This window comes from Miniopterus natalensis, chromosome X, assembly GCF_054644295.1.
Source record: "Miniopterus natalensis isolate mMinNat1 chromosome X, mMinNat1.hap1, whole genome shotgun sequence".
Lineage (NCBI taxonomy): Eukaryota > Metazoa > Chordata > Mammalia > Chiroptera > Miniopteridae > Miniopterus > Miniopterus natalensis.
Genome location: NC_142103.1, coordinates 75,185,906 through 75,319,960, shown reverse-complemented (window position 1 = coordinate 75,319,960; position 134,055 = coordinate 75,185,906). Strand labels below are relative to the sequence as shown.

Below are 134,055 nucleotides of genomic sequence, written 5' to 3'. Positions count from 1 at the left end.
GTTTACAATAACTAAGATCTGGAAACAGCCCAAGTGCCCATCAGTAGATGAGTGGATAAAAAAGCTGTGGGACATTTACACCATGGAATACTACGCAGCTGTAAAGAAGAAGAATCTCGTACCCTTTGGGACAGTATGGATGGACCTGGAGAATATTATGCTAAGTGAAATAAGCCAGGCAGCGAAAGAAAAATATCACATGATCTCGCTTATACGTGGAATCTAAAGAACGTAATAAACTGATGAGCAGAATAGATTCAATGACATGGAAGTATAGATGAGATTGATGAATGTCAGAGGGATGGAGGAGGGCGGGTGGGTGGAGAGGGAGAGAGTAACCAAAGAATTTATGTGCATATATACACAACCCAAGGACATGGACAATGGTGGGGAGAGAGACTGGAGGGGGGGGAAGGAATGGGGTGGAATGGTGATTGGGGAGAAAAAGGGACATCTGTAATATTTTAAACAATAATAAAATTAAAAAAAAAAATAACTGACAAGTGGAGGTGACCCACAGAGAACCTCATATCGGCCAACTACCAAAAGACACCAGAGCCAACCCTAGACAACTCCTGACATTTACTGATACTCAAGTACCTCCCAGGAGAACCAAAATCAGCATACAAAACAGAGAGCCTCAGACCACATAAATTGCCCAGAAAAAACTCACCTGACTTTTTTTTTTTTAGTAAAAAGCGAGAAAAGAAAAAAAAAATTCTTCTTAAACTTTTAAATTTTTAAATTTAAAAGAAAATTTTAAATTAATTTAAAAAAATTTGTTTAATTTTGCTTATTTTGGGGCTTTTTTTGGTTTATGCTTTGTTTTGTTTTGTCTTTTGTTCTATTATCAAGATTTTCTTGATATTCCCTGCTTAATTGCTGGGACATTATCATTATAACCTATAAATTTACTGATTTTCTCTATTGCTTTCCCCATATCTCTTATTGGACTCCCTCCCTGCCCTTGCTTTATCTCTCTCTCTCTCTTCTTGTTCCATTGGCATAACTTTTTTTGTTCTTTCTTTCTTCTTTCTTTCTTTCTTTCTTTCTTTCTTTCTTTCTTTCTTTCTTTCTTTCTTTTCTTTTCTTTTCTTTTTTCCTCTCTGTCTTCCTGTCTTTTTGTTTGTTTGTTTGTTTCTGATTGTATCTTTATTGTATTTTTTATTTTTCAACTATTTTCCTATGCCTGTGCTCTGCCCTTAATTTTTTGCTCGCCCTTCTTTCAGAATCTTTTCTCTACCCCTTTTATCTCCCAGTAGCTTCTCTATTTTTTACTTTTTATTTTATTATTATTTTTTTATTTTTTTGATACTATTAGCAATAATATTCTTTTCTCTCTTTTTCACTCTATTTTTTCTTTCTCTCTCTCTTTTTTTTTTTTTTTGCTTTAGCATTTGTGTTCTCCCTTCATTATCCTAATTCTACTTTCACTTGGGATGTTTTCATTGTGATTGTCAGGGTATTTTGTAAGATACTGCTTGTTTCCTGGCAGTTTGGTTGTGTATTGTCTTGCCTTGCCAGCACCCATATAACAGCTCGCATAATGTGGTTGGGGATGAACCACACAGTTAGCGAACCTGAGAGGAGAGTCCTCCCAAGAACAGGTTAACAACAATCTAGACCCAATCACAACAGGAGAGCCCAAAGAACCCACAAAAGGGACATGCCTAGAGCAAATAGCTCAGAATTATAAGGAAAACACACTTCTGGACTCCACTGGACATACACTACAAAATCCCACCCCACAAGACTGGGAGACAGCAAATATATCTAGTATACAGATACAAACACTAAGAGCCACCAAAATGGAGAGACAAAGAAACAACCCCCAAACTAAAGAAAAGGAAAAATCACCAGAAAAAGACCTTGATGAGATGGAGTTAAGCAAATTATCAGAAATAGAGTTCAGAGTAATGGTTATAAAGATGCTCAAGGAAATTAATGTGAACAACAAGACGCTTAATGGAAAGGTAGGGGAACTTAGGGAAAATATATTAAAAAAAGCTGAATATCAGAAATAAGAACCAAGCAGAAATGAAGAATGCTATATCTGATACCAAGAATATGCTGGAAGGAATTAAAAGCAGGCTGAATGAAGCAGAGGATAGAATAAGTGAGGTAGAAGATAAGGTAGAAATAAACACTCAATCAGAGCAGCAAAAAGAAAAAACACTTAAAAAGCATGAGAACAGTCTAAGGGAGCTTTGGGACAACATGAAGTGAAACAACATTCGCATTATAGGAGTGTCAGAGGGGGAGGAAAGAGAGCAAGGGATAGGGAACTTGGTGGAGGAAATAATGACAGAAAACATTCCTATACTAGCAAGGGAGAAAGCCACACAAGTTCAGGAAGCAGAGAGGGTTCCAAACAAGAAGGACCCAAAGAGGCCCACTCCAAGACACATCATAATTAAAATGCCAGATGTTAAGGACAAAGATAGAATATTAAGGACTGCAAGAGAGAGACAATCAGTGACCTACAAGGGAACCCACATAAGGCTGACAGCAGATTTCACAATAGAAACCCTTCAGGCCAGAAGGGAGTGGCATGAAGTTCTCAAAGTAATGAAAAGCAAGAACATGCAACCAAGATTGCTTTATCCAGCAAGGCTATCATTTAAAATTGAAGGTGAAACAAAGAGTTTCCTGACAAAAGAAGACTAAAGGAGTTTAGTACCACCAAACCAGCATTGCAAGAAATGCTAAAGGGATTGCTTTAAGAAGAAGAAGGAATATTGAAAGGTACATCAGCACAAAGGGGAAAAATGACATTAAATAAGTTTATATCAATAGTAACCTTAAATGTAAATGGAATAAATGGTCCAATCAAAAGACATAGGGTAGCTGAATGGATAAGAAAACAGGATCCAAATCTATCCTGACCCACCTGAGAGCAAAAGACTCACACAAGCTAAAAGTGAAGGGATGAAAAAAAAAATTCCATGCAAATGGAAACAAAAAAATAGCTGGAGTAGCAATACTTATTTCTGACACAATAAACTTCAAAATAAAGACCATAGCAAGAGACATAGTCACTCCTTAATACAAAAGAGATCAATCCAACAGGAGGAAATAACCCTTATCAATATATATGCACCCAATATAGGAACACCTAAATATATAAAACATTTCTTGGTGGACTTTAAGGGGGAGATTGACAGCAAGACAATCATAGTGGGGGACTTTAACACCCCACTGTCATCATTGGAGAGATCATCTAGGCATAAAATCAACAGGGAAACAGAAACCTTAAATGACACACTAGATCTAATGGATTTAATTGACATTTACAGACATTTCATCCCAAAGTAGCAGAATATACATTCTTCTCAAGTGCCCATGGAACATTTTCAAAAATAGACCACATGTTAAGGCACAAGGCAAGTCTCTACAAACTCAAGAGGATTAAAATTATATCAAGCATCTTCTCAGATCACAATGCCATGAAACTAGAAATCAACGACTATAAAATATTCAAACACATGGAGGCTAAATAGTATGTTATTAAACAATGAATGGGTTTTCAATGAGATGAAGAAAAAAGTCAAACACTTCCTGTAAAGAAATGAAATGAACAGACAGCAAACCAAAATCTATGGGACACAGTGAAAGCAGCCCTGAGAGGAAAGTTCATAGAATTACAGGCATACCTCAAGAAACAAGAAGCTCTAATAAACCATCTAACACAACAACTAAAAGAACTAGAACTAGAACAGCAATGAAAGCCCTGAGGAAGTACAAGGAAGGAAATAATAAAGATCAGAGCAGAAATTAATGACATAAAAACTAAAAAATAATAAAAATACAAAAATCAGTGAAACCAAGAGCTGGTTCTTTGAAAAGATAAATAAGATTGATGAAACTTTTAGCCAGACTCACTAAAAAACAAAGAGCAAGGACCCAAATAAATAAAACCAGAAGTGAAAGAGGCAATACAACAACTGACCCAACAGAAATACAAGAGATTGTAAGAAAATACTATGAGCAACCATATGCCAACAAACTGGACAACCTGGGTGAAATGGACAAATTTGTAGAAGCATACAATCTTCTAAAGCTCAATCAGGAAGAGGCAGAAAACCTGAATAGGCAGATAACAAATAATGAAAATGAACTATTAATCAAAAAACTCCCAGCAAACAAAAGTCCTGGAACAGATGGATCTACAGGAGAGTTTTACGAAACTTTCAAAGAATTAACACCTATTCTCCTCAAACTATTCCAGAAAATTCAAGAGGAGGGAAAACTCCCAAGCTCTTTTTATGAGGCCAGCACCATCCTAAACCCCAAACCAGATATAAATACTACAAACTGGGAAAATTACAGGCCAATATCCCTGATGAATATAGATGCTAAACTCCTCACTAAAATACTAGCAAACAGGATCCAGCAGTACATTAAAAAAATCATACACCACAGTCAGTGGGATTTATTCCGGGAATGCAAGGCTGGTATAATATCCACAAATCAATAAATGTGATACATCACATAAACAAAATGAAGGACAAAAATCATATGGTCATATCAATAGATGCAAAAAAAGAATTCAACAAAATTCAGCACCTATTATTGATAAAAACTCTCAGCAAAGTGGGAATAGAGGGATCATACCTCAATATAATAAAGGCCATATGTGACAAACCTACAGCCAACATCATACTCAGTGGTCAAAAACTAAAAACAATTCCCTTAAAAACAGGAACAAAACAGGGATGTCCACTTTCACAACCCTTATTCAACATAGTATTGGAAGTCCTTGCCGGAACCATCAGACAGGAAAAAAAAACATAAAAAGTATCCAAATAGGAAAGGAGGTAGTAAAACTGTCATTATTTACAGATGACATGATATTGTACATAGAAAACCCTAAAGACTCCACCGAAGTACTACTAGAGTTGATAAATGAACTTGGCAAGGTAGCTGGATACAAAATTCACACCCAGAAATGGATGGCATTTTTATACACCAACAATGAACTCTCAGAAAGAGAATCTAAAAAACAATACCATTTACCATTGCAACTAAAAAAATAAGATACCTAAGAATAAACTTAGCCAAGGATGTAAAAGACCTGTACTCAGAAAACAACAGGACCCTGCAAAAAGAAATAGAGGAAGATATAAACAAGTGGAAGAATATACCATGTTCATGGTTTGGAAGAATTAGTATCATTAAAATGTCCATACTATCCAAAGCAATCTATAGATTCAATGCAATTCCTATTAAAATACCAACAGCATATTTCACAGAGCTAGAACGAATATTCCAAAAATTTATATGGAACCAAAAAGGACCCCGAATAATAGCAGCCATCTTCAGGAATAAGAACAGAGTTGGAGGGATCACTTTACCGTACACCAAACTGTACTACAAAGCCATTGAAATCAAAACAGCCTGGTATTGGTACAACAACAGACATATAGATCAATGAAACAGAACAGAGACCCCAGAAATAGACCCCACGTCATTATGGTCAGTTAATATGTGACAAAGGAAGCAAGAGCATACAATGGAGTAAAGGCAGTCTCTTCAATAAATGGTGCTGGGAAAATTGGACAGCTACAATAAAAAAAATGAAACTAGACCACCAACTTTCACCATACACAAAAATAAATTCAAAATGGATAAAAGACTTAAATGTAAGTCACGAAACCATAAAAATCTTGGGAGAAGACATAGGCAGTAAAGTCACAGACATTTTATGTAGTGAAATTTTCACTGATACATCTCCTAGGGCAAGAGAAACTAAAGAAAAAATAAACAAATGGGACTACATCAAACTAAAAAGCTTCTGCATAGCAAAAGAAATCAGCCTCAAAATACAAAGGAACCTCATGGTCTGGGAAAACATATTTGCCAAGGATGTATCTGATAAGGGGCTAATTTCCAAAGTGTACAAAGGACTCATAGTACTCAACAGGAGGAAGACAATCCAATTAAAAAATAGGCACAGGACCTGAGTAGACACTTCTCCAAAGAGGACATACAGATGGCCAAGCAACATATGAAAAAATGCTCAAGGTTGCTAGTCATCAGAGAGATGCAAGTTAAAACCTCAGTGAGATGTCACTTCACACCTGTCAGAATGGCTACCATCAACAAATCAACAAATGAAGTTGTCGAGGGTGTGGAGAACGGGGAACCCTGATACACTGCTGGTGGGAATGCAGACTGGTGCAGCCACTATGGAAAATATGGAGGTTCCTCAAAAACTTAAAAATGGAACTGCCATTTGTCCCAGTGATCCCACTTCTAGGACTATACCCTAAGAATCCTGAAACACGAATCAGAAAGAATACATGCACCTCTATGTTCATAGCAGCGCAATTTACAAAGCTAAGATCTGGAAACAGCCCAAGTGCCCATCAGTAGATGAGTAGTTGTGGGACATATACACCATGGAATACTATGCAGCTGTAAAGAATAAAGACCTTGTATCGTTTGGGACAGTATGGATGGACCTGGAGAATATTATAGTAAGCGAAAGAAGCCAGGCAGAGAAAGACAAACATCACATGATCTCACTTATATGTGGAATCTAAAGAACTTAATAAACTGATGAATAGAATAGATTCAATGACATGGAAGCATGGATCAGACTGATGAATCTCAGAGGGGAGGAGGGGGGTGGTTATGTGGGGGGGGTGAGAGATTAACCAAAGAATTTATATGCATATATGCATAACCTAAGGACACAAACAATGGTGTGGTGAGGGACTGGGGAGGGGGTTTGGGCCGATTGGAAGGAGTCAATGGGGAGAAAAAGGGACATCTGTAATATTTTGAACAATAAAAAAAACAAATAACAAACAAAGAAAAAAAACCAACTGGAGCCCTGGCTCGTCTGGCTCAGTGGACCGAAGGGTCCCAGGTTTGATTCCAGCCAAGGGCACATACCTTTGTTGCAGGTTCGATCCCTTGCCCCAGTCTGGTCGCTTGGGAGAGGCAACCAATTGATATGTCTCTTTTACATCGATGTTTCTCTCTCTCCCTCTCTCTCTCTCTCTCTTTCCCTCTCTCTCTCTCCCCTCCCTTCCACCCTCTCCTAAAATCAATGGAAAAAATATCCTTGAGTGAAGATTTAAAAAAACCGACTGGAGGAAATAAATACTCCTGTTCTCGTGTTTCCAAAATCATCCTTATACAAAATGTATAAAAAGCAGTTTCTGTTGTTACTTGTGCTCTGCACCTCTGCCCCTTGATATTCCAAAGCATCCCACCAATGGCTATGGGTACTCACTTTACAGATGGGAAACTGAGGCACCAAGAAGATGTTCTACCAGTGGTTACACAGTAGTGGTAGTTAGGAGTTGCTCTCTCTGACTGGCCCAGGTGGCAGGTGATGGAAGAGAGAGACTGAGGGGGCTGGGGGGTGTCTTCCTCAGTCCCTGAAGGAGGAGGGAAGGTGCTCAGGGCAGGGCCACCAGGTAATGCGAAACCTCTTGGGAGCTGTTGAAATTCTGGAAGGGAAAAAGTCTTTGGGAGAGGCAAAGACTGCATTGCCAGGTTGGGAGGTGGGTAGAAGAAAGGCTAGTGCTGCTGGTGAGGAAGTCTGATCTGCAGGCCTAGTCAGAGACTTCGCTATAGTAATACTTGTGGGCACCTGAGGTCACCTTCCAGCAGGCTGCCCAAAACTCAGTGATCTCCAGCAGCAGAAGTTGGGCCAAAGAGCTGAGGCCAGTTGGGAGCAGGAAGCCATCCTGGGTCAGGACAAAGAGCTCATCCATTCACTGCCTGTTCACCTTCTCCAGCTGCTCCCCAACATGCTCTTCCTTGCTCAGACTGTTGAGTTGGGCCAGTCTGAAGAGGCATTCATAGACAGGGTTCATCAGGGCCATCATGGGCATATTGTTCATCCTCAAGTAGTCAAAGATGTTGCAGATAAAGGTGACATAGCAGATCCAGCCCTGCAGGGAGCGGACTCACAGATCCTTCCAAGCTGTAGCTGGTTGAGGGATCCACACAGGAAGACACTCTGGCCTGCTTGCCTGCTCTATGCCTGAATAATGGCATAGCACATGCATCCTGCTTCCTTGCTGAACATACGGTCTTGCAGAGAATGGTCCACAGTCACATTGGTCACTTTCTCCTGGTCCACTGCACCTGGATCTTTGAGTGCTGTCTTCAGCAGCTGCTGGGTCTCTGTATCAAAAGACTGGATTTTATACTCCTCTCTACCAGGCTCCCCCATGACCATCTGGCCCCATCAGCTCTGTACTGGGGCAGGATTAGAAACAGAACCTACAGGGCCGGTGCCATGCCAGCATGCCCAGAGGCCATTCGGTGGGCATGGTGCATGTGACCCATGCCCATGGCACTACTGGTAAGACCAAGATTCTTCATTTCTAACATATTCCCAAGCCATGCTGCTGGTCCATACACCACACATGAATTAACAAGATTGTATGACCATCTCCTAGGTATTTGAAAGGATAACAACATCCCCAATAATCTCAAAACTTTAAGCTTCTTTTTGTAGAAATGTAGTGATTAGGAGAGTGTAGGCTTGGGAGACAGACAGAGCTGCAATAAAATCCTGACTCACCACTTTCCCACTGGACATGTTAATGACCCTTTCTATCTTAGGTTAATAATAATCTTTGTGCATAAGTCTCCTTAGCTATTACCTGGGAAGAATACTATGTACTTGGCAGAATCATTAGATGTGTTAAATGGGCAAATGCAAGTAAAGTTATCAAGACAATCTCCAGCAAATGGCACTTAAAAATTAATATGAATATAGTATAGCACTTTCCATTTTAAAAGGATTTTTCATGTGCAGCTTAGTCCACTGCCATGAGATAGCTAATGATTTAGGTTGCATTGTTGTGAGTTGATGATTGTAATGAAATGACTCCAAGTTTCACTGGATCAAGGGGGAATGAGACTGACTTAGCCAGCTATATTCCCAAGCTGGAACTACTAATCTTTTCCTCATGATGCTGGGTGAGACATAACTACCCTGAATTCTTATGACAGCAGTGTGTGAATGTGTAGGGAGAGAGGAGTGGCTCAAAATTAGTGTATGTGGCAGCATCCAGGCTGGTGACTTTGAAATGTGGGAAACCTGGATTCTCTTGGCTCCGTTGTCTCAGCAGCCTGCTTGTCTCCTGAAAGAGACACAGAAGAAGAAATAATGGTTTCTGGGTTGATGACAAATTTTTACAGGTGAGTAGGAATTTGATACTTCCCCAAAAGGAAGACATTTATCCTTTTCTTGGCTAGGAGTTTTCTAAAACAGATTGTAGCAATTGCTGCCTGGATTCCTGAACATGTTTTATCAAGTCTCTGGGCTGCTTGTGGATAGGGACGGGCTACACAGAAATCCTCCCATTCAACCTCCTTCCTTCCTAGGCAGACTGACTGCCCTCCCCTGGGCATCACATTCTGCAGAGTGCTGTGGTGGACACTCCATAAGGAAATAAAATGTCTTTGTCTCAAGAAATCCTTGTTTTCACTGGGGAAATGTTTCTTTCAGCTATTGTGTTTTACTCATGCCTACACTGTTTTGGGGACTATGCTCAATGTTGGAGAAAGAAAGGAATAAGTCTGGAAGAACTCAGAGTCTAGCATTGAAAATATAAACTAAGGCATGCATTAAAGGTGCTATTAGAGTTATGAAACTGGATATGGTAGATTGCCTTGGGGGTGAGTGTGGATACTGAGCCTTAGGGTAGCAGACCCATCTAAATTTCCTCTGAATTAAGTCTCCACACCACAGAGCTATCAACTCTTTCACACTCCTATGAACTTTAGAGGAGATGGTATCTCACTGAGGGAGAATCTGGAATCAGCAGCCTTCAGGTATGTAGCTATAGATTTCCACAGGGGAGGAGTGGGATCCTTTGGACTTTACTCAGAGGACCTCATACAGAGATATGATACTGAAGAACTACAGCAATCTGATGACAGTGTACACAAATGGCATGATTCCTTTGATTAGTCATTTATGGAGAAAGTATTTCTTAAGTACCTACTGTATTCTAGGATGTGGGTTGGGGACTGAGAAAACACAAGTATATGAGACAGAAATGATCCTTGCCACCATGGGGCTTGTCTAATGACTTCCCCATGAAAATGAAGACCTACATTTGTCACTGACTTTTTGTTTCCTCCATAGTTAAAAAGCTTGGGGTTCCTTAAATGTGTATCTAAGCTTGGGCATGAGTTTCAGATATCAGAGATCTTAGGTATATTGGGAGCACAGAGTCAGTATTTGAGTTTGGGGCCCTTCTGAAAAACTTTTATTGGAGTGATGAGAACTTTGGTAAGTTCATTTGCTGCTCTTACAGTCATACTTGCCCGTCTTCAGAACCCCTGAAAGTGAAAATATTGGCAGCTGTTTCAACAATGGGAGGTCTTATAATCCTCTGCATAGTCCTCCCATATCACATACTTTCCTCCATGAACAGGACATCAACCCAGCAAACCCAGCCTAATCTCAGAGGAAGATGTATTTAAAATTTAAATTTAACGTTTTCATATGGGCTCTTAATTTTTCCCCACTGGGGATTTCTGATAACTTTTTTTTGTCAACATCAGTCTCAATTGTGATAGAATCATTGTTAGAAAGTTACCTAAAAATCTACACTTTATCCCTGTAATTGCCAAAATGCTCATACAGCCAAGGTTCTCAAAGTCTGACTTTGCTCATAATTGCATTATTTTCCCAATTTAGGGATCTATGTGAGACAGAAACATCGATCAGTTGCCTTCCATACACTCCTCGACTGGAGAGCAAACCCGCAATCCAGATATGTGTCCTGACCAGGAATCAAACTGGCAACCTTTCAGTGCATGGGATGACACTCATGGGATGAGCCACTCTGGTCGGGCACTTTCCATATTTTAAATATTTACCCACTTTGTTCCAGATAGGGAGTTTACTTAAACACCCATTGCCAACCTCTCATCAGGACATATTTGGGGAACAGCTATGCAATGATCTGAGTACGGTAAAAGCCACAAGGGATGATACTTTGTCCTTTACATTAAGAGAATATTGGTGAAGGCCTGGGGCAGGGGAGTGGGTGTGGGGTAGAAGGGGTCAATGAGGAAAGAAAGGGGACATCTGTAATTCTTTCAATAATAAAGCTAAATTTAAAAAGAGAGGAAGAGAATATTGGAAAGGCTCTGAATTTGAAAAGCCATGTGTGGCAGGCTGAATAATGGTCCCTAACAATGTCCAGGTTGTAAGCTCTGGAGCCGGTGAATGTTCACTTATATGGCAAAAATGGATTTTGCAGATGAGATTAAGTTAAGGATCTTGAGATGAGGAGAGTATGCTGAATTCTCCAGGTGTGCTCTAAATGTAATCACAAGTGTCCTTATAAGGAAAAAGCTGAGGGAGATTTGACTACAGAAGTGGAGACAGTGATGTGATGACAGAAGCAGCTTTGAAGATGAAGGAAGGGACCACAGCCAAGGAATACAGTCATCTATTACAAGCTGAAAAAGGTAAGGGAACAGATTCTCCCCTCAGAGCCTCCAGAAAGAACCAGCCCTGCCCAACACCTTGACTTTAGCCCAGTGAAAAAAATTCTGTTGTTTTAAGCCACTAAGTTTGTGGTAATTTGTTAAAGAGGCAACAGGAAACTAATGCACCATCTAAGAACTGGGAAAGTCATTTAGGTAAGTGAAATTCACTTAGGAGAAGGTAGTGTCTCAGGAAAGATACTATGAATATTGAAATAGCTCAAAACATGTTTTTTCACTGGAAATTTATATGTGTTTTCATGAATTTGAATCAGATATTAAGCATTTATAAAGTAATTCAGCCTTGAAAATTACCAGAAAATCTCTGCATGAAAATAATGAGTATGATAGAGACATTGCAGAAGAGTTACCATTTCTACCTGAAAAAAACCTTAAGGCAGGAACCATATGTATGCACAGGAAATCATTAAAGAATATAGTGACTATCAGATATATAACAGAAGGGGATAATTCCTATGAAGGTAATGAACAGACAACTTTGTCCAGTCATCACTCATCTCTTCATCAACAGAGGAGACTTTATTCTGGAGAGAAACCCAATGAATACAATATTTCTTTTGAAGTTTTCAACATGAGGGCTAATCTTACTCAGCACAGGAGAATACACATCAGGGTGAAGGCCTATGAATGTCATTACTTTGGGAAAGCCCTCAGGGATTATCCCTTCTCTTAGGTATTATGTGAAAACTCACACTGGGGAGAAATCCTTTGGGTATATTCAATGTGGAAAAGACCTTTAGTGTAAGCATATCCATAAAGCATACATGAGAATTCACAACAGAGCAAAATCTTATGAATGAAATTAATGTGGAAAAGCCTACAGCAAAAACTCTTAACTTAAAAAGCAGAAGAGAATATGTAATGGGGAGAAACTCTATGAATGTTAGGCTGAAAATGTCTCTAGTTTTCCTACATCCCTGAGGAGTCACATGAAGATTTATGCTGGAGAAAAACCTTGTGAGTATAATCAATGTGGAAAAAGACTCCAATCTGAGGGTTCAGGATAACACATACTGGGGAGAAACCCTATGAATGTAAGATTTGTGGGAAAGCCTTTGGTGATTCCTTTTCCCTTAGGAAACATGGGAGTACTCATGCTGGAGGGAAACTATGGATGCTTCCACTTAGTGGGCACAAGGTAAGTTAAAATGGGAGTGAGACCTTATGTTATACAGAATTGCCTTTGTTAGTGTCTCATCTTCAGAATGGACCCCTGACAGTATTTTCTGATGGGTTAGATATAGCATGTGAGAGAGAAAAAGCAGTCAAGAATGGCACAAAAGAAGAGGCCAAGTGTTTCTGACATAAGCAAATCAGATATCTTTTTTCAATTCTTTTTATTGTGGAGATATATATATATATATATATATAGATATAGATATAGATATAGATATAGATATAGATATAGATATAGATATATAGATATAGATATATATATAATAAAACTTACCATTTTCACCATATTTAATTTTTCCATTCTTTTGTTTTCAATCTTTCTGGGAACTCTGGTTTTCATTGTACCTTGTGTAAACAGGTGGGTATTTATTTTATTCTATGGGTTATAATCCAGTACTATCGTTGTTTATTTTAGTGTCCAAATTTTCAAGAGGAGCTCCTCCAGGTCAACTATTATAATCCCTTCTATCTTCCCCTCCTCATATCCAGGCAATCAGTCACTTTCTTTCTGTCCTATGGATTCACTTGCAGTTTCTAGAAATTACTATAAATGGAATCATACATCATATAGTCTTTTAAATCTGACTTCTTTCACTTAGCATAATCATCTTAAGGTTCATCAATGTTGTGTATATTAATAATCCATTTCATTTTTATTGCTGAGTAGTATTTGATTGTGTGGATATACTAAAGCTTGTTCACCTGTTCACTTGTTGATGGACATTTGAGTTTTTTCCATTTTTTGGCTGTTCCAAATAAAGCTGCTCTGAACATTTCTGTACATTTTTTTTGTATGGATATATTTCCTTCCATCTTGAGTAAATACGTAGGAGTAGAATGGCTACATGATGTGGCAGGTATTTGTTAAACGTTTTAAGAAATTTCCAAACAATGTGGTTGTACCATTTCTCATTCCCATTAGTAGTTCTATATCTTCTATATTCTTGTCAACACTTGATGTAGCTAGTCTTTTTAATTTTAGGCACTTGAATAGGTGGGTAGTGTTATCTCATTGTGGTTTTAATTTGCATTTCCCTAATGACTAACGATGTTGAGCATCTTTTCATGTGCTTATTTGCTATCTGTATATTTTCTTTGGTGAAATATTTCAAATATTCAAATATTTCCCCCATATTTTAAATTGGCCTCACTTCCTGTGAATTGCTGCTTCTATTCCCAGCTCATATCAACATACATAGGCATCATGCTTCTTAATCTAGCTATCTTCCTCCCTTCACCAGAGGAGGGAGAAGATCATGATCATTTAACTTTAACCAAAGAACATTCCATGCTTCACTCTGATCTCCTTGAAACTACTCTATAGCACCCAGACTTAAAATTTTTTCGTAGATGGGTCATATCTAAGATTGAACAAGAATATTTTCAAGCTGACTATGCTGTCACTACTTCCTATGATATTATCTAATCCAATTCCTTTCCTAAAGTCAAGTCAGCAAAACTAATTGAACTTATAGACATGACTTAAGCCTGGCAGCTAGCAAGGGATAAAAGAGTTAACATATACACAGACTGCATATGTTGCTTTGATCTGGTTCATGATTTCCATGTGATATCAAAACAACAGAATTGCTTGCGCTGCTGGGCGTGGCTCAGAGGTTGAGCATCAACCTAGGATCCAGGAAATTGGGGTTCGATTCCCTGTCAGGGCACATGAATCCCCAGTTGGGGGTGTGCGGGAGGCAGCTGATCAATGACTCTCCCTCACCATTGATGTTTCCATCTCTCTCTCTCCCTCTTCCTTTAAAAAAAAGAAAAAAAGAAAAACCACAACAACACCCAGAATTTCTTAACTACTGCTGGTACATTAAGTACAGTGAGCAAATTTGAGCTTTACTATGTGTCTTGCTCCTTCCCATGGAATTGCTCTCACCCAAGTACAGTTAGTTCAACAAATTAAAGATGGTCTGGTCACTCCAGATCACTTCTATGAAATCTTGTGCAATCTGATGTCACAAGTACAAGATTCATAACATATTGGGAGAAAGCTGGATGTGCTCTCCAGTCAGATGGGTTATAGAGACACCTAGATAGTTGCTTGATTTCTCCAGACTATCTGAAATGGAATTTGGTGAAAAAATTTTTACACTATGACACATCACAGCAAAGAAAACTTTAATTATTCTGAGACAACATCGGTGAAGAATTTTAATCAGGTAGTAGAGGAACTTTTCAGTGAAGGTTCCACTTGCTAGACTCACAGACTTGGAAAAACAATAAAGATGGGACATGGCCAGGAACTATAGTCTCAGGGACCCTAAGGACATTTACAAATGGATTTCAAATAACATTATAGGGATTTGAATATATACTTATTGTTTTCTGCCTTTTGTTTGAATGACTAAAAGCTTCCTCTTATTGAAAAGTGGAGGCTCTTACTGTCACTAAAAACAGTAGATTTTAATATTTGCCACTTGGGAATTCCCTACTTACTTCTCTACTGACAGAGGTACTCAATTTACTGAGACCAAAATTAAGGAACTTTTTGAGGTATCGCCTGTCAGCCAAAAATTTCACTGTCCTCATCATCCTTAATCCTTAGGAAAAAAATAGAAAAAGGTACTTTATAATTAATTAAAACTTGCTAAACTCTCTATAGACTTACAATTACCTTGGCCTAAGGTTCTCCAATTGGCCTTAATGGCCATCTGGTCTTCTCCTCTGGCAAACATGGATTTCCATCTAGTCAACTTATTACAGCCAGGTCAGTGAAATTGGGCATTGCATATCTTATTTTCGATTTCACTTTGTTGCAAGCATATGTGGCTCAATACTGTAAAGCAGCGATTTTCAACCTTTTTCATCTCATGGCACACATAAATTAATTACTTAAATTATGTGGCACATCAAAAAATATATTATTTTTTTTGCTCATCGGACCAAAAAATAGCTATAATTTTGATCCATTCACATCAGACAACTATTGTGTTGGCTGTTGTAATTTTTTTTTTTTTTTTGACAATCTAAGGAAAAAGAGGTAGTGCCCCTGACTGAATAGTCAGGTATTGCATGTTTTAAAAATTACTGTGGCACACCAGTTGAAAATTGCTGCCTTTTCAAAGGAATCACCTTTTGAGCCTCTATATGACTTACAAGCAAGAAACTTAGTTTACTGAAGAGACACCAATGAAAAAATACCCTGGAGTCCTACTGGGAGTGCCTCTATCAGGTCTTCCTTTCTTTTTCTCATGTTAGAAGTACCCCTAATCAAATGCATTTTGTCATGTCTAATTAAGACCAGAAGTACTGTCTTGTCCAAACAGATGATCCAAGCATGATTAAGGAACAAAATTTCAAACAACATAATGTTCCTCCAACTTATTATGGGGCTTTCTTAACTTGATTCTTGAAACTTACTCATCCTGTACTTTTGTTTTTTCTCCCAACAGATTTTATCAGGGAAGAAAGGAGTCCATCTTGGCCAAGAGGAAGGGCTCTAAAAGAATTAAAACAGACTCTAGTTTTTCTTGTTTCAATCTCTGCACCCTTTCTCTTTTTATCTTCTTCCACAATCTCCTCCTCTCCCAAACCTTGAAAAACCTTAAGGATTACAAAAATTTCTCTCAAAGAACTGTTCTGAAAGCTGTAGGCATGAGTTTGCACCAATGATCCAGAGGAAAAGGCATGAAAAACTGAAACAATCTCTCAATAGTTCCAGCCACAAGTTTTAAGCAGTTATAGCCAAGGAAAATTGCAACGTGGGACAGACCAGTTACATATCCCTTTTCTTGCCCTATATAAACTAATTCTGCTTCCGTTTAGAGAGTTTACTGTTTTTAAGTTTCTAACTGATGCACATCAGTAGAATAAAATCTTTAAACATTACTTGAGTCACATATTTTTTCTTTTGACAGGTCATTCTGTAATAATAAAGAGGTTCATTCATTGGAAGGACTTAATAACCTTGAATGTTTAGGGACCTAATAGCAGAGCTTCAGAATATGTCAAGAAAAACCTGATAGAGCTGCAAGGAGAAATAGACAAATCCATAATTACAGTAGAATATTTCAGCACCCCTCTCTCAATAATCACTAGAATAAGTAGACAGAAGACAAGTAAGAATATAGAAGACTTGAATAACACTATCAACCAACTTGCCCAAATTGACATTTATAGAACACTCCAACCATCAGCAGAATACACTCCCTTACAAAAAAGAGCACATGTAACCCATTTACCCAGGTAGACCATATTCAGGGCCATGAAACCAATAAAATAAATTTAAAGGTACTAAAAAATTATGTTCTGTGACCACAATTGAATTGAGTTAGACATCAATAACAAAAAGATCTCTGGAAAATCCCCAAATGTTTTAAAACTAAATTACATACTTCTAAATAATCTATAGGTTAAGGAAGAAATAAAAATTGGAATTAGAGTGTATTTTGACCTAAGTGAAAATGAAAGCATAATATAGAAAAATTTGGGGTGCAGTTAAAGAAGTACTTAGAGGTAAATTTACAGTATTAAAAACACTTATTTTAGAAAATAAAAGTGCACTTAAAACAACAATTTCAACTTATTTTTTTAAACAAACTAAAGCCATAAAAGTAAATTAAACTGAAAATAATCACAAGAAAGAAACTAATAAAGATCAGATAGGATATCAATGAAATAGAAACCAACAGAGGAAATCAGTAAAACCAGAAGCTGGTTCTTTGAGATCAATAAAAGTGTGAAACCTCTAATCATACTGATCAGGAAAAAAGAGAGAAGGCACTAGTCACTAATATTAAAAGTGAAGAGGTGAAACCACTGCAGATACTAAATATGATAAAAAAGATAAAAAGAGTGATATCAACAAAGTTGGAGGAGTCAAGACCTCTGAAAGTTTGCCCTTTCATAAAAGCAATGAAAAAATTGGCAAATATTGTCAAAATTAACTTTTTCACAACTATGGAAATTATCCAAAGGTTTGCCATTACCTAGAAAACAGTTAGTCAAGAAAATATGCTGAAGTTCATCAATAACAGTGGGCTCTGTGGCATTTTAACTTACTCTACTCTCAGCCACTGGTCCCCCGTTCAATGGTAGACTTGAAAAGGGCACATTTCTGGTACTGGAAGGAGCAGAACAAAATTATAGCTCTTTCAAAGAGCTGCTATGAACATGGGAATACTAATATCTCTTCAAGACCGTGCTTTCAATTATTTTGAGTATATATTCAAAAGTGGAATTGCTAGATCATATGGTAATTTTACTTTTAATTTTTTGAGAAACTGCTATGCTGTTTTCCATAGTGGCTATACACTTTACATTCACATCAGTGGTGCATAAGGATTCCAATTTTTCCACATCCTTGCCAACACTAGTTATTTATTGTTTTTTGTTTTTTTTTAAATAGTAGCCATCCTAATGTGTGTGAAGTGATATTTTATAGTAGTTTTGATTTGCATATCTCTAATGATTAGTGATGTTGTGCGCTTATTAACTATTTGTATATCTTCTCCAGAAAAATGCCTATTCAAAATCTTTGTCCAGTTTTGAATCAGGTTGTTTGGTTTTTTTGTTGTTGAGTTTTAGGAGTCCTCTATATATTCAGGATTGTAATCCCTTATCAGATGTATGGTTTGCAAATATTTTCTCCCATTCTGTGAGTTGTCTCTTTTTACTCTGTTGATAATGTCTTTTGATAGAAAATATTTTTAATTTTCATAAAGTTTAATTTGTCAGTTTTTTTGTTGCCTGTGTTTTTGATGTCATACCCAAGAAATAATTGCGAATCCAACATTGTGAAGCCTTTGCCTTATGTTTTCTTTAACTTAGAGTTTTAAACCTTACATTTAGGACATGGATTCATTCTTAATTAATTTTTGTATATGGTGTTAGATAAAGATCTAACTTCATTCTTTTTTAAATGGTTTCCTTTAAAAAATTTTAAATTACAGTTGATGTACAATATTATATATTAGTTTCAGGTGTACAACCCCATGATTAGATGTTCATATAACTTACAAAGTCATCACCCTGATAAATCTAGTACCCATCTGACATCATATATAGTTATTACAATATTTTTGATTATATTCCATATGCTGTACTTTACATCCCCACGACTATTGTGTAACTACCAATTTGTACTCCTAAATCTTTCATCTTTTTCACCCATCACCTAACCCCTGTCCCATCTGGCAATCGTCAAAATGTTCTCTGTATCTACAAACCTGTTTCTGTTCTGCTTGTTTATTTCGTTTTTCAGATTCCACATATAAGTGAAATCATTTGGCATTTGTCTTTGTCTGACTTATTTCACTTAGCATAATACCCTCTAGGTCCATTCATGTTGTTGCAGATGGCAAGATTTCATTCTTTTTTTATGGCTGAATCATATTTCATTATACACTTCTTTATCCATTCCTCTACTGCTGGTCACTTAGATTGCTTCCATATCTTGAATATTATAAGTAATGCTGCAATAGACATGGATATATATGCCTTTTTGATTTAGTGTTCTGGGGTTTTGGGATAAATACCCAGAAATGGAGTTGCTGGGTCCTTATTTGTCTCTTGTTATAACATTTGTTTTAAAGTCTATTTTGTCTGGTATAAGTATTGCTGCCCCAGCTTGTTTTGTTTTGTTTCCATTTTCATGAAATATCTTTTTCCATCCCTTTACTTTCAGTCTGTGTGTGTCTTTCAGTCTGAAGTGAGTCTCCTGTATACAGCATATGTAAGGGTCTTGTTTTGCTATCCACTCAGCTACCCTGTTTCTTTTTATTGGAGCATTTAATCTGTTTGCATTTAAAGTAATTGTTGATAGATATGCATTTATTGATATTTTATTATTCATTTTTTAATCATTTTTTTTCTTCTTCTTAAAGAAGACCCTTTAACATTTTATGTAATACTGGTTTGGTGGTGATGAACTCCTTTAACTTTTTCTTGTCTGGGAAGCTTTTTTTTTTTTTTTTTAAATATACCTTTATTGATTTCAGAGAGAGGAAGGGAGAGGGAGAGAGAGAGATAGAAACATCAATGATGAGAGAGTCATTGATCAGCTGCCTCCTGCACACCCACCACTGGGGATCGAGCCAGCAACCCAGGTATGTGCCCTGACCAGGAATTGAACCTCGATCTCCTGGATCATAGGTTGCTGCTCAACCACTGAGCCATGCCAGCCAGGCTGGGAAGCCCTTTAAATGTCCTTAGATTCTAAATGATGTCTTTGCTGGACAGAGTAATCTTGGTTGTAGGTCCTTGCTTTTCATCACTGAATATTTCTTGCCAACCCCTTCTGGCCTGCAGAGTTTCTCTTGAGAAATCAGCTGACAGTCTTATGGGAGCTCCCTTATAGATAACTAACTGCTTTTCTCTTTCTGCTTTTAAGATTCTCTCTTTGTCTTTAACCTTTGGCATTTTAATTATGATATGTCTTGGTGTGGGCCTCTGGGTTCATCTTATTTGGGACTCTCTGTGCTTCCTAAACTTGTGTGTCTATTTCCTTCACCAGGTTAGGGACCAACTTCATTCTTTTGCATGTAGATATTTAGTTTTCCCAACACAATTTGTTGAAAAGACTGTTTTTGTCCCATTGGATAGTCTTGACAGCCTTCTCAAAAATCATTTGACCATATATACAAACATTTATTTCTGGACTCTCTATTCTATTCTGTGGTAATATTCCCACTTTCATTTATGATTTTAATAAATTTTCTTCCATTTTTCTTAGTCCATCTAGCTAACAGTTTTGTTAAAGGATTAGCTTGGACACCACAAGTAGTACTTATAAACTTTCATGGCCATAGAGAGGCATGCTTTCTTTTCTTTCTTTTTCTTTTTTTTTTACATATATCTTTATTTCAGAGAGAGGAAGGGAGAGGGGGGGAGAGAGAGAGAGAAATTTCAATGATGAGAGAGTTGTCATTGATCAGCTGCCTCCTGCACACCCCCCTTCCTGGGGATCGAGCCCACAACCCAGGCATGTGCCCTGACCTGGAATCGAACCTCAATCTCCTGGATCCTAGGTCGATGCTCAACCACTGAGCCAAACTGGGCAGGGCACAATGCTTTCTTTAGAGCTCACAAACTGCTTCTGAGTTGAGCTTGAATTTCTCACCTCCTGCCTCAGTCCTGAAACTAAGTTTGATATAAGCTGTGAAGATTTATCTGGGGACATTGTCATTAGATGCCAGATTTGAATCAGGAAAAATAGGCTCCTAGTAGAAAGATCTTAGCATTTTTTGAACTTTGCTTTTCTTGTCAATGATTAGTTAAATGTAACTCTTGTGTAAATTACAGCATATATTTGCCTTTATCTTTTTTTAAAAAAAAACCATATCTTTATTGATTTCAGAGAGAGGAAAGGAGGGGGAGAGAGAGAGATAGAAACATCAATGATGAGAGAGTCATTGATTGGCTGCTTAGCCTGCAACCCAGGCATGTGCCCTGATTGGGAATCGAACCCCGATCTCCTGGATCCTAGGTCGATGCTCAACCCCTGAGCCATGCCAGGCCGGGCTGCCTTTATCTTTAAGGAATAACATGGAACCAGATAGATTACTGTAAAATTTGCCATTTTGCAACAACACCCAAGGGCGGGGTCCATGATATATTCCTTTGATCACCAATATCTACTGGACACCCCTGCGTGCTGGGTGGTAAACTGAGCACTGGCAACCAGCAGTGAGCAAGACCAACATTGTCCCTGCCCTTATTTCTAGTGAGTAAGGCAGACACAAAACAGGTGTGATTGATTCAGGCAATATCCCCATTTCCTTCCTAATTTCAAAATTAAAATAAAAGAAATATCCTCGGTATTATAATTATGTCAGTAAGTTCATTCAGAAGAGAGTCTATCCAGATAGAAAGGAAGCAGAGAGCTTACCAGATGATTACAAAGCTGTCTTGAAGGGTGAATGGAAATTCAAACAGCAGTGTGATTGTAATCTTCTATAACAAAAATACTTTTTTCTATTTTAGCTTTTGTTCTAATATATTTTCCTTTATATTTATTTTACAACATTTAATTGTGTGTAAGATTGAAATTTTTACATATTCATGGTGAATCAAATCATTATGGAATGACCCTTTCAATCTCAATTAATACTTTTTGTCTTAGTATTTTTAGTCTAATATTAATGTAACTTATCTTGCTTATTTTGATTAGCAGGTGCCTGGCAAATTTTTTTCCATTCCTTTATTTTAAATATTTCTTTAGTTTTATGATTTGCTGGGTTTGTCATTAACAGCATATGACTAGATTTGTTCATTTTCATCCAAAATGACCATCTTTGACGTTAACTGCAGAGTTTACTCCACTAACAATTTTTATTGCTGATTAAGTAATAAAAAGTAAGAAAAAGTGAACTTCAAATGTGAACTTAGTCCTACCTTCTTACCTTTTGCTTTCTATTTTTCCTGCCCTTTCTATAATTTTTTCTAATTTCTTGACTTGTAAAAACTGGATTTATGTGGGGTTTTTTGTTTGTTTTTCTCATTGCCTACCTCATGATAAAAATAATAGCAGATAGTAAAATAGTAATAATATAAAGTTATTAAAAATAATTGGAAATGATAAGGGGATCAATATTCCTGCCATATACGATAATGCAATAATCGGTCACTCCGACTGTAAAACAGTGAGATGCTGGCATCAAAATAAACAAGTGTATTCATGTAGGCCTGTGGAGCGGTGTTCTACAGAATGGCGCACCCTTGACCTGCCGGGTTTCTCTGATATCCGCTATTAGAACTTTGGACGACATCTCAGCTCCGCAAGGGGTCTTGAGCATGCGCACATACAACACATTCAAGAAGAGGCGGGGCAAAGGTCGCTACCGAAGCGCGAAGTAGCGTTTTCACGGCATTTTCCTCGAAGCTCTGTACAGTTTATCGCCGGCTGAGGTAATTTTTAAGGGCTTTGACCAGGGACTTTGAGTTTTGTGTTCGGAGGGGTGGGTGAGGGGGATTTTGAGGTTGATAATGGGGGTCTTTGGAGTTAAGATGGGGACTTGTTCTAATTCGAGCTGAATGCTCAGATCAGTAATTTCCGTCTTTCTTCTTTCCTCATATTCTCATCTTAAAGTTCCGTCTAAGACCACAGTTAGGCAAGCATTGCTTTCCTTTTTGTTATGTTCTAAGTGTTTTTTAATTTCAGTTGCTTTTCTGTTTATCAAAAGTTATTTAGAAGTGCCGTTTCAATTTTCAAAAGTTAAACCTTTTATTAATTTCGAATGTAACCTATCTGTGCCCCTTATTCATTGGAATGTATTTAGACTTCCTTTAAGGCTGCCAGGGTCGGTTTTTATTAATATTGCATCTCTAGCTCGAAAATAGTATAAATTCACCAATTGGTAATTGTTTTATTGAAATTGTGTATTTTCTTTCTCTGTGTGTGCTTGCTCCTTCAATCACTAAGGGTAATGATTTGTTTGCCTGTGTGCACATGTACACACAAACATTTTTAAAAATGTGTATATTTATATATTTTACTTGGTGTTACTGGGTACAGGTAGGAGTACATTTCAGAATTAAGACTGTCAAATTATTCTAGGTAAGTCAGTCAGGGCAGACACAGCACGGCCTGGCACATGCAGGTGGGGAGGGGAGACAGGGCTTGGCATGGCTCAATACTCGGAAGGTAAGGCAGAACTCGGTATGTGCAGAAATGGGGGGGCATATGAGGAAAAGAATCTGGTAAGGGAGCAGGGCCTGACATGGGACAGGGCTGGGTATGTCTTGTTGCAGTGTATGGGTCCCACAAGGCTAGGAGCAATAAGGCAAGACAGAATGTGTAGGGTAGGGTTAGGCAGGCAGGGCCTGGAGGGACTAGGTGGACCGGGTGAGAAATGCTGGTGGGCGGAGCATGTCTAAAGGGTGGGGCTGTGTGTGTTTGGGTGGTCTTGGCAGAGGTGGCTTGTGTGGGCCCTGGGTGCCCCGCAAGCAAGATAGCAGGTGTGTTCTGGAGGGTGGGGCAGGGCAGGCTGAGCTGAGCAAATGTAAGGTGGTGGAGTCTAGCTTTTCTGAGCAGGTAGGCAGGGCCTTATGCATTCAGGTGGGCAAGTTGGGGCCAGATATACCAGCCAGATGTGTCTGGATAAGGTGGGCAAGCCGGGCCAAGTAGTGCCAGTCATTCCTAGGCAGGCAAGACCTAGTGTATCCAGACAGGTGCAGTGGTCTCCTCCCTAACTTTGGCCAGAAGGTGAGGCCAGGAGTGTTAGGGCAGGGTTAACCTGTGCCCATCCACTTAGTGCTGATCCAGAGCCTTCATCCCACCAACACAGGAATCCTACTTGTAATCCCTGGTCTCTGGTGAGTCCAGGACAGTATGGATGGGGGAGTGGAGCTAGTGTGAGGGTCTGCCCCTCAGCTCTTGCCTATAATACCCTCAGAGGCCTTGCCATGGTTCTACTGGCAACTGCCCACTCAAACACAGCTGCCTCAACTGCAAAAGGCCAGGATATCCCAGAAGTACCAGATGGTGGCAGTGGCATTGGCAGTAAAGGAGTCACCTCAGACAACAGCCATATCTCAGTTGTTAACTGAAAAGGATCTGCCTCAGGACTGAAAACTATACCAGGACTTTTTCATAGGGGACTTTTGACAATAAACATCTGATGAGTGTATGACAGAGAGTGTTCAAAAATCATTCAAGAAACAAGTTGGTGCCTGGCCAGCATGGCTCAGCGGTTGAGCATCGACCTATGATCCAGGAGATCAAGGTTCGATTCCCGGTCAGGGCACTTGCAGGGGTTTCAGGCTTGATCCCCAGGAAGGGCATGCAGGAGGCAGCCAGTCAGTGACTTTCTCTCATCACTGATGTTTCTCTCTCTTTCCCTCTCCCTTCCGCTCTCTAAAATCAATAAAATATATTTAAAAAAAAAATAAAAGAAAAGAAGGAAGTTGGGATAATCTGAGAATGCGTCAATATATTCCTTGCACCACCTTGTATCAGAACTCACAACTTCAAGTAAGAGGTGATGAGACCCGTGGACAGGAGAACTGTCTTTAATATTTTGTAATACTCTGTTTTGTTAATGTACCCAAAATTGTGTATATATCTTATAACTGTTTTAGAAATTGGTACATAGGCTTCTATTACTAATTAGGTGGAGATTTTATATGTAAATGTTAGCAATGATAGTCCTTTTTCCGATGTTTTATTGGGGAATTAAATAGTATGATGTTTGGATTTAAAAAAAAGAAAGAAGTTGGGAAGATCTGTCAGCATTTTTCTGGCCTATAGCTCTGGATGAGTGACATATCCTTTGGGGTGCTAGCAAACATGATGCATGCAGAGGCATAAAATATAGTAAAACCCCAAGATAATGGACTAATTCGGGCTAGGGGGTGTCCATTAAAGCTGAAAGTACATATAAAATAAAGTAGTTTTTCTGAATGCATGTGTTAAAAAATTGACAAATTAGTTAACCTGTTTTTACTCAGTAGTTTGTGTAATTATAAACTTACACATTTGTGTAATTAAAATTAAGTATGTATGAAAAGTTTAGTTTCACAGTAAAGTTTTCTATATATATTACAGTAATTTTAAATTTATACTGAACAGATCTAGTAAATGTGTGCATTTACCAACCACTGCGAGTAAACAAATGCACACGGCTGGGGCATGGCTTAGTGCATGTTGCAACATTGGCCCGCACTGCTGCAGAAAGTCACACCATGTGACAAAAGAACCAATTGCTGCATGTGTCAGTGTGATCACATGCTAATCATTCACTGAACATTGTTTACAAACGGTGACACTTGGATTTAAATATGCAGACTATAGTTGTAAATATGTAATATTTATGTTGGTGAAATTACTACAGTATTTTTTACAATGTACGGCCTATTTGCTAAAATTTGTTAAAAACAACAGTGAATTAATAACAAAAAAATAATCTGTTAATTTAATTATAAGCAAACCTTGGTTAAAAGCATTTTAAAATTAACAGGGTGTTGATTTTTTCACATATAACATACAGACCAGATATTTTGTCTGTTAAATTGGAAGTCTGTTAAATCAAGGTCTGAAAAATCAAGCGTTTACTGTATACTTAAAAATTGGGGCTTCTGCTTTTTTGGTGCTTTTGGAATCCAGTCTCCATGTGAAAAAACACAGGCTAGCATGGCTCCATTACTTCCATTGACCCATCAACCTCCAAACATCTGAGTGAGGCCATCTAGGACCAAACAGCCACTAACTGACTACAACCATATGGAGAAACCCAGGCAAAACCAGCAGAACTGCCCAGCTGAGCCTATCCCAATTGTCAATCTACGGAATCTTGAATTAATAAATGACCGTTGTTTTATCCATGAATTTGAAGGATGGCTTGTTACACAGCAAAGCAGATTTTTTTTTTTTTTTTTTTTTTTTTTTTTTTTTTGAGGAGTTCCTGTTCCTGGATCCTGCACTGCAGAAGCAGGCAGTGAATGCGAAGAAAATGGAGAAATTGAAGAAAAAGGTGGAATGGAAGGTGACAGAAATGGGGGGGGGGCATGGAGGCAGAGGTTGGGAGTAGAATGGAGGGCAGGGGTACAGGGTTAGGGGATTCCCCTACCTCTTCCCTGACCATGGCTGTCCCACAGAAGGAGAAGAAACAGAAGCTCATGGAAAAGCGGAAATATCCAGAGCAGATGGATGCCAAGGACCTAGCCCCGCTGCGACAGTGCCTGGGACCTGGCTGTGTGAATCCCACCCGGCCAGGCTCCAAGTACTGCTCAGACAACTGTGGCATGAAGCTGGCAGCTGAGTGAGTGCACCTGGAGGTTAAGCAACAGGGCTTGGGGTAGGGTATGATCTGTGCTATCCGTAAGTCCATCCACACCCTATACATTCATCCACCATTCATCCACCCACCCACCCACCCTTACAGCCACTCACCCACTAAACCACCCATCTGCATTCCGTCCACTAACCCTTATGGTCATTTGTCCACCCAGCCACCTACTATCCACCCATCCATTCACCATTTAATCACTTATTCACCAGCTTTCACTCATCTACTGTTTATTATCTTATATATTCACCATTTGGTTACTCATCCATTTCTTTTATTGCCCCTATCTACCCATTCGATTTCTTGCTTTCAGACGCATCTATGAGATCCTGCCCCAGCGCATCCAGCAGTGGAATAACAGCCCCTGCATTGCTGAGGAGCATGGCAAGAAAATGCTCGAGAGAATCCTCCATGAGCAGCAGGATGCCCACACCCGCCTGAAGTACATGGAGTGTCAGTTCCATGAACTTGAGGCCATCATTCTGCGTGGCAAGCAGCAGGCTGTGTGCTATGATGAGGAGGTGAGTGGGAATAGGTAGGGTGTAGTGGAAAGGTACCTGATATCTTGCCCTGCCTGTCTCCACTCTGCACTGCTTCACTGGCTCCTCCACTCTCCTGTGCAGAGCACCAAAGTTATCAACGACACCGTCCAACAGATCTTCTGTGTCTCCTGTGGGAAATCCATCAGTATGCATGTTGCCCTCCGCCACATGGAGCACTGCTTCGCCAAGGTTGTGGTATTGGCTGGGGGCCGACTGGGCAAGAGTGTTTTGGCTTGGTGGGGTTCATGGGGAGGGGAACAGGTTTGGTACCTGGGCGTTTGTTGTAGAAGGGGCTACAACACACACCCATGGTTCTACTCATGTGTGCTTTTCTTCCATCCCCAGTATGAGGACGAAGATTGGGTATCAGCCAGTGGAGAGGGGGGCCATTGACTGGGCAGACAGGAACATAGGGTCCAAAGGGGACAAATGTATTGTTTGGGGCTTTGTCATGGGAGGGCATGCAGTGTACATCTACTGTTCCTCCCATTTGTAATCTTCCAGTATGAGTGCAAATCGTCCTTCGGGTCCTTGTACCCCACTTGCATTGAAGGGTAAGTGTGGTGCTGGTCAAGATCAAAAACATTATGTGGATGGGGTCAGGAGCAGGGTGGGCAAGATCAAGGGCAGGATGTGGGTGGGCTCAGAGGCAAAGGTGGGTGAGTTTGGGGCAGGGTATGGGCAAGGTTGGAGATAAAGTGTGGACAGGGTTCAGGATGGGAGCTCCCTCCTCCTGACCTTTAGCACCTCACTTTTAACCTCCCTCCAGGGCCACAAGACTCTTCTGTGATGCTTATGACCCAAAGAGTAAGAGGTATTGTAAACGGCTCCAGGTGCTATGCCCTGAGCACTCAAAGGACCCCAAGGTGAGGCTCTTTCTTTCTTACCCTCCATTCCTTCCCTCCTCCCTGCCTGACCACCTTATTCCTCTTTTCCTCTCTACTTGATTGCCTCCTATTTCCTTCTGCCTTCTGCCTCACTGCCTTCATACCTCCTGACCAACTATTATGTCTCCCCCTCCCTTCCTGACTACCCCATATTCCTGCCTCTTCACTGCCCAATCGCCTTCTAGTCTTACTTTTCTCTCTGCTTGCCTGCTGTTTATCTGTACGCTCCTTCCTGAACCCCCTTCCCACATTTCTCTCTCTCTCTCTGCCTGACCATCCTCTAGTCCTCTGCCCCTCACTTCATACCATTCCCCACTCTCTTTTACTTGCTTGACCATCCTCCATTCCTTTCCCATCCCTGCCAGACAGCCCCCATTCCCCCCTTCCTCTCTGCATGGCCTCCCTCAATTCCTCTCTCCCTCAGTTTCTGACCTCCCTCATTCTTTATTTTCCCTGCCTCACTGGCCCCAATCGTCTTTTCCCTGCCTGTCATCTCCTAAATCCTTTCTTTCTCCTTGTGTTACCAGCCTCCATTCTTCCCACCTTCCCTGGCTCATTACTCACCTCCTCCATGCCTTGCCAACCCTCATTTATCTATTTCTTCTTGTCAGATCTTCCCTCCGCCATTCTGCTCCTTCCTGTTTGTTCTCTTTTTTCTTCTGTCTTTCCTGTCTGATCACCTCCATTCCTCCATCCCTGCTTGTTAACTTCTTCCTCCACTCTCCTTGCTTGATCATCCCCATTTGCCTCCTCTTCTCTACCTAATCACTGAATTCATCTCTTCTCCCCTGGTGGCTCACTTCTCATTTCTCTCCTTCCTGCTCAATTGCCCTCCATTCCCCTATTCCTCTCATCATGCCTGCCTGATCATTCTCCATTGCTATCTTCCTTCATACTTCATCATTCTTCATTCTTCCCCACAGGTAACGGATGATGAGGTGTGTGGTTGCCCACTAGTGCACAATGTCTTTGAACTCACCGGTAATTTCTGCCGCCTCCCCAAACGCCTGTGCATCCACCACTACTGCTGGGAAAAGCTGAGGCGTGCTGAGGTGGACCTAGAGCGCGTGCGAGCGGTAGGGCTACAATGCTGAGTGGGGCTGAGGGATGGGATATAATCCTGGAATCCCCCTCTCATGCTGGCCTCCCACAGTTGTACAAGTTGGAACAGCTGAGTGAGCAGGAGCACAAGGTGCGCACAGCTATGAGGAACCGGGCAGGTCTGCTCGCCCTGATGCTTCACCAGACAGTCCAGCATGATCCCCTCACCAATGACCTGCGCTCTAAAGTACACAACTGAGCCATGTTCAACTGAAGTCCTGTACCCAGTATCTTGTGTAAGGGAGACACCCAATGAATTCCTCACACACATGTTTCTTTAACTACTTCTTTCTCAGGGCATCTCAGAGTGTCTCTGTGTTTCTCTGTTCATCATTTGTTTTCCTGTTTCTGTCTATCCCCTTTTGGGAGGGGGTCCTCAAAATTCTCTCCTGTTTCTGCTCATTCTTCTATTCCTGAACCTGGGATGGGCCAGGGGAATCTCATTTCTCACTGCTCAGAGCTTTGTTAATAAAATTTGGAAGAACAGGGCTTTTCATATCCCATGATGGCCCCTAAACCCATCTGTCTAGCCACAAACCCAATTCTGAAACTCTGATGGTAGTGGGTAACAGTGCAACTGTATTTAGAAGCAGGCTGCAGTGTTCATGCAGGAGTAGCTATGAAGTGATGCCCACTCAGTGTTCAGAGGGTCCTCTTCTGTCAGGGGAGCTGAGACTTTACAAAGGGATCTGGCAGTCCTAACCCTTATTCCCTGCAGTCCCCTCCATCCCAGGCCTTCACTTATATAGCTGGTGCTTGATTAGTGCACAGCCAATTCACCAACTTCTTCTGTGTAACTGTTAATATTCCTTAGGCCAGAGGTGTTGGGAAAACGTTGAGATGGCTGATAGAGTGTGAAATGGTACTCCTTGATGTTTCCACTTTTGGACACTGAGGAGAATTCAAGGTGTCATAGCAATCATGCCCTGCCCCTGCCTACCTTGTTCTATCCCTGACTATCCCACAAGGTCCCAGCCCTTTCTGTCAGTTTTGGCACCTGCCAATCCAGTTCTGGTCTGTCTGTCGCCCCCTAGCCCTGCTCATCACATCCTGTCCTCCTCCCCTCAACACCCTGCTCTGGCTCTGCCCTTTCCAGCCTGTCCTGTCCACTGAGTTTCCATCCAGTCATGCCCGTTTCAGGCCTATAGGGTTGCCAGAAGGGTACTGAGACCTCTGCCATATCTGCCTTTGCCAGCCCCAGTCAGGCCTCCTATGCCAGTGGAGGTATGTCTGGTAACACTGCCTGTGAGTACTGGTCCCTTATTAATTTTTTCATTAATTTTCACAATTACATTTTCCCCAGGGACTCACATATTTTACTTAAATATTTAAGTATGTTGCTTTAGACTTATACCTCACATTCCATTATAACTAGTTTATATTACTACTTATCTGGTGCAATAAATATTTTTTCTTTTATTACGACTATTGTATTTTTCTTTCTTTTCAATTTGACCAGATTTGTTAGGGGTTGATCCATATAATTAATTATTTGAAAGTACCAGATTTTGTTTTTATTTATTTAAGCTTAAATTTTTGTGAATTGCCATTTCTTGAGTTTTTGTTTTGTGTTTCATTTTCATGTGTTTGATTAAGTTTTTTGTTCTTTTTCTAATTTCTTTTTTATTATATTTATTGAGGTAACATTGGTTAATAACATTATATAAATTTCAGGTGTACAACATTATAATACAACATCTTTATACTCTATTGTGTGCTCACCACTCAAAGTCTAGTCTCTTTCCATCACCATATATTTGACCCCCTTTACTGTCTTTGTCCTCCCCAGACCCTCCTCCCTTCTGTTGTCTGTGTCTATGAGTTTGTTTTTTGTTTGTTCAATTGTTGCTTTTTGTTTTATATCCCACATATGAATGAAATCTAAATTCCTAACTCAGTTACTCTTGGTTTCCCAGGGGTTTTTGTTGTTGTTGTTGTTGTTGTTTTATAGTAATGGATTTGAGGCTATACACTTTCCTCTAAATGTAGTTGTATCTCATAAACTCTGGAATGAAAGGTGCAACTTCAGAAATGATTTATCATTTTGATCTCAGCTATTGAGGAAAGTTTCTTAGTTTATTTATTTATTTTGGGGGGCTACAGTGAACTTTATTGATGGTTCATGACAAGGTAGGGCTCGTTAAGCTCCTCCCCTTTTTCAGGTGGTCTGGAATGGAAATTGTGGAGGTCAGGAGATTCTCAGTGTGTTGGGGGATCCATTTGAGTCAAGGACTCCCCAGAAGCTGAGGGCCTCTTTTCCTCTCACTGGGGCTGATGGTCCAGTGGACTCTTACTCCTTGGAGGCCATGTGGACCATAAGGTCCACCACCCTGTTGCTGTAGTCAAATTCATTGTCATACCAGGAAACTAGCTTGACAAAGTGGTCATTGAGGGCAATGCCAGCCCCAGGATCAAAGGCGGAGAAGTGGGTGTCACTGTTAAAGTCCCAGACAACCACCTGGTCTTCAGTGTAGTCCAGGATGCCCTTGAGGGGACTCCTGAAGCCTGCTTCACTACCTTCTTGATGTCATCACATTTGGCAGCTTTCTCCAGGAGGCAAGTTAGATCCACAACTCACACATTGGGGGTGGGGACATGGAAAGAAGGCCATGTCAGTGAGCTTCCTATTCAGCTCAGGGATGACCTTGCTGACAGCCTTGGTAGTGCCAGTAGAAGCAGGGATGATGTTCTGAGCAGCCTCTGGGCCATCCATGGTCTTTTGGGTGGCAGCGATGGCATGGGCTGTGGTCATGAGTACCTCCACAATACCAAAGTTGTCATGGATGACCTTGGCCAGGGGGCCAAGCAGTTGGTGGTGCAGGAGGCATTGCTGACAACCTTGAGGAGTTTTCATACTTGTCATAGTTCACACCCATCACAAACATGGGGGCATCCACAGAAGGGGCAGAGATGAAGACCCTCTTGGCTCCACCCTTCAAGTGAGTCTCAGCCTTCTCCATGGTAGTGAGGACACCAGTGGACTTCATAATATACTCAGCACCAGCATCACCCCATTTGATGTTGGCAGGATCTTGCTCCTGGAAGATGGAGATGGACTTTCCATTGATGACAAGCTTCCTGTTCTCAGCCTTCAGTGTGCCTTTGAACTTGCCATGAGTAGAATCATACTGAAACACGTAGACCATGTAGTTGAGGCCAATTAAGGGGTCATTGATGGCAATATTATCCACTTTGCCAGAGTTAAAAGCAGCCCTGGTGACCAGGCGCCCAATATGGCCAAATCTGTTCACTCTGATCTTCATCATTGTGTCTCAGGGTTGCGGCTGGCACTGCGCAGGAAGACAGGCTGCCTGAGAAACAGGAGAGGCAGAGAGCCAGTGTTTTTTTTTAAATGCTCACCGGAGAATATGTTTAGAGAGGGAGAGGGAAAAGGGAGGGAGGGAGGGAGAGAGAGAAATAAAGTGAAATGTCAATGTGATAGAGAAACATTGATTGGTTGCCTCCTGTACACACCCAGACCAGCAACCTAGGTATGTGCCTTGACTGAGAATCAAACCCACAACCTTTTGGTGTACCTGATGACACTCCAACCAACTGAGCCACCTGGCCAGGGCTCTTAGTTTGTAACTGATTAAAGTAGTTTGTCTTTTTTTTTTGTAATATGGTTTTCCTGTGATCAGAGAATGCAGTTGTTGAATCTAAATTTGTAAACATCATTCAAGATTTTCTTTGTGGCCTGGATACTCAATTGAATTTTGTAAAACTTTCATGAATATAAGAGAAGAAACTACATTCTTCGTTAGGCACGGATTACTCATTATGACTTTTCAATCTAGTTTGATGATTAAGGTTTCTTTACTCATTTTTTTTCTTTTTGTCTACTTCAGCTGTTATAGTATCAAAAGATAGAATAAATGTAAACAAATTTCTCTTTGTGGTTCTGTGGTGTTTTTTTGAGGGGGTAGGTTTAGGGTTAAGGAAGGGAATCCTAAAGTGTATATCTTAGGCTATCTTTCACAATGCCATTAATGTATTTTCCTTGTTTTGTCTGTTTAGGCTTTTGACTTTGAATTTTATTTTGATAAGTACATCACAACTGTTGCTTTTATTTTGCTGCCACTTACCTGGTTTATCTTTGTCTAGACCTTTGGGTTTTGCTCTTTGTTTAAGATAAACTTCTTGTAATTATATGTAAGTATACTTTTTGCCCTAATCCCACATTTGTGTCTTGAGATTCAATCCATTTAAATTTGAGTAATTATAATAATCTTGTCTTTTTGTGTTATGTTTATTATCAATTTTACTATTTCCTAAATATAACTTTTATCCTTTTCTTCTTCCTAATAGCTTAATGAATTTTCTGTTCTTTTTCATTCCTCCCCCTTACCTCATTAGTTTGGAAAATTTTATTTTTATTAATTGTCCAATTATACACATTTTAATTTCTTTTTTCAATAATTTTTATTCTTTTAAAAATTAAAAAAATATTTTCAATTACAGTTTACATTCAATATTATTTTGTATTTGTTTCAGGTGTACAGCATAGTGGTTAGAGAATCATATACTTTACAAAGTGTTCCCTCTGATATTTCCAGTACCCACTTGGCACCATACATAGCAATCATGTAATTTAAGAAGTGATCCCCCCAATATTTCAAGAACCTACCTGGCATCATATATAGTTATTACAATATTATTGACTATATTTCCTATGCTGTACTATACATCCCCATGACTGTTTTGTAACTACCAATCTGTACCTCTCAGTTCCTTCACCTTTTTCACCCAATCCCCCAAACCCCCAGCCCTCTGGAAACCATCAGTCTGTTCTCTGTATCTGAGTCTGTTTCTGTTTTATTTGTTCGTTTATATTCTTCTTAAGATACCACATATAAGTGAAATCATATGGTATTTGTCTTTCTCTAGCTGACTTATTTCATTTAGCATAATACCCTCTAGGTCCATCTATGCTGTCATAAATGGTAAGAATTCATTCTTTTCTATGGCCAACTAATATTATACTTCTTATTTATTTATTTATTTATTTATTTATTTATTTATTTATTTATTTAAACCCTCACCCGAGGATATTTTTTCCATTATTTTTTCAGAGAGAGAGAGAGAGAAACGTTGATGTGAGACACATTGATTGGTTGCTTCCCTCATTCAGCCAGGGCTTTGATCGAGCCTGCAACCAAGATATGTGCCCTTGGCTAGAATCGAACCCAGGACCCTGCAGTCCGCAGGCCGATGCTCTAACCACTGAGCAAAACTAGCTAGGGCTCCACTTCTTTATTTAAATCTTATCACCTATTGTGTACCAGTATACCACCTGTCTATTGATGGGTACTTAGGTTGCTTCCATATCTTGGCTATTGTAAATAATGCTGCAATGAACATAGGGATGTATATATTCTTTCGAACTAGTATTTTGGGGTTCTTCAGATGTATACTCAGAAGTGAAATCGCTAGGTCATAAGTCACTTCCATTTTTAATTTTTGAGGAACCTCCCTACTATTTTCCATAGTGGCTGCACCAATCTGCAATCCCACCAACAGTGCACAAGGGTTGCCTTTTCTCCACATCCTTGGTAACACTTGTTGTTTGTTGATTCATTGATGATAGTCATTCTGACAGGTGTAAAGTAATATCTCATTGTGGTTTTAATTTGCATTCCTCTGATGATTAGTGATGTTGAGCATCCATTCATATGTCTATTGGCCATATGTATTTCTTTGGAGGAGTGTCTAGTTAGGTCGTTTGCCCATTTTTAAATTGGTTTGTTTGTTTCTTTGGTGTTGAGTTGTATGAGTTTTTAAATAAATTTTGTATATTAACCAGTTATTGGATGTATCATTGGTGAATATCTTCTCCCATTCACTGAGTTGTTTCTTTTGCTGTGCAAAAACTTTTTAGTTTGATGTAGTCCCATTTGTTTATTTTTTCTTTTGTATCCCTTCCCTGAAAAGATACAGCAGAAAAAATATTGTTACAAGAAATATTTGCAATTTTAGTGCCTATGTTTTTTCTAGGAGTTTTATGGTTTTGAGTCTTACATTTAAATCTTTAATCTATTTTGAATCTGTTCTTGTACATGGTGTAAGAAGGTGGTCTAGTTTAATTTTGTTGCATGTATCTGTCCAATTTCCACAACAATATTTATTGATTAGACTGTCTTTACCTCATCGTATGTTCTTGCCTCCTTTGTCAAATATTAATTGACCATAAAGGCGTGGGTTTATTTCTGGGGTATCTATTCTGTTTCATTGATCTATATGTGTATTTTTATGCCAGTACCATACTGTGTTTTATTTTTTTTTAATTTATCTTTATTGTTGAAAGTATTACAGGTATTTAATTTTTTCCCCATTGACCCCCTCCACTTCACTCCCACCCTTTCCCCAGGACTTCACCCCATTATTGACTGTGTCCATGAGTTATGCATATATGCATGTAACTTCTTTGGTTAATCTCTTCCCACCCTCCATTCCCCTTCCCTCTTTCCTCTGAGATATGACCATCTGTTGCATGCTTCAATGTCTCTGGATCAATTTAGTTTGTCAGATTCTTTCATTCATTAGCTTCTTCTTAAAGAAGACCCTTCAACATTTCATGTAGTACTGGTCCTTTAGCTTTTTCTTATCTGTGAAGCTCTTTATCTGACCTTCAATTCTAAACAATAGCTTTGCTAGGTAGAGTAATCTTGGTTGAAGGTTCTTGCTTTTCATCACTTTGAATATTTCTTGCTGCTCCCTTCTGGCCTGAAAAGTTTCTGTTGAGAAATCAGCTGACAGTCGTATGGGTGCTCCTTTGTAGGTAACTAACTGCTTTTCTCTTGCTGCTTTTAACATTCTCTCTGTCTTTAACCTTTGGCATTTTAATTATGATGTGTCTTGTTGTGGGCTTCTTTGGGTTCCTCTTGTTTGGGACTCTGTGCTTCCTGGACTTGTAAGTCTATTTCTTTCCTCAGGTAGGAGAAGTTTTCTGTAATTATTTTTTTTTCCAAATAGGTTTTCAATTTCTTGCTCTCTTTCTTCTCCTTCTGGCACATTAATAATACAAATGTTGGGCCGCTTGAAGTTGTCCCAGAGACTTCTTACACTCTCTTCATATTTCTGGGTTCTTTTTTCTTTTTGCTCTTCTGGTTCGGTGTTTTTTGTTTCCTCATGTTTCAAATTGCTGATTTGATTCTCAGCATCCTCTACTCTGCCGTTGATTCCCTGTAAATTATTCTTCATTTCAGTTGGTGTAGCCTTCATTTCTGATTGGCACTTTATTATGTCATTGATGATCTCACTAGTTTCCTTAATAGCCTAACTAAGATACTTGAACATCCTTATAACCATTATTCTGAACTCTGTATCTGTTAGCTTGCTTGGATCTATTTCATTTAGTTCCTTTTCTAGAGATTTCTTCTGTGCTTTCCTTTGTGACATGTTTCTTTGCCTCCACATTTTGGCTGCTTCCTGGTGTTTGTTCTATGTATTAGGTAGAGCTGCTATGTCTCCTGGAATTTGTAGAGTGGCTTTGTGTAGTAGGTGTCTTGTAGGGTCCAGTGGCTCAGACTCCCCAGTCACCTGAGCTGGGTCTTCTAGGGGTTCCCCTGTGTGGGCTGTGTGCACTGTCCTATTGTAGTTGAGCCTTGGTTGCTGTTGGCGTCCCTGGGAGGAACTGACCCCCAGGCCAATCAGCTGTGAGGACCAGCTGCAACTATGGCCAGAGAGCTGCTGTGCTGGAGACACCCCTATGGAGCAGGATTTACTTCAGTGGAGCTTTGGTGTTCACCAAGTGCACTCCTTGAGTGTATCACTTGTGGATGTGGTAGGGTTGTAATCCAGCGTGGTTGAGTCTGACCACCAGGTGCACCATCTCTGGGGCCTCCCTGGAGGTGCAAAGTCAGCCTGTGCCAGTGCCTTGCCCAGGGCCACCTAGCATGAGCTACACAGCAAACCTTATTTGGTTGCTACTTGTGTTGGGCTTGGAGGTGTCCAGGAGAGGCCAAGCTATGAGCCAATGCAGGCTGCTGCTAGTGCCAGGCTTGGGGCCACTTATTGAGCCATATGGGGCACGCTGCTGCTTGTTTGAGAGATTTTAGGAAAGTCCTAAGCATGGGGCTGGAGAGGCCACTTGCACAGAAAAGCCACTGGAAATGGCTTGGATGAGCTTGCAGGTAGGGAGGGGCAGGGCCTCTGGGAATCACCAAGGGGGGGGGCCAAAGGAGTGAGTCAGGTGCTGGGGATTCAAATATGGTGCTTGCCTGCCGGCTGTGTCCAGGGAGGACTCACCAAAAGAGCAATGGCCTCTGCCAGCTCGTCTGCCTGGGAGAAAGCTGCCCCTCCACCTCTAGCCCAGATTTCAGGCAGGTTAGTTCCTCCCCAAGTGTCCCAGGTTCCTTTCAAGCTGCTGCCCAGTGCTGGGGCTCAGAGGGAGCACGTCTGAGTGAGTTCATGCGTAGGCTTTTTAAGAGGAGCTGCTGGGGCTCCTGCAGCCTCCGTGACCCTCAGAGACAGTCCCTGCTGGTTTCACAGCCCGGAGTTTTGGGGATGTCTCTTCCCGGCCCTGGAGCCTTAAGCTGGGGGCCTGCTGTGGGGCTGGGACCCCTCAATCCTCCAGGAAACCCCCACTGCCGAGATTCCCTCCTGGGTTTAAACCACGGCACCCGGTGTGGGCCCGAGGCTGCATCTCTGTGATTCAGCCGCAGTTCTCCCGTGTCTCTGCCCCTCCTACTGGTCTTGGTGCTCCTTCAGTTCCCTGGTTGTAGGGCTTCTGTTCAGCCAGATTATCAGGAGGCTCTGAGTGACGGTGGTTCTGTATTTTAGTCGTAATTTTGATGTGGTTGCAGGAGGCAGCGGGTGCAGCTGTTACCTACACCGCCATCTTGTTTCTCCTTTCCCTTCTCCATTTTTAAGACCACTGCCCTAGTTCAAATCCTCATGACATCTTACTTAGGTCTTTTCCATAGTGCCACCTCCTTGCTATCTCTTCTTTCACACTTCTACAGACCGTCCTGTAGGCTACTGCTGGGGTATCTGAAAACACATCAAGTCTGGCAGCCCTTGCATCTCTGGAAACAATACAAAAATATCATTGTTTCAATGTAAAATTGTTTTAAAAAAATTACATTGGGCCTGGCTGGGTGTGGCTCAGCGGTTGAGCATTGACCTAGGATCCAGGTGATCGGGGTTTGATTCCCAATCAGGGCACATGCCCGGGTTGCGGGCTCCATCCCCAGTCAGGGGCGTGCAGGAGGCGGCCGATCAATGACTCATCATTGATGTTTATATCTCTCTTTCTCTCTCCCTCTCCTTTCCTCTCTCTGAAATCAATAAAGATATATTTAAAAAACAAACAAACACAACAACAACAAAAAAACTATCTTTAAAAATTACATTGGTCGGCTGCTCCTGGAGCTCCTCAGTTGTGAGAGAAATAGCGAGCGGGGAAGACAGGCTTGGGGAGCCCGCACCCATGTCTCTATTTCTTATTATTATAGCAGTGCCTTTAACATTTCTTGCAGTCCTGGTTTGGTGGTGATAAACTTCTTTAGCCTTTTTTTTTTTTGGTCTGGGAAACTCTTTATTTCACCATCTATTTTGAATGATAGCCTTGCTGGATAAAGTAGTCTTGGTTTCAGATCCTTGGTTTGCATTACCTTGAATACTTCATGCCATTCCCTTCTGGCCTGTAAAATTTCTGATGAGAAATCAGCCTATAGCCTTATGGGAGCTCCTTTTTAGGCAACAGACTGCTTTTCTCTTGCTGCCTTTAAGATTCCCTCTTTGTCTTGAACTTTTGGCCTTTTAATTATGATGTGCCTGAGCATGGGCCTCTTGAGTTATTCTTGCTTGGGACTCTCTGTGCCTCCTGAACTTGTGTGACTTTTTCCTTCACTAGGTTAGGGAATTTTTCTGCTATTGTTTTTTCAAACAGGTTCTCTAACACTTGCTTACTTCCAACCTCCTCTGGCACTCCTATAATGTGAATATTGTTATGTTTCATGTTGTCCCACAGCTTCCTTAGACTGTCCTCCTGTTTTTTAAGTTTTTTTCTTTTTGGATCTCTGATTGAGTGATTTTTTTTCTACCCTGTCTTCTAATTCACTGATCTGATCCTCAGCTTCCTCTAATCTGCTGCTTATTCCTTCCAATGTATTCTTTATTTCTGCTATGTCATTCTTAATTTCCTTCATAGTTTCCATATCTTTTTTCATGCCGTTGAGCATCCTCACAATCAGTATTCTGAACTCTATATGTGATAGATTGCTTATCTCCATTTCATTTAGCTCTTTTTCTGGAGACTTCTCTTGGTCTTTCATTTAGGGCTTTTTTTTGGTCTCTCCATTTTGGCTGCCAAATTAGGTTGTTTATATGTATTAGGTGGATCTTCTGGGACTCTCAGTCTTTTTAGAGGGTCTCTGGTGCAGACCAATGTCAGACACAGTTCATTACTGGCCCTGAGTACTCTCTTTGGAGCTATCAACAACCCTTGGCTTGAAGTCCCCTCTACTGGGGCTGGGTTCATTTGGACAAGACTAAGATGCACACTAAGGTCTGCTTTTCCAAGGCCTGGGTCCAGAAGCAGATCAGGCAAAGACTTAAAGCTCCCAGAGATCCACCTCTGCTTGCAGGCTCATTGATCTCATAGGCTGTAGACCATAGCAAGATGTAGACTCCACAGGGTGGGGCAAGAGGTTTTCCAATGGATGGGGCAATTGCTTCTGCCCCTAGGCAAAAGTTGCCTGGTTAGCAAAGGTCTCCCTGAGAAATATGTCCTCTGCAGCATGGGGGTATGACTCAGCACAGGAATCCAGATGGCTGCCCTCTGAGCTCCGTCTTCAGAGTCTAAAACCCCAGATTCTTCTCATACCACTCTAGTCCACTTTGCCTTTCCCTCTGCCAGAGCCCACGGTGAGTGGCTACACAGTAAACTTTGTGCATTGGTCCTTTAAGAGGGTGCCTGCATTTCCAGCTATCTCTCCCTGGTAGACAGAAACCTTGCTGCTTTTCGCAGCCAGATGTTATGTGGGTACCTTTCTCAGTTCTGGTGCTCTTGGCTGGGAAGCCCAGCTTGGGGTTTAGGCGCTAAAGTTCTCAGTGGGAATGTCCCACAGCTAAGATCTCCCTCTGGACCTTCAGCTGCTGCCTGTGGGAGCCCAACCAGACCTCTCATGCCTCTGCACTTCCTACCAGTCTCTATGAGGTCTCTGCTTTAGGTCCTTGGTTATGAGGGTTGCCGTTGATTATTCAGGATGGTTTTTCTCTATTTTAGTTGTAATTCCAGTTTGGTCGTGGGAGAGTGTCAGTGTAGCTTCCACTCAATATGCTGCCATCTTGGAATCCTAGGACTTTTGTTTGTGGGAACTTTTTTTATTTCATTAGTTGTAATTAGTCTGTTCAGATTTTGTGTTTCTTGGTTCAAGTTTGGAAATTGTATGCTTCCAGGAATTTATCCATTTCTTCCAGGTTGTCCAATTTGTTGGCATGTAGTGGTTCAAAATATTTTCTTATAAACGTTTGTATTTCTGTGGTGTCAATTGTTACTTCTCTTTAATTTCTGATTTTTATTTATTTGGGTCTTCTCTCTTTTTTTCATGATGATTCTGGTTAAAGGTTTATCAATCTTGTCTATGTATTCAAAGAACCAGCTCTTGTTTCATTGGTCTTTTGTATTTTTTTTTTTTTAGACTCTAATTTGTTTATTTCTACTCTGATAATTTTTATTTCGTTTCTTTTACTCACTTTGGGCTTTGTTTATTCTTGTTTTTCTAGTTCCTATAGGTGTAAGTTTAGGTTGTTTTGGTTTTTTCGAGATTTTTCTTGTTTCTTGAGGTAAGCCTGTAATGCTATGAATTTCCCTCTTGGGACTGCTTTTGCTGTGTCCCATGGATTTTGAGTTGTTGTGTTCATTTTCATTTGTGTCAAGGTATCTTTTGATTTCTTCCTTGATCTCATTGTTAACCCATTCATTGTTTGGTAACATGTTATTTAGCTTTCATTTGTGTGTTTTTCAGTTTTTTCTTATAATTAATTTTTAGTTTCTTACCATTGTGGTTCAGAAAAGATGCTGAAATGATTTCAAACTTCTTAAACTTATGGAGACTTGTTTGGTGTCATACCATGTTCTATCCTAGAAAATGTTCCATGTGTACTTAAAGAGAATGTATATTCTGCTGCTTTGGGATGAAATGCTCTGAAAATATCAATTAAATCCATCTGATCTAGTGTGTCATTTAAAGCTGCTGTTTCCTTGTTGATTTTCTGTTTGGAAGATCTATCCATTGATGTCACTGGGGTGTTAAAATTTCCTACTATGACTCTATTACTGTTAATCTTTCCCTTTATGTCCATCAAGATTTGTTTTATATATTTACGTGTTCCTATGTCGGATGCATAAATGTTAACAAGGATTATATCCTCTTGTTGGATTGATCCCTTTATAATGATGTAGTGTCCATCTTTGTCTCTTATTACAGCCTTTGATTTATTTATTTATTTAAATTTTTAAATTTTATTTTTGTTTAAAATATTACAGATGTCCCTTTTTCTCCCCAATGACCTGTTCCACCCCGTCCCATCCCCCTCCCCAGTCCCTCTACCCACCACTGTCTGTGTCCTTAGGTTGTGCATATATGCATATAAATTCTTTGGTTACTCTCTCCCCTTACACCTACCCATCCTCCTCCATCCCTCTGACATTCGTCAGTCTCATCTATGTTTCCATGTCATTGAATCTATTCTGTTCATCTATTTATTAAGTTCTTTAGATTCCACGTATAAGCGAGATCATGTGATATTTGTCTTTCGCTGCCTGGCTTATTTCACTTAGCATAATTTTCTCCACGTCCATCCATACTGTCCCAAAGGGTACGAGATTCTTCTTCGTTACAGCTGCGTAGTATTCCATGATGTAAATGTCCCACAGCTTTTTTATCCACTCATCTACTGATGGGCACTTGGGCTGTTTCCAGATCTTAGCTATTGTAAACTGTGCTGCTGTGAACATTGGGGTGCATATATCCTTTCTGATGAATGTTTCAGGATTCTAAGGATACATTCCTAGGAGTGGAATCAATGGGTCAAAAGGTAGTTCCATTTTTAATTTTTTGAGGAACCTCCATACTGTTTTCCATAGTGGTTGCACCAGTCTGCATTCCCACCAGCAGTGTGCTAGGGTTCCGTTTTCTCCACATCCTTGAAAGCACATGTCGTTTGTTGATTTGTTGATGGTAGCCATTCTGACAGGTGTGAAGTGATACCTCGTTGTGGCTTTAATTTGCATCTCTCTGATGATTAGCAAAGTTGAGCATTTTCTCATGTGTCTCTTGGCCACCTGTATGTCCTCTTTTGAGAAGTGTATATTCAGGTCCTTTGCCCATTTCTTAATTGGGTTGTTTGTCTTCCTCTTGCTGAGTAATATGAGTTCTCTTTTCTTTTTTTAAAAAATATATCTTTATTGATTTCAGAGAGAAGAAAGGAGAGGGAGAGAGAGAGACAGAAACATCAATGATGAGAGAGTCATTGATTGGCCGCAGCCCACAACCCGGGCATGTGCCCTGACCGGGAATCGAACCTCCATCACCTGGATCCTAGATCGGTGCTCAACCGCTAAGCCACGCCTGGCCGGGCAAGAGAATTCTTAATTTAAAAGCATGTAGCCACCAAGAAGATGCACCAATCAAGAGCATTTATGTGTGTGTATGTGTATGCTTTTTAAATATATAAAATAAATACTGATATAATAGGGAAAATTTTTCAAATATTCAATTACAGTGGAAGAATAATATATCTCACAGAAATGGATGGATCAAGTAGATGAAATGTGTAAGGTACAAAGATTGGAATACTACAACTATCAAACTTGATATTTTATATATCTATATTTGATCTGTATTTTGTACTCAATAGAGAATGCGCATGTTTTATACATAAATGAAACATTCTGAAAAATTCTCCTTGCACTACGCCATAGAGGAAATAATATTTCAAAATTATATCACACAGCCCTGGCCAGTGTTGTTAGAGCACTGGCCCATGGACTGAAGAGTCCTGGGTTTGATTCCCGGTCAAGGGTATGTACCTGGGTTGTGGGTTTGCTCCCCAGCCCCAATTGGGGCATGTGCAGGAGGCAACCGATTGATGTCTCTCTCCCATTGATGTTTCTCTCTCTCTCCCTCATCCCTCCCTCCCTTCCCTCTCTTTCAAAATCAATGGAAAAAATATCTTCAGGTAAGAATTAACAAAAAAATATTATATCACACCCACCATATTCACAGACCACAATGCAATAAAAATTGAGGTAAAAACAAAGACACAGTGAAATAAGCCAGTCAGAGAAAAACAAATGCCATGGAATCTAATGAACAAAATTAACTGATGAACAAAATAGAACCAGGGGCATGGATACACGGAACAGACTGACAGATGTCAGAGGGGAGGGGGATGGGGGGACTGGATAAAAGAAGGTAAAGAGATTAGCCAAAGAACATATATGCATAGCCCATGGATACAGTGTAGTGATGGCCAGAGTGAGGGGGTGTGGGGGTTGAATGGAGGTGGGCAAAGGGGGAGAAATGGGGGACATCTGTAATAGTGTCAAAAATAAAAAAGTTAAAAAAAAAAGAGAGAGACATAAAAACAAAAATTCAAATGCCTGGACATGGATGATTCCAAAATAATTATACTGGGTGAAAGAAGCCAGACACAAAACAGAAAATACTGTATGATTCCCTTTCTTGTTGTTGGACTTTTTTTAATCCTCACCTGAGGATATTTTTTCCATTGCTTTTCAGAAAGAGTGGAAGGGGGAGAGAGAGAGAAATATTGATGTGAAAGAGACATATCAATTGGTAGCTTCCTGCACATGCCCTGACCCAGGCCAGGGATCGAGCCAGCAACCAAGGTACAGTGCCCTTGGCTGGAATCAAACCCAGGACCCTTCAGTCCAAGGGCCAACACTCTAACCACTGAGCCAAACCATCTAGGGCTGATTCCATTTCTATAATCTCTTAGAAAATGCATATGAATCTACAGTGACAGAAAACATGTCAGTGGTTACTTAGAAGTGAGGATGAAGAGAGTGATGGATTACAAATAGGGATGAAGAAACTTTGAGAGGGGCAGTGATAAGACTATTCATTATCTTGATTGTGGTGATGTTTACATGGGTGAATACTGATTTGACAAGTTTTGCTTAAAAATGAAAATTTTAGAGCACTCTAATTTAGGAACATAAAAAAAAAATCCTAAATAAAACATTAGCAAACAGAATCCAAAAGTATATTGAAAGACTAATACATCAGGAATCTAATGGACAAAATAAACTGACAAACAAAACAGATCCAGAGGCATGGATGTATGGAACAGACTGACCAGTCTCAAAGGGGAGGGGGGGGTGGGCGGCTGGGAAGAGATTGACCAAAGAACTTGTATGAATATATGCATAGCCCATGGACACAGACAACAGTGTGGGGAAGGCCTGGGGTGGGGCAGGGGCTGGGTAGAGGGGAGCAAAGGGGGAGGGAAATGGGGGACATCTGTAATACTGTCAACAATAAAAAAGTGAGGGATTATCAAGATGCTCTGTTAAATTACAGATTGCTACTCCTCCTCAAAGGAAAAAAAGAAAGACTAACACATCATAACCAAGTAGAGATATAGTAGGATTCCAAGGGAAGTTTAAAATTTTTGGAGTGTAATAATATAAGTCATCATATTAGTTGAACTGAACTAATATAACGTTAGAAGTTAAGAAAACAACATGGTTTCAAAGCCAAGACAAAGTAAGATCTGGGGACCAATATATCTGACAAATTGCAATTGGGGAAAGAAACTGGAATCAATGAGTACAGATTGTGTCCAGGATTTCTAGTAGAACATTTCAGTAGTACTTACTATTTTTAAATTGCACTATTTCTTAAAAACTAATTGTGTATTACATAATGTATCTGCAATCAGAAAAGCAGTAAATCTGATACTGGCACATTAATAATTCTTAACAATCAAACATGCAAGTGGTAGGAAAGCTCTTTATAGAAGAAAGTCAGCTAATAAATAGAATTAGAAAATCACCGTTTTGCATCCCCCCAAGTTAATCATTGTTTCAGGTGAAGATCATCAATGGATGCTAAAACCATCTTGTGAAAATATACTTGAGTGTTATGGGCTGAAATGTATTCCCCCCAAATTCATATGCTGAAGCCCTAACCCCCAGTATCTCAGAATGTGAATGTGATATATTTGGAGATAGGGCTGTTAAAGAGGGGATTAAGGTAAAATGAGACCTTTAGGGTGAGCCCTGATCCAATCTGACTGTTGTCCTTATAAGAAGAGGAGATTAGGACATATAGAGAGACACCAGATGTGCACAAAGGACAACCATCTGAAAAGGCAGTAAGAGGATGACCATATGCAAGCCAAGGAAAGAGGCCTCAGGAGAAACCAAACCTGCCAGCACCTTGAGCTTGGACTACAAGCCTCCAGAACTGTGAGAAAATAAATTTCTGTTACGGCAGCCCTAGAAAACGAATACATTGGGGAACAGATTATTCACAGGGTCCCCAAAGAATTAGCCCACAGATAAATATAAAAGGAAAAAGATCTACTTACAATAAAGAAATTATTAGCATTACCAAATATAGGATGCACAGAAACATGTTTCCAGACATGATTCACTGAGAGGGACACCTCACTGATGTAGATTTCTTTCCCAAGCTGTTTAACCTGAATCTATTAATGAGGAAATAATAAGAATTGTGCCCAGCTGGGCATGGATCAGTGGCTGAGTGTCGACCTAGGATCCGGGAGATTGCGGTTCAATTCCCAGTCAGGGCACATACCCGGGTTGTGGGCTCGATCCCTAGTCAGGGGCATGCAGGAGGCAGCCGATCAATGACTCTCTAATCATTGATGTTTCTATCTCTCTCTCTCCCTCTCCCTTCCTCTCTCTGAAATCAATAAAGATATATATATATAACTTTAAAAAGAAAAAAAAGGAAAAAAGAAATGCACAGCCATCTACAAGACAATTGGCATAGGCTCTTCAAAAATATCAAGGTCATGACAGAAAAAAGAGGCTGGTAAAATACTTTTAAAGACTAAAGAGAGATTAGAAAAAGGCATGACAACCAAATATATGAACCCTGTTTGGATTTGGGATTTTTTTTTTAAGTTGCAAAGAAATTTGGGGATAATTAGAAGAATTTGAACTTGAACTGCATGACATTATTGTACCTTTGTTAAATTTCTTAGGTGTGATGAGAGTTGGTTTTCTTTTTGGGGGGAGGGGTGATGGAACTGTTCTATATCCTGATGGTGGTGGTGGATACACAAATGGACACATGTATTCAAATGAATGGAACTGTATATTAAAAAGTTAATTTAAAAAATGTTTTTATTTGTTTTAGAGAGAGAGGAAGGGAGAGGGAGAGAGAGAAACATCGACCACCTGCCTCCTAAAAGCCCCCTACTTGAGATTGAGCCCAAAACCCGGGCATGTACTCTGACTGGGAATCCAACCAGCAGCCTCTTGGTGCATGGGATGGCGCTCAACCAACTGAACTACACTGGCCAGAGTGCAAAAGTTAATTTTACTATGTAATAATTTTTTTTAAAATATATCTTTATTGATTTCAGAGAGAGGAAAGGAGAGGGAGAGCGAGAGATAGAAACATCAATGATGAGAGAGTCACTGATCGAGCCCGCAACCCGGGCATGTGCCCTGACCGGCAATCGAACCCCGATTGCCTGGATCCCAGGTCCACACTCAACTGCTGAGCCATGCCCGGCCGGGCTATGTAATAATTTTTAATTAAAATTTAAAATCACAACTCAAATTCTTAGATGTGAGAATGGGCTTTTGGCTCTGCAAGAAAATGTTCTTGTTCTTAGGAGTGTGGCAATATGGAAAGATGACCCAAATGGGGACAGAGACTACTTAGAGCTTCCTACAGCAAGGGAGTCAGCAACCCTTACTTGTGTTTGGCAGAGATTCGAAGGTAGGCAAGGGAGTGGGAAAGCTTTATAGTGAAAAACAAGAAGGCTTCAGGTGTGTTCTGATTGGAGGCTGCTGGCATGGGGAAGTTGGAGGTGGGCTAAATAGAAATGAGGCATCATATGTGATTGGTTAGGGGAGCAGATTTGGATTTGTCTGATGGGACTTGAGTTGGAAATGGAGAATGAGGGCAAAAAATGAGGAGACTGGCAGTCATTGACCAAATCCTGATCATCTAGACCAGGGATGGGGAACCTTTTTTCTGCCAAGGGTCATTTAGAAATTTATAACATCATTCGAGGGCCGTACAAAATTATCACCTTAAAAATGCTTCATTTGGTCAACATTTTAATTAACTCACCCCTAATGTGATGGCTGGAACTGCTTCTCTTTGGTGAGGCTTTGGCAGGGCTACACCAAATAATTTCTTGGGCCAGAGGTTCCCCACCCCTGATCTAGATGAATTGCTGCAGAGGTAGTGGTTTGGCTTCCCATGCTTGCAGAGGTTGTAGGTCAGAGGTTGTAGGTCAGAGTTCTATTGCCATGTATTTAGTCTGGCCATTGTCCATTTGAATATTCAGTCCCTCAGGAGATATGTGCTGAATATTGAACTTTGAAGGAACACGATGTCTGCAGCTTACTGTAAAAAGAGTATTATAAAATGAACATGCTAGAGTCCTCAGTTTCCCCATTGCTTCTACCATTGTCCCTTCCTTCCTCCCCCTCCTCCTCCTATCTTCTCTTCTCTCTGCTATCTACCTCTCCCCTTCTTGCATTAACTTTGACCAGCAGATAAGTCACAAGGCTTACAAAACAACTCTCGGAAAATACGAGGCTGAGAGAATCTGGGAAGGAAGCAGGGCCTGGCACGGGGCGGGGCTGGGTATGCCATGTTGCAGTGTATGTGTCCCACAAGGCTAGGAGCCAATAAGGCAAGACAGAGTGTGTCCAAGAGGGTAGGGTTAGCAGGCAGGGCCTGGAGAGACTAGGTGGACTGGGTGAGAAATGCGGGTGGGCAGAGCATGTCTGAGGGGCAGGGCCATGTGTGTTTGGGTGGTCTGGGCAGAGGTGGCTTGTGTGGGACCTGGGTGCCCGCACACAGCCCTCCAACTGTGAGTTTCCTCTAAAAAGTAAAAAACTGTTACCTAAGCCAAAATTGCAAGAACATATACTCAACTTTCCCCATAAAAACCGTAACCCTGTTTCAAATGGGGAGTTACCTGATGCACATCAGCTGAATAAAGCCTTTAAAACTCTATTGCAATCACTTAAATAATTTTCTTTAGACATTATTACTCTTTGCATCTATTGTATGACCAAGAGGTGCTTGACATTCTGTCCTTAGCTGCAAATATAAAAATATTCTGACCTTGCATTCTTCCTCATTTTTAACTAAATACCCACATAAATGTGAAGATTTGTGACTGGTCTGCTCCAGGGTGCAGAAAAGCAGTGGTAGAGTTTAAGAGGAGACTCTGATCCTCCTATTTAAAGTGTCAGTCCCCCCAAATTTCCAACTCATCATTCTTCCCTATTCACCCCCCTTTAGCAGTTACCACCTTTTAATAAACAATGTTTATTAGCTCTCTTACCAATTAGCATGCCAGGTCCATGAAGCTAGGGATTTGGTGGCTCTTCTGTTTTACCAAACATCAAGTACTACGGGCAGTGGTTGGTGATCCATAAATATCTGATGAGTGAACAAATAGGGTCTCATATACTTATAAGTTCTCCATCTGTTTAGTATTTCCTGCATTATTCAATTTTATAATTAGTCGTGTCATCCAGGGATGCCTGCAGAGTTTTTTGGATGGAATAATTAATCTTCTAAGAAAATGAACCCAGTGTGTGTGTTTTGCTGCTCCCTACATGTGTGGTAAATATACCAAAAATAAGCAGTTGATTACTCCACATGTGAGAAGCAGAAATCATTTCAGTATCAGCATGAACAAGTAGATGAGCAAATAGTAAATGAATAAGATAATTTCTGATAAAAAGGAAGGCTATAAAGAAAACTAAAGCATGGCAAGGAGCTAGAGTGGTAGGGTAGGTCAGGGAAGAAAGGTAGCTGAAAAAAAGACATTTGAGCAGACATGAGTGGCGTGAAGGAGTGAGCCATGGAGCCAGAGCATATGTGACAGGGGCCTCAGTAAGTGTCAATGCTGTGGAATTCCTGCCTCCTTGCTTATCCTACCATCTCCGGTCTGGGGTCAAAGATTTTCTTGCCCCATTTAAGGAAGGGCAGCACTTTTCTCCATGCAAACTTTCTCTTTTTACATGTAAATATTGATCTAACAATTAAACTTTCCCAATTAATTGAAATATGTAGTTAGTTTTAATAATACAATTAGCATTTATGCGCCTACTACCTAAAAGAAAAGGTAGGTCCTTGAAAATAATTTCCATTTATTCATGTGTTCCCCCAATTCATTGCCCTGCCTCCCCTCAACTGAGGTAAACATCATTCTGAATCCCAAGTTCATCAATTTTCGATTTCCTTTTTATATAATTTTATTATAACTACATAAAATCCTAAACAGTTCATGCTCTTTATATTAGTAGCTTTTAGTTTTATAAAAGTGTGTTATGCTTTATACAATCTCTCAGGAATTATAGGATTTTTCCCCCTTAATAGTAATCCATATAGTTGGGTATTATTCTAGTTCGTTCATTTTAACTCCTGTTGATGAGCATCCATTTTTGTTTCCAGGTTTTGCTGTTGTGAACAGGATGCCATGCATATCCTAGGTTTCATGTGCAAGTGTTTCTCTTGGATATATTTCTAAGAGATAACTGGCTGGATTGTGAGGTATATCAATATTCACTGTAGGAGGGAATGCCAACTATTTTCTAAAGTGGTTTCACTTATTTACATTCCTTCAACAGCGCAGATAGATCCTGTGGGTGCACATCCTCTCCAACATTTGGTATTGCAGACTTAAATTTTTGCAAAATGAATGGGTGTAAAATGTCATCTCAACATGTCTTGATTTGTATTCCCTGATCACTAATGACTTTGAACATCTCTTTATAGGTGTATTGGCTCTATCTTTCCATCTTCTCTGAAATAGTCTAACAGATAGACCTATTTTTTTAACATAACAGTACTATTATGACACTCAACAACATTAACAATGATTCCTGGCACCCTATCAGAAGTGTATGCATGCCAAATGTGCTTCCACTAATTCCATTTCTTCTTTCACTTAATTATTCAACAAACACCCAGACCAGGGCTATAGGGATCCCCTCAAAATACCTTCTTCACCTGAGGATTTGGAAAGGCCTTCAGCAGGGCACAAAGCCTTCTACCTCTTTCCAGAGGATTCCCTGGAGGAGGAGATATTTGAACGTGGTTTTGAAGTGTAAGCAGGCATTCCCAGGTGAAGGGCAGCACGACTCCTTCCCCTTTTGCCCTAGAGACATCTCCCAGAAGCACAGGGCATCTCCAGAATTTCCATATTGGAGATGATAAAGGGCAGCAAACTGGTTGAAGGGCAAAAACAGTATTGTTTTAAAACTACATTTTCAAAGTAAGAGGGCTATCACTATGTAAATTTTATTTTATGAGGAAATAAAAACAATAGTTTCTTAAAGATGTTTTTAATCGACATATTGCATTAGGTTAAAAAAAAGTAAAAACTTATTATTGGCACATATGTTTATTTTAACTTGGGTAGCTGGAGTGGAAGATAATGTAGATGATGGGAACATTCAAACCCCACAGCCAAAGTCCACACGCACAGCAGAGGGGAAGCTAACACTGACTTCTCCCCTTTTTTTCTCCAGCGCTGTAACCTAGGGGGGCCTGCACATGCCTGACTGCTCTCCTTTCTCCCCTCGTGGTATGTTCCAGGAGAGGCTTGTAACCAGTCTAACTCTCCCCCCCTTCTCATGCCGTGGTATCTGCCAGGAGATGGCAGCCACTGCCACCTCTGCGTCTTTCCAGAGGCCCCTCCGCTTCTCTGAACGTTCTTACACAGATCCATAGGGTTACAGATCCAAAGACCGCCTCCTTCGGAAAGCCTGTCCACGGAAACGTCGCCAACCCAGCTCCCCGCTACCTGTGAGACAGCTCCACCGCTCGGCCCTGTGACTTTAGAGGCTTTCTCATCCTCCGTACGGAATGGACACCCCTTCAACATGGTGTACCCCACGAGGAAGCGCGACCTGGCTGCGGCCATATTCCCCATCGCTGCCGAGGGGCACCGAATGCCTCAAAACACCAACTCAGGAACAGCTCCATGTTGACTCAGCGGACAGCGGCTTCAAATTTGGCTTTGCGCATGTGCAGGACCACGCCCCCTTCCTGCGAAGCCCCAAATCCCGAGGAGGAGCGGCGCTAGGGGTGGTGACCGGAAGTGGCTGTGGTTCTCAGCGGCGGTTGAATAGTTGTTGTCAGGAGGACCTCAATGCTCTGTGCCCAAGGTGTTTCGCAGCTCTAAGGCCCTGGGGAGGGTGAGTGTTGGGGAATTTTGTGTGGTCAGTGATGGACTCTATTGTCTAACTGTAGTTGGGTAATTCGCTCACTATTTTGCAGGATTTCCTCTTTTCCCACATCAATTTTAACGTCTTAAAGTTCACTCTAAAACCTACAAGGTTTGGTGCATTGTGTTCTAAGTGTTTTCTAAGAGGTGATAATTTTTCTTTTGCCCATGAGTTATTTAGAAGTGCCTTTTCAGTTTCCAAAAGTTTATCTAATAGATTTCTAACCTTAGAAAAATGTGGTCCGAAAACTGCCTACGTGAAGCTCATTCCTTGAAATATGAGGGGATGCATGGCCTAGTACGTGGTAAATGTTTATAAATGTTCCTTATATAACTCGACAATAATATTTAATTATTTAGTTGTCAGTTGTGTTGTACAAGATTTGTACACTTTTTTGCCTGCTTCTTTTATTCTGGAGAGAAGAGATAAATTTTCTGTTATGCTGATTTGCCCATTTCTCCTTTCTGCTTTACATGATCCATTTGAGTTACGCTTCATATGAATTGTGAGACTTAGATTAAGGTTCATTTATTTGAATGTCCAATTACCGAAGCACCATTTACTGAAAACACTATTCTTCCTCTGTTGATATGTTTTGCACCTCTGTCAAAAATAAATTGGCCATACTTGTGTAGGGCTAGTTTTAGGTTCTCTATTTTGTTCCTTGATCTATGTGTCTGTCTACTTTTATCATGAAATAGTGTTGAATTTTGTCATACTGTGTATGAATTTATATGATCTTGTGATTTCTTTTATCTTTAGACTGTTAATATGAGGGGATACACTGATTGACTTTTTGTTATTTTTTGTTAGTTTGTTTTTATCTTTATTGTTGCAAGTATTACAGATCTCCCCCTTTTTTCACCCATTGACCCCCTTCACCCCACTCCCACCCTCTCCCCAGGCTTTCACCACACTATTGTCTGTCCAGGGGTTATGCATATATGCATATAAGTTCTTTGGTTAAACTCTTCCTGCCCCAACCCCTTCCCTCTGAAACACATCAGTCTGTTGCATGCTTCAGTTTATTTTGTTCATTAGATTCCACATATAAGTGACTGGCTTATTTCAATTAGCATAATACTCTCCAGGTCCCTCCATGCTGTCTCAAAGGGTAAGAGATCCTTTTTTACAGCTGCATAGTATTCTATTCTGTGAATGTACCACAGCTTTTTTTATCCATTTGTCTATGGATGGGCACTTGGGCTGTTTCCAGATCTTATTGTAAATAACACTATGAACATAGGGTTGCATATATCCTTTCTGATTTGTGTTTCAGGCTTCTTAGGATATAGTCCTAGAAGTGGGATCACTGGGTCAAATGGCAGTTCCATGTGTAATTTGTTGAGGAAATTCCACACTGTATTCCTTATTGGCTGCACTAGAGTGTACTAGAGTTCCTCACCAGCACTTTTTGTTTGTTGATTTATTGATGATCACCATTCTGGCTGGTGTGAGGTGGTAACTCATTGTCGTTTTAATTTGCATCTCTCTGGTGATCAGTGACTTTGAGCATGATTAGTGACTTTTATATGTCTCTTGGCCATTTGTATGTCCTCTTTGGAGCAGTGCCTATTCAGGTCTTCTGCCCATTTTTAAATTGGATTGTTTGTCTTCTTTTTCTTGAGTTGTATGAGTACTTTATATATTTTGGAAATTAACCCCTTATCAGATGTATCATTGGCAAATATGTTCTGCCATACAGTGGGATCCCTTTTCATTTTGATGCTGGTTTCCTTTGCTGTACAAAAGTTTTTTAGTTTGATGTAGTCCCTTTTGTTTACTTTTTCCTTTGTTTTTCTTGCCCTAGGCAATGTATCTGTGAAAATTCTGCTATATGAGATGTCTGATATTTTGATGCTTATGTTTTCTTCTAGGATTTTTAGGGTTTCATGGCTTACATTTAAGTCTTTTATCCATTTTGAGTTTATTTTTATGTATGGTGTAAGTTAGTGGTCTAGTTTCATTTTTTTGCATGTACCTGTCCAATTTTCCCAACACTATTTATTGAAGAGACTCTCTTTACTCTATAGTATGTTCTAGCCTCCACTGTCAAATATTAATTGAGCATAATGGCTTGGGTCCATTTCTGGGTTCTCTGTTCTGTTCCATTGATCTATATGCCTGTTCTTGGGGCAGTACCAGGCCGTTTTGATTACAGTGGCTTTGTAGTATAACTTGATATCTGGTATTGTGATCCCTCCAACTTTGTTCTTCCTCAAGATTGCTGCAACTGTTTGGGGTCTTTGGTTCCATATAAATCTTGAGAATGATTGTTGCAGATCTGTGAAATATGCCATTGGTATTTTAATAGAGATTGCATAGAATATAGATTGCTTTGAGTAGTATGGACATTTTATGATGTTGATTCTACAAATCCATGAACATGGTATATTCTTCCAGTTGTTTATATCTTCCTCTATCTCTTTTATCAACTTCCTGTAGTTTTCTGAGTTCAGGTCTTTTACCTCCTTGGTTAGGTTTACCCCTAAGTATATTCATTTTTGTTGCAAAGGTAAATAAGATTGTATTTTTAGTTTCTCCTTCTGAGAGTTCATTATTAGTGTATAAAAATGCCATCCATTGTTGGGTGTGAATTTTGTATCATGCTACGTTGCCGAATTCATTTATTAAATACCTATCTAATAGTTTTTTGGTGGAGTCCTTAGGGTTTTCTATGTACAACATCATGTCATCTGTAAATGATGACAGTTTTACTTCCTCCTTTCCAGTTTGGATGCCTTTTATTTTTTATTCTTGTCTGATCACTGTGGCTAAGACTCCCAGTACTATATTGAATAAGAGTGGTGAAAGCAGACATCCCTGTCTTGTTCCTGTTATTAGGGGGAATGCTTTAGTTTTTTGCCCATTGAATATGATGTTGGCTGTAGGTTTGTCATATATGGCCTTTAGTATGTTGTGGTATGACCCCTCTATTTCCACTTTGTTGAGAGTTTTTATCAAAAATGGATGTTGGATTTTGTCAAATGCTTTTTCCTCATCTATTGATATGATCATGTAATTTTTGTCTTTTAATTTATGTGATATATCACATTTATTGATTTGTGAATATTGTACCAGCCTTGCATCCCTGGAATAAATCCCACTTGGTCATGGTGTATGATCTTTTTAATATATTGCTAGGTCCGATTTGCTAATATTTTGTTGATGATTTTAGCATCTCTGTTCATCAGGGATACTGGCCTGTAATTCTCTTTCTTTGTAGTGTCTTTATCTGGTTTTGAGATTAGGATAATGCTGGCCTCATAAAAAGAGCTTGGAAGTGTAGGAACACTTGGAATAGTTTGAGGAGGATAGGTGTTAAGTTGTTTTTTTTTTTAATGTTTGGTAAAACTCCCCTGTGAAGCCGTCATGACCAGGGCTTTAGTTTGCTGGGAGTTTTGTGATTACTCCTTAAATTTCATCAGTTGTTATTGGCCTATTTAGATTTTCTGATTCTTCTTGATTCAGTTTTGGAAGATTGTATTTGTCTAGGAATTTGTCCATTTCATCCAGGTTGTCCAGCTTGTTGGCATATAGTTGTTCAAAGTATTCTCTTACAATCCTTTGTATTTTTTGTGGTGTCAGTTGTTACTTCATCTCTTTCGTTTCTGATTTTACTTATTTGGGTCCTCTCTCTTTGTTTCTTGATGAGCCTGGATAAAGGGTCATCAACCTAGTTCACCTTTTCAAATACCCACCTCTTGGGATCATTGATCCTTTGTATTGCATTTTTAGTCTCTATGTCATTTATGTCCACTTTGATCTTTATTATTTACTTCCTTCCACTTTCTCTGGGTTTTTCTGGTATACTCTTTCTAATTCTTTTAGTTGTAGTGTTAGATACTTTATTAGAGCTTTTTCTTTTTTCTTGAGGTAGGCCTGTAATGCTATGAACTTCCCTCTGAGGACTGCTTTCGCTTTGTCCCATAGATTTTGAGTTGTTGTGTGTTCATTTTCCTTTGTTTCCAGGAAGTTTTTTATTTCCTCCTTGATTTCATTGGTAACCCATTCATTGTTTAATAATATGCTATTTAGCCTCCATGTGTTTGAATGTTTTTGATTGTTTTATTGTAATTGATTTCTAGTTTCATGCCATTGTGAACAGAGAAGATGTTTGATATGATTGCAATCCTCTTGAACTTGGAGAGACTTATTTTGTGTCCTAACATATGGTCTATCTTTGAGAACACCCCATGTGCACTTAAGAAGAATGTATATTCTGCAGCTCTGGGGTGAAATGTTCTGTAAATGTCCATTAAATCCATCTGATCTAGTGTGTCATTTAGAGTCACTGTTTCCTTGTTGATTTCTTGTCTGGAAAATCTATCCAGTGATGTCAGTGGGCTGTTAAATTCCCCCACTATGATTGTATTGCTGTTGATCTCTCCCTTAAAGTCCTCAAAGAGCTTTTTATATATTTAGATACATATATGTTTACCAGGGTTATATCCTCTTGTTGTATTGACCCCTTTAGTATTATGTAGTGGCCTCTTTGTCTCTTTTTATGGCCTGTGCTTTGAAGTCTATTTTGTGAGATCTCAGTATTGCTACCCCTGCTTTTACTTACATTTCCATTTGCATGGAAACATTTTTTCCATCCCTTCACTTTCAGTCTGTATGAATCTTTTGTTCTGAGGTGGATCTCTTGTAGACATCATATATACGGTTCATATTTTCTTATCCACTCAGCTATTCTGTGTCTTTTGTTTGTAGCATTTAATCCATTTACATTTATGGTTATTATAGATAGGTCATTATTTATTGTCATATTTTCCTTTATACCTGTGTTCCTCTCTCTGTCAATTTCTTCTTCTTAAAGCACTCCCTTTAACATTACCTGCAGTGATGGTTTGGTGGTAATGTACTACTTTAGCCTTTTTTTGTCTAGGAAGCTCTTTACTTCCCCTTCAATTTTAAATGATAGCCTTGCAGGATAGAGTAGTCTTGGGTTCAGGTCCTTGTTTTACATTACTTTGAATACCTCATGCCAATCCTTTCTGGCCTGAAGTGTTTCTGTGGTGAAATCAGCTGACATTCTAATGAGTACTCCCTTGTAGGTAACTTTCTCTCTCTTCCTTGCTGCCTTTAAGATTCTTTGTCTTTAATGTTTGTCATTTTGATTATGATGTGTCTTGGAATGGGTCTTTTTGGGTTCATCTTGATTGGAACTCTCTGTGTTTCCTGAATTTTCGTGACTTTTTCCTTCACTGAGTTAGGGAAGTTTTGTGTCATTATTTTTTTAAACATGTTCGCCATTCCTTGCTTACTTCCTTCTCCTTCTGTTATCCCTGTGATGTGGATGTTGTTACATTTCATGTTGCCCAAAGTTCCCTTAAGCTATCCTCCTGCTTTTTAATTCTTTTTTCTTTTTGCTGCTCTAATTGGGTGTTTTTTTCTACCTTGTCTTCCAAGTCACTGATTCGATCTTCTGCATCATTTTATCTACTTTTGATTCCTTCCAGTGTATTCTCGTTGTCAGATATGTTATTCTTCATTCCCAACTGATTTTTATTTATGGTTTCTATTTCTTGTTTCATGTTGTTGTAATTCCCACTAAGTTTCTTGAAATTCTCACTGAGTTCCTTGAGCATTCTTATAACCATTAGTTTGAACTCTAGATCTGATAAATTGTCTGCATTTCATTTAGCTCTCTTTCTGGAGTTTCCTCCTTTTCTTTCATTTAGGGGTTCTTTGTCTTCCCATTTTTGCTGTCCTTTTGCATTTGTTTCTATGTATTAGGGCAAATTGCTTTTCCTCCCAGTCTTTATGGGGTGGCCTTAGGTAGTAAGTGTTTTGTTGGACCCAGTGATGCAGTTTCTTAGATTTCCTGAGCTGGGTGCTCTAGGAATGTCCTTTGTGTGAGTTGTTTGGGCTCTTGTGTTGTAATTGGGTGTTGAATGTTCTTGTCCTGTTTGTGGGAGGAACCTCCTCTCAGGCTGGCTGACTGTAAGGCTCACTCCTGACTACGTCATGTGAGATGTTAGGCAGGTGCTGGCAGTACAAAACAAAACACAACAAAACAAAACAAGAAAACAAAAACAAAAACAAACACATGCCCGGCTGGCATGGCTTGGTGGTTGAGCATCAAGCTATAAACCAGAAAGTCATGATTCCATTCCCAGTCAGGGAACATGCCCCGGTTGTGGGCTCAGTCTCCAGTAGGGGGCGTGCAGGAGGCAGCTGATCAATGACTCTCTCTGATCATTGATGTTTCTCTCTCTCTCTCTCCCTGAAATCAATAAAAACATATTTTTAAAAGAACATACACAAGGCCCCTACAACAAGAAAAAAATCAACCACAAAAGAAGAGAGAATTAGGAAGGAGAAAAGAGAACAATAATAGAAGAAAAGAAAATAGGAGAAAGTAAGGGGAAGAAAATGCAATATGAAAGGGCAGAGATGAAAGAAAGAAAATAAAAATAAAGAATAGGGGACAAATAATGGTATAAAAGAGGTAGAAAGTAATTATGAAAAGGAAAACAGAGAAAGCAGGAGAAAGAAGCAAAAATAGAGTAAGAAAAGGAAAGGGAAAAATTAGATCTATGAAAGAAAAAAGAGACTAAAATAACAAATCAAAGAAGAAAGATAAGGAATATAAAGAAGAAAAAAAATAAAGTGGCATTTGTCTCAGCAGAGTTTAGTGCCTCCTGGTTGCTCCCTTTGTATCTTGCTCTTCTGATGACTGAGGCTGACTGTTTTGTCTGCCAATTCTGGACTTCCCAGGAGGTACTCAGATGCTCACCACTGTCAGAAAATGTCCTCCTTTAGCTCTTAGCAACCTATTTGAAGCTTCAAGCAATCCACAGTTTGTATCTTTCTCCCTAGGACTTGGCTGGGTGTGGGAGGGGCCAAGTTGCACTCTAAGGCCTTTTTGTTAGTAGCACAGGGTCCAGTGATGGGACAGCAAACTTCCCCAGGTTCCCTGGGCTCCTCCTCCACCTGACTTTGCCTGCCAACCAGCTGTCAATCTTAATTACTCCAAAGTCTGTTTCTGAATGGGCTTTAGGCAGAATCGGGTTTAGACCTCTGGATCTCCAGTGGGGGAGGGGAGCTGCTGTTCAGAATTCTGGGAAAGTGATGTGTGTGTTTCCCTGTCCCAGAGCTACTTCTCTGAGAGTGTCCCTTAATATTTCCCTGCTCTTAGCTTGGCGTAGTTCCTTGTATGCAGTGCAGTGCGATCAGCTGGAAACCTGGAGTTTCTATCAGCCCTCTGGTGAGGGGGTAGCACCAGTCTGGTTCCCAGATTAGTGGGGCAGTCGTTCCCACCCCCACACCCATGCCTGACTCTTCCTGAGACTCTTCAAACCCTAGGCTTGGCCTCAGCTGCTCTCTCCTCTGCAAAGGTCAAGATGCAAGGTGTGGCAGGCTGGGCTTCTGAGAGTGGGGCGGGCTGTATCACCTAGGGCAGGGTTTTTTCCTTTTCCTGAGCTGTGGCTTCTGGAAGGACCTAGTATCTCTCAGGAAAAATGGTCGTTTTGGTTTTGGGGTGTTACGACCTAATGCAAGTCTCTTGGCTGCCTCTTTTCCATGTCTTCCCCCAGTGCTTCCTACCCCAGCCTCTCCTCAGGCACTTACAGTCCGCACCGCCCTCCCTCCACTGAAGCTCATTAGCTGCAAACTAAAATCCTGTGGTCTAGGTTAAAAATCAACAACAAAAAGCTGCAGCTTTATCTCCAACCAGCTCCAGACTCCCTGATGGCCAGAAGCCCTGCCACCTTTCACAGCTGGACATTATATGGCCTGCTGGTCTCAGCTCTGGTGCTCCAGGCTCTGGAGCCATGCCTGGTTTCTGTGCCTCAATCTTTTCAGAGAAATAGCCCTCCTGTAGCTGAGAAATCCATCCTCACTCTCGGCCTGCTGCCTTTGGAAGCTGGGTCAGCTCCTCTCAAGACCTCGCCCTTCCTACCAGTCTCCAGGTGTTTTCTGTCCTTCCTTGATATATGTCTCCTCCTCAGCTGGACCTCGGTTGGTAATTCCGGGTGAATATTCCCCAATTTAGTTGTATTTCCAGTCTGGCCCTGGGAGGAGGTACAAGAAAGGTCTTCCTATTCGGCAACCATCTTTTCCCTCACACTGATTGATTTTTGAATATTGAACCAGCCTTAAATTCCTGGAATAAACCTCACTTGGTTGTAGTATATAATTCTTTTTATGTATTGCAGGAATTGATTAGTTAATACTTTTTTTTTTCAGGTTTTTTGCATCTAAGTTCATGAGAAATATTGGTCTATAGTTTTCCTTTTTTGTTCTGTCTTTGGTTATAGTATTAGAGTAATACTAGCATTATAGAATGAATTGGGAAGTGTTCATTTCTAGTATCTGGAAGAGATTGTGTAGAATTATGCTAATTTTTCTTTAAATGTTTGGTAGAATTCTCCAGTGAAATCATCTGGGCCTGAAAATTTTCTTTTTGAAGTTTTTTATTATGTCTTCAATTTCTGTAGTAGTTATATGATAATTCAGATTATCTGGTTAATATCTTTTCAGAGTAACTATTTAATAGTGGGTGAGTTGTGGGAATTTGTGTTTTGTGAGGAATTGGATCATTTCATCCTAGTTGTTGAATTAATGTGCATAAAGTTATGTGTGGTATTCCCTTTCCTATTTTTAAAAAACTTTAAAAAAATGTTTTTATTGATTTCAGAGAATGGAAGGGACAGGGAGAGAGAGATAGGAACACCAATGATGAGAAGAGAGTCATTGACCGGCTGCCTCCTGCATGACCCCTACCAGGGATCGAGCCTGAAACCCGGGCACGTGCCCTGAACAGGAATCGAACCGTGATCTCCTGGTTCGTGGGTTGATGCTTAACCACTGAGCTACGCCATTCGGGCTCTCTTTTGATGGCTTCAGGATCTATAGTTATATCACCTGTTTCATTTCTGCTGTTGGTAATTTGTGTCTTTTTATCTTTGTCATTCTTATGAGAGGATTACCGATTTTATCGTTTTCAAAACCCTACCTTTTGAGAATTGAAACAAGATGGTGGCGTAGGTAACAGCTGCACCCGCCGCCTCCCGCAACCACATCAAAACTACAACTAAAATACAGAACCACCATCACTCAGAGCCTCCTGAAATCTGGCTGAACATAGGCCCTATAACCAGGGAGCTGAAGAAGCACCGAGACCGGTAGGAGGGGCGGAGACACAGGCGGATCGGGGCTGAATTGCGGAGACGCGGCCGTGGGACCACACCAAGGGCCTCGGTTGAAACCCGGAAGGGAATCTTGGCAGCGGAGATTTCCCGGAGGAGGGAGGGGGTCCCAGCCCCACAGCAGGCCCCCAGCCCAGGGCTCCAGGGCCGGGAAGAGACGTCCCCACACCTTCGGGCTGTGAAACCAGTGGGGACTGTGGCTGAGGGTCTCGGAGGCTGCGGGAGCCCCAGCAGCTCCTCTCAAAGGGCCCGCGCACAGACTCACTCAGACGCTCCCTCTGAGCCCAGCGCAGGGCAGCAGCTTGAAAGGACCTGGGACACTCGGGGAGGAACTAACCTGCCTGAGATCCGGGCGACGGGTGGAGGGGCAGCTTTCTCCCAGGCAGAAGACCTGGCAGAGGCCATTGCTCCTTAGCCCAGCCCTCCCCGGGAACAGCCGGCAGGTAGTCACCATATTTGAATCTCCAGCACCTGACTCACACCTCTGGCCCCGCCCCGTGATTCCCGGAGGCCCCGCCCCTCCCCACCTGCAGCTCATCCAGGCCATTTCCAGGGGCTTTTCTATGCAAGTGGCCTCTCGAGCCCCATGCTTAGGACTTTCCTAAAATCTCTCAAACAAGCAGCAGCGGGCCCCATATAGCTTGATAAGTGGCCCCAGGCCTGGCACTAGCGGCAGCCTGCACTGGCTCATAGCTTGGCCTCTCCTGGACACCTGCAAGCCCAGCACAAGTAGCAGCCAACTACGGTTTGCCGTGTAGCTCATGCTGGGTGGCCCTGAGCAAGGCACTGGCACAGGCTGACTTTGCACCTCCCAGGAGGCCCCAGAGACAGTGCACCTGGTGGTCAGACTCAACCACGCTGGATTACAACCCTACCACATCCACGAGTGACTCTCAAGGGGCGCACTTGGTGAACACCAAAACTCCACTGAAGTAAATCCTGCTCCATAGGGGTGTCTCCAGCACAGCAGCTCTTTGGCTGTAGTTGCAACTGGTCCTCACAGCTGATTGGCCTGGGGGTCAGTTCCTCCCAGGGACGCCAATAGCAACCAAGGCTCAACTACAACAGGACAGTGCACACAGCCCACACAGGGGAGCACCTAGAAGACCCAGCTCAGGTGACTGGGGAGGCTGAGCCACTGGATACTACAGGACACCTACTACACAAAGCCACTCTACAAATTCCAGGAGAAATAGCAGCTCTACCTAATACATAGAAACAAACACCAGGAAGCAACCAAAATGTGGAGGCAAAGAAACACGTCACAAAGGAAAGAACAGAAGAAATCTCTAGAAGAGGAACTAAATGAAATAGATCCAAGCAAGCTAACAGATAGAGAGTTCAGAATAATGGTTGTAAGGATGTTTAAGCAGACTGTTAGGGAAATAACTGAGAAAATCGATAACATAATAAAATACCAATTTGAAATGAAGGCTACACAAACTGAAATGAAGAATAATTTACAGGGAATCAACAGTAGAGTAGAGGATGCTGAGAATCAAATCAGCAATTTGGAACATGAGGAAACAGAAGAGCAAAAAGAAAAAAGAATCCAGAAATATGAAAATAGTATAAGGAGCCTCTGGGACAACTTCAGAGGCCCAGCATTCATATTATTGGGATGCCAGAAGGGGAAGAAAGAGACCAAGGAATTGAAAACCTATTTGAAAAAATAATTACAGAAAACTTCCCCTACTTGGGGAAAGAAATCGACTTACAAGTCCAGGAAGCACAGAGAGTCCCAAAGAAGAGAGACCCAAAGAGGCCCACAGCAAGACACATCATAATTAAAATGACAAAGGTTAAAGACAAAGAGAGAATCTTAAAAGCAGCAAGAGAAAAACAGTTAATTACATACAAGGGAGCACCCATACGACTGTCAGCTGATTTCTCAACAGAAACTTTTCAGGCCAGAAGGGAGTGGCAAGAAATATTCAAAGTGATGGAAAACATGGAACTACAACCAAGATTGCTCTACCCAGCAAAGCTATCATTTACAATTGAAGGTCAGATAAAGAGCTTGTCAGACAAGGAAAAGCTAAAGGAGTTCATCACCACCAGACCAGCACTACAGGAAAAGTTGAAGGGTCTTCTTTAAGAAGAAGCTAATGAACAAAAGAATCTGATGAACTAAATTGATCCAGGGACATGGACGCATGCAACAGATGATCATATTTCAGAGAAAAGTGGGAAGGGGGTGGAGGGTGGGAAGAGATTAACCAAAGAAGTTATATGCATAACCCATGGACACAGTTAATAACAGGGTGAAGGCCTGAGGAGGGGGTGGGAGGGAAGTGGAGGGGATCAATTGGGGGGAAAAATGGGATACCTGTAATACTCTCAACAATAAAGATAAATTTAAAAAGTAAAAAAAAAAAGAAAAAAACAACAAAAACACACACCTACCTTTTGTTTTCATTAATGTTCCTTATTGTTTTCCTATTTTCAATTTCATTGATTTCTGTCCTTATGTTTATTACTTACTTCCTTCTGCTTTTTTGGGGTTTACTTTGCTCTTTTTCTAGCTTCTTGAGGTGGGGAGCTTAGATTATTGATTTAGGACCTTAATTCTTTTCTAATATAGACATTTAAATTTATAAAGTTCCCTTTCAACACTGCTTTATCTGTGTCTCAGAAATTTCAACATGTTGTATTTTCATTTAAATTAATTTTTAATGTCCTTTGAGACTTCCTCTTTCATCCACATATTATATAGAAATGCATTGTTTTATTCCCAAGTGTTTGGAGACTTTCCTTTTATCCTTTTGTTATTGGTTTCTAGTTCAGTGCTATTATAATCAAAGAACATATGCTTTATGATTTCAATTGTTGAGGTTTGTTTTATGACTCTGAATATGGTATGTCTTAGAGAATGTGGCATAGGTACTTGAAGAGAATGTGCATTCTATTAGTGTTTGGCTAGCGTAGGGTGGATATGTTCAGTTAGGCCACACTTTTCTTGGTCCTTTGATTAAAGGGTGTAGGCTTTTCTTAGAGCTTTTTTGTCTGTGCCTGTTGACAGTTTTGAGTTACAGGCTTCTCTAGTGCCTTGTTTGTGATATATAGGAGGGGAAATTAAATCCAGGGAACTGACCACTGTGCTGTTCCCCAGGTCCGGAGGTCTGTGGGCTGCCTCCCTTTCTACCTTTCAGTCTTTGTATTTGTTGTGCTATGCCATTTTTGTTCTGATCTCTTCTACATTCATTGTTCTCTTCTATGTTTCTTCCTCTATTAATTTTGCTAACTTACATTTTGCTGGGGAAACATCTTTTTCACATCAATATTAAAGTATGTTGCTGAACAGTTATACATAATATCCCACAGTAACTACTTTGAACCATTGCCCAATCTGGGAAAGATTTTTCTTCTCTCATTATAAATATATAATATTTAAGCTCTTCTCCTTTATCTGATTTGCTAGGGAGTTAAATCTGGTCATCTCAAAGATCCAACTCTTTGCTTAACTCCCTATTGTATTCATTTGATTTATTTATGATTTCATTTTTATTAAGTACTACTTTCTTTTTTGGGTGATTTGATTAATTTTGTTTTTTCTACTTCTAATGTTTTAGGTTGAACACATAGCTCTTTTTTGTTATATTTTTTATTAAAAATAAAGCCATTTAAAGCTGTAAATTTTACTCTATATATAACTTTAGTGTGTTTCATGACTTCTGGTAAAAATTGTATAGCTTCTGTATTGATTTCCCACTTTGGTCCTGGGTTATTTAAAAAAGTGTTTCTTTTCTTTTAAAACAGACTTATTTAGGTATATAAAACAAATTTACATAGGTATATTCCAGTACCATAACATTTACCCATTTAAAATACAGGATTCAATAGTCTTAAGTACATTCACAGAATTGTGCAGTCATCAATCACCAAAATCTAATTTTAGAACATTTCAGCCTTATACACAATAGCAGACATTCACCATTCGTGCCACGCCCACACTCCCATCCCTAGGAAACCTCTAGCTAATTTTCTGTCTCTATGTGTTTGCCCATTTTAGACATTTCACATAAATGGAATCATATAATATGTGATCTTCTGTGATGGGCATCTTTCATGTAAAATAACAATTTCAAGGATCATTCATGTTGTAGCACGTGTCAGTACTTTTTATTGCCAAATAATATTTTATTGTATGGATATGCCACATTTGTTTATCCATTCATCAGTTGATGGACATTTAGGTGGTTTCCATTTTTTACTATTATGAATAAAACTACTGTGAATATTTGTGTACAAGTTTTGGAGTAGACATGTGTTTTCATTTTTCTTGGGTAGATACCTAGGAGTGGAACTGCTGGATCATATGGTGACTTTGTGGGTAACATTTTGCCAAACTGTTTTTCAGAATGGCTGCATTATTTTACAGTTCTTCCAGAAATGTACGAGAGCTCCAGTTATTCATGCCTTACCAACACTTGTTATTGTGGTTTTTTTTTCTTATTTTAGCTATCTTAATGGATATGAAATGGTCTAATAAATGGAAAATTTTGGTTTTGATTTGCATTTCTCTAATGACTAATGACATTGAACACCTTATACTATGATCAGAGAATGTAGCCTGTCAATTCCCAAGGTTAAAACATCTACCAGATTTTCTTTGTGGACAAGTTACTTGATGGAATTTTGTAAAAGTGCCATGGGCAAAAGAAAAGGAAGCATATTCTCTCTTTCTTTAGTACATCATCTTTATGTGTTTAAAATTTAACTTTTCATGCCTTTTATTTTATTTTACTTCTTATTTAACTTTCTTGTTTTCTCTTCATCTCATCTCTTACTTTTGTTGTCTTAATTCCTCTTCATTTTACGAGGATATTTTCCCTTCCCTTTCCTAAAAAGAATAACTAAATCTGTAGTGCCTCTATTGGTTGATCAGCATAAAATTGTACCTCAACTTGGACACAGAGACACCCTTTCCTCCCTCAATAGGAGAAACCGTTGTGCCTTTGAATATTTTTGAGGTAAACAGTCTTAGTCCCAGTCTATTAGTATTTTCCTTATGACCTGTCTCTTCTATTTTAAGAAACTTAATGTTTTTATTCCAAATCACAGTAATGCTTTCAACATCTAGTAAACAGAACCACGTTTATTTTGAACCTACCGCATAACAGGTACCATGTGGTACAGTATTGAAAACGTGAACTCTGAAGCCAGGTAGACTGGGTTTTACTTAACATCATTAAACTTCTGCTTCTTTATGCATAAAATGAAATAATAATTGCAGCAACACATAGATGACAGGATTGTTGTGCAAATTAAATGAGATACCTGCTTTTGCATGTTACATGATTCCTCTTAATAACAATACTTGCTAATATGAATTAAAAGTTTACTTGGTTGCCCGGCCGGGCGTGGCTCAGCGGTTGAGCGTGGGCCTAGGATCTAGGAGATTGCAGTTCGATTCCCGGTCAGGGCACATGCTGGTTGTGGGCTCAATCTCCAGTCGGGGGAGTGCAGAAGGCAGCCAATCAGTGACTCTCATTATTGATGTTTCTATCTCTCTCCCTCTCCCTTCCTCTCTCTGAAATCAATAAAGATATATTTAAAAAGAAAATTTACTTGGGCCTGGCCGGGTGTGGCTCAGTGGTTGAGTATTGACCTAGGATCCAGGAGATCGAAGTTTGATTCCCTGCCAGGGCACATTCCCCGGTTACGGGCTCGATCCCCAGTCGGGGGGCATGCAGGAGGCAGGCGATCAATAACTCTCATCATTGATGTTTCTATCTCTCTCTCCCTCTCCCTCTCTCTGAAGTCAATAAAGATATAGTAAAAAAAATTTACTTGGTCTGGTGCTAGGTGCCTAACAAACATCAACTCATTTAACTTTCACAATCCCTTGAGATAAACAGTTTTGACTCGTTTTGAAAAAACACATTGGAAAAACATTTTCATATTCTCATAGCTAAAAGTTGGCAGAGCTAGAATTTAAGCCTTTATTAATTTTAGTCTAAATCTATGGTCTTGCTCATAATCCATTTTGATGAATAACTAGAATAGGTGGTGACTGGACATTGTCTACCCCACAGCATCCAGTGCTGTGAGCTGTACTTTCGTGCCCCCAAGTAACGTGTGTGGTGTGAATGCTGAATGACTGACCATGTGAACACTGTCTTTCCAGGTTTCTTGGAGTCTCTGTGGAGCCCCTGGACCAGACCCCATAGTAAAAGCTGCAGGATCTTTCTTCTGGTCCCAGCAGCTCTGGTTGAGTCCCTGGACCCTGCCTGGCCCTAGGCTCCTGGGAAGAACCGAATTGTCAGCAAGAGAACCTGAGGGCTGAGGCCCAGAGTAAACATGCCAGCCAACCAGAGCTCTTCCCAGTGGTCCCTGGACCTGACTGCAGGAGGAAGAGACAACGCCTGTGAGGTAAGGAAGAGGAAAATGTGCCCAGGGGCAGGAATTCATTCAGAATGAAAGAGAGCATCTCATTATTATTAATTAATGAATTAATTAGTTTTAAATTTTATTTTTTTTAAAGTATTACAGATGTCCCTTTTTCTCCACAATGACCTATCCGACCCCTTCCCTCCCCCCTCCACCATCCCTCTCCCCACCATTGTCCCTGTCCTTGGGTTGTGCATATATGCATATAAATTCTTTAGTTATTCTCTCCCTCTCGACCCATTCGCCCTCCTCCATCCCTCTGACATTTGTCAGTCTGATCTGTGCTTCCATGTCATTGAATCTATTCTGTTCATCTGTTTATTAAGTTCTTTAGATTCCACATATAAGCGAAATCATGTGATGTTTTTCTTTCGCTGCCTGGCTTATTTCACTTAGCATAATTTTCTCCACGTCCATCTATACTGTCCCAAAGGGTACGAGATTATTCTTCTTTACAGCTGCGTAGTATTCCATGGTGTAAATGTCCCACAGCTTTTTTATCCACTCATCTACTGATGGGCACTTGGGCTGTTTCCAGATCTTAGCTATTGTTAACTGTGCTGCTATGAACATCGGGGTACATATATTCTATCTGATTAGTGTTTCAGGATTCTTAGGATACATTGCTAGGAGTGTAATCACTGGGTCAAATGCAGCTCCATTTTTAATTTTTTGAGGAACCTCCATACTGTTTTCCATAGTGGTTGCACCAGTCTGCATTCCCACCAGCAGTGTACTAGGGTTCCGTTTTCTCCACATCCTCGAAAGCACACGTCCTTTGTTGATTTGTTGATGGTAGCCATTCTGGCAGGTGTGAAGTGATACCTCATTGTGGTTTTAATTTGCATCTCTCTGATGATTAGCAAAGTTGAGCATTTTCTCATGTGTCTCTTGGCCATCTGTAGGTCCTCTTTGAAGTGTATATTCAGGTCCTTTGCCCATTTCTTAATTGGGTTGTTTGTCTTCCTCTTGCTGAGTAGTATGAGTTCTTTCTACACTTTGGAAGTTAGCCCCTTATCAGATACATCCTTGGCAAATATGTTTTCCCAGACCATGGGGTTCTTTTGTATTTTGAGGCTGTTTTCTTTTGCTGTGCAGAAGCTTTTTCATTTGATGTAGTCCCAAATGTTTATTTTTTCTTTAGTATCTCTTGCCCTAGGAGATGTACCAGTGAAAATTTCACTACGTGGGATGTCTGTGACTTTACTGCCTATGTTTTCTTCCAGGATTTTTATGGTTTCATGACTTACGTTTAAGTCTTTTATCCATTTTGAGTTTATTTTTGTGTATGGTGAATGTTGGTGGTCTAGTTTCATTTTTTTGCATGTATCTGCCCAATTTTCCCAGCACCACTTATTGAATAGACTGTCTTTACTCCATTGGATGCTATTGCTTCCTTTGTCAAATATTAACTGACCATAATGGTGTGGGTCTATTTCTGGGGTCTCTGTTCTGTTCCATTGATCTATATGCCTGATGTTGACCAATACCAGGCCGTTTTGATTACAATGGCTTTGTAATACAGTTTGAAATCCGGTAATGTGATCCCTCCCACTCTGTTCTTTTTTCTCAAGATGGTTGCAGCTATTCAGGGTCTTTTTTGGTTCCATGTAAATTTTTGAAATGTTTGTTCTAGGTCTGTGAAATATGCTGTTGGTATTTTCATAGGAATTGCATTGAATTTATAAATTGCTTTGGGTAGTATGGACATTTTAATGATATTAATTCTTCCAATCCATGAGCATGGTATGTTCTTCCACTTGTTTAAATCTTCCTCTATTTCTTTTTTCAGTGACATGTAGTTTTCCAAGTACAGGTCTCTTACATCCTTGGTTATGTTTATTCCTAGGTATCTTATTTTTTTTAGTTGCAATGGTAAATGGTATTTTTTTTTTTTTAGTTTCTCTCTCTGAAAATTCATTGTTGGTGTATAAGAATGTCATTGATTTCCAGATGTTGATTTTGTATCCAGCTACAAAACGAATTTCCAAAAATTCATTTATCAAATCTAGTAGTACCTTGATGGAGTCTTTAGGGTTTTCTATGTACAATATCATGTCATCTGCAAGTAATGACAGTTTTACTTCCTCCTTTCCAATTTGGATGCCTTTTATGTTTTCTTCCTGTCTGATGGCTGTGGCTAGGACTTCCAGTACTATGTTGAATGAGAGTGGTGAAAGTGGACACCCCTGTCTTGTTCCTGTTTTTAATGGAAATGGTTTTACTTTTTGCCCATTGAGTATGATGTTGGCTGTAGGTCTGTCATATATGGCCTTTATTATGTTGAGGTATGATCCCTCTATTCCCACTTTGCTGAGAGTTTTTATCAGAAATGCGTTCTGGATTTTGTCGAATGCTTTTTCTGTGTCTATTGATATGATCATATGATTTTTGTCCTTCATTTTGTTTATGTGATGTATCACATTTATTGATTTACGGATGTTGTACTAGCCTTGCATCCCCAGAATAAATCCCACTTGGTCATGATGTATGATCTTTTTAATGTATTGCTGGATCCGGTTTGCTAGTATTTTAGCATCTATGTTCTTCAGGGATATTGGCCTGTAATTTTGTTTCTTTGTAGTGTCTTTATCTGGTTTTGGGATTAGGATGATGCTGGCTTCATAAAAAGAGTTTGGGAGTGTTCCCTCCTCTTAAATCTTCTGGAATATTTGAATAGAATAGGTGTTAATTCTTCTTTGACTGTTTGGTAAAACTCGCCTGTAAATTCATCTGGTCCAGGACTTTTGTTTGCTTGGTGTTTTTTGATTACTGCTTCAATTTCATTAGTTGTTATCGGCCTCTTTAGGTTTTCTGCCTCTTCTTGATTCAGCTTTGGAAGGTTGTATACTTCTAGGAATTTGTCCATTTCCCCCATGTTGTCCAATTTGTTGGCATATAGTTGCTCATAGTATTTTCTTACAATCCTTTGTATTTCTGTCAGGTCAGTAGTTATATCACCTCTTTCATTTCTGATTTTATTTATTTGTGTTGTCTCTCTTTGTATCTTGGTGAGTCTGGCTAAAGGTGCATCAATCTTATTTATCTTTTCAAAGAACCAGCTCTTGGTCTCATTGATTTTTTTGTATTGTTTTTGTAGTCTCTATGTTACTAATTTCTGCTCTGATCTTTATTATTTTCTTCCTTCTACTTCCTCGGGGCTTTTCTTGCTGTTCTCATTCTAGTTGTTTTAGTTGTTGTGTTAGATGGTTCATTAGATCTTTTTCTTATTGCTTGAGATAGGCCTATAATGCTATGAATTTTCCTCTCAGGACTGCTTTCGCTGTGTCCCATAGATTCTGGGTTGTTGTCTGTTCATTTTCATTACTTTCCATGAAGTGTTTGAGTTCTTCCTTGATCTCATTGGTAACCCAGTCATTGTTTAATAACATGTTATTTATCCTCCATGTGTTTGAATATTTTTGAGTTTTGTTTTTTTTTTAATATATTTTTATTGATTTCAGAGAGAGGAAAGGAGAGGGAGAGAGAGAGGTAGAAACATCAATGATGAGAGAGTCATTGATCGGCTGCAGCCCACAACCCGGGCATGTGCCCTGACCAGGAATCAAACCCTGATCGCCTGGATCCTAGGTCAAGGCTTACCCACTGAGCCACTCCCGGCCGGGCAATTTTTGAGTTTTTTATATAGTGTTTGATTTCTAGTTTCATGGCATTGTGATCTGAGAAGATGGTTGATATGATTTCAATCTTCTTATATTTGTACAGACTTGCCTTGTGGTCTATTTTTTAGAATGTTCCATGTGCACTTGAGAATGTGTATTCTGTTGCTTTGGGGTGAAATCTTCTGTAAATGTCAATTAAATTCATTAGGTCTAGTGAGTCATGTTAGGTCTGTTTCCCTGTGGATTTTTTGTCTTGATGATCTGTCCATTGCTGACAGGGGGGTGCTAAAGTCTCCCATTAGGAATGTGTTTCTGTCAATCTCCCCCTTAAAGTCCCCCAAGAAATTTTTTTATATATTTAGGTGCTCCTATATTGGATGCATAAATGTTTATAAGGGTTATTTCCTCCTGTTGCATTGATCCCTTTAGTATCATGTAGTGACCATCTTTGTCTCTTGTTATGGTCTTTATTTTGAAGTCTATTTTGTCAGAAATAAGAATTGCTACTCCAGCTTTCTTTTCCTTTCCATTTGCATGGAATATTTTACTCCATCCCTTAACTTTTAGCCTGTGTGAGTCTTTGCTCTCAGGTGGGTCTCTTGTAGACAGCATATATTTGGGTCCAGTTTTCTTATCCATTCAGCTACCCTATGTCTTTTGATTGGACCATTTATTCCATTTACATTTAAGGTTACTATTGATATAAACATATTTAATGCCATTTTTCCCTTTTATGGTGATGTACCTTTCTCTCAAAAAGAAGGAATCTTCTTTTTTTTAAAGCAGTCCTTTTAGCATTTCTTGCAATACCGGTTGGTGGTACTGAACTTCTTTAGCCTTTTATTTGTCTGGGAAGCTTTTTATTTCACCTTCAATTTTAAATGATAGCCTTTCTGGATAAAGCAATCTTGGTTGCATGTTTTTGCTTTTCATTACTTTGAGAACTTCATGCCACTCCCTTTTGGCCTGAAGAGTTTCTCTTGAGAAATCAGATGTCAGCCTTATGGGGGTTCCCTTGTAGGTCACTGCTTGTCTCTCTCTTGCAGCCCTTAATATTTTCTCTTTGTCCTTGACATTTGCCATTTTAATTCTGATGTGTCTTGGAGTGGGTCTCTTTGTGTCCCTCTTGTTTGCAACCCTCTGTGCTTCCTGAACTTGTGTGGCTTTCTCCCTTTCCAGCCTAAGGAAGTTTTCAGTCATTATTTCCTCCACCAAGTTCTCTATCCCTTCCTCTCTTTCCTCCCCCTCTGGCATTTCTATAATGCGAATGTTGTTTTGCTTCATGTTGTCCCAAAGCTCCCTTTGACTGTTCTCATGCTTTTTAAGTGTTTTTTCTTTTTGTTGCTCTGATTGAGTGATTTTTTTCTACCTTGTCTTCTAAGTCACTTATTCTATCCTCTGCTTCATTGAGCCTGCTTTTGACTCCTTCCAGTGCATTCTTCATGTCAGATACAGCATTCTTTTTTTCTAAATATATCTTTATTGATTTCAGAGAGAGGAAAGGAGAGGGAGAGAGAGAGAGATAGAAACATCAATGATGAGAGTCATTGATTGACTGCCTCCTGCACGCCCCCGACTGGGGACCGAGCCCGCAACCCGGGCATGTGCCCTGATCGGGAATCGAACCCTGAAAGCTTGGATCCTAGGTCGACTGTCAATTGCTGAGCCACGCCCGGCCGGGCAGATACAGCATTCTTTATTTCTGTCTGATTTTTCTTTATGTTATATATCTCTTTTTTTTCATGTTTTCCCTAAAGTCCTCAATCTTATCCTCTATTGCCTTGTTTTTATCTTTAAGTTCCTTGAACATCTTCATCATCCATACTCTGAACTGTGTTTCTGATAACTTGCTTAACTCCATCTCATCAAAGACTTCTTGTGGCGATGTTTCCCTTTTTTTAATTTGGGGGTTGTTTCTTTGTCTCCCCATTTTGGTAGGTCTTAGTGTTTCTGTCTATATATTAGATATATTTGCTGTCTCCCAGTCTTGTGGGATACGATTTTGTCTTGTGGGTCCAGTGGATCCCAGAGGTGTGTTTTCCTTATACTTCTGAGCTCTTTGTTCTAGGTGTGTCCCTCTTGTGGGTGTCCCTTTTGTGGTTCTTTATGTTCTCGTGTGTGGTTGGGTCTAGATTGTCATTGATCATTCCTTGGGAGGACTCTCCTCTCAGGTTGGCCAACTGTGTCTCAGCCCCAACCTCGTCTTGTAAGCTGTTATACGGGTGCTGGCAAGGCAGGACAATGCACAACTAAACTTCCAGGAAACAAGCTCCATCTTACAAAATATCTTGACTGTGACTATGAATCCAACCAACATGAAAATAGAACTGGGAGAGTAAAATGAGAACACACACACACACACACACACACACACACAAGCTTAAAAAAAAAAAAGAGAGAGAGAGAAATAGAAGCATTGCTTAGAGAGAGAGATGTATATTGTTGTTAATAGTGGTGAAAATTTAGAAAATAATAATAAACAAAATGGAAAAAATAGAGAAGCTACTGGGAGATAACAGAGGCAGAGAAAAGATTCTGAAAGAAGAGCTAGCAAAAAATCAAGGGAGAGAATAGGAATAGGATAGTAGTTGAAAATGAGAAAATAAAAATACAATAAAGTGAATAAGAGAAACTAACAATTGAACAAAAAGACAGGAAGAGAGAAGGGAGGATAACAAAAGAACGAAAGAAAAGAAGAAAAAGAGAAAAGAAAATAAGTTATGCCAATGGATCGAGAGGAGAGAGAGAGATAAAGTCTGGGCAGAGAGGGAATCTGATAAGAGATTTCGGGGAAACTATAGAGAAAAGCAGTAAACTTGGTTATAATGATAAAGTCCCAGTCATTAAGCAGGGATATCAAGGAAGTCTTGGTAGTGGAAGCAAGGATAAAACAAAACAAAGCAAATAAACAAAACAAAACTAAAAACAAGCTAAGCAAGACAAAATTCTTTTATTAAAAAAAATTTAGTTAAAAATGTTTTTTAAAAAATTATTATAAAATTTAAAAAATAAGAAAAAACAAATAAATGTTGCCCCCTTTCTCTTCTTCCTAAGGAAAAAAGAGAAAAACAACAAACAAACACACACAAAAAAAAACCCAAAAGCAAAACAAAACAAAACACACACTGAAAAAAAAAAAGCAGAAGGAAAAAAGACAGTCAGTCAGGTGAGTTTCTTCTGGGCAGCTTATGTTGTCTGCAGGTCACTGCTTTGTGTGCTGAGTTCTGTTCTCCTGGGAGGTTCTTGTGTATCAGCCAATGTGAGGAGCTGTCTAGGTTTGGCTCTGGTGTCTTTAGGTAGATGGTTGATCTGAGGCTCTCCGTGGACCACCTCCTCTTGTCGGCTATTTTGCAACCTTATAGTTGCCTGGTCTTGCTCCAGAGTCTTCTGTAGAGTCTTTAGGGTGCAGGATGGCTAGTGTAGCTTAGTGTATTACTCCCCTTACTTAGAGGTTTTGCTGTCAGGCACTCACTGTGCAGGAGTTAGTCTCTGCTCCACAGCCAGCTCCTCAGTCCCTACCCTGTCCTCTGATTCTAGTTCCCCAGGCTCTGGCCTTCTGCAGCTTCAGATTGATTTCAGCCTGTTGCCTTTTCTGTATGGGCCGTTTCAGCAGCCTGTGTTCAGTGGGTTCAATTAAAAAAACATTCTGGTGAGCCCTTTGCCTGCCCAGGCCCCAGCAGGGATTTTCAGCTTTTCCTCCAGTTCTCAAACAGCAGTCCCTGAAAGAACTATTCTTATAATGGCCTACTGTGAGCTGTTCTCCCTTCCCCCTCAGGACTGTGCCCTGGGGGTGTGTCTGGGGCCTCAGTAAGCTGGACCAGCCCCTTTCCTCTTGCGGACGGTGCTCCCTGCAGCAGGAGAGGCCAGCGGACTCCACCCCTCTCCTTAGCTCTTGTTGGCTGGTCGCACCAGGCCCACCCCTCAGACAGTCTACTGTGCAGATGCAAATCCCAGCCTCTGCCTGTCTGTCCGCCCAGTGCACGGTGGAAAGGTGGGAACCAGTTCCACCATCAGAACCCAAAAATGCACAAAGCAACACACAGGCAGAGAGTCCGCCCTGCAAGGTCCCGGTGGCCATGCGCCAAGGCACCCAGCGGGAGGGGACCCAAAGTCAGCTCCACGCAGCTACCCACACCACTGGTCTCAGTAAAGCTGGGGCAGCTTCACACGCCACCATGGCGCCCTCAGGGCTGGTCACAGATCCCAGCCTCTCAGCACCGGGAGCTCAGTGCAGGGCGTGGGAGGCCCCCCCCCCCCACCCCGCAGATTCGGTTCTTTCTTGGGCTCAACACAGTGCCTTACAGGGAGGCAGACAGTCTCCTTGTGTGGCTGCTCAACGCAGTCCTCTGGTCCCTTACTACTCAGGTGCCACACACTTGGGACAGCCCTTTGGTCGGCACCCTGAGCATTAGGTGCTGTTCGCAGCAGCCACTAGTTTTGTTTTGCTAGGAAGGCCCCATTGGCCATTTGAGGCTTTGTTTCCAAGGAAGGCACCATCCCCTCCTGGCGGGCTCACCGCTCTCCTGGGTCCCTCTGCCCTCCGCGGGGCGCTCCTTCCCTTCTCCTCCACTCTGAGTGTGGGATCCCCGCTTTTGAAGGCTAGTCTGCACTCCTGAGTGGAGGGAGCTTTGCAGCCTCCAAGTCTCCAGGCTGGGAGCCCAGTATAGGCTGCCGGGGGACTCCCCCTTCCTACTTTCCCCCTCTCTTACCGGACTCTGTGATGTTTCTTCAGTGCTCCCTGCTCGAACTCCGTCCACTCAGGTATGTTTCTCTGGTTTTTCCAAGCTGGTTATGTAGGGTTTTAGGAGTAGATTGAGTCTGTGGCTCGGAGCTGGGGTGCTCTGCTGCTTCACACAGTGCCGCCATCTTCCCCTCCAAGCTCATTATTATTATTATTATTATTATTATTATTATTATTATTATTTTTAAATATATCTTTATGGATTTCAGAGAGAGGAAAGGAGAGGGAGAGAGAGGTAGAAACATCAATGATGAGAGTTATTGATCGGCTGCCTCCTGCACGCCCCCTACTGGGGATGGAGCCCGCAACCTGGGCAAGTGCCCTGACCGGAATCGAATCCCGATTGCCTGGATCCTAGGCGGGCGCTCAACCGCTAAGCCACGCCCAGCCGGGCCGCATCTCATTATTTTAATATGTATGACTTTTTACAAAAATCAGAAGCATAATTGGGATTTTTATTGGTAATTTATTTCCCTTGGGTGAATTTCCTTTTCTTGTCCATTGCTGATTTATTTATTTTAAAGAGGTTTTTTTTAAAAATATTAAGGTTAATAACCCATTATCATTTTCGTGTATTTTTGTGAATATTTTTGCCACTTTGTAACTTAAAATTAGTTTTATTTACAAATGGTAAAAGGTGTCAAATAGTCCTCTAAGTCTTTTTTAAAAAATGGCTCTTCCTTGTTTTGTTTCTCCCATATTCCACCTCTCTAGAGGGAAGCATTCTTAACCTTTTTGACAGATTTTCTTTTTTTAAATTTTTAGTTTTGAATATTATCTATTGACTTTCCACTGTGGAAGGTGGAGATTTAGCTTTCCTGTACACACCCACTCACATACACATTTGGCTATAAATATCATTGTTTTGGTCAGATCCACTATCAATGTTTATTACTGTGAATGTTTATAGTTGAGTCATATATACATGCTGTTGGTTACTATTTCTACACAACTTTTTCTTTTCCTTGGAATTAACAGTTTTCTGGTTTAGTCATTATTTTGCTTTACTATATACATATCAATAATTCAACTCCAAATTCTTTCCAGTTGTTTAAATCTCTGTATATTCAAACATATTAGGTAATAATCATAGTGAAAATAATTGTAAACACTCATATAATGTTTACTATGTGCCCAGCACTGTTTATACACGTACAATGTATACTCACTCATCTTCATAACAACCTCAAGAAGTGGGTGCCATTGTTACTCCCATTTTATAGAAAGGGAAACTAAGGCATAGGGAAAAACTATCTGGCTAAAGTTCACACAGCTGGTAGTAGGTGGGGCTGGTCTTAATTCTGGGCATCAGTGTCTTCTCTTGGAAGAAATCTTTCCTGGAACTTGTTGACTTGCTGAAGGCTGCTGGTCTGGTTGCTCTCTCATCTTCACACACAGCTATTATTTTGATGTCTTCCCTTTGCCATCCCCCAGGAAATCCTTTTCACCTCTGTCTTGTTGCACATCCCCTTTCCAGGGGATCCTATGTCTTCCTTCCTGTTTACTGGATCCTGTGTCTTCCTTTTTCTTGGTTTATCCCCTAATTTTGTGGGAGCACATCCTCCAGTCTGTCCTTGAAAATGAATACATGACAGGAGGATTTTATGAAACTTTGCGTGTCTGAAAGTGTCATGCAAAATTATATTTATTTAATATGTGTAATTGTGGAAATATATTTATAGAAATAAAAAAGTAATAAATGCTTTGGAAATTTATTTATCTATTTATTCATTTATTTATAAAAATGTTTTTATTGATTTGAGAGAGAGAGAGAGAGAGAGAGAGAGAAACATTGATCAGCTGACTCCTGCACGTGCCCTAACCAGGGACTGAACTCAAAACCTGGGTGTGTGCGCTGACAGGGAATCAAACCAGTGAACTTTTGATGCACGGGACAACACAACTGAGCCACACTGGCCAGGGTGGAAATATATTTATTTGATTGACACTAAATTTATCTTTTCAGCTGGATATAGAATTCTGGGTTGGAAATCATTTTTGTGCAGAATTTTAAAAGCCTGTTTTTAGTCTAATCCTTTTCTACTCACATTTTCTCTGCTTTTTAAAAAACTCTTCTTATTTGGTAATAGAGCCTCTTACTTTTTTTAATCTTTGTTCTACTGTTTTCCATTTCTTTCTCTTTTGTTCTCCATCTAGTAAAACTTTGTCTTCTAAATCTTTTTGTGTCTCTAATACTGTTATGTATTTTTATTTTAAATCGGTCTTTTTATTTTCAGAATATTCCCTTTTAAAAGCACGCTATTTTTGTTTCATGGATGCAGCATCTTATCACTCTAAACATATTAGTAATAGTTTTTTAATTTAATTTTTGAATGACAGTATAGACACAGGCTCAAAAATGAAAATATATAACATTTTAAAGAAATTATCTTTATTGTTGAAAATATTACAGATATCCCCTTTTTCTCCCCATTAATCCCTTCTACCCCTCACCCGCCCCCCACTCCAGGCCTTCACCACACTATTGTCTGTGTCCATGGGTTATGCATATATGCATATAAATTCTTTGATTAATCTCTTCCCACCCTGCCACCCACCCCCTCCTTCCCTCTGAGTAAAATTTAAAAATATAAAAATCTACATAGTCTAGCCCTGCCTAGGTGGCTCAGTTGGTTGGAGTGCCATCCCATACACCAAAAGGTTGCGAGTTTGATTCCTGGTCAGGGCACATACCCAGGTTGTGGGTTTGATCCCTGGTTGGGGTGTGTGTGGGAGGCAACCGATCGATGTTTCTCTCTCACATCAATGTTTTTTTCTCTCTCTCTCTCTCTCTCTCTCTCTCTAAAATCATTAAAAACATATCCTTGGGTGAGGATTAAAAAAAATCTACATAGTCTAAATTCTCATCCATTTCTCTTCTATCTGCTTACCTGTGTCTAATACATATAACCAGGTTAGTTTACTTTGCATGATTAGGGTTTCTTTATGCAAATAAAAGCATCTGAGAACACATTATTATTTTCTCCTTTTTACTTCACAAAAGGTGGCTTACAAAACGAATTTTTATCAGTTTCTGTTATTTTTAAGTATTTTAGTGAAACATTATATGAATTATAAACAATGCTGCCATGAACAAAAATTTTTGTTCGTTTCTTCTCATGTGCATGTGTGTACCCCTCTCTTAATTTTATACATAAGGTCAGAGTTAATGGGTCATAGATTAAGCTTATCTTTTAAAAATGTTTTTATTGCCTGGCCGGGCATGGCTCAGTGGTTGAGTGTTGACCTAGGATCCAGGCGATCGGGGTTCGATTCCCGGTCAGGGCACATGCGCGGGTTGCGGACTCGATCAATGACTCTCTCATCATTGATGTTTCTATCTCTGTCTCTCCCTCTCCTTTCCTCTCTCTGAAATCAATAAAGATATATTTTTTTTAAAAAGTTTTTATTGTGAAATATAACATACATACAGAAAAGTATACAAAAAACATTTACAGCTCAGTGATTTTTTTACTATGTTAGTGTAAAAAATGGCCATAACATTTCAGAATCCCCCTATTGCCAAAGATAGTTACTATCTTGACTTTTATGATAATCACTTCCATTAAGAAGAAAATTACAAGCCACAGGGTAAAAAAGAGATAGACAACAGAGGACTTATAGCCAGAATATATCAAGAACAACAAAACAGTAAGAAAAAACAGACTACACAGAAGTCACAGGCCTTATTTGAGCAGATGTGTAATAAAAGAAGATATCCAAATGGCTAACAAACACCTGAGAGGGTGCCCAGTCTCATTAGTCATCAGGGAAATGCAAATTTTAAACCACGATGTAATACCACTACACTCCCACCAGAATGGCTAGAATTAAGGAGACTGAATTAAGTGGTAGCAAGGGTAAGGAGCCATATCAGCAGGCTATAGGCTCATATCAGCACATATAGCTGCTGATATATTAGCTCATATCAACAGCTCATATGCTGCTGGTGGGAGTGTAAATTAACACAATCTCTTTGGAAAACATCTTAGCCTTCGTCAAAGCATATGAAGACCATATGAGGAAACAGTTCTCCTAGAAAAATACAAGCAGAAATCCTTGGCTGATGTACCAGAACACATAAATGCTCACCGTAGCATTACTTTATAACAGAAGAGACTGGTTGAGAACAGTCTCCCAACAATATCCACCCTTCATTTCTGCATTGTCTTGCCTTCTGCAGATTTTCCCATGAGTATACTACTCTGTCAGCCACTTTAATTAATCTGACTGGCAGAAGTAAGGGTCAAAACTGTTCAATTTGTCTTATGTAACACTTAATCAACAGGACTCCGAGTGGCAGAATGAAGCCAATCTGCAGTATTTTGCTCAACCATGACATCCTGGATTCCGGGCTCAAAGAGCTGAACAAATCCTTTAAAGCCATCAATATTTACCTAACAAAGCCAGGTGCCTTTCTTCCTAAGTTTCTATATTGACCTTTGTACTTGGTGTGAGACAGTAGTCCAGGTACAGCAGGATGTACTAGCAATTGCACAGAGTCTGCCTTGGCCCAAGGGGGCAATTTCATCCTCTGTAAGAACCCTGGACAGTAAGCTGAGCCTGACCTGAAATGCCTTCCAGGGCCAACACAGTGTGTTGATCACCTCAGATAAAATCAGGGACAGATGTCCTACCACCTTTTCTAATTGGGTGATTCCTATCATCGGAATAACTGCTCTCAGGGTGCACATAAATGACAAGCCATTTCCCCTCCTAGGAAGCTCCTAATAGCAACCAAGTAGGTAGCCTCCTTTTGGAGAGATCCCCAGAGTCATTTATGGGATATCTGAACCACTGATTATCATCTTAAACACTTGCAGGTCACTTATGACCACCCTTAAGGTGCAGATCACCATATTTTGGGGAGGAAGGCAAGTTAATGCCTGGCTTCTGCATAAGAAATACAATCCCAGGGTGCCCCCACTGTTTATAATTGGTGGGACCCCCTAAGTAGGTCCTCCAGCAGTCAGGAGACATAGGTTGAGAGTACCTCTAATGTGACCTCTCAGTTGGCTGATAGTTTTTTAACTGTTAAAGACAAAACGGAACAAAAAAGGAAATTGATTTTATCCAGGCTATTGCAATCAGGAGAGCATCCCAGATGTGAAGATCAGAGTGTGTCGGCATGGTAGTTTTGCCTTTTACTTTCATAGTGAGGATTAGACAAGTTATCATGGGGAGATTTACAGGTGGGATTGTTTCTGCATTCAGGGGAAGTCTCCATCACCTGAAAAAGAAATGCTTATCTCTGTGTCTAGCTAATTTAAGGGGGGCAAACTTTAATCTCCGTTAATCTCAGAACACATATTAACTCATGAGACAGCGGGGAGTTGGAGGGTCTGTGTCTGCTCTTTCAGCAAGTTCAATAAAAGGGGAAAGGTTTGTGTTTGACCTTGTCACAGGTAAACCCCAGGAGTCATAGGAGTCACAAGAAAGAGTATACAGCAAATCTCATCTAAATTATAAGGGGAAAGGTGCTATTTGTGGTAAGTCGGTTCTAGAGCATAAAAGAGGCTGGGGATTTCTTAACCGTCACTTTTCAGGGCTCTTGAAGTTCAACATTGTCAAGGGTTCTCTGTTCTGTTTGAAAACTTGAGTCTAGTTCTTGTTATTGGAGAGAGTTCCTGAAGGCATTCATTCCAACGTGACCTATATGTCCATGCCACCAGCTACATGGTATTTTTCTGCCCCACAGAATGAGCAGCAGCTAGGGGAAGAGGGATTTGAAGAGAGGAGACATTTGGAGGTGTTGACAGGTGTTTTGCGTGTGTAATGCAGGAGCTGGGGGCCTTCCTGCTGTTTCCAATAGATTTCTCAGCAAGCTTAAGGGGAATGGTGATAACATTGTGGATGCAGGTATTGGCAGACCTGACAGTCAGGTAAATTTAAGGCCCTTGCAGCAGTTTGGGGAAGATGTACTAAGGCATTTCCTTTGTGAGGACAGCTCCAGGGGTGATTCTGAAAGACATAGATTATTAATGCCCCTCCCTTTCCTGTACCTCCTGAGGTTTAAGGTGTTTCTTCTTCAGTTTCTGTGTTGTTGCTCACCCTCTACTGACACAAAATCATTATGGTTCATTCTAATAAGTACTAAATTCACCCCCTCACCCCAATCATTTCTTACTAATTTCCAGACCTTTCATTTCAATGAGTCAATGATTTCTTTCTGGAGAGAGCCATATTCGTAAACTAAACTGCCTTACTAAAGAGCATGTATGGAGCAGGAGGAGGTGAGGGAGGCAGAGTCTGAAATAATTTCAAGTTCTTTTTTGAGGAGGCCATTCCAATGCTTAACAATAGCAGATGCTGGTGGATGGTAGGGAGTGTGGAAGTCCATCGAATACCTTGACTATTAACCCATTGATACATGATGGCTTTTGCGATAAAAAGTGTTCCATTTTTAGGCTGCAAATAGTCCAGAAAGCTGAAAACCTGACACAGGTTAATTCTAAGAGCCATAATTGTGTGGCTGGAGTGGCTGAGCAGACTGAAACAGCACCATTTTAACCTGAAAACATATCAACAATGATGCAACATCGGTGAAAACTCTGAGAGGGGGCTTGAGGTGTGATGCAGTCAGTTGGCCAGGAGCAGGGTGGGCCACACTTCATGCTTTGCACCCTTCTTCATCACAACAGGTCAATTTTTGAAAGGAGTCACAAATTTCATATACAGTGGTAGCTTCTGCATCAGAAAGGCAGTGTTTTCATTTGTGCCCAGTCTGTGACAATAGATGCATTGCCTGCCATGTCCAGTGTGATGATGGATCCAGAAAGCAATGGCAGTAATCTGGGCAGTGAAGGCTCAGTCAACAGCTTGATTCCAGTCAGTGTCATCAGAGACTGGACCCTTACCATGGGCATCTACATGGTGACCCAGACCATTCAATTAGTAGCTGCTATTTGTTTCTACAGTCCATGGTACCAAAGAGGGCTGTTCAATCTCTCAGTCTACAGTCTTCCAGGTGGGAGACTGAACAGCTGGACATTGGCAAAAACTCAAGAATAAACAAATATTAAAGGGAATATTGTCCAGAGTTATGAGAATGGCCTTGAATTCGGCCTGCTGAGTGGAGCGCCCACATCTATTCTCAGTTCTGCTGAGGTGGAACAGCCACACATCTCAGTGGAAACCATTAGATTCCAGCTTAGACAAACCATTAGTGGATCATGACCAGGCGTTGGGGGAGCTTCTGTGAATCAAGGGCTCCTTTAAGCTCAGTAGCCTTGCTCCAGTTCGCAGAGTGAGAAATAAATTTTCCCCCAAAGGGACAGCTGTTTCATTTTTATGTAAAGCCAAGATGCTGCTAGGACAAGGTCAGTTGTTATATCTTGAATATACTCTTTCCTTTTGACAAGTGAGGCTTGTTGGGCCCTTCCAACCTTGTTAGTCATTGAGTCTGAATTGATCTACTCCAAATGGGACTCTCAGGCTAGAGAGGTACAAGGCCATCGTGGATTAGGTGTTCAGTTTCAACATAGCCCAGTAGCAAGCTGCTATTAATAAGAGGAGTAGGTGGTAGCTGTGTTAGGAAGATGACAAGGCCAAAACCCCAAGGTACTTTTTCAAGTAGAGGCTGCCTCACTTTGCTAGGACTTCAATAGGCAAGATCATCGGTTGCACAGACCAGTAGCTCAACAGGGTCATTTAGGCTTTTCGGACCCTGAAGGTCAGAAGCTGAGAATGTGCCACAGCTTTCTGGACAGCATCCTACACTGCCTATTAGTTTGTGCCCCACTAACAGGACATAGGTTTGCAGTTTAGGATCAAGTAGAATGCCCAGGTGAGACACATACAGCCTCCCATACCCACAGAGGGTACAGTATGGCGCTGGGCTTCCTTTTTGCTGTGGGCTTCAAAGAGATAGAAGTTTTTCCTTGACTGCAAGAAAGATAGAGTGTTGTAAATCCACCCAGAGGTCCCAGGCACTTTACTCGGTGATCTGGCCCCTGAACTTTGTCAGGGTTTACCAGCCATCTCTGATGGCAAAGGCGTGATACTGAAGGATGTGCCATTGAGACTGAGGCTTCTGACTGGTTGACCCAGGGGACTTCAACTAGATAGTGAAAAGCTTGGACAGCAGAGTTTGGTAGAGGCTGTCACCCTAAAACATGACCCACTCACTGGTGTGAAACACCAAGGTACTGTCATTACTCCTGGGATAGCACTGCAAATGTGTATTGAAGGCCTTGCCACGTGAATGCAGCTTGGGCTCACTCCTTGGTGTCAAGAACTGGGAAAGGAATGAGATTTTACCCTACTTGTAAGCTAACAGGTGGACTTGCCACAGTTCCAAAATATGTTGACAGAATTCATGAGAGTCCTCAGTCAGTGATGAAAGACTTTATTACTCACAGAAAAAAAAACTAGCCAGAGTAGCTTGGATGCATGTTAAGGAAAAAATTAAAAATAAACTTTCCAGCAAATCCTCTCCACAAATGTAGAATAGAAAGAAGACCGTATTATTATAGAATAAGCATTAAACCAGACTGCAGTGCACATCACAGGCAATTGGCTAAGGAGATCGCAAAGACAGAAATCTCACTCTTGTGTAGCTGAGCAAATACAGTCCATCACATACATGTTCTCTAGATAAATGATAACTTTTCCTCATGCAATAGGACTTGACAGCTCATGTTCTCTGCATTCTTTCCTAATTTACCCTAAGTTCACCTGGCAATCGTAGTGGCCAGCTGTGCTAGTTAATTGACTTTATCCAAAGGAAAAATCAAACCTCTGTCTTATGACAAGTAGTTGGTTACAGCTTAGAGCCAGGGGCCTAGGCTAAGCTCCCAGGGTGACAGGTAGATAAGGGCTCTGTTGTCCTTGATGTTTGTAATTCAAAGACATGGCTCCCAAACCTTTAAGAAAAAAGCATTCCTGTGTTGTAATTCTGACAAAAGGTTTATTTAGCTTTTAAAAAGATTTATATACATATCAAAAGGGCAGAGGAAGGATTTACAAATACCAATTTTCTGAAGGAAATGCTCTAAGAAAAGGAAAGGAGGTCTCTTTCCCTTTTGCAACAGGGAAAATTCATTTCTTTCTATCCCAAACAACAGTGGAAATAAATTGACTTCGTCTGTCTGATTCAATGTGCTCTGGTATCCTCAAAATGGGAATTATGTTTATTAAGAAAACCTTTACCATTGCCTGAGTATCGACTTTTTGAAGAGAGGAAAACTTCAAGCCATCCCAACATCATACACACCACGACTAGACAAAATTTCTTACCTTCTGCAAGCATTGATTCTATGAAATCTAGCTGCCACCGGGTCCTGGTAAAGTTGGTTGGGGCAAACTTCTGAAGTTGCCCTTGGGAGTGGCCTGTAAAGAATTCTGCTGACAAATAGCACATCTCTTTATTATGTTTTGAATAAGTTCTTCTTTTTGGTAGATGTAGTGAGAATCTAATGCCTTTAAAATTCCTCTCTTAAGTAGCTGATTTTGTTGATGATACAATACCAACAAAGCATATAAAAGCCTTGGAATAGGAATTATATTGTTAGGTAATTCCCATAGTACAGTTGAATTTCTTTTTAGTCCCCCCCCCTTTTTTTTTTTAAATCCTTATCCAAGGATATGTTTTTTTATTGATTTGAGAGGGGGGGGAGAGAGAGAAGTGAGAGAGAAACATCGATGTGAGAGAGAAACATCGATCAGTTGCCTCCCATATGCGCCCCAACTAGGTAGGAATTGAACCTACAACCTTTTTTGGTGTACAAGATGATGCTCCAACCAACTTTGCCACCCAGCCAGCATTTATTTAGCTCCTTTTTAAATTCATTTGTCCATTTCCTTTTGGAAAGTATATCTTTTTTATTTAATTTTTTAAAAAATGTTTTTATTGATTTTAGAGAGAGAAGGGAGAGGGAGAGGGAGGGAAGAGGGATAGAGAGGAAGGGAGAGAAACATCCATCGGCTTTCTCCTTCACGCCCCCTACTAGGGATCAAACCCGCAACCCGGGCATGTGTCCTGACCAGGAATCTAACAGGTGACCTCTCGGTGCATGAGACAGTGCTCAACCAACTGAGCCACACCAGTCAGGGCAAGCATATTGTTTTTAAAAGAATAAAAGCTTCTTGTTATATTAGAAGGAGGTCTTCTAAGTTGAGTTGACCACATTATAAGGGTGGCTTTTGCAGATATTTCAGCAGAATCATTGCCTTTAAAACGTCATTCTGCCCTGTGTGGGCTCTACAATGGATTACTGACACCTGAACAGGCAGCTGTGAAGCCACTAACAGCTGAGATAGTAATTTTCCAAGAGAAATATCAATTAGTTCCCACTGATATCAAGAATCCCCTATTTTGCTCTGGCTGGCGTTGCTCAGTGGTTAGAACATTGGCCCACGCATCGAAGGCTCTAGGGTTCTATTCCCCAGCAAGGGCACGTACCTGGGTTGCAGGTTCAATCCCCCACCCCAATTGGGGTGCATACAAGAGGCAACCAATCCATGTGTCTCTCTCACATCCTAACATCAATGTTTCTCTCTCTCTCTCTACCCGCCCCCGTCCCTTCCACTCTCTCTAAAAATCAATGGAAAAAATATCCTCTGGTGAGGAGTAACAACAACAATAAAAAGAATCCCCTATTTTTTTCTTTCTATTTCTTTCTTTTTTATCGACTTTATTGGGGTGACATTGGTTAATAAAATTATATAGATTTCAAGTGTACAATTCTGTAGTATATCATCTGTATATTGTTCTGTATGTTCACCACCCCAAGTCAAGTCTTCTTTCATCACTATTTATCCCCCCTTTCCCTTCTTCTACCTCCCTCCATCCCCCTTTTCCTCTGGTAATCACCATGCTGTTGTCTGTGTCTGAGTTTTTTTTGTTTTGCTTAATCCCTTCACCTTTTTCACCCAGCCCCACAACCCCCCTCCCCTCTGACAGCTGTTAGTCTGTTCTCTATCTATGAGTCTGTTTCTATTTTGTGTGTTACTTTATTTTGTTCATTAGATTCTACATATGAGTGAAATCATATGGTACTTGCCTTTTTTTTCTGACTGGCTGATTTCACTTAGCATAATGCTCTCCAGGTCCATCCATGCTGTCGTAAAGGGTAAGATTTCCTTCTTTTTTATGGCTGAGTAGTATTCCATTGTGTAAATATAGCACAGCTTTTTTTTTTTTTTTTAATATATATATTTTAAGTTGATTTCAGAGAGAGGAAGGGAGAGGAAGAGAGAAATATCAATGATGAGAGTCATTAATCAACTGCCTCCTGCATGCCCCCTACCAGTCAAGCCCACAACCCGGGCATGTGCCCTGACTGGTAATCGAACTGTGATCTCCTGATTCATAGGCTGACACTCAACCACTGAGTGACACCAGCCGGGCTGTCCCACAGCTTTTTTATCCACTTATCTACTGATGGGCACTTGGGCTGCTTCCAAATCTTGGCTATTGCAAATAATGCTGCAGTGAACATAGTGGTGCATATATTCTTTTGAGTCAGTGTTTCAGGTTGCTTTGGATATATTCCCAGAAGTGGAATCGCTGGGTCATAAGGCAGTTCCATTTTTAATTTTTTGAGGAATCTCCATACTGCTTTCCACAGTGGCTACCCAAGTCTGCATTCCCATCAACAGTGCATGAGGGAAATATCCCTTTGTTTTTTTCAAATTGGCCCCATTACATAACATACACCAAACATATTTACTACCAGTATATAGATTCACTTTAAGTCCAGAACCAAGAATTGCAGCCCTAGAGCTGCTATTAACTTGGCTACTAGTCCTAATTTAATACCATGCACAGTGTTAGCTTCCAAGGTTTCCTGAGCAGTCACCACGGCATAGGCAGCCTCAAGACAGCTCCTTTCACCCTAGGTGTATGACCCTTCAGTAAACATTATCAAATATACATTTTAAACAGGAATATCAGAAAACTCAGATTGCTGCCTAGTGTCTTCTATTTACATTATACACTTAAGGTCATCTATTTGGTCAGGATCTGGTAAAAGAGTAGCAGGGTTTAGGAGATTGCATCTTCCAAGCACAAAATTAAGATTGGATAATAATGGAATACTGCGAAATGCTAAGTCTTCTGTGCTTGTAAGATAGCTGTGACAGCATGTGGGACATGCAGTGAAGTGACTGAAAGTGAGGGCTTGAGCCACCACTCAGAGATACCCAGGCACTCCCAGTGCCACAGCATCCAGAAGAACTGAGAAACATGCCTTTGGTCTATAGTCTAACCTCACCTTTGGAATTAAAATTCCACTACAGTACCTTTATTTTCATGACAAAAACAAGGTTTTTCAAAATTTGGAATCCCCAAAGCTAGGGGAGAGACTATAGCCAGCTTTAGTTGTTCACAAGCCTCCTAGATTCTAGGAACCACATCAGAGGCTCTGGAGAGTCATCGTGCAAGTGCTCCACCAGAGGCTTTGCCCTCTCTATAGAAGTTGGACCCCACTGTCTGCAGTGTCCTCCTAACCCCCTGGATTGTCTAAGTTGTTTTTATCATAGTAGGCCCTCTCATCTGCTAAATTGCAGGCTTCAGTTGACAACAAACAGACACCCTAAATATTTTACTTCAGCTTAGTAATATTAGAATTTGTTTAGCGAGCCCTCATGCCCCAGTGAAGCAAGGGATTGTAAGAAAGCCAAAGTACCAATCTTTTTTTTAAATCCTCACCTGGAATGGAAAAAGAATCCTGAGGATATTTTTTCCATTGCTTTTCAGAGAGAGTGGAAGGGAGAGAGAGAGAGAAACATCAGTGTGAGAGAGACACATTGATTGGTTGCCTCCCTCACCCACCCTGACAGGGGCTGGGGATGGAGCCTGAAACCAAGGTACGTGTCCTTGGCCGGAATCGAACCTGGGGCCCTTCAGTCCATGGGCTGACGCTCTAACCACTGAGCCAAACCAAATAGGGCTGGATTGCTCTTAAGTTTTGGAAGCTACCAGCAAATCACCTACATATGGAATAATTATAGATCCTCCAGTGGGACAAATTTTCTTAAGTTTTCCTGTGAATAACTAGAGAAAATAATAGAAGAGTTCTGAAACCCTTGGGGAACCCTTTGCCATAAATACTGGAGTCCTTAGTAAAGAAAATCAAATAAGAAATTAAACTCATTAGCTAGAGGAACAGAAAGAAAGAAGCAGAACACATAAACTACAGAGAAAAACTTAGCAGGCCGTGGTACCAAAGTCAAAATAATTGCAGGGTTAAGAATAAGAAACTTATTTACTTCTCTAAGATCCTGTACGCATCAATATAGTGGTTGTCCATCTTCATCAAATCCACCTTCCTTCTTTACTAGAAGTATGGGAGTATTACAGGGTGAATTCTTTTTAAAATTATCTCTGGTTTTTTAATTATTCTTTTTTATGTGCCTGAGGCATGAAACAGCTCTGGCCACTAACAAAGGCATCAAGCTAGGATGAACTAAGGACTGTACTATAGTCTGCTGATAGAAGAGCAACACCACCAATCCTTGGTCATTGCCAGGGGGTTTGTCCATAAAACAGCCACCAAACTTGCTCAGCCGGCCAGGCTCCACCCAGCAGCCTTCCCATTTGACTCAGGAAATGGGTGGAGGAAGTAATGCTTATTGTGTTTGGGTAGATACTTCAGTTCTTCCAAGGCGGTGGTTGGAGAGCATACTTTGATTTTTGGATTGTACTAATTATTATTTCTAAATCAGTCATTCAGGGGAGGGGAAATAAGCTACACTCTCACTTGCTGTGCCAGAACCAAGACCCGGGTGGCCTTTAGATCCATGCAATCTGTTGCAGAATCAATATGGCAAAAGTGGTAGTTTTTCCTGTCCCAGGTTGGGCTTGAGCAGTCACATCATAACCTAAACAAATCAGGAGAAAAACTTGATATGGTAGAGGACATGTACTTTGGGATCATGGGACATCCAAAGCCTTGCAAAACAAGATCAATAAACACCCAATAGAGCTACGAGCCAAGCAATAAAGTGCTTCATAGACTTACACTCCACCACAAACATAGTAACCTAATGAGAACAGATCTGGAAGCCAGACCTGGTAATCAATTCGTTTAGTACTGCATGAAAGACGCTAGAAATACAGCTGTAAAGAGCAAGTATGAGCTGGCTAAAATACTACCTTATTAAAATTAAATCAGTAATCCATGTGTCCAGGGCATGAACCAGGCATGGGCACAGACCAAAAGCAAAACTAGGATAAGCCAGGAGTTACTGTGTCCCTGGCTGATATGAGACAAGCACCACCAAACCCAGTGCAGCTCTGCCCAGGTCAGGGACAGTCTAATTCTTTTTTAACTGATTTTGTTCCCTCTCAACAAAGGATATTGTCTTACACATGGCCATAGCTTATCCTTTTGGAAACCTGTTTTTATCAATTCTACATTTGGAAATAAACCAGTATCATAATTCTGTAGGGCCCAAAGTGATGCACTGATTTGTTTTACTTTGGGGTGCTTTTCCATCACAGTGGGAGACTGCCACTCTCTCCCATACTCCTTTTCCTTCCAAAGGCATATAGTAACCAAATCAGGTGCCTTTTCTCTAGGAAGTGCCACAAGCACTCCATCCACAATACAGAATATGATAGCCTTTATTTTGCACAGCAAATTTGCAAGCAGGTCTCTAGCCAGTAGGTTTACAGGAGAGAGTAAGAAAGCATGTTCTTCAGTAGAGAACTTATGGGAACCATGGAAAAAAAGGAACAAGTAGAAGGCTGACCTGAAAGGTCAACAACCTGCATTGACCTACTACTAGATTGAAAGTGACAAAATTCTGAGGAAATTGCAGGATAAGTAGCACCAGTATTTACTAGAAAAGGCAAGCACAGATTAGCCTGAGGGAAAGTTATTGAAACTTGTGGTTCACCAGTTTGCACCTCTGAGATTCCCTCCATCTGTTGATTTTGAGCCATTTACCTATTATTCCCTAGCTGAGGGTTTTGTCCTGGGCCTTCCTGAGTCCCTTGTTCCTGTAGTATCTGTGTCCTCTGGAGTCTCTTTTTACAAGCCCTCTTCCCATGTATTGGTTTCTTGAATAATTACCTACAGCTTTCCCACCTACCGTGGCTCCTTCCATATGTTGTTCAAAGTAAGAGCTATTCCCTTAGAAAACAGCTGTAACTGAGCAGCCAACACAGTGGCTTTTAATTGCTTCTTTTCTTCTTTGCTTTCTCTAGATTTTCCCAAACCTGAGCAGCTGCTGCTAAGATTTGAGTAATAATCTGTCCTAGGCTGACACAATATGGATACCAGAGAGTGGTTTGATCTGCCCCTTGATCCATGCTGGTAAATTTTTAGAAAACCTCAACAAACTGCTAATGGAAATTAACAGGGAACTCACTCGTATTCTGGGTACACTGCTTCAGTTTCTCCCAACTCACTTTTAGCAGAAAAGACTCAATTATGGCCACCTGCAGCCCCTCTCAGTGGGTCCCTAAAGCCCTTAGTTCTTCCATGGTTTTCAGGGGCAGCAGATACAGTCTTTTGGCCACGATACCCCTGATGCAGTGGGTCATCTTTGGTTGCAGAATTCTGCGCAGCAGCCAGTACACATCCTGTGTGTAAGGTTGTAACCTGAAACCACACTGCCAAGTACTTGTGTGAACTTCTGTGAGTCTTCCCCAAGGAAAGGGCACAGGAAAAGAAGCCCTTAAGTGAGTAATATTGGTGGAGTTGAGGGGCATGTAGAATCTTACTGTTTCAAGTTACGTGCCTCCCCACAAACCCTGGGGAGGTCTGGGTGCTTCTTAATGGCATCAGCTTTATGAGTCGTGGCTAGGAAGGGCTGACTATCTTTTCATTGAGTCAAGAAATACGTAGAATTAGATGGCATTTTTGTTTCCTTCCCCATGTTGGTATTTTCCAGCGTAGCACGTTTTTTTTTCTTTTCCAAGTGACGACTGCAACGGGTCTCCATCTGGTGGTCTTCATATAGGATCACAGTCTCTTATCCAGGTTCTCAATTCCCTGATAGTGTTGCTTTATCATCTCTTCTTTTTTAGTTATGTGATATGTGGATGAGAAGGGACTCTTGGAGGTGGAATCTAGGCTAAGCAGGAAGTGGAATCAGAGGGTGGGGGTCAAAATAACAACTTTCTTCCCACCTTCTAAGTTCTTCTAGCTGAGCTAATAATCAAATTTATGTGAGGCAGATTAACAGGAGAAAATGATTAACGTTTATTATGGATGTACATGTGGGGGTGCCATAAGAATATGAGACCCAAGGAGACATTGGGCAGTTGAGGCTTATATACCATTTTGGACTAAGGAGTGTGGCGGGGGTCTGGTATTTCAAAGAGAAAGCAGGCAATTTACAGGTAGCTGAGAAAGAGCAAACGTGGTAAACAAATTATTTCTGGGCCACCCAGAAACAATGGACACAGAGGGGAGTCCAACAAACAGACTGCTAGATTCCTCCCCGTCTGCCACATTTAATTTATATTATGATGCTAAAGTGATGCTCCCTTTCTTTAAACAGGTTTTTCTATCTGAATTCCTTTAGGAAGGTAAGGGATGGGATCAAAGGCTCTTTCTGAGTCTTTTGTTTCTTAATAATCAGGTGACAATCAGTAACCCAGAAGGCCTATTTTGGGGTTGCAAAACTTTGATCCCCCTCAGGAGCTAGGGCATGAGGCACACAAATCTCACACAGATAAATTCAATACAGGCTCAAAAAATTGTGTCCTTGTCCCTCTTTGCAGGGAAACCTACTAATTATCAGAATCACCCATCTCAAAGCTTCCCTGTTACCAGGAGTCATTTTGAGGCTGGTCGGGATAAAGCGATTCAATGGAAGGGGAACAATAGGAGTGGAGACAGCAGAGAAAGGAGGAGGAGGGTTTGTTGAAAGAGAAAGTGACTTTAATTCTCCCATTTCCTCTTCTAGTTTCCTCAGTCTTTCCAAATAATTTTATACTTTATTCCTAGAATGATATTCATCCCATGAACACAAGTAATTAATTTGCTGGGCACAAGGTCCTTCCAAAACTCACCACAGATAAGTTAAGTCACTCAAATCAAAGGCATCGTCCTCAGCCACTGTAAGACTGATTTCATTCCAAATGTTATAGAGAGATACTGTACAGGGTGGGGCAAAAGTAGGTTTACAGTTGTTCATATGGAACATAATACAGGAATAAATAATAATACAAGAATAAACTGTTTCGCATACTCAGACTCACAGGCAGCATTCTTGGCTTCCTATATTTTCCCACCATCACAGCTAATGGTGATCCTGATGGATTTTAAGTCTTGTATTACACATACTTACTCAAGAATAAAATCTGGAATTTGGAGAGCATGATTTATTTGGCTAGTATTTGGAAAGAGCACAGAACTAGGAGGGAGACATTTTACAATTCACTGGTCTTCAGCTGGCCTGTTTCAGTTGAGAAACTTTCAGGCCATCCCATTCTCACCAGCAGATTGTTAGGGAAATTAAAAAAAAAAAAAAATCTCCTAGGAACCCAGGAAATCGTCTCTATAAATGTAAAAAGGAAAGAAAATAATTTTATGACTGAGTATTAAACCAAACTGTGATTTGCATCATGGGAAATTTGCTAATGAGATTGCAAAGATAAAAAGAAATCTCACCATTTTGTGTAGCTGAGCAAATACAGTCCACCACATACATGTTCTTAAGATAAATGATAACTTGTCCTCTTGCAAGAAGACTTGACAGAGCGTGTTCTCTGCATTCTTTCCTAGTTCATCCTAAATTCACCTGGTAATTGGAGTGGCCATCTGTGCTAGTTAATTGGCTTTATCCAAAGGCAAAATCAAACCCAGTGCCTAGGCTAAGCTCCCAGGGTGACAGGTAGATAAGGGGCTCTATTGTCCTTGATGTTTGTATTTCAAAGAGATTACTCCCAAGCTATAATTCTGACAAAAGGTTTATTTAGCTTTTCAAAACATTGACATACATATCAAAAGGGCAGAGGAAAGATATATATACAAACACCAGTTTTCTCAAGGAAATACTCTAAGAAAAGGGAAGGGGTGGAGAAGGGTCTTTTCCCCTTTGGCCAGAGGGAAAATTCCTTTAAAAAAACAAACAAACAAAAACCTTATTGGCTGTGGGTTCCCTAAGCCCCAGTTCCCACAGGGGCAGCTCAGATCATCCTTGACAGCTGCCATTGTGTGCTGTGAGTTGCATCATGGGAAATGAACACTGAACCTGGGGAACCTGTTGCTTAATAGCAGCCTGGAAGCCAGCCTCAAAGTTGCTTGCTGCCAACACAAACCTGAGAAATGCCAGGGAAATGGTATTCCCTTGCTTTCTTGTCATACCCAGCAAGATGTATAGGAGCACAAGAGACCCCTGGAAGTGTCTTCCAACTCCACTGGAATTAAAAAAAGAAAACCCAGGCAGCATCCAACTCAGCATTCCAAGTGCCGTCATCAGTCTGTGCAGTGTGTTAGTCATAATGTCTGGAACAGTCAGGGCACTGGGAGTGACAGCTGAATTCCATTGGCAGTAATCCACAGTGACCCTGCAGCTCTTGCTAGGCTATTTCACTGGCCATACGGGGCTGTTGTATTGACACATTATATATCTTACTATGCCTGCTGCCTTTTAGTCTTAATCAAGGCTGTGACTTCCTTCCTCCTCTAGGGGTTCTCTGTTGTTCCTATTGGACCACCTGGGAGAGAACAAGGAGGTGGATTGGGAAGTGATTTACATGCCCCACTACTATATCTCCATATATGTCAGTCCTTTAATAGGAGTCCCTTTGGACTTTATTAGCATTCATACAACAAGCGTTTAAAACACCACACCAGTGACACATTCAGTCATGGAAGCTGCAATGACTGTACACTGAATTGGCCCAAAGCGCGCCCCTCCCCCCCCACCAAAGATCACTTAGGTGCCTTTCCTCACTAATCACTGGCGAAACCCTATCAGTTGAATTTGGGTACTCCCTCACCTCCTTGATCAGATAGGATGGTCACTCATTAAACACCTGTATCCGACAGAGCCTTAGAAGTCTTGAGTTTCTCTGTTCCTTGAAGTTCTCCATCATACTCAAAGGGGGGTATGTATGGCCTTTGCCCCTCTTCGGAACAGGGAACCCTCTCTCCCACCCCTAATCATTTCTTTGGAGCAGCTGATTTCAGGGTAGAAGGGGAGGAAGGGCTGAGGCATAGAGTGAGTGAGGCTCTATGACAGCAAGAAAATCTTTACATTGGTTTTTGGTTTTGAACAATACAGCGAGCTGCTCAGAGTTTGGTCAGATGAACGTCTTATGTTTCAGTATGCCCAGAATTCTGTATCAGATGGCAGGACTCGCGTGACTGATGCCATTTATTTCAACTTTAGGGATACCTCGATTCTGCAGTTGCAGCCACGTTGCTTTCCAGTCGTGCCCATTGGCTAACTCAGACTTTACAGCGCAATAGCAACTTTTTCTTTTTAGGATCTCCACTTTAATCTGGTGCATTTGCTGCCCACTGTTGTGACAGTGTAAGGGAGGAAAAAGTTTTCTCTGACCTCCTTAGAGTCCCTGGCTGGGTCTGAAAATTAAATTGACAAGGACGGATTAACAAGAGAAAAGCGTGCAAATTTAATATAAGTTTTATGTGATATGGGAGCCTACATAAGGAAATGAAGAGCTGAAGAAATAATTAGACCTGGGTAGTTTTATGCCAGCTTTGATGAAGTGTGGACAGTCATGGAGAAATAAAATAGTCTGAGAGTATGAGGTAAGTGTAGTAAATGGGATACTTAGCAAGGCTTTAGGAAACTTCTTGATGTTCCCTTGTCTCCAGAGATAAGGATGCTCTTTTCCCCTGGGAATAGGGAGGACACCTCTCACATGAGGGTTTTATGACCTGTCAGGGGTGAAGGATGGGGGGGGGAGTCAGAGTGACCTTCCTGCTTCTGCCATTTTCTCAGCTCCTTTAGCTTAAAATATTCAAAATGCCAAGGTGCCATATTTTGGAGTAGCGTGTCCTAAACCCCTCTATAATAGTATATTTTAAGTTTTTGTTTGGTTTTAAAGTAAAGGCTAGGGAGTTTTTTCAAGGTGGTGGGGCTCGCCTCAGAAACATATCTAGAATTCTTTGGGTCAGTTTCTCATTTCCCAGTGGGTCATCTTCATCAGCATTATAGATCCAATGTGGGGCAGTAAGAGTCCAGATGTTAGTCAATGCCTCATCTTGGTTTCCCACAGTTCATCTTGGAAATCTCACTAAGAATGCTAAATCATAGCAGGCAGGATCTATTGCAAAAGACCTCTGAGACTTTTTAGTGTTGTTTCTGAATGTATCTCAGGTTGGCATAATAGACTATAGGAGGAGCTGAGCCATAAGACATTTCAGCTGTTGCCATTCTTCCTCATCCAGCTTTACATACCTACCCCTACACGTCTCTCAACCAACTAGCCAAAGTTCTAATCATTTGCCTGGTTTCTGCCTATACCAATCATGAGTTTCCCTGGGAGTGGATGCTCATTTCTGTAACTATTGTCTGAAAAGGGCTGGAAACTGCTCCCACTCTGCACCAAATCATAGTATTAGTTATTACAGTGGAGTGGACGTGAGGCTGACCACCAGATTGGTGAGGAAGTTTCCTGCCTGGATGAGAGTTATAACCAACCAAGACACTGTTCAGGCAGCTGTCATTTTGTTTTTTTATGGCTGCTTTCAAAATCTTTTATACTTTGGTTTTCAAAAGTTTGACTATAGTGTGCTTAGGTATGCTTTACTGTGTATTCTGCTTGGGGTTTGCCAAATTTCTTGAATCTGTAAATTTATGTCTTTTACCAAATTTGGGGAGTTTCTGCCCATTATTTTTAAAAACATATTTTCTCCCACTCTCCCCTTTTCTTTTGGGCCTCAAATTATATGTATATTACATCTTTTGATTTTGTTTTACTCATCCCTGAGACTATTGTTTTGGTTTTGGTTTGGTTTTTAAGTTTTATTTCTACTTGTCATGTTGGATAATTTCTATTGGTCTGTCTTACATTCATTAACTCTTTCTTCTGTTACCTCCATTATGTTATTAAGCCCATGCAGAGATTTTTTTTGTTGGTTTCAGATTGTATTTTTCAGTTCTAGACTTTTCAGTTGGTTATTTTTTATAGTTTCTGTTTCTCAGTTAAACTATCCTATTATTCATTCATTCTGAACATAGTTGTCTTTATGTTCTTGAGCATAGTTACACATAACTGGTTTAAAGTCCTTTTCTGCTAATTCCAGCATTTCTATCGTCTCAGAGTCAGTCTCTGTATTTACTCTTGAACCTCTTCTCTTTCTCTTGACACTTTTCTGTCTTTTTCTGTGTTATTTTGGATTGTGTTTTGGTTGTTGTAAATCATATATTGTAGAGATTTTGGATTCTGTTTAGTTCCCTTAAAGATTGCTGATGTTTTGTTTTGCAAGCACTTAACTTGTCTGGACTCAAACTGGAAACTGTCTGTGGTGTGTAGTAGCTCAAGTTTTAGTTCATTTAAGTGGTTAAGCTTAAATTTGGGAAGAGTTCATGCACAGAATTTAGGCACCCCTCTCTGTCTGGATTCCCCCTTGACTTTCCAGTGGTCATGATGACCATAGAACACTCCTTTGATTCTTCAAGTCAATAAGATTGAAGGTTTTTTAAACAGGAATTTTAGTTACCTTGCATGACTGACTGGGCCTATTTGCAAGCTAAAAGCTGTAAAAATGGTAAACACATCCAGTGTCATCCCTTCTTATATCGACTCTCTTCCAGTAGATGCCTGACTTTGGTTGTTCTTCAGTATCTTCAGATAATGTTTTTTTATACTTTGTTCAGAGTTTATTGTTGTTATCTGTATGGGGGTTGGTGTAATAAAAGCAATTTAGTCATGCTGGAACTTAATTTTCCTTAATTTTGGAGTTAATGTTTATATGTGTTGTTAAGTACGGGTCAAAGTTTTTTCTTCTTCAATACTGATATCCATTTGTTCCAACACGTTTTTTTTAAGACTCTCCTTTCCCCCATTAAATCACATTGGCATCTTTGCCAAAAAACAATCATCAATATATATGCTGACCTGTTTCTAGACTCTCTACTATGGTTCCATTGATTTATCTAACTGGATTTATATCTGTACCACATTGTCTGAATTATTGTAGCTTTATAAGAAGTCTTAACATTACATAGTATAAATCCTCCATACGATTCCTTGCTTTGGCTATTCTATGTCCTTTGCATAACCATATAAACTTTAACATCTCCTTGTCAGTTTTTACCAAAAAGTTAAACAAATAATTAGTTAAACAAGTAGAAGACAGATGGGTAAAGTGATAGAAAATTTCAGCAACACTCAACCAACTTGATTTATATATTATAGAACACTATACCCATCAACAGTTAAATATACATTCTTTTCCAAGGGCATGTGACACATTCCTGTAGATAGACCATTTGTTGAAATCATATAGAATATAGTTTCTGACCACTATGGAATTAAATTAGAAATGAGCAATAAAAAGGCATCAAAAGAAAATGGCCATATTATTTAAAGTAAATGAAAGCAACAGTAAAGGAACCTATGTAAAGTTTTTTAAAAAAAAGTATTTAAAAAGTATATACATGCTTCCTCCTAAAAGTTATAGAACACAAATTTCATATTAAAATGAGCAACAAAATAGGATCAAGGTCAAATTCTGTACGAAATTATTCTTTTAAAAATGAAAGACTAGAGAGATTGAAGATGGCGGCAGAATAGGTGAAAGCAATATACACCTGCCCCCAGCACCAAACCTGAGATGCAGCTAAAACTTCGAGCAATTAACCTGAATTAACAACAGAAAGACACCTGAACAGGAGTATTATATCCAAGGATTGAAAAACAGAAGCTACACAGAGACTGGTAAGAGGGGCTGAGGCATGGAAAGGGATGGTCCCTGCAGCCAGGGGCAGCTGCTTTAACTGGAGAAATACTGTGGCTGCAAAATTTTCCCCAGAGGAAAGAGGGGTCTCAATCCCACACCAGGAGCCCCAACTCAGAACACCAGGGCCTGAAAGAAGAGCCTTCATAACACTTGGCAGCAAAAAGTAAGTGGGGAATTGGCCTACTGGGAAGGGGAGGGAGACTGCCTGAATCCAGGGCATTCTCTGTAAAGAAAGGCCACCTCACAGGGACTCGCCCTCGGGCACTCACCTGGGGCTCTGGTGGAGGGAAGGAGACTCAGGGCATATGGAAACCAGAAGGAGAAGATCAGGGTGGCATAGCGCTGGAGATTGGGAAAGCAGGCTTCTGAGGTCCCAGTCCAGAGCCAACATCCCACACTGTCCCCAGACGCCATCTCCCAGGGTCCAGCACTGTTATTCTTACAGCACCAGCTGGAGAAAGTACACTAACTCTGTCCTCCAAATACTGGTGACACTACCCTGACAGACTTGAGTCTGGCATAAAGAACTGTAGGCTGTACCCAAAAGGGACCTGAACAGTGTTTTTTCCTCTGGAGAAACTATAGACAGCCTTAGATGAAGACTGAACTGAGTGGCTGGGGAATAAGAACCAATATTCCCCCCCTCCCATGGGGTAGGCAGGTGCAATCCCCAAAGGAAGGTGCCCTGGGCAGGGCCTCAGCTACAGGCAGCTGCCGAATAAGGGGGAGGTGTGTACTTGTAAACCTCCCTTCAGGCTCTTTGGCAGGACACTGCCAAGCCAGAAAGCCAGCAGCTAACTAACCCTCCAAGGTCCTGTACCACCCCCAACAAGGGGCCACCTGAATTTGCATCCCCAAAGCCTGGATTTGCATTCCAAACCTGCCTGCACCTCAAGCCAAGTGCAGATATACAGCAGGAATAAAGTGAAAACCAGAACTAGGACATTGCCCCCTCCCCCCCAGGCCTGCACCAGAGCTCCTGACAGTGAGCTGCAGGGTGACTGACTTGCTATTATTGGGGAGCTGGAGCAGCCCCAAGCAGAGGGGGCTCCAAACCCCACCTGCACCATCCTGCAGGGACACACTCGCTGGGAAAACGGGCCACAAATCAGAACTGTGAAGCCTGGTGCATCCTCTAGGAGCTTCCCTTTGGGAGTTCTGGTGGGGTGACCCTGAGCTGTAGGGCAAGTGCCTAGCTCCCTTCTTGAGGGCCAAAACCAGCCTGCGTGACAAGCCAAGGGCATATCCACAGCTGTTGTGCAAACCAGAACTGGTTCTTTGGAGCCCCCCTCCCCAGAGGTCTTCACTAGGACATCTCCCCACAAGAGCCAGAGCAACCAACCCCAAGCAGAGGAGACAGCCTTGTGCTATCACTCCAAACCCCACCTGCAGGGGCAGGCTCACTGGGAAAGGGGCTCACAAATCCAAACTGTGAAATCTGGTGTGACCAACTAGAAGCCTCCCTTCAAGAGCTCTGGTGGGGTGCCAGTGAGCTGTAGGCAAAGAGACTAGCTCCGTTATTGAGGGCTGAGGCCCTGAACCACTTCCAACAAGGGGCCACCTGGATCTGCATTCTCTAAACCTGTCCACATCACCAGCCAAGTGCAGACTAAAAGGGAGGAGGAATTTTAGATCAGAAATGCGGCATCTGGAGCCATCCCTTTGTAAGTCTACATCAGGGTCTCACAGTGAGCTGAAAGGAGAGGGGAGTGACAAGCCCTCTTCCACCCCCCACAAGAGCCGGTGCTACCCCAGACAGAGGGGGCAGCCTTGATTTATTACTCCAAGCCCCACTTACACTGTCCTGAAGGTGCAGCCTCACAGAGTAAAGGGGTCACAAATCAGAACTGTGAAATCTGATGCATCCCCCTAGGAGTTTCCCTTCTGGAGCTATGGCGTGGAGCTTAAAGGAGAGTACCTACCTCTCTTGAGGGCTGAGGACCCTTACCACCTCAATCAAAAGGTGGATTAGACTAGCACCCCACAGATTCTGCTGGCAATACCCTGCTAATCTCATATCCACTGGGAGAAAGGGGGGGGGAAGCAGAGCTTGGACATTGGACCTGATTCACTCTGAGCACTCCAACAAGGCCTCTGGCAGAGCACTGTACAGACAGAAGGAAGTGAGCAGCTCTCCTCCTAAGGGAAGGTGACACCCAAAGTGGAAGGGGGCAACCTTGTTCACGTCCTTGAAGCTCTGCCTACACATCCCTGGTGGGGAAGCCACACAGGGGAAAGGGGTCATGTCCCAGAGCCAGGGCATCTGGTGAAACCTCCTCAGAGCCTTCCCTCAGGGTTTCTGACAGGGCACTGCTGAGCTAGAAGGCAAACAGCTAGGTCCCCTCTCGAGGTCTGAGATCCTGTGTCACCCCATTCAAAGGGAGGATTGGATTTGTACTCCCATCTCCAGCTGGCTCCATCCTGCTAAGCCCAATTATGTGGGGTAAAAGTCAATCCCACCCATGAACGGGCCAACAATCAGCTCCCAATCACAACAGGAGGGTCCACATAGCCCACACAAGGGACATTACTAGAGCATTCAGCTCAAGAGTTCAAGGAGCCTTTACCAGCAAGTTCTGAGTGCCACAGAACACTTACTACATAAGGCCACCTCATAAAAACTGGGTGCCATAGTAGTTCTAGCTTACACGTAGGAACAAAAAGAAAGAGATAACTAAAATGGGATGACAAAGAACCCCCCCCCCCCCAAACTAAAGAAAAGGAAAAATCACCAGAAAAAGACCTTGATGAGATGGAGTTAAGCAAATTATCAGAAATAGAGTTTAGAGTAATGGTTATAAAGATGCTCAAGGAAATTAATGAGAACAAGATACTTAATGGGAAGGTCCAGGAACTTAGTGAAAACATGAAAAGAAAGCTAGATATCATAAATAAGAACCAGGCAGAAATGAATACTATATCTGATGTCAAGAATACGCTGGAAGCAATTAAAATCAGGCCTAATGAAGCAGAGGATAGAATAAGTGAGTTAGAAGATAACAGAAAAAAAAACACTCAGAGCAGCAAAAAGAAAAAAAACACTTAAAAAATATGAGGATAGTTTAAGGGAACTTTGGGACAACATGAAGTGAACAACATTTGCATCATAGGGGTACCAGAGGGGGAGGAAAGTCAGCAAGGAATAGAGAACCTGGTGGAAGAAATAATGACAGGAAACTTCCCCAAGCTGGTGAAGGAGAATCCACAAAAGTTCAGGAAGCACAGAGGGTTCCAAACAAGAGGAACCCAAAGAGACCCACTCCAAGACACATCATAATTAAAACGGCAAATGTTAAGGACAGAGAATATTAAGGGCTGCAAGAGAGAGACAAAGAGTGACCTACAAGGGAACCCCCATAAGGCTGACAGCAAATTTCTCAACAGAAACACTTCAGGCCAGAAGGGAGTGGCATGAAGTTCTCAAAGTAATGAAAAGCAAGAACCTGCAACCAAGACTGCTTTATCCAGGAAGGCTATCATTTAAAATTGAAGGTGAAGGTGAGCCTTTCTGCGCTACCCATAGAGGGGTCCATATGGTGGTGTTCTTGGTTCCCATGTAACTTAAAGGGAAATTTTCACAATGTCCGGAGCCCTTGATGTCCTGCAAATGAAGGAGGAGGATGTCCTCAAATTCCTTGCAGCGGGAACCCACTTAGGTGGCACCAGCCTTGACTTCCAAATGGGACAGTACATCTACAAAAGGAAGAGTGATAATATCTACATCATAAATCTGAAGAGAACCTGGGAGAAGTTTCTGCTGGCAGCTCATGCCATTGTTGCCATTGAAAACCCTGCTGATGTCAGTGTCATATCGTCCAGGAATACTGACCAGCGAGCTGTGCTGAAGTTCATTGCTGCCACTGGATCCACTCCTATTGCCAGTTGCTTCACTCCTGGAACCTTCACCAACCAGATCCAGGCTGCCTTCTGGGAGCGAAGACTTCTGGTAGTCACTGATCCCCGGGCTTACCACCAGCCTCTCACAGAGGCGTCTTATGTGAACCTGCCCACCATCGCTCTGAGCAACACACTCTCCTCTGTGCTATGTGGACATTGCTATCCCTTGCAACAACAAGGGGGCTCACTCAGTGGGTCTGATGTAGTAGATGCTGGCCCAAGAAGTACTGCGCACACATGGCACCATCTCCTGTGAACATCCATGAGAGGTCATGCCTGATCTTTACTTCTACAGGGATCCTGAAGAGATTGAAAAGGAAAAGCAGGCCGCTACTGAAAAGGCTGTGTCCAAAGAGGAATTTCAGGGTGAATGGACTGCTCTAGCTCCTCAGTTCACTGCTGCTCAGCCTGAGGTCACAGGCTGGTCTGAAGGCATGCAGGTGCCTTCTGTGCCCATTCAGCAGTTTCCTACTGAAGACTGGAGCACTCAGCCTGCCACTGAAGACTGGTCTGCAGCCCCCACTGCTCAGACCACTGAAAGGGTAGGAACAACCACTGAGTGATCCTAAGCTGTTCGTCCACAAACTGTTAACAGAGTGTAAATAAGGTTGACAGGAAAGAAACAATTTCTAAAATTTGAAAAAAAATTAAAAATAAATAAATAAAATTGAAGGTGAAATAAAGAGCTCCCCAACAAAAGAAGGCTAAATGAGTTCAGTAACACCAAACCAACATTGCAAGAAATGATAAAAGGACTACTTTAAGAAGAAGAAATATTGAGGGAAAGGTACATCAGCATAAAGGGGGAAAATGACATTAAATAAGTATATGTCTGTGGTAACCTTAAATATAAATGGAATAAATGCTCCAATCAAAAGATATAGGGTAGCTGAAGGGATAAGAAAACATGATCCATATATATGCTGTCTATGAGAGACCCATCTGACAGCAAAAGATTGACACAGGCTGAAAGTGAAGGGATGGAAAAAAATATTCCATGCAAATGGAAACAATAAAATCGCTGGAGTAGCAATACTTATTTCTGACAAAATAAACTTCAAAATAAAGACCATAAAAAGAGACAAAGAAGGTTACTACATAATACTAAAGGGGTCAATATAACAGGAGGAAATAACCCTTAAGTATATATGCACCCAATATAGGAGTACCTAATATATAAAAAAATTTCTTGGTGGACTTTGAGGGGGATATTGACAGCAACACAATCATAGTGGGGGACTTTAACATACACACAAACAGAGACATTAAATGACACACTAAAGCTAATGGATTTAATTGACATTTACAGAACATTTCATCCTAAAGCAGCAGAATACACATTCTTCTCAAGTGCACATGGAACATTCTCAAAAATAGACCACATGTTAGGGCACAAAACAAGTCTCTACAAGTTCAAGAAGATTGAAATCATATCGAGCATCTTCTTGGATCACAATGCCATGAAACTAGAAATCAACCACTATAAAAGAACTAAAAAATATTCAAACCCATGGAGGCTAAATATCATGTTATTAAATGATGAATGGGTTACCAATGAGATCAAGGAAGAAATCAAAAACTTCCTGGAGAAAAACGAAAATGAACAGATAACAACCCAAAATCTATGGGACACAGTGAAAGCAGTCCTGAGAGAAAAGTTCATAGAATTACAGGCATACCTCAAGAAATAAGAAAAAGCTCTAATGAACCATCTAACACAACAATTACAGAACTAGAACGAGAACAGCAAGAAAAGCCCCAAGGAAGAAGAAGGAAGGAAATAATAAAGATCAGAGCACAAATTAATGACATAGAGACTAAAAAAAATACAAAAATCAGTGAAACCAAGAGCTGGTTCTTTGAAAAGATAAGTAAGATTGATGAAACTTTTAGCCAGACTCACTAAGAAACAAAGAGAGAGGACCCAAATAAAATCAGAAATGAAAGAGGCAATATAACTGACCCAACAGAAATACGAGGGATTGTAAGAAAATACTATGAACAACCATATGCCAACAAACTGGACAACATGGGTGAAATGGACAAATTCATAGAAGCATACAATCTTCCAAAGCTGAATCAGGAAGAGACAGAAAACGTGAATAGGCCAATAACAACTAATGAAAATGAATCAGTAATCAAAAAACTCCCAGCAAACAGAAGTCTGGGACCAAATGGATTTACAGGCGAGTTTTACCAAACATTTCAAGGATAACTAACACAATCCTCCTCAAACTATTCCAGAAAATTCAAGAGGAGGGAAAACTCTCAAGCTCTTTTTATGAGGCCAGCATCATCCTAATCCCAAAACCAAACAAAGAAACAACAAAGAGAGGGAATTACAGGCCAATATCCCTGATGAACATAGATGCTAAAATCCTCAAAAAAATACTAGCAAACCAGATCCAGCAATACATCAAAAAGATCATACACCATGACCAAGAGGGATTTATTTTGGGGATGCAAGGCTGGTATAATATTCACAAATTAATAAATGTGATATATCATATTAAAAAAATGAAGGACAAAAATCATATGATTATATCAGTAGATGCAGAAAAAGCATTCGACAAAACCGAGCACCTGCTTTTGATTAAAAAAATCTCAGCAAAGTGGGAATAGCGGGAACATACCTCAACATAATAAAGGCCAAACCTACAGCCAACATCATACTTAATCGTCGAAAACTAAAACCATTTCCCTTAAAAACAGGAACAAGATAGGGTTGTCTGCTTTCACCATTCTTATTCAACATAGTACTGGAAGGCCTTTCCAGAGCCATCAGGAAGAAACCATAAAAGGTATCCAAATTGGAAAGGAGGAAGTAAAACTGTCATTTGCAAATGACATGATATTGTACATAGAAAACCCTAAAGACTCCACCAAAGTACTACTAGAGTTGATAACTGAATTCGGTAAGGTAGCTGGATACAAAATTAACATCCAAAAATTGACAGCATTTTTATTCACCAACAATGGACTCTCAAAAAGAGAAACTTAAAAAGCAATATCATTTACCACTGCTCCTAAAAAGTAAGTTACCTAGGAATAAAATTAACCAAGGATGTAAAAAACCTGTACTCAGAAAACTACGTGACACTGAAAAAAGAAATAGAGGAAAATATAGACAAGTGGAAGAATATACCATGTTCATGGACTGGAAGAATTAACATCATTAAAATGTCCATACTACCCAAAGCAATCTATAGATTCAATGCAATTCTTATTAAAATACCAGCAGCATATTTCACAAAGCTACAAGAAATATTCCAAAAATTTTTATGGAACTGAAAAAGACCCGAATAGCTACAGCAATCTTCAGAAATAAGAACAGAGTTGGAGGGATCACTTTACCAGATATCAAACTATACTACAAAGCCACTGTAATCAAAACAGCCTGATATTGCTACAACAGACATATAGATCAATGGAACAGAACAGAGACCCCAGAAGTAGACCCACACCATTATAGTCAGTTAATATTTGACAAAGGAGACAAGAGCATACAATGGAGTTAAGACAGTCTCTTCAATAAATGGTGCTGGAAAAATTGGACAGGTACATGCAAGAAAATGAAACTAGATGACCTACTTACTCCTTACACAAGAATAAATTCAAAATGGATAAGAGACTTAAATATAAGTCGCAAAACCATAAAAATCCTGGAAGAAAACATAGGCAGTAAAGTCAAAGACATCTCATGTAGTGTAATTTTCACTGATACATTTCCTCAGGCAAGAGAAACAAAAGAAAAAATAAACAAATGGGACTACATCAAACTAAAAAGCTTCTGCATAGCAAAAGAAATCAGCCTCAAAATGCAAAGAAAATGCACGGTATGGGAGAACATATTTGCCAAGGATGTATCTGATAAGGGGCTAATTTCCAAAGTGTACAAAGAACTCATACAACTCAAGACAAAGACAAACCAATTAAAAATGGGCAAAGGACCTGAATAGACACTTCTCCAAAGAGGACATACAGATGGCCAAGAGATATGAGAAAATGTTCAGTGTCACTAATTATCAGAGAGATGCAAATTAAAACCACACTGAGATATCACTTCACACCTGTCAGAATGGCTACCATCAACAAATCAACGAATGACACTTGTGGTGAGGATGTGGACGAAGGGGCACCCTGGTACACTGCTGGTGGGAATGCAGACTGGTGCAGCCAGTATGGAGGTTCCTCAAAAAATTAAATGTGGAACTGCCTTTTGACCCTGTGATCCCACTTCTAGGAATACATCCTAAGAATCCTGAAACACTAATCAGAAAGAATATATGCACCCCTATGTTCATAGCAGCACAATTTATAATAGCTAAGATCTGGAAACAGCCCAAGTCCCCATTAGTAGATGAGTGGATAAAAAAGCTATGGGACATTTACACTATGGAATACTATGCAGCTATAAAGGAGAAGGATCTTGTACTATTTAGACAGTATCTATGGACCTGGAGAATATTATGCTAAGCGAAATAAGCCAGGCAGAGAAAGACAAACGTCACATAATCTCACTTATATATGGAATCTAAAGAACTTAATAAACTGATGAACAAAATAGATTCAGTGACATAGAAGCATGGAACAGACTGATGAATCTTGGAGGGAAGGTGGGGGTGAGTGGTTCAGGAGAGAGTAACCAGAGAATTTATATGCATATATGCATAGCCCATGGACACAAACAAGAGTGTGGTTAAAGCCTTGGCGGAGAGTGGTGCAGGGTGGGAGGGGTAAATGGGGAAAAAAGGGGACATCTGTAATACTTTCAACAATGAAGATACATTTTTAAAAAAATGAAAGACTAAATGTTGGACACAATGAATAGCAGTAATTTATGATATTATGTTTGTAGTTTACCTAACATCATTTATAACTAGGTATTTAATAGGCATACCTTAAAGTATGGTGAAAAGTAATTAAAAACTATTTCCTGCCCTAGCCAGTGTGGCTCAAAGGTTAGAGTGTCGGCCTGCAGACTGAAGAGTCCCAGGTTTGAGGTTGGCCCCGGGCACGTACCTCAGTTGCAGGCTCAATCACAGGTCCTGGTCAGGGAGTGTGCAGGAGGCAAATGATTGATGCATCTCTCTCACATCTACGTTTCGCTCTCTCTCCCTTCTACTCTCTCTGAAAAGCAGTGGAAAAAAATATCCTCTGGTGAGGATTAAAAAACAAAACAAAACAATTTCTTGGCCCATTTGGCTCAGTAGTTAGAGCATTAGCCTGTGAATTGAAGGGTTGTGTGTTCGATTCCCTGTCAAGGGCACATACCTCAGTTGCAGATTCGTTCTCCAGGTCAGTGAGTGTGCAGGAGGCAGCCAATCGATATGTCTCTCTCATGTTGATGTTTCTCAATCTCTCTCTCTTCCTGTCTCTCTCTTTCTCCCCCCCACCCCCCTCTCTTCCTTTCACTCTTTGTAAAAATCAATGGAAAAAATATTCTTGGGTGAGAATTAACCAAAAAAACCCAAAACTATTTCTGATCTATCTTCTCCCCATCCTCCAGTGCTGACCATGTCACCTTAAACAAGATTGTGTTGTTACAGGTCTCAGTGTCATTCGAGGATGTGACTGTGGACTTCAGCAAGGAGGAGTGGCAGCAACTGGACTCTACTCAGAGGCGCCTGTACCAGGAGGTGATGTTGGAGAACTACAGTCACCTGCTTTCAGTGGGTAAGCACAGCCACCCAATGAATCTGTGAGGAGCCTATTATAGGTAAAATTGTATCCCCCAAATAGGTTCTTTACAGAAGTAATCAGTCTAAAATGAGGTTATTAGGGCGGGTCATAATCCACAGTGACTGGTGTCTTTATTAAAAAGAGAAATCTAAACACAGACAGACACACGCACACAGAGGGAAGACAATGTGAAGACACACAAGGAAAAGATGGCCATATGACTGGAGTGATGCATGTATATGTCTAGAAATGCCTGAGACCACCAGAATCCAGGAAAGAGGCATGAAATAGTTCCTTCCCTAACACCTTCAAAAAGAGCATAGCCCTGGTCATACTTTGATTTTGGACTCATATTCAAGTCTCACCCATAACTGATTGGGGTGATTTAGATGATGATATTTGAGACTTTGAGTTGATGATTTTGGACTTAAGAATTGATGCTGGAATGATTTAGACTTTTGGGGATATTGGGATGGGATTAGTGTATTTTGTACGTGGGCTGGATATTAATTTTGGGGGGTCAGAGGGCAAGCTCTGATGGGTTGAATTGTGTCCCCCCAAAAAAGATGTATGGAAGTCTTAACCCCCAGTACCTCAGAATGTGACCTTATTTGGAAATAGGGTCTTTATAGAGGTAATCAGGTTAAAATGAGGTCATATGGATAGGCCCTAATTAATATGACTGGTGTCCTTATTAAAAAGGAAAATTTGGGCACATAAATAGATACTCATAGAGGGAAGATGATGAGAAAACACATATGTAGAGGGTATGTGATGGCTAGAGTGATGCATTTACAACCCAAGGAACACCAAAGATTGCCAGCAAACACCGAAAGCTAGAAGATGCAAGGAAAGATTCTCCCTTTTATTCCCCAGAGAGAGCAAGACCCTGCTAATACCTTGACTTCGGAATTCTAGCCTCCAGAAATATGAGACAGTAAATTTCTGTGGTTTTAAGTCAGCCAGTTATTGGTACTTTGTTATAGGAGCCCTAGGAAGAAGCTAAGACATAACCATTTCCATTCTCAGCTGCTGAGTGCTCTGGGACATCTTAAGTGTATGATGATGTCATCTTTGATTGGTCTGAGATTCTTCAAAAGTCCCTTTCACCTCTGTGATTATTACTATTTTCCCAATGAAATGTAGTTACTTTTCTAAAGAACAAATGGAAAGCAATTAGCTGGACCCAGTTCTCTATTATATCATATTAACAGGGTATGAAGTTCTCAAACCAGAGGTCATCTTCAAGTTGGAGCAAGGAGAGGAGCCATGGACGTTGGAGGGAGAAACCCCATATCAGAGCTATTCAGGTGAGTGTGACCCAGGCAGGAGGGAGACATGGAAATACTTTTTTTTTTCCTAGGAGAGGCTGGTGCCTTTAAAATGCTGTTATTGCTGCTTTTCTTGAAGGTTTAGACTTGAGAAACTGCTTGAGAATTAAGTAACATTGGCCTCTCAGGTACCAAATTGCTTTCTCCTTTTATTTTCTTTACTGTCATCAACTGTCTTCTTTGCTTGGGTTTCCTCCAGGAGAATTGCTGCAATTCCTATACTCTGGATCATATGCCAGCCTTCTTCACAATGGATGTTGCTTTCTTGGATATTCTCTTCTTCCATCACATTTTTATGCTTCATTACTTAACCACAACCCCAGGGTCTTAGAGTCTTACCACATACATTCAGGTTTTAATAGATTTGCCTTCATTGAAAATCAGTTGGTTGCCTCACTCCTATTTTTCCCAGTGCCCTTTCACTTTCTTCTTCCTTTCACTTTTGTTTTCTCACTTTAAGATATCAATAAACTGTTACCTGCAACCAACCTCACCTCCTCTCTTCGTACTTATCACCTTCAGATTCCTCACTCCTTTCTACCTCCCCTATCTCCATGCCTGTCTCCCATGTTCTGACTTTGTGATCACTGTCACATAGCAATTTTTCTTTTAAAATCACTTTTTCCTTTTTATTGAATTTATTGGGGTGACACTGGTTAACAAAATAATACAGGTTTCAGGTGCACAATTCCACAACACATCTGTACACTGTGTTTTGTGTTCACCACCCCAAGTCAAGTCTTTGTACATCATCATTTATCCCCCCTGTACCCTTCTCTACCTCTTCCACTCCCCCAATCTGCCCCCCAACAGCTGTCAGCCTGCTCTGTATCTATGAGTCTGTCTCTGTTTTTCTTGTTAGTTCATTTTGTTCACCAGATTCCACTTATTAAGGTATAATTTACATACACTAAAGTGTATCCATTTCAAGTATACAGGTTGATGAGTTTTGACAAAGTATACACTAGTATAACTACCCTAATCTTGATATATAATATTCCATCACACAGAAATGCTCCTTCATGCCCCTTTTAGTCAATGCCTACTACCACTTCAGCTCCAGGCAACTGCTGACATGCTTTTTATCATTGTAGATTATATTTGTCTTTATTAATGTTTTATGTCAATGGGAATCATACTGTCTACTCTTTTCATTCAGCATAATGATTTAGTGTTTTATCCATGTTATTGAGTATATCACTAGTTTGTTCCTTTTAGATGTTGAATACTATTCCATGGTATGAACATATGGTAATTTGTTTATATGCCTGATAATGATAGGTGGTTATTATTTGGTTATTATGAACTGTAGTAAACATTTTAGTATGTCTTTGTGTGAACATATGTTTATATTTCTCTTGGGTAAATACCTAGGAGTGGAGTTGCCAGGTCATAAAATAAGTCTATTCTTATCTTTTTTTAAAAAATACATTTTTTTATTGATTTCAGAGAGAGGAAGGGAGATGGAGAGAGAGAGAAACATCAGTGATGAGAGGAAATCATTGATTGGCTGCCTCCTGCATGCCCCCTACTGGGGATCAAGCCTACAACCCAGGCATGTGCCCTGACCAGGAATCGAGCCGTTACCTCCTGGTTCATGGGTCAACGCTCAACCACTGAGCCACACCGGCTGGGCAGTATATGCTTGTCTTTATAAGAAATTACCAAACTGTTTTCCAAAGTAGCTGTGCTCTTTTACATTCCCAACAGCCATACATGAGAATTCTTTTTGCCCCTCATCCTTGCCAACACTTGCTATCATCAATCTCTTTAATTTTTGCTATTATAGTGGATATGTAATTTTTGCTATTATAGTGGATATGTAATGCATTCCTCTGGTGAGTACCTTCTCATGTGCTTATTGACCATTTATACTTTTTTTAGACAAAGTGTCTATTCAAATATCTTTCTCATTTTTATTGGGTTGTTTGCGTTCTTACTGAGCTGTAAGAGTTGTTTATAATTGCTAGATATAATTCTTTTGCCAGATCCATATATTGCCAGTATTTTGTCTCAGTCTGTCGCTTGCAATTTTATTTTCTTACTGGTGCCTATCAAAGACCAAAAATTTTAATTTTGATGGAGTTAAATTTATCATCTTTTAAAAACTTGTTAGTATTTTTTTGTGATCTTTTTAACAAATCTTTGCCTATCATAGGTCACAAAGATTTTCTCATATTTTCTTCTATAAGTTTTAGCATTTTAGCTTTTTCAGTTTAGGTCTATGATCCATTTTGTGTGTTTGATGTAAGGATTAATGTTCTTTTTTTTAAAAAAAAAAGTCTTTATTGATTTAAGAGAGAGGAACGGGGAGAGAGAGAGAGAGAGAGAGCCCCCTACTGGGGATTGAGCCCGCAACCCAGTCATGTGCCCTGACCAGGAATTGGACCTCGATCCCCTGGATCATAGGTTGATGCTCAACTGCTGAACCATGCCTGGCCAGGCCATTTTTTCAATATAAAATCTAGTTGTTCCAGAACCATTTGTTGAAGAGACTTTCTTTTCCCCATTGAATTTCCTAGGCATGTTCATGAAAATCAATTGACTTTACATATGTGAACCTATTCCTGGACCCCATATTCTGTTAAATTGATCGATATGTATTTCTGTTTTAAAATAGTGGTTTTATTATTATTTAGGTATGGTGATGCCAACAGATCCAGAGATGAGTGCCATTGAAAAAATAGTTTGTAACTCACAGTTCCCAAGAGGAGGGGCCATGCCACAAGGGAAATCATCAGGGTCAGTCAGGAGGCAGAAGTTGTGAGGAGAGAGCATGGGCAAGAGGCTTTATTGTGATTTTCATGGGAAAGAATGAGTGAGGCAGAGTAATCAGGCTGGGAAGGTTTAGGATTGGCTAGTTTGAATAATTCATTGGAGGCTCTGGGGTGTAGGTACTGTTCCAGCGTGCCTGGTATCTGGCCCTTTCGTGATTAGTGCTGGGAGATACTGGCTCAACCTGTGAAAGTTTGATAAAGGAGATAGTTGATGGATAATGGGCTCTGGATTGGTTGGCTTGCATACTAAAGGTATGCTCACAGGGAAGTCATTTGCTATCTCTTGGAATTAACTAGCCCTAGGAAGGACATTCTCTCTAGGATCAGCAAGGAGGAAGTGGTAGAGCATCAAGAATACAGAAAAGAAAATAGTTAATCCACAGTCGTTTTGGCAAACCCATACTTGCTTTTATAGTCTTGAAATCGGGTAGGATAAGTTCTCCAACTTTGCATGTTTTTATTACTTAAGCTCTTCTAGGTAATTTGCATTTCCATATAATTTTAGAATTAGTTTGTAATATTTTTAAAAAGCCTGATGAGATTTTGTTTAGAGTTGAATTGACTCTGTAGATCAATTTTAGGAGAATTGATATCTTAACAATGTTGAGCCTTCTAACCCATGAACATGGATATTTTTGTATTTATTTAGATCTTTTTATTTCATTCAATGATATTTTATAGTTTTCAGTGTAGAAGTTCTTATGCATCCTTCATTAAATTTATCCCTAAATATTTAATGTTTCTTTTAAATAAACATTGCTATACAATTAGTATGGCTATATTACAATATACAATTGCTATTGTAAATGGCATTGTTTTTTTAAATTTTATTTTAGGATTGCTCATTGCTAGTATAGATTGCTAGTGATTTGATTTTTGTATATTGACTAAATCCACCTATTAGTTTTTTTCCAGGTTCCTTGGGATCTTTCATGTAAGTAATCATTATCGCTTTAGGGATAGTTTTACTTCTTTCCATCCAATCTCATGCTTTTTATTTCTTTTCCTTTTCTTATTTCACTAAGACCTTTAGTTTGATGTTGAATAGAAGTGTGAGTGTGGACATGTTTGCCTTGTTCCCAATGTTAGGCTCAAAAAATTAATATCATTAAGTACGATGTCAGCTGTAGGTTTTTTTGAAGCTGCCCTTTATCAGGTTCTGTAAGTTTCTTTCTAATCCTAGCTTGTTAAAGAGGTGTTTAAAAAAAAAAAATCATAGTCGTCCTCGCCAGTTTGGCTCAGTGGTTAGAGTGTCAGCCCTCGGACTGAAGGGTCCTAGGTTCGATTCCACCAAGGGCACATACCTCAGTTGCAGGCTCAATCCCTGGCCCTGGTCACAGCGCGTGCAGGAGGCAACCGATCAATGTGTCTCTCTCACATAAATGTTTCTCTCTCTGCCTGTCTCTGTCTCTTACACTCTCTCCGAAAAGCAATGGAAAAAATATCCTCGGGTGAGGATTAAAAAAAAAAAAAATCATAGTTAAACGTTAAATTTTGTTAAATGCTTTTTCTTCATCTTATCAGAGTGACCATGTGAGTTATTGCTTTTATTGCATTAATATGTAAATTTATTTATTGATTTTCAAATGTTAAATTAACTTTGTATTTCTGAGATAAATACTAGTGATTATGCTGTATTACTTTTATTATATATTGTTGGAACCTATTTTTATATTTTGTTTTAAAATATTTGCATGAATGATACTGGTTTATAGTTTTCTTTTTTTGCAATGTCTTTGTCAGGTTTTGGTGTTAGGATTATGCCTGGCCACATAATGAGTTGTGAATTAGTTCCCTTCTCTACTTTCTGAACTAGTTTGTGTAAGATTGCTATTTCTTCTTATGCTGTTTTACAGAATTCACCAATGAAACTGTCTGGGCTTGGAGTTTGCTCACTGGGAAAGTTTTAACAAATTCAATTTCTTTAATATGGATAGGGCTCTTTAGATTCTCTGTTTCATCTTTTGTCATACATAATAAGTTTTATTTTTTTCAAGGAATTTGTCTGTTTCCTTTATGGTGTCTTAATTTCATCCTGTTGTAGCCTGAGATTACACTGTATGATTTCAGAAAATAGTCTATAGGGGAATGTTCCATATATCTCTGAAAAGAGTGTATATTCGGCTCTTGCTGGGTGTTGTTTTTAATAGAAAACAACTATATGTGATGGACAGTTGGAGTATAAACATCTATTTATTGTTTGTATAGGTCAAGACAGCTATCACCACAATATTTTTCCTAGAAACATGAATAAATTTTTTTCAGATTTTTTGAGATATAATTGACACACAGCACTGTATAAGTTTAAAGTGTACAGCATAATGACTTGACTTACATACATTGTGAAATGATTACTACAATAAGTTTAGTTAACACCCATATCATATAGATATAAAAAATTTAAAATGTTCTTTTCTTTGTAATGAGAACTTTTAGGATATACTTCCTTAGCAAATTAAATTGTTTTTTTTGATCACATGAATTTGGTATTGTTAATAATCAAGAAGCAACAAGATTAGTGAGATTTAGAACCTAAAGCTAATGAGGTCTCTGAGTTATTCCCTCCAAGCCTAGGCTGTCCATTGATATTTTCCCTGAAAACTGTTGTCTTTTTATTCTTCAATCCACCCTACTTGATATTCAAGCCTCCTACCAAAATTGAGCTAAACTGCTTATGTTGAACTTCAATCTCCAACACTTAACCATGTTTTAGGACAAATTATATATATAACCATTATGAACTTTACTTTCCTTATCTACAAGAGGTGAATAATAATAGAAAATACCTTATATAGGGCTTTGGAAAGAATTAAGTGAGTTGATATGTATATATTTTTTAGAACAATGCCTGGAACATCATAAGTGTTGTGCAAGAGCTTGGAACGTAATAAGTGCTGTATAAGTATTTCCTGTCATCCTTGTCATCATTGTCATTGGATTTGCTGGTTTCCGTGTTCAATTTGGATTAGCTTATATGGACCTTTTACTCTTCTATTATCTATTATTTGTGTTGATTTTGCTATTTTTTCTCTTTTTAGATGGGAAGTTTGGGATTAAGACCTCACAAAAAAGAATTTCTGGGAAAGCTTCATTTCATAGTGAAATGGAGGGTGAAGATATAAGAGATGATTCATTGTATTCCATTTTAGAACTGTGGAAAGACACTGAACAAATAAAAAGATATCAGGAAAAACAAAATAAACCTGTGAGTCATGCTACATTCGTAAATAAGAAAATATTGAATACTGAATGGCATTATGAATATAAAGACAGTGGAAAATTTGTTCATCCAAGCCAAAATCACATTATTACTTCACAGAAAAGACCTCATAAACGTGACTCATTTGAAAAGGGTTTTAAGCATAATTTAGACCTACATATTCATAATAAAAACAAAGCAACAAAAAACTTTGATAAAATTATTGGACACAGTCAAGTTTTCTCCCAGAGTTGTTCTTATACTAACCATGAAAACATGCATACAGGAATGAAATTTTGTGAAAGTAATCAGTGTGGAAAAGTCCTCAACCTCAAACAAGCACTCAGTCACAATCTGAATTTTCCTGTTGGGGAAAAAGCAAATATGTGTACTGAATTTGGGAAGATATTCACCCAGAAGTCACATCTCTTTGCATCTCAGAGAATCCATACTATAGAAAAACCTGATGGACTTAACAAATGTGTGAGTGTTTTTACACAGAAGCCGCCACTACTCAGTATATATCTGAGAGTTCACAGAGATGAAAAACTACATATATGCACTGAATGTGGGAAGGCATTCATCCAGAATTCAGAATTAATTATGCACGAGAAAATTCATACTAGAGAAAAACCCTATAAATGCAGTGAATGTGGAAAGTCATTTTACCAGGTGTCATCTCTACTTAGGCACCAGACAATTCATACTGGAGAAAAACTCTATGAATGCAGTGAATGTGGGAAAGGCTTCTCCCTGAACTCAGCCCTCAATGTACATCAGAAAATTCATACTGGAGAAAAGCACCACAAATGCAGTGAGTGTGGGAAAGCCTTTACCCAAAAATCAACACTCAGGATGCATCAGAGAATTCATACAGGAGAGAGATCCTATATATGTACTGAATGTGGGCAGGCCTTCATCCAGAAGGCACACTTGATTGCACATCAAAGAATTCATACTGGAGAGAAGCCTTATGAATGCAGTGACTGTGAGAAATCTTTCCCTTCTAAGTCACAACTCCAGATGCATACACGAATTCACACAGGAGAGAAACCCTATATTTGCACTGAATGTGGGAAGGCCTTCACCAACAGGTCAAATCTCAATACTCACCAGAAATCTCATACTGGAGAGAAGTCTTATATATGTGCTGAATGTGGGAAAGCCTTCACTGACAGGTCAAATTTCAATAAGCACCAGACAATTCATACTGGAGAGAAACCCTATGTTTGTGCTGATTGTGGGAGGGCTTTTTTCCAGAAGTCAGAGTTAATTACACATCAGAGAACTCATACTACAGAGAAGCCTTATAAATGTCCTGACTGTGAGAAATCCTTCTCCAAGAAACCACATCTCAAAGTACATCAACGAATTCACACAGGAGAGAAACCATATATATGTGCAGAATGTGGGAAAGCGTTCACTGACAGGTCAAATTTTAATAAACACCAGACAATTCATACTGGAGATAAACCCTATAAATGCAGTGACTGTGGAAAGGGCTTTACTCAGAAATCAGTTCTGAGTATGCATCGCAGTATTCATACATGAAAGTAACCGTTTCTTGAAAATGAGAAAGCCTTATCACAGAAGTCAGGTCTAAGTGTATATCATAAAATTCATCCAAGTCAGATCCTATATGAATATATTGCAAATAAAAAGTACTTGTCAGGTTCTCTCACCTGAAATGAAAAAAGCTATTTAGAAGAGATCCTCTAAGAATGCATTGAATGAAGGGGAATTTTCATATTTGTACAGTTTCACAAAATATAATAGAATTCATACTAGGAAAAATGCTGTCAGTTCGATGAGTTAGGAAAAAAGCCTTCCTATTGTAAAGAAAGTATTATAAAGCAGATTGTTACCAAATTCTTTATAGATGGAGTGTGCAAAATTATGTAAATGTCAGCCATGTTTACTGTGTTAAGCAATGTCAAGTGACAACAAAATGAAAGGACAACAAAATAATATATCTGATGTATAGACCTACTGTCAGTTCTGTAGGTTGTTTGTGGCAGAACACGTTGCACAACAGGAGGAATAATTGAAGTTCTTTTAAAAAACTTAATATAATTGTACCTATCAACTGTGTTTTTCTATTGAGTTTTTCTCACATGAATTCATAGTTTTAGTCATGGTTTTATATATACACACATCTGTAGATATAATTTTACATGAACACATAAATGTAATCCTGTCATTCATACTGGTTTCCATGACATGTTTTTATCCTTTTCATTGTGGTACAATGCAAAAAAGCCACATATATCTCCCATCCTTTTTTTAAAAACAGGTTTTTATTGATTTCAGAGATAGGAAGAGAGAGGGAGAGAGAGAAACATTGATCGGTTGCCTCCTCCAAACCCCCTACTGGAGATAGAGCCCACAATCCAGACATGCACCTTGACTGGAAATTGAATTGTGATTTCTGGATTATGGGTCAATGCTCAACCACTGAGCAACACCGGCCGGGATCTCCCATCCTTTTATGCATGTTCCTTTGCAGGGTGACTCTGTTGTCTCTCTTATTAAGAGGCAGAGCTTGCCCTGGCTGGTTTGATTCAGTGGTTAGAGCATCACGATTCATGGTCAAGAGCACGTACCTTGGTTGTAGGTTCCCTGTCCCTGGTCAGGGTGCATGTGGGAGGCAACCAATTGATGTGTCTCTCTCACATTGATGTTCCTCTCTCTTCCCACCCCCCTCCCTTCCACTCTCTCTAGAAATCAATGGAAAAAATATCCTCTGGTGAAGAGTTTAAAAAAAGAGGTAGAGCTCTCTTTCTCTTCTTGACTCTGAGGTTGGCCATGTGACTTGCTTTGACCACTGTACATTAGCAAAGAGATTCAAGAAGGGGCTGGAGAAGTGTGAAAAACGCCTGCCTTGAGGCGTACTCTCTTGCTACTCTTTGGAATTTTAGGACCTTCATATGAAGAAGCATAGGTTATTCTATTGGGGGACGAGAAACAAGATGGGGCAGAGATGAGCCAGCCTAGCTGAGGTCCTTTAGGCCAACTGCCAAACATGGTAGTGTGGCCTCCCTTGACGTCCAGCCCTAGCCAAGCCAGCCCATATTAGAAGAGCCATACCAGTTATCCCAGCCAACCTGGAGAATTGTGAGATAAATAAAACAATTATTGTTTTAAACTGCTAACTTTTGGAGTACTTTGTTGCACAAAAAATGCTTAATTCTTAAAAGTGTATAGTATTGTAACAAAACATAAGGCATGTGACATTGGCTTTGGACCTGGGCAGCAAGTGGAGATGAAAACAATGAGGGAAACAGTTAAGAAAGGCTGGAAAAGATGGCATTCCATGTTATCTAGTAAGGAAAAAAATAGCAAAACAGTCACCATGCTCTGTGGGAAAATAGTGACCAAATGAACTTGTGGATCTGGCTAAGATTTCCAACAGAACGTTGGAAGTATTAGCTTGCCTCTATTAGCTGCCTATAAGATACAGAGAAATATGAACTAAGACAGTGACTATTCCATTTACAAGCAGAATTAAGAAATACAAAAAAAATCCAGGACTTTCTGGGTTAGAAAATAACTGTTTCACATCTCCAATCTCTCCAGCCATCAAAATATTTTCAAGGTGAAAAATGGCCTCAGGGTAGATATCAAGTCATGAGTGTGACTGTAAGACACTTTGTTAAAATGTATGAAATATTTAAGTTGGTATTTCGGAGACCCTCTCAGCTAAACTAAATGACATTGTCCCCAGTAGCCTGACGCACTGCTCAAAGTAGAGAGGAGCCTGTCTTAAAAAGAATTGTCAATGTGGCATTTGAGGCATAGAGTAAATACAAACCAGATTCGTAGAAAACCTTTAAAGTTTTTAATAGAGTTTTACTAGTGAAACTAACTCCAGGCTGGACTTAAAGGGACAGAAATAGTCCAGAAAGAAAGGTGACATCTGGACCCCCTTCTCTAACTTTTGTGAATAGGAATGAAGCTGAGAAAGTTACTCAGCTGCAAGCATGGGCCATTTCTATTGGGAAAAGAAGGACATCTCAGAGAGAAGACCCAAGAACAATATGTTAAAATGGACTGGGGAGCCATTCCCAGGTAGAACTGTGACCTAATCAAGAAACATCTGCCCCTGTAGCAGGGAGACTTGACAACATTTCTTCTGTGGGATTTTAGAATTGTTATGGATCAGTGACAGATATGTTCCTCTTTCTGCTTCTTTTGAATTGGAGTATCACAGTTAATTCTGTTCCATTGTGTGTGTGTGTGTGTGTGTGTGCGTGTGTGTGTGTGTAGGAAGGCATGTTCATATAACTTGTCATTTAGCTCACAGGTCTCTGGATCAAAAAACTGAGAAGCTGCACTCAAAGAGCCTCAACCACGTCTGGACCTGAGAAGACTTGAGGTCCTGGATTTGAACATGGTGCCATAATTTGGGATGAGGCATTTGGAGGTCTTGAAATGGGGTGAACATATTGTTGCATGGTATGGTAATGTAAATAAAATAATTTCTGAACAGAAAATAGACTGTATTAACTAGAAAAGTGCTACAAATTTGTCCTATCCCTACATGTATGCCTCTTTTTAATCTTTATTTCTCTGTGTTTTAGTTGGGATAATTTCTATTAACCTATCTTCAAGTTCATTACTTTTAACCCCTACCCTGGCTCTGTCAGGTCTACTGATGAGGCCATTGAAGGCATTCTTCATCTCAGTTATGTTTTCTTTTTTATTTCTGATATTTCCAGTAGACTCATAGTTTTCATCTTTCTGCTGAAATTCCCCATCTGTTCATGTCTGTTGTTCACATTTTCCACTACTCTCTTTAACATATTAAATCATCATTATTTTAAATTTCCTCTTTAGTAGTTATAACAACTAGATCACCTGAATCTGGGTCTGTTGATTGCTTTGTCTCTTGACAGTCTATTGTTTTCTATTGCTGTTTTGAATCTAACAATTTTTGGCTGAATGTCAGATGTTGTATGTAGAAGAGTAGAAACTGAGGTAAATAATACTTTTTCCTGGAAATAAACATGACTGATTTTCTGATAGGTCATTAGTGTGGGAGGATTGAGTCTATATAGTGAGGATTTGGGCTGAGTTTGGGTTTTCTTGTTGCTCTGCGTACCTTCAGTGTACCATAGACTTCAAACTTATATAGTGTTACCTTGTGTTTAGGGCAGGGGCTGATTTTCCAGAGAATTTTTCTCAGTGTTCCTGCATCACCCTGGTCTTTAGGCTTTCCTGTATGCATGCATCTCAGGGAGGATCTCTCTCTATGCTCTTGCCTTTCCCTTAAGTAGTAGACTGCTATTATTACTTGGGTCTTAGTGACCTATTGAGTGGCAGGGGGTGGGGAGCAGGAGTTGTTTGGCCAGCCTTAGTTTTAGGAAAGTCCTGTATCCATAGGTCTTGAGAGTGGGTCTTTTTCAGTGATCCTGCCCCTTCCTACTGGTAAAAGGTCTTTAATGGTCTGGGCCCAGGAAGATTGCTTGCCCTTCCTCCATGAGTGGTGATTTTTTTTCCCTTTTCCCTTCCTCTAGTCACAGTGGATCTTACCTTTGTCTCAGAGGTAACAGGATTTGCTCTACTATTCCCCAGTGATTTAAAGCTTTTGTTCTATAAGGTAGTAGGATCACACTGGGGCTTTGTGCCATTCCTGTATCAGCAGCTGTCTCATTGCAAGCCTACACCACTGAGAGAGGCTTCCTTCAATATCCTGCCCAACACCAATGTTTTGTTTCGTGAGCACCTAGTTGAGGTCTCTGGGGAAGAGCCTGCAAGTGGGGGCCAATTACCCTTAGGTCTCCAACTCTCAGGGGTTCTATATTTCCACACTATACCACACTCAGCCTTTAGAACTTCATTAAAAATTCTTGTTGAGGGGAAGATTAAAGATGGCAACAGACTGAATGGAAGCTACACTGACAGTCTCCTGGGACCAAACTGGAATTACAACTAAAATATGGAAAAACCATCCTGAATAATCAACTGCAACTGAAGACAAGCTGGAGACCACCCTCATAACCAAGGAGGAGAAATGGAGACTGCATAGCGACTTGCAGGAAGTGTAGAAGTGTGAGAGGGCTTGCTGGACTCCCATAGGCAGCAGCTGAATGTCCAGAGGGATATCTCAGCTATAGGGGGTTCCCACTGAGGACTTAAACCCCAGGCTGGGCTTCCCAGCCCAGAGCACCAGAACTGAGAAAGGTGTCCACATAATATCTGGCTTCAAAAAGCAACAGAGTTTCTGTCTGCTAGGGAGAGACAGCTGGAAATGCAGGCACCCTCTTAAAGAGCCAACTCACAAAGTTTCGTTTGCAGCCACTCACTTTGGGCTCTAGCAGAAGGAGGGCAGAGTGGACTGGAGCTGTGTGAGGAGAATCTAGGGAGGCTGGCTGGGGAAATAGATCTCAGAGGGCACCCCCCTGGATTCCTGTGCAGAGTTATTCCCCCATACTGCAGAGGACATCTTTCACAGGCAGGCATTTAACTTCCAAGCAGTTTTTGCCTGAGGGGGAAGCAATTGCCCCACCCTGTTGTGAAAACTCTTGCCCTACCCCGTGGAGTTTCTAGAGCCTGAGGCTCATGGGAATCATTAATCAGCCTGCAGGCAGAGGCAGACCTCAGAGCACTTTGAGTCTTTGCCTGATCTGCTTCTGGACCCAGTCCTTGGAAAAGCAGACTTTGGTGTGCATCTTGGTCCTGTTCAAATGCACTCAGCCCCAACAGACGGGACCTCAAGCCGTGAGTTGTTGATAGTTCCAAATAGGGTACTCAAGGCCAGTCACAAAAAGCATCTGACATTGGCCTGCACTAGAGACCTTCCAAAAAGACTGGAAGTCTTAGCAGATCTAATACATAGAAACAAACTCAAATAGGCAGCCAAAATGGGGAGACAAAAAAAGCCCCAAATGAAAGAACAAGAGAATTCTCCAGAAAAAGAGCTAAATGAAATGGAGATAAGCAATCTATCAGATATAGAGTGCAGAATACTGATTGTAAAGATGCTCAACAGCATGAAAAATGGTATGGAAAATGAAAAGTGACCAGTCAGAAATGAGATTAAATCAAGCACAAGAGAAAATGATGCTATCAAGAGATGCAGTAAACATGAAATGTATGCGGCTGCTGCTGGTTTAACACAACATACTGTTTTACAGCAAACTTTTTTCCTGAGAAAGAGTACACTCTAATGATAAAAATATAGAATAGTAAATACATAAACCAGTAATAGTCATTTATTATCATTATCAAGTATTATATACTGTATAAAATTGTATTGCTATACTTTAATATGACTGGCAGCATAGTAGGTTTGTTTATACCACAAACACATGCTATGAAGTTACCACATCACTAGGTGACAGGAATTTTTCAGCTCCATTATAATTTTATAGGACCACTGTCATATATGTGGTCTGTTGTTGGCTTAAATGTCATTATTTGGCACATGACCACACATATGTTACCGTGCTTGTAATCAGAAGCTATATAAGGATTGCTTTCTTCTTTGATTTTCAAATGTGGGATCATATTATAAAACCATAACTGCATCTTGTTTTATTACGCAACAATAACTCTTTTGAATGGTTGTGTGATAGTTCATGGGATGGATATGCAATAATTTATTCAACAGTTGCATATTAAAATTTATTCACCCCTCTCTTGTTCAACTTTTTTGTCACTAGGAGCAATGCAGTTTGCATAGTGATTAGATAGATAGGCTCAGGAACCAGTCTGCCCTGGTTTCAATCCTGGATCTGCTAGTTACTAGCTATGTGACCTTGGACAGGTTAGTCAAACACTCTGTCCTGATTTCTTCAGCTGTAAAGGATTTCACGCTAGTACCTGTCTCAGATTTGACGTGAGAAGTGTATTAGCTTCTGGGGCTGCTCTAACAGAGTACCACAAAATAAGTGGCTTAAAAAACCAGAAATTTATTGTCTCAGTTCTGGAAGTCAGAAATCTGAAATCAAGGTGTCAGGAACTGTTCCCTGTGTCTCTTCTAGTTTTCAGTAGCCTCAGACATTCCTTGGCTTGTAGATGCATTACTCCAATCTCATGGTCGTTTTCTCCCTGTGTATCTTCACATCGTATTTCCTCTCTGTGTCTATGTCTGACTTCCCCCTTTTTATAAGGACACCAGTCATATTGGATTCGGCCCACCCTAATGGCTTTATTTTAACTTGATTACTTCTGCAAAGACTCTATTTCCAAATAAGGTCACATTCTGAGGTACTGGGGGTTAGGATTTCAATGTATCTTTTGGGGGGACACAATTCAACCCATAACAAGAAGTTAATACACTTATCTGTATAAAGTACTTAGAACTGTGTATGAAAAGAAGTTTTTGATGAGTATTAGATACATCCCACTTCCTGAGCCTGCCTCAGTCCCCCTACAATTCTCTGTACTTGGGCAGGATTTGAGAGCTTTGTCTCTGGTATCTTAATCTCATCCAACTACCTAAATAAAATTTATAAAGTAACAGAAAAAACAGGCCTGGGACCAAGGCTTGTGCTACACATTTGAGGACTAGGTCAAGAAGAATTTATTTATAGAGGACAATGGAAAGGAGCAGCCAGAGAGGTAAAAACATGCCAGGTGAGCAAGATGCTCACAGATGGCAGTGTTCTTAAAGAGCATTTCAGTGGAGGAATTGTCCATTCAGGAGGTTAATTCATATGAGGATGGAAAACTGGTTTTTGGATTTTGTGACAAGAAGGTCAGTGTTGACTTTGATGAGCATTATTTGAGAACTGAATTTAACTAAAGAAAACAATGGCAAACTTGAAGGGATTTCTGAACTCAGCAATTGTTACTTCACCATCAAACTTTTCCGATGGAAAAAATATGGCTGTCATTGGGCTGTATTGGTAGACTGTTTTCTGGATTATATTTAGAAATGCATTTTCAAGAATCTTATTTGACTCCAGGTTAGAGTTGGCCAAAAGTAGAAATTACAAGAGGTTTGGGAAGTCAAAGTGAAGGAGCAAACACCATTACTCTAAAAGGTTGAGATTAGATTCAGTGAAGGGCAAACACAGAGGTAGCTAGGTTTTAATTCTTCCTCACTCTCTTCCACTCTATATTCAGCCTCTCTTTGCATCTCCCAGCCCTGATGATGAACAGTGGTCCAGGGCCTACTACTAGATGCTCAGCTGCAGACCCACAAAGGCAAAGGCTTTTCATGGACATCTCCATCAGCTCCCCCTTAATAGTCTCACTTCAGCAGCTGGATACGCCTGGCTTTTCAGATTTTCCTGCAAGCTCTGACATATACATCCATGCTAATGTTTCAAAAGGTCTGTTTTACTGACTTCTTCAATCTCCCAACCACCCTCCCATACCATTACTTCCTCAGCTACTCCCACAATTGTGCATGGTCTAATTCATATAAAACTTCTTTATTCCATAACACTCCTAGTGAATCCACTTGATTGAACCCTGATTGTTAATGTTATACTTTCTTTTCCTGAGAACTTGGTAAATGTTTCTCTTCTAAAATTGAGTGATGCCATTGAGAAGTCTTAGACCAACCTGCTCTCTTTTTTTCTTGTACCTTTCTGTCATATGATTCTTTCTTTATGCTTGAAGTTAGGGATCTTTAAAAGCATATGCCTTGGTTTAGATTTCTGTTAATTTTCTTTTAGCTGGGTTTTAGTAAGCTGTTCCAATCACGATTCAAGCCTTTTATTTCAGGGAAATTTTATTTTGCTTAAATTTTTTTCTGATCTATTTCTTTTCCTCCTCAGGGATATCAATTATGCATATGTAATGTGTCTTTAGCACCTTCTCCATCAGTTTAATGCCACTCAGTATTTGTTACATATCATTCTTTTTGGTTGTATGTGATTAGCTCTCACCTCCTATTTAAAATTAATTCTCCATGAATCATGTTTCTTATTGTTTAGACATTAACAGCCAATGTAGTCAGATTTACTTACATTCCAGGATGGTACAGATAATGTCTCTCTGAAGAGGAAGATGGGCAATAAAACAATACAACAATATTGTGTTTTCCCCACATTTTAATGATGTAAATTTTCAATCACGTAGAAATATTGAAAAAATGATACAATGAACACACATATAACTTTCATCTAGATCCAACAATGTAAGGTTTTTTGGAAAAAATCATGGTAAGTTATAGACATTATAACATTACACTCATAAATACTTGAGCATTTATCTCCTAAAAGTAAGGACAGTCTCCCACATAACTGGATTATCACTATCAAACTAATTTCATGATATCTCATATTCAGTCCATTTTCTTTCTGTTTTTATTAATTATATTCCCCTTCACCTTTTTCACCCATCCTCCACCCCCTCAAATTCATTTGCCCATGTTCCCAAAATATAGTTTACAGCTTTATTAAGGTTTAATTAGCATACAGTAAATAAAACTTCTTTAAAGTGTACAATTTCATGACTTTTGACATACGTATGTACCTTTACCCTGAATAGACACTTCTCTGAAGAGGACATACAGATGGCCAATAGATATACGAAAAGATGCTCAATGTCACTAATCATCAGAGAAATACAAATTAAAACTACAACGAGAAAATGGCTACTATCACTAAATCCACAAACAACAAGTGTTGGCAAGGATGTGGGGGAAAGGGAACCCTTGTGCACTGTTGGGGGGAATACAGATTGGTGCAGTCACAGAGGAAAACAGTATGGAGTTACCTCAAAGCATTAAAATGGAACTGCCTTAAGACCCAGTGATTCCACTTCCAGGAATTTATCCGAGAAATCCCAGACACTAATTCAAAAGAATATACACCCCTATGTTCATTGCAGCGTTATTTACAATAGCCAGGATTTGGAAGTAGCCCAAGTGTCCATTAGTGGATGAGTGGATTAAAAAACTGTGGTACATATACACAATGGAATACTACTGAGCTGTAAAAAGAATGAAATCTTACCCTTTGCAACAGCATGGATGGACCTGGAGAACATTGTGCTAAGTGAAATAAGCCAGTCAGAGAAGGACAAGTACCATATGATTTCGCTCATATGTGGAATCTAATGAACAAAATGAACTAACAAGCAAAATAGAGACAGGCTCATAGAGAGCAGGCTGACAGCTGTGAAGGTGGGGCTGGGTGGAAAGAATGAGCAAAAAAGGAAAAAACCATGGACACAGACAACAGTGTGGTGATTGCCCGGGGTTGGGGGGAGGTGGAAGAGAATATAGGGAGGATAAATGATGATGGACGGAGACTTGACTTGGAGTGGTAAACACACAACACAGTGTACAGATGATGTGTTGTAGAATTAATTGTACACTGGAAACTTGTATAGTTTTGTTAACCAATGTCACCCCAATAAATTCAACAAAAAGGAAACAAACATCACTACAACAAAGATAATGAACATTTTAAAAATTTATCCATAGGGAAAAAAATTAAATGTAAAAAAAATTTATCCATCACTCCAAAGTTTCCTTACACCCTTTTGTCATCCACCCTCCCTATCCACACCCTTCCCCCCATCCACAGGCAACCACTGATCTGTTTTGTGTTGTTATAAATTAATTTGCATTTTATGCAATTTTATATAAATGGTATTGTACCATAGGCATTCTTGGCTTTTTTTTTTTTTTTTTTTTGCTTCTTTCATTCAGCATAATTATTTTGTGATTCATTTGTGTTGTTACATATATCTATATTCCCTTTTATTTCTAGGTGGTATTTCATTGCATAGATATACCAAATTTGTTTATCCATTCATGTGTTGATAAAAATCTGTGTTGTTTCTAGTTTTGGGCTGTTACAAATAAAGCTGATACGAACATTTGTATACAAGTCTTTGTGTGGACATAGTTTCATTTCCCCTGTGTAAATACCTAGGAATGAATGGTTTGGTATATGGTTAATATATATTTAACTATTGAAGAAACTGCCAAACTTTTTTCCAAAGTGGTATACTAGTTTACATTACCACCAGCAGTATATAAGTGTTCCATTCACTTCATATCTTTGCCCTTTTAATTTTAGCCATTTCAGTGGGAATGAAGTGGTATCCCACTGTGGTTTTAATTTATACTTTCCTAATAACTAATGCTGTTGAGTATCTTGTGCTTATTTGCCATCTATATATTATTTCGGTTGATGTATCTTTTATAATATTTTGCCCTTTTTTAAACTGGGCTGTTTGTCTTATTGAGTTGAAAGAGTTCTTTATAAATTCTATAAATAAGGCCTTTATTGAGTATATATTTTGCAAACATTTTCTCCCAGATTTGCCTTTTCATTTGAATAACAGAAGAGGAAATTTTTTTAATTTTAAGAAGTCCAATTCATTTATACTTTCTTTTATAGTCTGTGCATTTTAAGTCAGAGTAAAGAAATTTCTGCACAACTCAAGGTCACTAAAATTTTTCCTGTGCTTGCTTCTAGACGTTTTATAATATTAGCCCTTACATTTAGCTCTGTGGTCCATTTTGATTTAATTTTGTATATGGCCTCAGGAAAGGGTTTAGGTTCATTTTGTTTTGCATATGGTTCTCCAGTTGTTCCAGAACCATTTGTTGAAAAAGATTATCCTTTCTCTGTTGAATTGCCTTGTCATCTCTGTAAAAAATAGGGTGGTTGGGTTATTTCTGGAAGTACTTCGGTTCTATTTTTCTGTTTGTCCGTCTTACTGCTAGTACCACTATTGGCACTGCTATAGCTTCTCTATTATTGTAGCTTACTAATTACTATAGCTTCATAAGTCTTGAAGCCAAATTGTCTAAGTCCTCCAATTTTACTCTTCTTTCCCACAGTTGTTTTGGCTATTCTAGGTTCTTTTGAATTTCTATACGAATTCTGGAATCAGCTTGTTGGATGCTGTAAAAAGCCCACTTGGTTTCTGATTGGGACTGAATTGAATTTATAGATGTATTTGGAAAGAATTGACTTTTTTTTCTTTCTTTTTTTTGACAATAGTCTCTCTCTTTTTTTTAAATTTATCTTTATAGTTGAAAGTATTACAGATGTCCCTTTTTTTCCCCCGTTGACCCCCTCCACCTTGCTCCCACACGCTCCCCAGACTTTCACCCTATTTTTGCCTGTGTCCATGGGTTAGGCATATATGCATATAACTACTTTGGTTAATCTCTTCCCACCCCCCCATCCCCCTTCCCTCTTCCCTCTGAGATACAACAGTCTATTGCATGCTTCAATGTCTCTGGGTCTATTTTGTTTGTCAGACTATTTTGTTCATTAGCTTCTTCTTAAAGAAGACCCTTCAACATTTCATGTAATACTGGTTTGGTGGGGAACTCCTTTAGCTTTTCTTTGTCTGTGAAGCTCTTTATCTGACCTTCAATTCTAAATGATAGCTTTGCTGGATAGAGTAATCTTGGTTGTAGGTTCTTACTTTTCATCACTTTAAATATTTCTTCCCACTCCCTCGGGCCTGCAAAGTTTCTGTTGAGAAATCAGCTGACAGTCATATGGGTGCTCCCTTGTAGGTAACTAACTGCTTTTCTCTTGCTGCTTTTAAGATTCTCTCTTTGTCTTTAACCTTTGGCATTTTAATTATGATGTGTTTTGCTGTGGGCCTCTTTGGGCTCCTCTTGTTTGGGACTCTCTGTGCTTCCTGGACTTGTAAGTCTATTTCTTTCCCCAGGTAGGGGAAGTTTTCTGTCATTATTTTTTCAAATAGGTTTTCAATTTCTTGCCCTCTTTTTCCTTTTGGCACCCTCATAATATGAATGTTGGACCACTTGAAGTCATCCCAGAGACATCTTACACTATCATCATATTTCTGGATTCTTTTTTCTTTCTGTTCTTCTGGTTGGGTGTTTTTTGTTTCCTCATATTCCAAATTTCTGACTTGATTCTCAGCATCTTCTACACTACTGTTGATTCCCTGTAAATTATTCTTCATTTCGGTTTGTGTAGCCTTCATTTCTGATTGGTACTTTATTATGTCATTGATGATCTCACTAGTTTCTGTAATAGTATTACTAAGATCCTTGAGCATCCTTATAACCATTATTTTGAACTCTGTATCTAGTAGCTTGCTTGGCTCCATTTCATTTAGTGCTTTTTCATATTTCTTCTGTTCTTCCCTTTGTGACATGTTTCTTTGCCTCCACATTTTGGCTGCTTCCAGGTGTTTGTTTCTATGTATTAGGTAAAGCTGCTATGTCTCCTGGAATTGGTGGAGTGGCTTTGTGTAGTAGGTGCCCTATAGGGTCCAGTGGCTCAGCCTCCCCAGTCACCTGAGCTGGGCCTTCTAGGGGCTCCTCTGTGTGTGCTGTGTGCACTATCCTGTTGTAGTTGAACCTTAGTTGCTATTGGCATCACTGGGACGAAATGACCCCCAGGCCAATCAGCTGTGAGGACCAGCTGCAGCTATAGCTAGAGAGCTGGTGTGCTGGAGACAGCCCTATGGAGCAGGATTTACTTCAGTGGAGCTTTGGTGTTCAACAAGTCCACCCCCTGAGTGTGTCACCTGTGGATGTGGTAGGGTTGTAATCCAGCGTGGTTGAAGCTTACCACCAGGTGCACTGTCTCTGGGGCATCCTGGGAGGTCCAAAGTCATCCTCTGCCAGTGCCTTGCCCCAGGGCCACCCAGCATGAGCTACACAGCAAACTGTAGATGGCTGCTACTCGTGTTAGGATTGGAGGTGTCCAGGAGAGGCCAAGCTATGAACCAATGCAGGCTGCCACTAGTTCCAGGCATGGGGCTACTGATCAAGAGGTACTGGGCATGCTGAGGCCAGCTGCTGCTTGTTTGAGAGATTTTAGGAAAGTCCCAAGCATGAGGCTAGAGAAGCCACTTGCATAGAAAAGCCACTGAAAATGAGTTGAATGAGCTTGCAAGCAGAGAGGGCCGGAGTCTCCAGGAATCACCAGGGCGGGGGCAAAAGGTGGGAGTCAGGTGCTGGAGATTCAAATATGGTGCCTGCCTGCCTGCCGGCTCTGTTGGGGGAGGGCTTGTCAAAGGAGCAATGGCTTCTGCCAGTTCTTCTGTCTGGGAGAAAGCTGCCCCTCCAGCTCTTTCCTTGATTCCAGACAAGTTAGTTCCTCCCTGAATGTCCCAGGTTCCTTTCAAGCTGCTGCCCAGCACTGGAGCTCAGAGGGAGCATGTTTGAGTAAGTCTGTGCGCCTGCCCTTTAAGAGCTGCTGCCTGGGACTCTTGCAGCCTCCAAGTCACTCAGCCAGAATCCCCGCTGGTTTTTAGAGCCTGAAGCTGTGGGGACTTCTCTTCCCAGCACTGGAACCGTGGGCTGGGGAGCCGGATGTGGGGCTGGGTCCCCTCACTCCTCCGGGAAACTTGCACCACTGAGATATTCTTCCCAGTTTTAAACTGTGGCACCGGGTGTGGAACCGCAGCTGCATCTCTGAGATTCAGCCCAGATTCTGCCCCACATCTCCGCCCCTTCTACCAGTCTCGATGTGCTTCTTCGGTTCCCTAGTTGCAGGACTTCTGTTCAGCTAGATTCCAGGAGGTTCTGAATGATGGTTGTTCTGTATTTTAGTTGTAATTTTGATGTGATTGTGAGAGGCCGAGGGTACCACTGTTACCTACGCCGCTATCTTCTTGTCACTCAAGAGTTAACATTTTAACAATATTGAGTTTTCAGATCCATGAATGGTATATTTTTCCATGTACTTAGGTCTTCTTTAATTTCTTTCAAAAGTATTTTATAGTTTTCTAGTGTACAAATTTTACACATATTTTGTCAAATTTATCCCTACAAATTTTATATGTCTATATTATTTTATTTTTATTTATTATTTTTGTTTAAAATATTACAGATGTCCTATATTATTTTAAATAGTATTATCTTTAAATTTTAATTTCCAATAGTTATTTGCTAGTACATAAAAATACAATGGGCTTTTGTATAATAATCTTGCTAAATTTAGTTATTAGTTCTAGTAGCTTTTTTGTAGATTATGTAAACTTTTCTACATAGATAATGTCACCTGTGAAAAAATATACTTCTGCTTTTTCCTTTTCACTATAGGTGCCTTTTATTTATTCTTGTCTTAGTGCAATGACTAGAACCCACAGTACAGTGTTGAATAGAAGTAATCAGAGTGGATAGCTTCGCCTTTTTCTTGATCTCAGGAAGAGAACATATTGTCTTTCACTATTGAGGATGATGTTAGCTGTAGGTTTTTCAAATATGCTCTTTTATCAGGTTGAGGAAGTTACCTCTATTCCTAGTTTTTATCAGGAATAGATGTTGAATTTGTCAAATGTTTTTTCTCCAGCTATTGAGGTGATCATATGCTTTTTCTTTTTTAGTTTGTTAATCTGTTGAATTACATTGATTTTTAAATTATAGTTGACATACATTATATTAGTTTCATGTATACAACATAGTGATTCTACAATATTATCGATTATATTTCCTGTGCTATACATTACATCCCTGTGACTTATTTAAAGTCACATTGGTGGTTACATTGATTTTTGATAGTTAAACAAATCTAGCATTTCTGGAATTAAACCTCACTTAGTCATGATGTGTTATCATTTTTATATATCACTAGACTCAATTTGCTAAAAATTCTGTTAAGAATCTTGGCATGTTTATGTGGAATATTAGTTTTAGTTTTCTTATACTTTCTTTGTCTGATTATATTTTTCTTTTGATATCAAGGTACTTTTCTACTTTCTTCTTTCATCCTTGTGAGAAGCCTTCAAGACATCCTTGTGTCTTACAATCAGATTCTGCCCCACCCACATTTAAACTTCTTTCACGGGATCTCCATTATATGGGATCCAGCCCCAGCGTTCCAGGGGTCCCCAAAGGTGTGGACAGTATCGGCAAAGAATGAAGGACACGGAGACAGCGTTCAGAGCATCAGGACAATCATCTTCTCTTCTTTATTGCCTTGTTACAACTATATTTATACTATTTGATCTTATTGCTGGTTAAACAACATGACATCATGCTTTGTCCCGGTTTCTGTTTTGGCCTTTCACAGTTAATAATGTACCTTCTTACCTGACCTTTGCTAAAGAATTTACATCTGTTTAGGTATGTTAATTTTTAGTCTTACCTATTGTTTATATTTCTATAGGCTATTCTACAGGTTAATCTCTAGTTTGTTATTTATATCCTGAAGTTACTATTTTATTGCTCTACCATATAGCTAAAAGGAGAATAACTAAGCTAGTCTTTCTTATGTGAAGGTTATGCAAGTCCTAAGTAAGGATTATGTAGCTTGCGCGTGATTGTTTTTTGGCTATGGTGATTGACCGCCTGTCTGGCACCTAGCCTTAGTCTTTCTGTTTACATTCCCTGCAGCAGTCCGTCCTCATTGTAATATTCTGTGTATAAGGATTCAGGTGTAGATTGAAATAATCTCTTTCCTAGACTGCTCTTCCCTTGTGGGGATTCCCAGAGTTTTCCATTAATATTAACATCCCCCAGTAATACATTCCTTAGTGGGAACTCACTGGTGGACTCCCTGTGGATTGCCCTGTGCCATCGAATCAGCAGGGGCCTGGACCAAGGCCTTTTCCCCGGTGGGGAACTTCCTGTGGTAGAGGGCCTAACAAGTCCTAAACTTTCTGCTGACAGTCTGAGTTCCTCATAAGCGGCACATGATATTTTTGCAATGCTTGGGGCTTTTACTGAATCATTGTCTTTTCCAGTCCCATCCGACTCCCCTTGCTAGGGAAAAGTTTTCAGCTAGGGCAATGCCCTTTTCTGGTGTAGTGACTCGGGCAAGGACACAGAGAGTCAGGAAGGGGAAGAAGCATGGGAAGAGGGATATGCCATACACCAAGTCCCATGGAGCATTGGCTGTGCAAATGTCTCCTCCTTGAAGGACTGTGTCAAGCAGCAAGGATGGAACAGCTTCTGGCAATATGGCCCCATCAATTGTTTGTCTCTGTTCCCCAAAATTGAAGCTATAGGGTCTTTGTTTTCTAGTTGTTTGCACTGGTACAAAGAAAAACAGTATCTGTGTTTGAGCTTATATTTAATGACCTTGCTAAATTCACTTGTTAATTCTAACAACTTATCTGTAGATCCTTTAAGATTTTGTGTGTATACATGTCTGCAGAGATTGAGTTTCCTTTCCAGTCATTACTTCTTTTATTTTTCTTGCTTTATTTCACTAATTCCTCCAGTACAATGCTGAATAGAAGTAGGCATCCTTGTTTCATTTCTAATCTCAGGAGGAAAGTTTTTGTCATGTCACCGTTAAATTTTGCTTTTTAAAATTTTTTTAAAATGTTTTTATTGATTTTTAGAGAGGAAGGGAGAGGGAAACATTGATGAGAAACATCAACATTGATCAGCTGTCTCCTGAACACCCCCTGCTGGGGATGGAGCTCGCAACCTGGGCATGTGCCCTGACTGAGAATCAAACCAGTGAACTCCTGGTGCATGGGTTGACACTCAATCATTGAACCACACTGGCTGGGCAAATTTTGCTGCCTTTAAAAAAACACACCCTTTACCAAACTAAGGAAGTTCTCTCCTATTTTTAGTTTGCTAAACATTAGTATGAATGCATGTTGAATTATGAATGGGTGTTGAATTTTATGAGATCCCTTTTTCTGTATCTATACAGATCATTATGATTTTTCTCCTTTATTAATTACACTGGCTAAATTATCAATTTTACTGGCATAAAGTTTTTTTCATAATTCCCTTGTCATTTTAATGCTTATAGAATCTGTGGTGAAGTCCATTATATCATTCCTCATTTGAAAATACACGTTTTCCCATTTTGTTTCTTGATAAGTCTAGGATTTCTTACTGTTAACTTTTTGAAAGAACTTTGATTTTTCTCTATTGCTTATCCTCCAGAGGACATGAAAACATGTGATGGAGGTAACTCAGAAGTGTTAAGCATAGATAGTAATATGTGTTAAATAGAGTTACCAAGTAGGTTAGTAGCTTGTGGGGTACACTAAAGATAAATAGAATAAATGTAATATGTGATGGAACAAACAAGAGTGTTACTTAAAGATGGAAAGAATGCAAAGACCAAGTCATAAGTTATCCTACCTCTTCAGCCAACAGTTAAATTTTAAATCAGCAACGAATTGGGGACACTCAGTGTTGTTCCACTGAA

The 134,055-nt window shown here is 40.2% G+C and overlaps 2 protein-coding genes, 1 long non-coding RNA gene, 1 other non-coding gene and 3 pseudogenes across 4 annotated transcripts; 3 read left to right on the top strand and 4 right to left on the bottom strand.

Moving 5' to 3' along the window:
- Positions 1–7,568: 7,568 nt before the first annotated feature.
- On the bottom strand, positions 7,569–8,194 carry LOC107541411 (MIF4G domain-containing protein-like; annotated as a pseudogene).
- A 16,356-nt stretch (positions 8,195–24,550) lies between these two features.
- On the top strand, positions 24,551–29,143 carry LOC107541354 (CXXC-type zinc finger protein 1-like). Its single transcript, XM_016218381.2, has 9 exons — positions 24,551–24,601; positions 26,025–26,111; positions 26,224–26,387; positions 26,728–26,935; positions 27,038–27,145; positions 27,461–27,510; positions 27,726–27,822; positions 28,767–28,919; positions 28,997–29,143. Exons 1-9 carry the CDS (start codon positions 24,551–24,553, stop codon positions 29,141–29,143), a joined length of 1,065 nt encoding a protein of 354 aa, XP_016073867.1.
- A 2,091-nt stretch (positions 29,144–31,234) lies between these two features.
- On the bottom strand, positions 31,235–32,210 carry LOC107541403 (glyceraldehyde-3-phosphate dehydrogenase pseudogene; annotated as a pseudogene).
- A 15,009-nt stretch (positions 32,211–47,219) lies between these two features.
- On the bottom strand, positions 47,220–51,103 carry LOC107541428 (uncharacterized). The gene is made up of 4 exons (XR_001603615.2): positions 50,959–51,103; positions 50,154–50,380; positions 48,487–48,584; positions 47,220–47,534 (listed from the first exon to the last, which is right to left on the bottom strand). It is a non-coding gene; the product is annotated as an uncharacterized LOC107541428 (long non-coding RNA).
- A 156-nt stretch (positions 51,104–51,259) lies between these two features.
- Positions 51,260–126,607, top strand: ZNF81 (zinc finger protein 81). Its single transcript, XM_016218397.2, has 5 exons — positions 51,260–51,352; positions 66,671–66,915; positions 107,582–107,708; positions 108,929–109,024; positions 114,861–126,607. Exons 2-5 carry the CDS (start codon positions 66,844–66,846, stop codon positions 116,570–116,572), a joined length of 2,007 nt encoding a protein of 668 aa, XP_016073883.2. The 5' UTR covers positions 51,260–51,352; positions 66,671–66,843; the 3' UTR covers positions 116,573–126,607.
- LOC148090578 (small nucleolar RNA SNORA48) lies at positions 89,419–89,554 on the bottom strand. The gene has a single exon (XR_015713785.1). It is a non-coding gene; the product is annotated as a small nucleolar RNA SNORA48 (small nucleolar RNA).
- LOC107541406 (small ribosomal subunit protein uS2 pseudogene) lies at positions 101,716–102,595 on the top strand (annotated as a pseudogene).
- Positions 126,608–134,055: the final 7,448 nt, after the last annotated feature.

Coding starts and splice junctions, on each gene's coding strand:
- LOC107541354 (XM_016218381.2), top strand. CDS start 24,551: ATGCGTCAATATATTCCTTGCACCACCTTGTATCAGAACTCACAACTT. Junction 24,602..26,024: donor ATCAGAACTCACAACTTCAA/GTAAGAGGTGAT, acceptor TTTTTTTTTGAG/GAGTTCCTGTTCCTGGATCC. Junction 27,511..27,725: donor TACCCCACTTGCATTGAAGG/GTAAGTGTGGTG, acceptor ACCTCCCTCCAG/GGCCACAAGACTCTTCTGTG.
- ZNF81 (XM_016218397.2), top strand. CDS start 66,844: ATGCCAGCCAACCAGAGCTCTTCCCAGTGGTCCCTGGACCTGACTGCA. Junction 66,916..107,581: donor GAAGAGACAACGCCTGTGAG/GTAAGGAAGAGG, acceptor GTGTTGTTACAG/GTCTCAGTGTCATTCGAGGA. Junction 109,025..114,860: donor CCCATATCAGAGCTATTCAG/GTGAGTGTGACC, acceptor TTCTCTTTTTAG/ATGGGAAGTTTGGGATTAAG.